General features: G+C 46.3%; 8 protein-coding genes and 2 long non-coding RNA genes across 25 annotated transcripts in view; 4 read left to right on the top strand and 6 right to left on the bottom strand.

Moving 5' to 3' along the window:
• Positions 1 to 24,059: 24,059 nt before the first annotated feature.
• LOC120695188 lies at positions 24,060 to 25,416 on the bottom strand. The gene is made up of 4 exons (XM_039978489.1): positions 25,222 to 25,416; positions 25,139 to 25,141; positions 24,553 to 25,066; positions 24,060 to 24,469 (listed from the first exon to the last, which is right to left on the bottom strand). The coding sequence occupies exons 1-4, from the start codon at positions 25,414 to 25,416 to the stop codon at positions 24,060 to 24,062; spliced, it is 1,122 nt and encodes a 373-aa protein (XP_039834423.1).
• Positions 25,417 to 49,426: 24,010 nt separating this feature from the next.
• LOC120670854 (potassium transporter 18-like) lies at positions 49,427 to 55,650 on the top strand. Of its 3 annotated transcripts, none has more exons than XM_039951034.1 (10): positions 49,427 to 49,856; positions 50,245 to 50,401; positions 50,546 to 50,777; positions 51,633 to 51,878; positions 52,398 to 52,448; positions 52,729 to 52,986; positions 53,073 to 53,125; positions 53,287 to 53,401; positions 53,473 to 53,727; positions 53,820 to 55,650. In XM_039951034.1, exons 2-10 carry the CDS (start codon positions 50,279 to 50,281, stop codon positions 54,854 to 54,856), a joined length of 2,370 nt encoding a protein of 789 aa, XP_039806968.1. In that variant the 5' UTR covers positions 49,427 to 49,856; positions 50,245 to 50,278; the 3' UTR covers positions 54,857 to 55,650. The 3 variants fall into 3 exon arrangements, with proteins under 3 accessions (XP_039806968.1, XP_039806975.1, XP_039806980.1); XM_039951046.1 differs by having other exon boundaries at positions 49,484 to 49,856; positions 52,398 to 52,467; XM_039951041.1 differs by lacking the exon at positions 53,473 to 53,727 and having other exon boundaries at positions 49,441 to 49,856.
• A 5,434-nt stretch (positions 55,651 to 61,084) lies between these two features.
• On the top strand, positions 61,085 to 62,845 carry LOC120670848 (ervatamin-B-like). The gene is made up of 2 exons (XM_039951021.1): positions 61,085 to 61,716; positions 61,993 to 62,845. The coding sequence occupies exons 1-2, from the start codon at positions 61,170 to 61,172 to the stop codon at positions 62,583 to 62,585; spliced, it is 1,140 nt and encodes a 379-aa protein (XP_039806955.1). The 5' UTR covers positions 61,085 to 61,169; the 3' UTR covers positions 62,586 to 62,845.
• A 10,560-nt stretch (positions 62,846 to 73,405) lies between these two features.
• LOC120695983 lies at positions 73,406 to 73,910 on the bottom strand. The gene is made up of 3 exons (XR_005683970.1): positions 73,745 to 73,910; positions 73,553 to 73,663; positions 73,406 to 73,464 (listed from the first exon to the last, which is right to left on the bottom strand). It is a non-coding gene; the product is annotated as an uncharacterized LOC120695983 (long non-coding RNA).
• Positions 73,911 to 79,012: 5,102 nt separating this feature from the next.
• LOC120670838 (glycine-rich RNA-binding protein 2, mitochondrial-like) lies at positions 79,013 to 85,628 on the top strand. Its single transcript, XM_039951010.1, has 5 exons — positions 79,013 to 79,179; positions 79,381 to 79,502; positions 79,659 to 79,727; positions 79,824 to 79,930; positions 84,748 to 85,628. The coding sequence occupies exons 2-5, from the start codon at positions 79,394 to 79,396 to the stop codon at positions 85,381 to 85,383; spliced, it is 921 nt and encodes a 306-aa protein (XP_039806944.1). The 5' UTR covers positions 79,013 to 79,179; positions 79,381 to 79,393; the 3' UTR covers positions 85,384 to 85,628.
• Positions 85,629 to 105,739: 20,111 nt separating this feature from the next.
• On the bottom strand, positions 105,740 to 106,412 carry LOC120695982. The gene is made up of 2 exons (XR_005683969.1): positions 106,337 to 106,412; positions 105,740 to 106,233 (listed from the first exon to the last, which is right to left on the bottom strand). It is a non-coding gene; the product is annotated as an uncharacterized LOC120695982 (long non-coding RNA).
• Positions 106,413 to 121,621: 15,209 nt separating this feature from the next.
• LOC120695981 (cis-prenyltransferase 4, chloroplastic-like) lies at positions 121,622 to 122,345 on the bottom strand. Its single transcript, XM_039979166.1, has 2 exons — positions 122,239 to 122,345; positions 121,622 to 122,138 (listed from the first exon to the last, which is right to left on the bottom strand). Exons 1-2 carry the CDS (start codon positions 122,286 to 122,288, stop codon positions 121,757 to 121,759), a joined length of 432 nt encoding a protein of 143 aa, XP_039835100.1. The 5' UTR covers positions 122,289 to 122,345; the 3' UTR covers positions 121,622 to 121,756.
• A 1,440-nt stretch (positions 122,346 to 123,785) lies between these two features.
• On the bottom strand, positions 123,786 to 125,433 carry LOC120695980. The gene is made up of 3 exons (XM_039979165.1): positions 124,422 to 125,433; positions 124,272 to 124,342; positions 123,786 to 124,192 (listed from the first exon to the last, which is right to left on the bottom strand). The coding sequence occupies exons 1-3, from the start codon at positions 124,522 to 124,524 to the stop codon at positions 124,028 to 124,030; spliced, it is 339 nt and encodes a 112-aa protein (XP_039835099.1). The 5' UTR covers positions 124,525 to 125,433; the 3' UTR covers positions 123,786 to 124,027.
• A 14,873-nt stretch (positions 125,434 to 140,306) lies between these two features.
• Positions 140,307 to 141,533, top strand: LOC120695979 (non-specific lipid transfer protein GPI-anchored 25-like). The gene is made up of 3 exons (XM_039979164.1): positions 140,307 to 140,931; positions 141,032 to 141,102; positions 141,218 to 141,533. The coding sequence occupies exons 1-3, from the start codon at positions 140,424 to 140,426 to the stop codon at positions 141,230 to 141,232; spliced, it is 594 nt and encodes a 197-aa protein (XP_039835098.1). The 5' UTR covers positions 140,307 to 140,423; the 3' UTR covers positions 141,233 to 141,533.
• Positions 141,534 to 141,875: 342 nt separating this feature from the next.
• LOC120670783 overlaps positions 141,876 to 142,710 on the bottom strand; it is a 5,455-nt gene continuing 4,620 nt past the window's right edge. For 7 of the 14 annotated variants that reach the window (XR_005673381.1, XR_005673383.1, XR_005673392.1 and 4 more), the window contains 3 exons: positions 142,699 to 142,710; positions 142,460 to 142,613; positions 141,876 to 142,246 (listed from right to left, as the gene is read on the bottom strand). The exon at positions 142,699 to 142,710 is cut by the window's right edge. Coding sequence is in view for 7 of the 14 variants with exons in the window: in XM_039950937.1 (XP_039806871.1) it covers positions 142,067 to 142,246; positions 142,460 to 142,613; positions 142,699 to 142,710 (346 nt within the window). In the remaining 7 variants the exon portion in view is untranslated. Of the gene's footprint in view, positions 142,247 to 142,459; positions 142,632 to 142,698 lie in introns of all 14 variants that reach the window. The other 7 variants (XM_039950933.1, XM_039950946.1, XM_039950956.1 and 4 more) reach the window with 3 other exon arrangements.

Here is a 142,710-nt window from a genome sequence, read left to right as displayed (position 1 = left end):
CCTTATGACCTTAGTAATAAAGTAATCGAATGGAAATACAAGTGGTTCTATGTCGAGAACCAGTCGAAAAGTTTTCCATCCATTACTCCCGGCCCTCCAATCCAATGGCCCGAGTGGAATAAAAAACCAGCCGATGAGAGTCAAATCTCTGAACTACTCGCTCGGATTGCCATTTTAAGGCAAAATAAGTTGACTGGGGAAACAATCATGTTTGACTGGATGAAGTGAAGAATGCAGCCATTGCAGGCTCGGGAATCGCTTGGATTCCAGTATCAAGGAACAACTGATCCGTCAAGATACTCGAAGGAAGAGATCTCGGATGATGTAGTTTTTAGTCGAATACAACGACTTCTGAAGAATGTAAATAGAATCCCAGTTGTTCCTAGTACATTTTCTGCTGCGAATCCACCGAAGCAGGTACTTAATACGAGTAGTCGATTCATAGAAATCGAGTACTTTACCATAGTGTAAATCTGATAGGATTTGCTTTCTGTAGGAGGAGGTGGATCGCTTTAAGAGTAGTCCTTCGCTACCAGACATTTGTTCGCCTTTTGTTATTCTAATTTCCTTGATCTGTTAATCAAATCTTAGTAAGCTCATATGAGATTTCATATAAATAGTACTGATATCCAGACTTGGTTGTGCAGATGAGGCAGCATCTGGGGAAAGGAGTGATGGGGAGCACAGCCCCACTCCAAGTGCTGATGCCCAGACCGAGCGCATAAGGAGTACTCGGTCAGCGGCGAGGAAGCATAGCAGCTCCTCCCATACCACTAGCGACAGGTAAGTAGCTAGTTATTTTACAATCGAGTACTTTGTAGTTGTCGATTTGCAAGTTTTGATTTGTGTTTTTGATTTTTAAGTCCGGCGGCTAAAATGCCACGGATCATATCATCTGGGGATGATATTGTGGTGGGACAGACTGTCCCCTCTGCCACAGTGGACCCATCAAGTGGGATCGAAGCTACTCCTTCAGCGAGTATTTCCGATGTGGAGAAGACCGTCGATGCGGGTAAGCTGGCCGTGATCACAAAGCCTGCCCGCAAATTTGGCATCAAGGGGTTTGCCCTAATAAGAGTTCCTGCGTAAGTTCGTTAGAACTTGTATGTGTAGGGTCTATTTTGAATCTAGTAGTTTGTAACTACTTTGTCTTTGCAGAGATGCGGTCCTGGGAGAGGATGTGGGAACTTAGAGCCACTCAGCTTCTCAGCCGGGGCTGAAGAAGCCCAAGAGTACTCCTGAGATGAGTGCTCGCGATGAGGAGGCGATGGCCAACGCTATGCTTCTGGATTCTCCATTGCCGAACTTGGAGAGGGCCAATGAGGAAATTCCAGAGGGAGAAGGCTTCCGGGAGAAGGAGAAGGCGAGAAGCTTCCGGAGGGAGGCGATGATAAACAGCCTGCGGAGACCCCTGCAGGTAAGCTTGTAGTGCCTTATAGAAAGGTATCCTTTTGTTTGCTCTTAATGTAATTAAGTAGCATGTTCTTCTTTTAGATTCCCAAAACACGGGGAATACTGTAGGAAGGATTGAAGAAGTGCCCAAGAAGGCTGTTGTTGTGGCGAGTACTTCCCAAGTCACATCGGAAAGTGACTTGTCGCGAGAGAAGGTAGAGCATGCTTTTAAGCTGCTGGAGCTAAGTAGTCGAATGCTTCGAGTACTTTTTATAGTAGATCGAGTAGTATACTAATCTTTTTGTTTTGCAGGAGGCACTGGGACGAAAGGGTGTCCAGATACCAGATGAGACAGAGCTAAATGCTCTCAAGGAGAGGGTTAAAACGCTCTCATCTGAGAAGACTGCTCTTGAAGGGAAGCTGAAAAAGCTTTCCCAATCTAAGAAAGATTAGTCATCTGCATTTGATATGCACTCGACTAGTAGATCTACTTAGTGTTTATAAGATTTTCTTTCTATCGAGCACGCAGCTTGTGCCAAATCTTTAGAGATTCTGGAAAGCTTGGTACTGGATTTAAAGAATCTTATGTACCGAAACACAGATGAAATAGAAAAGCTCAAGAAGATCAAGGAGGACTCTGACCAAGAGTTGGGTTGGTGAAATCTTTTTGGCCAACCACTCGTCTGGATGCTCTTGGACGAGGAGCCAATGCTGATTGTACTGATGATCAATTCCGTCAGTATTTGGCAGAAACTTCTGGGGTGGCTGATCATATTATAGAAGCCTTGAGCAGGGCAGAGTCCCCTTAAGCTTTTTCTTGTAATTGAGTTGGCGTGTGGGCTAGAAGTACTTTGAACAAATGTTGGATATTTGTGTAATGTTAAGTACTTGGAGGCAGCATCGGGCCCACTCAGTTATAACAGTAGATACGATGCATTGTATCCATAAGTGCCTCGGGAGGCATAGTATTCTCGAATAGGATCGAGTTTGTATGGTTCTACATTGAAACCATGGTGCTGACCGGTTAGGATTGAATCCCTCGGGATTAACCAAGTGGGAATAGCACTATAAGGGTGTTCAAAGCCGTGGCTTAGTATGGGTTTTCTTTTTGTCGGGGACCACGATTAGGGGCACCATAATCGGGGTACTAAAATCACCCTAAAAACGCAAACACATATTAGGCAACTGAGCCCACGAAGGCTTACGGCCTCCTTCCAATCTGGAAGAAAGGAAAGGACTCAAAGAAGCCCAGCACGCGGCCCATCCGCACCCCCCTCGGACACGCGGGGTGATCTCCGTCTCGCTCGAGGGCTCCCATCGAGACCCTCGACCGCGCCCCGCGTCTCCGCCTCGCTCGAGGGTAGCGAGCCTACCCTCGGGGAGGCGAATCGTCTCCGCCTCGCTCGAGGGTAGTGAACCTACCCTCGAGCGGGGCGAATCGTCTCTGTCTCGCTCGAGGCCACCCCTCGACGAAAAGGACAAATGGCCCTTCCGCTCACCCGCCCGTCGTACGGAGGCATTAAATGCCAACCACTCCTCCACAGCGCCCAGGTCAGACGGCGTCAGGCCGCCATTCCCCACAGTGGCTGTGACCGTAGTCCCGTCCGCCAACTCCGGTCACTGCTCCGCCATCCCGGACGCTGTGGCAACACTGTGGGAACCTGCGACACGGTACGAGACGTGCTCGGCACAGCTCCCGTTACTATTCTGCCAACTTCTGCTATCCGGACTCCACCTCACCACACCAATGGCCCCGGACCCGTCCCCTGCTCGGGAAGGGATCCGGCGTCGCCACGTGTCCCCCAAGTAGGGATGCTCAGCACTAGTAGCCGGAGGCCCGGACCTCCCCCCTCGAGATGTCCGGGACCTCCACGTGACTCCCGGACCCCCTTAGCGCACGCGCTAGCACTCCACCCAGGGGGGCCCCGGGACCGCCACGTGCCCCACTACTGCTGGCGCACATATATATGCAAGACCCTGGCCTGCAGGGCCCACGGAACGCCGCCACGCCACACCTGGAAGACGGTACACCCTACAGCGACAACCACGCCGCCTGCTGGGGCTGTCAGGATGCTGGCGCGATCTCCGCAAGGCCGAGGATGATGCCCAGGACGACTGCCACGCCCGACGCCATGCCCCACAGTGTACTTCCCATAGTGCTCGACCACTGCACCCCCACGATTCGGGGAAAAGACAACGACTTCCACGATCCCCTGCGCATGTACACCATCCCTCCTTGTGTCTATAAAAGGAGGAGGCAAGCTTCCTTTAAGGGGGTCGCGGTTGGCCCATTCGGTAGGACACAACATTTCGTACTACTAGCAGAGCACACACGCTCCTCTGAAACCCGATATTGGCACTCGCCTCAATCAACTCCTTCTCTAGCAGAGACTTGGGAGCTTCCCTCCCTCTCTCGCCTCGCCTGTACCCCCAACTACAGGCACCTCCGGTGCAAAATAGTACAGTGCTCTCGCACACCCCTTTGCTAGACGTACGACCCCACGGCCGGAACCAGGATAAACCCGTGTGTTACTGTATTGCCTCTTGCATCAACATCTGGGACGAGGAACACGCAACATCATCATTGGTTGGGTCCGGACCTCCAGGTCAGGGCACCGACAGTTGGCGCGCCAGGTAGGGGCCGCTGCGTGACATTTTCTCTTTTGTTCCCATTTGATCTCCAGGGATGGCGAGCAGATCCAACTCATTCCCCATGGGCGTCTCGGATCCACTCCCAGCAGGATACGTGATTTGGTTCGGGAGTCTTGAGTTCAGAGCAACCGGCAACAGTTACCTCATGGAGCTCCTCTCGCCCAGATGCAACCCTGACACTCCGACTTCACCAGCCCGGCTCAACAGGCGCTCGGGCCAGCACTCGCGACAAGCGCGCGTGGAGCGGCGCCGGGCGGCACGCCTCAGCTCCCCCACGTGGGTTGAGGTTGCCATGTCACAGCTCAGCGTCGCGGTTGACGGGGCCACCGCTTCGTCATCATGTGCTTCGACGTCAGCTACGCCAGCACCATCATCGACTGCATCTCTAGTGCCTCCCAGGGGGGCGCAACTGCGACGTCGCCCTTCCCCTTCGGGATGCGCAACGCTGCCTCCTACGCCTCTTTGTCCAGCACCAACTTCGCCGAGTATGAGGATCTGCCGGGTCATCATCTCCTGTCGATTCGCAACCTCATCGCATCGTCTCCTAACGACTCCTACCCCGAGACGGCGAGCTCGATCGCCGACGACATCAGCTTCTTCATGGACAACTTCACGGCCGAGGAGGCTGAGGACTACTCCGGGGTCCGCGACCCCGACGCTTTCCGCTCGTTCCAGCTCGCGGTGGCTTACTGCCTCACCTGCTCCGAGGACTCCAGCGAGGGGGATTACGATCCCACCCGGGAGTTCGTCATGGTCCAGCTTGCGAACGGGAAAGAGGACAACGCTCCAGGTGATGACGGGAACGGCAGGGTAGACGCGCAGGCAAACCAACCGGTGGTGCCGGCTGCGGCCCCTTCTTCTTCGTCAAGCTCGGCGGCGCGGCAGGCACAACTGGCACAGCTCAAGGAGCTTCAAGCCAAGCTCGACGAGCAGCATCGGCAGACTCAGGAGCTGCGCACCGCACTCGAGCAACAGCGCACCGCGCGTGGCGCACATGGCCAGGCGGCGGCACGCGTTTCCCGGGAGCGGATCTAGCCAATGACAATGTCGACAAACCTTCGAAACTGAAAACGGCCGGCAAAAAACTCGTCGCTGCGGCCTACCTACTCCAACCGATGCCCGAGCCGTCGACGACTTCGGGTCGCAACCTGCGCCACGAGGCACAGGCGCTCATCGAGCAAGTTGCTGTGTAGCAGGCCGAGAGCTCTGCGTCTCGCATGTGCTCGATAGTCCCGAAGCAACCCGGTGGGACTGCACGGCAGGACCACGAGGTTTCAGTGCACACTCCACCAGGAGGGAAGGAAAAGGTAGCCACAGCGCATGATGCGAAGGCACCCTCGGTGAACGACCGCATCGGAAAGGCTCCTGCAAGGGAGCGATTCCACGACACGCGCGGGCATGCCGATTATGGCGACGCCCGCTACATCGTCAACGGCAGGAAGTACACACCTCGATGGGGTGGACGCTTCGACCCCGAGCATGACAGGGGCGAGTCACCGGAGCCTCTGGGCACCCGGGTATTCAGCCGGGAGATTTGTACCGCTTCTTTTCCCCCGCACTTTCGACAGCCCACCACCCTCGTCAAGTACTCGGGCAAGACCGATCCCGCATTCTGGCTCAACGACTACCGCCTAGCATGTCAGCTGGGCGGTGCGACGAAAGACATGGTCATCATCCGCAACCTTCCCCTTCACCTTGTTGACGCCACACGAACGTGGCTCGAGCACTTGCCCGCAGACCAGATCCACAACTGGGCCGACTTAGTCCAGATCTTCGTGGGCAACTTCCAGGGCACGCAGGTGCGCCCTGGGATCTCCTGGGATCTCAAAGGGTGTCAGCAGAAGCCCAATGAGTCCTTGCGCGACTACGTGCGGCGCTTCTCCAAGCAATGCACCGAGCTCCCCAGCGTCACCCACGTCAAGGTCATCAACGCCTTCCTCGAGGGCACTACGTGCAGGAACCTGGTGCACGAGCTTGTGCGAAGTCGTCCCGCCAACACTAACGAGTTGTTCGACGCTGCCACCAACTACACCGCCGGCCAGGAGGCAGTTGGCGCCATTTTCGATGACAAGCCGAACAAGCGCAAGGAAGATGCGCCCGTAGAGGGCGGCAACACCAAGATCAACGCCCCCGCCAAGAAATAAAAGCGGGGGAAGAAAGGGAAGAAGCAGGCCCCACCAATCCAGCATGGACCGGGGCAGGCGGAAGACTCCGATGAGGCCTTCGTCGCCACCCCGGACCGCAAAGGACCTCGAGGCCCCCCTCGAGGTGGAGGCGGCCTATTCGATGACATGCTCAATAAGTCGTGCCCTTACCACAAGGGCTCGGTCAACCACACCCTCGAGCAGTGCGAAATGCTTAGGAAGTACTACAACCGCGTCGCGCATCGCGATGAGGACAAGAAGAAGGATACTGGTGACAAAGGTGGAGATGACGAGTTCCCCCCGGTGGAGAACGCCTTCTTCATCTTTGGAGGACCGACGACGAACATGACCTCTCGGCAGCGCAAGCGTGAGCGCCGGGAAGTCTTCTCCGTCACCAAGGCCACGCCATCCTACCTCGACTGGTCGGAGGATACCATTTCCTTCGGCCGCGAGGACCACCCCGATTACGTCCCACACCCGGGACGGTACCCGCTCGTTGTCGACCCCATCATCGGCAACACCCGCTTCTCCAAGGTGCTCATGGACGGAGGTAGCAGCCTCAACATCATGTACGCTCACACCTGGGAGCTCATGGGGATCGGATTGAACAAGCTCCGCCCCAGCAAGTCGCCATTCCATGGCGTTGCGCCGGGGAGGCGAGTCCAACCCCTCGGCCAGATCAACCTACCCGTCTATTTCGGCACGGCAGCCAACTTCCGCAAGGAAGTGCTCACCTTCGAGGTGGTGGTGTTTCGGGGAACCTACCACGCCATCCTTGGCCGTCCCTGCTACGCCAAGTTCATGGCTGTCCCCAACTACACCTACCTGAAGCTGAAGATGCCGGGTCCAAGGGGCGTCATCACCATTGGCTCCTCGTTCGAGCACGCCTACGAGTGCGACATCGAGTGTGTTGAACACGCGGAGGCTCAAGTGGAGGACGAGGCCCTCGCAGCCACTCTGGATAAGATGGCAAGCGAGGTCTTGGACTCCACGCACCGGCACGCGGGCAGCTTCGAACCCGCCAAAGGTATCAAGAAGGTGCTCCTCGACCCGAATCGCCCCGACGACAAGGCGTTGCAGGTCAGCGCCACCCTCGACTGCAAATAGGAAGTGGTGCTCGTCGACTTTCTCCGCACCAACACAGACATCTCTGTGTGGCAGAACCACCTGAATTATCCTGGCTCAAGTGCGCAGGCCATCACCAAAAAGGCAACACCGGCTCAAACGCACTTCAAACGGAACAATTCTTGGTCTGTCGGGTAACGTCCCGATACAACCACCAGTTCTCGGATCGAACAAGCATACCCCGCACGAAGGCGAGTCCAGAGATATTACAACCAAAAGTTTTACAACACAGGCAAGTTCAGTAGTGATTACAACCAGTTCAAATCATTATTACAAAACCAACTTTGGTAAAACAGTTATACAAATCATAAGTGTAAAACTTCAGAATTTAAACAGCGGAAGATAAAACACGACGGCTACAACACGTCGCAAAAGAATACCAGGCTAGCCCAAGCATGGTATTACTCGTCAGGGTCATTGCCGGTCGAAGACGTATCCCACTCTACGGACCAGCCAGGAGGCAAAGAGCAGGGATAGGTCAAACTAGCAATCTGCTCTTTGAAACTCAAACCTGAAAAGATTTCCAACAGCAAGGCTGAGTATTCTAATACTCAGCAAGACTTAACCGTCAATGGGTATACGTAGGCCACTTTAGCTAGACTATGCAAGGTTTGTGAGGCTCTGGTTTCCTTTTGCTGAAAAGCAATAAAGAGTAGGTCCTTATTTCACATTTTAGCTTTCCATATTCTAGTTGATTAACCATTCTATGTAAGCAACTACTATCCAATCATGGTAGAAAACTAAGCAAACATCAAGATTGATAAATAATATTGTTGCTCTTATTACTCTGTGTGGCAAAGAGATTAAGCAGTCTCATTTCATCGTGAGAGGCGGACGATTCTGAATCGAAATTCAACCTGGCCAGGCAAACCTAACACACACGTTTGGAACACCGTCGGGTCGTTTCCAAACAACCGTTTGCCTTTCTTTCCGGCTTGTGGATAGGGTCACTCTCCCCGACTATAGGGCACCAACTCGTCCCATAGGGCACTTCTCCCGTCCCATAGGGCACTTTATACCTCGTCCCTCATAGTCGTAGTGTTGCACAACATAAAATAAAACCTATCCCTAAGAGAGAGTGAAAGGTATATCCACTCCCCGGTCCAATCGGTGACTAGGCTTACCGTGTACCATATTTACGGCATGTGGCTAGTACATTCAAAAACTTAACCAGCACTACCACACACCGCGACCTTAGCCAGTTCAATAACACAGACGGGGTCTCACCAAAGGTCATGATTTCGAACACGACCCCGTCCGTCGTCCTTATATTGATAACAGAAAGTAATCAAACAATTCCTATAAAGCTCGCGAGTGACAGGCAATCACTCGACTTTTACCGGTCCTATAAGCTTAGCAAATAGTCGAACTCAGGTCTAGTGTTCAGTACATAGGTTCCTAGGATCATGCATCTAGGGTTTCAATTCAAATCCTAAGAACTGTAAATGCACAAGTAAGTAATAACAGTAAATGATAATGATTTGAAATATAGGTTATGTCCGGGGCTTGCCTTCTCGGTAGTCGCTAACTATTTCAGCCCTAGGCTCTTCCGAACTTTGGTCCGGGGCTTCAGTTAGTATGGCGGTGTTCACTTGAGCTTCGAGATCACCTCTGTCAGATTCCGGGATTAGCTCGTACGTCCCGTCTGACAAAGCAGTCGTATCTATATGTAATGCAAGAACAGAATTATAAACACACATGGGCAATCATTTATAGAGTAGTAACTCAACATTTCTAACTACACAAGGCATCATGATCAACAGCACAAGAAAGCTATACTAACTTCCTAAACAAGTGGGAGTGGTTTCCTATAGCAAGCAAACTATGGTTTGCTAACAAATTAACAACTCAGAGAAAGAACAGTAATAAATTTAGCAAAAATTACCCTAAACAGAACATGAACAGATTAAGCTAACATGTAAAAATCATGCCAAAACATGTATCCATTTTTTCATAACAAATCAATCATTCAGATCACACCTAGAATAAGCTTGAATTACACAGGCTAAACCATAGCAAAACAGAAGCTCAAAATTTAACAGAAGACCTATACAAGGATGAGTTAGCTACTGTGAATTTTTCATGATTTTATCTACAGAGAAACAATTACGAGAAAATAAACAAAACAGAACAACAGATTAGCAAGATTCATTTTTAGCTCCTGTTCTATTCAGGAACTGGGGTTCAAACTTTATGGACAAGCTAAACTATTCCAAAAGATCTCTCAGAAATATTTTAATGATTTATCAAGAAAAGAAACTATTTATAAAAATTAAAGTCTTATAAACAAGGTTTAAATCAAATAAATATCTACACATGAGAACTGATCATGAAATTTTTATAGCAACACCATATTCATATGAGTAATTCACCATAAAAATTTCATTGCAAGATAAGGCTTCAAACAGTAGTTAAGAAAAAGATAATATCAACTAATATTTATGCACTAGCAACACAAATCAAATTCTACAGCAAAAACTTGCAACTAAAGCCTAACATATTATGATTCTAATTCATAGATATCTTCAAGAGGATTCCAAAACATCAAGATTTGATATTTTACGAATTGATATTGAATTTCAAAGTTCACAGCAAAGAAGTCCCTATAGCACTATTCCACTGAGTCACTGACAACGCAGATAGCCCCCTGGGGTTTTTCAAATTCAAACACCGACGTCCTTGGCCGGGTCAGAGGGAGGGGGCGGCGGTTGACCGGCCTTTACCGGTGCCTAGGCTCACTGGCGGCGAGGGCTGGGTTGGGGGAAATGGAGTAGAGGTCGATGCGCACCTCTTGGTGCTTGGAATCGAGGCTAGGGTGGTCGGAGATGGGGTGTCGACGGTGAGCGGCGGCTTGCGGGGCTCGGAGCACGGCGGCGGGGTGGTTCCCGTGGGGTTTGGGCGAGGGGAAGCGGTCGAGGAGCAGCGCCAGGACGAGGCAAAGCTATTGGTGGGGGCTGTAGGGGTGGAGCTGCTCTGGAATGGCGGCTCCGCGGTGGGGGTGAGCTCGTCGGGGTGGTGGGTGAATGGCGGCGGCGTTCAGGGGGCTGGGAGCGAGGAGTGAGCGAACGAGCGGGAGGTTAGGATGCGGGGGTCCTCTGGATGCTGGGGCGTGCAAGAGATGGGGGTCCAGGGCACTGCGTCGGCCTAGCCACGGCGGCGGCGAGGTGGCAGCCGTAGAACCTCATCGGGGTGGCGTGGCGAGGGGTTAAGGGCTCCAGCGCGAAGGGTAGAGCGACGAGGAGGTGCAGCGCGACGCGTGGAGTGCTAGCAGGCAGGAGGTGGCGTGGGGGAGGCGGCCCAGAGCGGTGGGCGGCGCGGCGACGCGCCGGCGGCGCTGAACAGAGGAGTTGGCCTGAGGTGGAAAAAAAAGGACCCATTTGCAATTTCCAAAAATTCCAGGGACCACTCTGTAAACAAGCAATAACTTTTAAAATAGGGCTCAAATGAAAAAGTGCCCAACATGAAAGTTGTTCAACTTTTCTAGATCTACAACTTTGATGTTGTGCAAAAAATTATTTGATCAAAGATTTAAGAGCTAATTTTTAAAACATTGAAGGGATTTTGAATTCAAAGGAAACTTGTCTTTTTCAATGAAATTTCACTTCAAACTTGGGCTAATTTGAAAAGTTTCCTGCCAAGCAATAAATGCACTGAATTTTGCAAAAGCACCCTCCACAAAAGCAATAATTGCACACCCTATTCCAATTAAACTATAGAAAGGACCTTGCATAAAATCAATATTACACATATAACCTTTTATAATTACAAAAAGGTCCACTTTCAAGCAAAACAAGCACATGATGCATAAAAGGTATGCAACACTAATGTGCAGACACCTAGGGTGTCACAGCCTTCCCCCCTAAAAAGGAATCTCGCCCCGAGATTCGAGAATAGGAAAGGACCGGGATGCTAAGTACCTGGATTCAGGAAGTCGGGAGAATTTTGTTGCTCCGAAAGTTTAGCAAGAGTAATAAAGTTGATCTTCCTGTGCATGTCTTGCTTCTTGCCCTTGCCTTGATTGTTCTGGTTAGTGTTCTGGTTGAAGTTCTGACTCGAATAAGATTTCTTGGGTTCTGGACAATTTTTAGCAAAGTGAAAGGTACTCCCGCAATTGAAACAACGGTTGTAACTATTCCTGCGACTGAACGGTCGATCATTTGTCCTTGGACCAGAATGTTGCTGTTGTTGTGGTGTTGAGAATCTAGTTAATCCTTGCTGCTGGGGTGGCCTAAGAATCCATTTGTCTGATGGAGCATATCTAGGTGGGGCCTTAGGAGCTGCGTTTGGCATCAAATGATATCTCGGTGGCTGCACACCGGAGGGTCCAGTCGGTGCCTTCTCTTTCTTCCCATTTATTTCCGGTCTGGGGTTATCATATCCTTTGGATACTTTGCTGTGATCACTTTTCTTTTTGCTGAAGCTGTTTCGTAGACAAGGGCGGTCGTACGTCTTACAACAGTGGCAAGGCTCAAATTGCTTCATTGTTGCTTTGGTTATCACGACGTCGGAGGGTAGAAGGTTGATGTGCCCCTGACCAGGGTCCTTCCTACTACTTCCCACTGCATACTCCATTATTCACCTAAGAAACAGAATAAAGTGGAGATATCTTTAGCAGTATGACAACTTCTATTTCAGGAGGACACACATAAACCTCATACACACAAATAGCTGTATTGCATACAAGAGTTTCTAGCCCAAAATAAGCAAGGTGGTTTAGGGAACTCAAGGTTACACATGCAGTCCAAAACCAGAATTTCCTACTAAGGTGAAATGAACTTCCTCTTTGTATGCAGCTAGGGACGCCTCCTGCTGACGATGATGCTTTTAAGCAAACGCCCGAACTTAATTCTTGCATGGCTTTTCAACGCGATCGGATAGGTAAGCCATGTAAGATTTTCAGATCCAAAAAGAGAACGTCAAAAGGAACGAGGAACGACAATGATGCAAGGTGGCCAGTTCTCACAATGCTGAGATCACCACATGAAGAAAATGGATGTCGGTGAGATTCAGCACAAGATTTGTGAGAACAAGTGAGGATACACAAAGAATGGTTTAGGAGAAGATTTTTGGAACATCCTTGCTCAGGATTTTATTATCGGACTGAGTTGCAGGATGCTAGTGGCAAAATATGCTTATGTATGCCAATGCCATCAAGGGGTAATGACAAAATCTTCCAACTCCAAGTGCAAATGCTCGAAACCATGATAATGATGCACCCATAAGATGTAGGATTGCAATGGTGGTGCAATGCAATGATGGAATGTTCCCTGCGCAACTGAAATGGTGCATATGACGCAATGCAGTAGTCATGATGTTGATCTAATGATGCATACACCATGATGCAAGAATGGCGATGCTCGTGTTTGACACACGTGTGAGGTGCATAAAGTATGATTCATACACACATGAGTTTATGATGCACACAGTGCAATGCACATATCGTACCCATATTTCCCCGACTAAAACTCGTTAGCCTATACACTTGAGGAAGGATCAGAGGTTAAGACACTAGTAAGGTTGCATAGAAGGGGATTGCAGTGAGTTACATCATACATATCTAGACACCAGCGCGCTCCTAGTAACTCAATCATGTGGCTGCAGCACATATGAGAGTCTAGGTTCCGTCATGGCATCAAGGTTATATGACTAAACTCCACCACAAGAGAAATCAAGAGTGGCAACCCAATAGCGCCAACAATGATAAGATAGGAACTGAAGACAACCCACGAAGTGGTACTCAAACACATACCCATTAGTCAGTCTACAGATTCCCGATCATGATGCAACACTATGCACTGACGAATGACATGAAATGATGTGATGCATGATTATTGCATCAAGGACTGTATTTCAAAGGTTTACTGCAGATTCAAAAGTCAACATTATGCATTGTATTATCAAGGAACTTTTTAATTTATCCAAAATTAACTGAGCAAGAATGAAAATATAGGATTCAGATGTTGAAATCAAAATAGCCAGCAAGATCAGGCATAATACCAAGAGGAATAGAATGACTATTGATGGGGTTTTTGTTAACAAACATCATGGCTTAACCAGGGAGCCATGAAGGAAAAGGAATAATGATTTTGATAGGAATAGATTCAAGGCATTGATCAAGGGTTGGATTGATTAACAAGCTAAGATCAATGGTAAGGTTCATATAAGATCCAAAGCCACTAACTACAAAAGACCTTCTCAAATAAAGCTTGTTAAAAAGACTGGAGAATTATCTTGTTTCACCAACTTCAGAAAGTAACAACCTCCAAGTGGTACTAGTTCATCATTTGAGATTCTAAGGAATGAAAAGATCCTTATAACAACAAGATGGGGCTTAGGATGAAGGCTCGACTGAAAACCATCTTTTTCATCCAAGAAAGTCTAAGCATTTTAACAAGCATGCTCCTAAAATCAAAATTTAACTCACTCATGATTTAAGCACACTAACATTTATCTATGAGGATTCATGCTAGAGATTCCCTAAAAAGCTCATGAAACAACTTCAAACACTAGGAACCAATTCAAACATCAACTAGATATGCATGCACGTCCTGACCGTCCTCACAAGATAAACAATTGCCAACTATCGTTGGGCTTACGTGGTTAGCACGGTGGCATACATAAATACTGCTCTCCCTATATAGCTATTCGGTATAATCTAACCGTTCTTAATTTATCAAATCACGGTTAGTGTACCTGCAGAAGATCGACATAACATATATATATCCATTGAACCTTCCATGCCAGCACACATGAAAGCGTCCCCAAACATTACCGCTCACTATAGAAGCAGCAGCCATACAATTCCCGCCGTATGGCCAACGTTAACATACGCTACTCGGAGGCGTATTCACAAGTTCCTTTACTCCCAATATAGTTGACCGAGATCGGTATATTGGCAGCATCTCAAGTAGGTCACTGCTTGAGCACAGCGTTCGGTTCGCATCGCCGACGGGAAGGTCAGACTCCCTCAGCTGACTGAGCACACTTTACTTCCAATATAGTCAACTAATCATTGGTATATTGGGAGCACCTCAAGTAAGCCACTGCTTGAGGGCAGCGTTCGGCTCGCATCACCGACAGGAAGGTCAGTCTCCCTCAGCTGACTGAGGATCCTTACCTTCTTACCTCAACGTAGGTGCGTCGTTACAGGAATTAAGAGTTACTTGTGAGTATGGTTTAACAAAATGTAAAGTGCTGGAAGTCAGATAACATAAATCATACATAAATAGCCACCTAGTAATTCCCGTAAATTCCCTAGGACTTTACGTTCTATGCACAATCCTTGACGATTCCAACGTAGTTTTCCGAAATACCTTGTTCTTCCAATTTTATAAGAAAACCAGTTTTTAAGATTCCAACACCTCCGGTGTATGCTTGCAGCTCTGATACCAGCTGTGGCAAAACCACCTGAATTATCCCGGCTCAAGTGCGCAGGCCATCACCAAAAAGGCAACACCGGCTCAAACGCACTTCAAACGGAACAATTCTTGGTCTGTCGGGTAACGTCCCGATACAACCACCGGTTCTTGGATCGAACAAGCATACCCCGCACGAAGACGAGTCCAGAGATATTACAACCAAAAGTTTTACAACACAGGCAAGTTCAGTAGTGATTACTACCAGTTCAAATCATTATTACAAAACCAACTTTGGTAAAACAGTTATACAAATCATAAGTGTAAAACTTCAGAATTTAAACAGCGGAAGATAAAACACGACGGCTACAACACATCGCAAAAGAATACCAGGCTAGCCCAAGCATGGTATTACTCGTCAGGGTCATTGCCGGTCGAAGACGTATCCCACTCTACGGACCAGCCAGGAGGCAAAGAGCAGGGATAGGTCAAACTAGCGATCTGCTCTTTGAAACTCAAACCTGAAAAGATTTCCAACAGCAAGGCTGAGTATTCTAATACTCAGCAAGACTTAACCGTCAACGGGTATACGTAGGCCACTTTAGCTAGACTATGCAAGGTTTGTGAGGCTCTGGTTTCCTTTTGCTGAAAAGCAATAAAGAGTAGGTCCTTATTTCACATTTTAGCTTTCCATATTCTAGTTGATTAACCATTCTATGTAAGCAACTACTATCCAATCATGGTAGAAAACTAAGCAAACATCAAGATTGATAAATAATATTGTTGCTCTTATTACTCTGTGTGGCAAAGAGATTAAGCAGTCTCATTTCATCGTGAGAGGCGGACGATTCTGAATCGAAATTCAACCTGGCCAGGCAAACCTAACACACACGTTTGGAACACCGTCGGGTCATTTCCAAACAACCGTTTGCCTTTCTTTCCGGCTTGTGGATAGGGTCACTCTCCCCGACTATAGGGCACCAACTCGTCCCATAGGGCACTTCTCCCGTCCCATAGGGCACTCTATACCTCGTCCCACATAGTCGTAGTGTTGCACAACATAAAATAAAACCTATCCCTAAGAGAGAGTGAAAGGTATATCCACTCCCCGGTCCAATCGGTGACTAGGCTTACCGCGTACCATATTTACGGCATGTGGCTAGTACATTCAAAAACTTAATCAGCACTACCACACACCGCGACCTTAGCCAGTTCAATAACACAGACGGGGTCTCACCAAAGGTCATGATTTCGAACATGACCCCGTCCGTCGTCCTTATATTGATAACAGAAAGTAATCAAACAATTCCTATAAAGCTCGCGAGTGACAGGCAATCACTCGACTTTTACCGGTCCTATAAGCTTAGCGAATAGTCGAACTCAGGTCTAGTGTTCAGTACATAGCTTCCTAGGATCATGCATCTAGGGTTTCAATTCAAATTCTAAGAACTGTAAATGCACAAGTAAGTAATAACAGTAAATGATAATGATTTGAAATATAGGTTATGTCCAGGGCTTGCCTTCTCGGTAGTCGCTAACTATTTCAGCCCTAGGCTCTTCCGAACTTTGGTCCGGGGCTTCAGTTAGTACGGCGGTGTTCACTTGAGCTTCGAGATCACCTCCGTCAGATTCCGGGATTAGCTCGTACGTCCCGTCTGACAAAGCAGTCGTATCTATATGTAATGCAAGAACAGAATTATAAACACACATGGGCAATCGTTTATAGAGTAGTAACTCAACATTTCTAACTACACAAGGCATCATGATCAACAGCACAAGAAAGCTATACTAACTTCCTAAACAAGTGGGAGTGGTTTCCTATAGCAAGCAAACTATGGTTTGCTAACAAATTAACAACTCAGAGAAAAAACAGTAATAAATTTAGCAAAAATTACCCTAAACAGAACATGAACAGATTAAGCTAACATGTAAAAATCTTGCCAAAACATGTATCCATTTACTCATACCAAATCAATCATTCAGATCACACCTAGAACAAGATTGAATTACATAGGCTAAACCATAGCAAAACAGAAGCTCAAATTTAACAGCAGACCTATACAAGGATGAATTAGCTACTGTGAATTTTTCATGATTTTATCTATAGAGAAACAATTATGAGAAAATAAACAAAACAGAACAACAGATTAGCAAGATTCATTTTTAGCTCCTGTTCTTGTTAGGAACTGGGGTTCAAACTTTATGGACAAGCTAAACTATTCCAAAAGATCACTCAGAAATATTTTTATGATTTATCAAGAACAGAAACTATTTATAATAATTAAAGTCTAATAAACAAGGTTTAAATCAAATAAATATCTACACATGAGAACTGATCATGAAATTTTTATAGCAACACTATATTCATATGAGTAATTCACCATAAAAAATTTCATTGCAAGATAAGGCTTCAAACAGTAGTTAATAAAAAGATAAAATCAACTAATATTTATGCACTAGTAACACAAATCAAATTCTACAGCAAAAACATGCAACTAAAGCCTAACATATTATGATTCTACTGCATAGATATCTTCAAGAGGATTCCAAAACATCAAGATTTGATATTTTACGAATTGATATTGAATTTCAAAGTTCACAGCAAATCATAGCAAAGAAGTCCCTATAGCACTATTCCACTGAGTCACTGACAACGCAGATAGCCCCCTGGGGTTTTTCAAATTCAAACACCGACGTCCTTGGCCGGGTCAGAGGGAGGGGGCGGCGGTTGACCGGCCTTTACCGGCGCCTAGGCTCACCGGCGGCGAGGGCTGGGTTGGGGGAAATGGAGTAGAGGTCGATGCGCACCTCTTGGTGCTTGGAATCGAGGCTAGGGTGGTCGGAGATGGGGTGTCGACGGTGAGCGGCGGCTTGCGGGGCTCGGAGCACGGCGGCGGGGTGGTTCCCGTGGGGTTTGGGCGAGGAGAAGCGGTCGAGGAGCAGCGCCAGGACGAGGCAAAGCTATTGGTGGGGGCTGTAGGGGTGGAGCTGCTCTGGAATGGCGGCTCCACGGTGGCGGTGAGTTCGTTGGGGTGGCGGGTGAACGGCGGCGGCGTTCAGGGGTCTGGGAGCGAGGATTGAGCGAACGAGCAGGAGGATTAAGATGCGGGGGTCCTCTAGATGCTGGGGCGCGCAAGAGATGGGGGTCCAGGGCGCTGCGTCGGCCTAGCCACGGCGGCGGCGAGGTGGCAGCCGCAGAACCTCGTCGGGGTGGCGTGGCGAGGGGTTAAGGGCTCCAGCTCGAAGGGTAGAGCGGCGAGGAGGTGCAGCGCGACGCGTGGAGTGCTAGCAGGCAGGAGGTGGCGCGGGGGAGGCGGCCCAAAGCGGTGGGCGGCGCGGCGATGCGCCGGCGGCGCTGAACAGAGGAGTTGGCCTGAGGTGGAAGAAAAAGGACCTGTTTACAATTTCCAAAAATTCCAGGGACCACTCTGTAAACAAGCAATAACTTTTCAAATAGGGCTCAAATGAAAAAGTGCCCAATATGAAAGTTGTTCAACTTTTCAAGATCTACAACTTTGATGTTGTGCAAAAAATTTTTTGATCAAAGATTTAAGAGCTAATTTTTAAAACATTGAAGGGATTTTGAATTCAAAGGAAACTTGTCTTTTTCAATGAAATTTCACTTCAAACTTGGGCTAATTTGAAAAGTTTCCTGCCAAGCAATAAATGCACTGAATTTTGCAAAAGCACCCTCCACAAAAGCTATAATTGCACACCCTATTCCAATTAAACTATAGAAAGGACCTTGCATAAAATCAATGTTACACATATAACCTTTTATAATTACAAAAAGGTCCACTTTCAAGCTAAAAAAGCACATGATGCATAAAAGGTATGCAACACTAATGTGCAGACACCTAGGGTGTCACAGCCTTCCCCCCTAAAAAGGAATCTCACCCCGAGATTCGAGAATAGGAAAGGACCGGGATGCTAAGTACCTGGATTCAGGAAGTCGGGAAAATTTTGTTGCTCCGAAAGTTTAGCAAGAGTAATAAAGTTGATCTTCCTGTGCATGTCTTGCTTCTTGCCCTTGCCTTGATTGTTCTAGTTAGTGTTCTGGTTGATTTGGTTGAAGTTCTTCCAAGCCGGTGAAGCAGCGCCTGCGATGTTTCGACGAGCTCAAGCGCCGGGCGATCAGCGAGGAGTTGCAGAAACTTCTAGCGGCCGGATTCATCATGGAAGTATTCCATCCCGACTGGCTAGCTAATCCTATTTTAGTGAAGAAAAAAATGGGAGTTGGTAGATGTGCGTAGACTACACTAGTTTAAATAAAGTATGTCCGAAGGTTCCCTTTCCTTTGCCGCGCATTGATCAAATCGTAGATTCAACTGCGGGATGCGAACTTTTATCATTTCTTGAAGCTTACTCCGGTTACCACCAAATCAAGATGAAAGAGTCAGACCAGCTCGCGACTTCTTTTATCACACCTTTCGGCATGTACTGCTACGTCACGATGCCCTTTGGCCTCAGAAACGCCGGAGCTACATATCAGCGGTGTATGCTCCACGTTTTCGGGGACCATCTCAGGCGGAATGTAGAGGCATATGTCGATGTGATTGTTGTAAAATCCAGGAAGGCGGACGACCTGGTTGCCGATCTCAGGATCGCATTCGATTGCCTAAGGGCCAAAGGGGTAAAACTCAACCCCGAGAAGTGCGTGTTCGGAATCCCTCGAGGCATGCTCTTGGGCTTCATTGTCTCCCAATGGGGCATCGAACCCAACCCTGAGAAAGTCTCGACCATCACTCAGATGGGACCGATCCGAGACCTAAAGGGGGGTACAGAGGGTCATGGGATGCCTGGTGTTCCTTAGCCGATTCATCTCGCGTCTCGGCGAGTAAGGCTTACCCCTGTATCGACTCCTGAGGAAAACCGAGCTCTTCACATGGACCCCCAAAGCTCAAGAAGCCCTCGACAGGCTGAAGGCATCGCTCACTCACGCCTCCATTCTCACGACACCTGTGGATGGCGAGCCCCTCTATCTGTACATAGCCGCGACGACCCAAGTGGTCAGCGCGGGGGTCATTGTCGAAAGATAAGAGGAGGGCCATGCTCTGCCTATCCAACAGCCGGTGTACTACATCAGCGAGGTGTTGTCTGAAACCAAGACACGCTATCCGCAGATTCAGAAGCTACTATACGCAGTGGTTTTGGCTCGGCGCAAGCTGTGCCACTACTTCGAGGCCCATCCCATCACCGTAGTCTCATATTTTCCTCTGGGAGAGATAGTCCACAACAGGGAAGCCAAGGGTAGAATTGTCAAATGGTCCGTGGAGCTGATGGGAGAAACTCTCACCTATGCCCCCCGCAAAGTGATCAAGTCCCAAGTCTTGGCTGACTTCGTGGCTGACTGGACGGACACTCAGCTACCCCCACCACAAATCCAGGCTGAATGCTGGACCGTGTACTTCAACGGGTCGGTGATGAAAACCGGCGCCGACATTGGCCTCCTCTTCATCTCACCCCTCGGAGATCACATGCGATACATAATACGCTTGCACTTCCCTGCGTCTAACAATATGGCGGAGTACGAGGCCCTCCTCAGTGGCCTCCGCATCGCCATCGAGCATGGCGTCAAACGCCTCGACGTACACGGTGACTCTCAGCTTGTCATTGACCAAGTGATGAAGGAGTCTAGCTGCCACGACCCGACGATGGAGGCATACTGCAAAGCAGTACGCTGCCACGAAGACAAGTTCGACGGTCTAGAACTCAATCATGTCCCGCACAAGTACAACAAGGATGCCGACGAACTAGCCAAGATCGCGTCAGGGCGGACCACCGTCTCCCCGAACATCTTCTCTCGCGACATCACCAAGCCCTCCGTCGAATTCAAGGATCCGGCGGAGCCAGGCCCTTCGAACGTCAGGCCCTCCGCGGGAACCCCCCAGCGGACGAAGCCGAGCCCATGGACATTGACTTCGAGACCTCCTCCACGGGCGAGGCCGAAGCAATGGAGATCGACGAGGCCCCCACTTTGCAAGATTGGTGCACCCAGTACCTCGACTAGATGATTCGAGGGATCCTACCCTCGGACCGCTCTCAGGCGCGGCGCCTCGCTAAGCAGGCCAAGTCCTTCGCCCTAATCGACGATGAGATGTACAAGCGCAGTCCCTCGGGCATCTTGTAGCGATGCATCCCCATCCTCGAGGGCAAGGAGCTGATCCGTGACATCCACGCTGGCACCTGCGGTCATCGCGCCGCGCCGCACACCCTCGTGGGTAACGCGTTTCGACAAGGCTTTTACTGGCCCACCACGGTCACCGACGCCACCGACGTCGTGCGGACCTACGAGGGTTGCCAGTACTACGCTCGAAAGACGCACCTCCCGGCCCACGCTCTGCAGACCATCCCCATCACGTGGCCGTTTGCCGTGTGGGGGCTGGACCTCGTCGGCCCGCTGCAGAAGGCACCCGGGGTCTTCACCCACTTGTTGGTAGCAATCGACAAATTCTCCAAGTGGATTGAGGCTCGACCCATCGGCAAGATTAAATCCGAGCAAGCCGTTCTGTTCTTTACTGACATTGTCTTCAGGTTCGGGGTCCCGAACTCGATCATCACCGACAATGGCACCCAGTTCACAGGCAAGAAGTTCTTAGCGTTCTGCGACAGCTACCACATACGTGTGGACTGGTCGTTTGTGGTGCACCCACAGACGAACGGCAAGTGGAGCGTGCTAATGGCATGATCCTCCAAGGACTGAAACCAAGGATCTTCAACAAGCTGAACAAGTTTGGCCGGAGGTGGCTCACAGAGCTACCCTCGGTTATTTGGAGCCTGAGGACGACCCCAAGCAGAGCCACAGGCTTTACCCCGTTCTTCCTCATCTATGGCGCCGAGGCCATACTCCCCACGGACCTGGAGTACGGGTCACCAAGGCTCAAGGCCTATCAAGAGCAGCAGAACCAGCGAGCCCGCGAAGACTCACTGGATCAAGTGGACGAGGCTCGAGACGTGGCGCTCCTACACTCTGCGCGCTACTAGTAGTCTTTGCGAAGATATCAGGCGCAGAGAGTTCGGCGCCGAGACCTCAACAAAGGGGACTTGGTGCTGAGGCGTCGACAGGACAACAGGGGCCGCCACAAGCTCTCACCACCGTGGGAAGGCCCATACATCATCGCTGAGGTGCTCAAGCCCGTCACGTACAAGCTGGCGAATGAAAACGGCGAAGTCTTCACCAATGCTTGGAACATATAGCAGCTACGTCCCTTCTATCCTTAGAGTTCCGAGCTATTTGTACATCGTTTGTACTCGCATTTTCGATTTCCCGAAACAATAAAGGAGTATGCTTTACTTGTTTATTTTTTAGGAATCTTCCGGACCCTCGGGGGCTCGGATGCGCATGAACACTGAGGTACGCCTGGCTTTACCCTCGGCAAAGCCAAGCCTCCCTCGGGGGCTACTACGGGGGGGAACCCCCGAACGTCCCCAAAAATCGCCAATGTTTTTTCGAAAAATTTCCGTCTCTAAGTTTCTCGTACACTTGGAAAAAACAGACGCGAGGCATAAGCAACTACGGTACGGGGCCGGCCGAGTCGTGGGGCCGCCTACGCCTCCGGGATATGACACCCCCCTCACCACCCCACGCCTAAGTCGCTTATGAATGCGAAATTCCTCGCAGAAGTTTACCAAAGTCACATACGAGAACACAGAAGTAGAGTAAAGAAAATGAGGGCTCGAATGCACAAGGCCTCGATGGGCCACACTGTCGATTTACGATAACGAATTTCTTAATTCACAAGTACAATTACGACAAGTACTAATTCATTACATGGGCTCCGAGGCCCAGTCTCCCTACAGGTTATCATCCCCCCTGTGCGGGTCTTCAGCAGCATCGAATTCGGCTATCGGGGGGATGTCAGCTTCGAGCTTCCCGTCCAGGACTGTGGCGAACTCCTCGGCGGCTGCGTCAGCGTCGTCCATGATGGCCGACGCGGCGTCCGCATCGGCGTCGTTGGGAACGACGTACCCCGACGACACCCTCTAGAGGTCCATGATATAGTGCGTCGCGGCCACAGCGAGGGCTCGCAGGACACCAAGGCAGAAGGTGCTCTTGGCGTGCTCGGCGATCCGGCCACCTAGCGCTCATAGGCGGCTGATCACCGAGCTACCAGACACGACGCCCTCCTCCTCGAGCTCCTGGCACACGCTCACAGCGGTCCGCTCCAGGTCAGTGTACTCCGCCTGCGCCGCCAAGAGCGCGGTGTTGACCGTCTCCTTCGCCGCAGTCTCCTCTGCCACTCCCTGCCTCAGCTCTGATCAAAGGAACCAAGATAAGCTGCGAAAAATTAGAATCCAACAACAACGAAATTTCGAGCACACACCCGCGATATTCTTCTGCGCATCTTCCTGCTGGACTCGGGTGGCCTCCTCGAGTGAGGACAAGGAGTTCTCCTACTCCTTGAGGGTGGCCTCCGCATTTCTGATGGCCACCTCCTTTTCCTCGAGGGCGTTGCCCTTCTCCTCGAGGGTCCCGGTGAGCGTGGAGACGGTCGTCTTCTCGCGCTGGAGCTCGGCCTCCTTGCGCTGGAGCTCGGCTTCCTTCTGCTCGAGCGCCATCCTAGTGCACTGCAACTTGGTGGTTTGCGCCTCGGCTTCCTGAGCCTTCTGCTCCGCTGCAGCCCTCTGGACGTCACGCTCGCCGGCGATCCGCGCCAGCTCCTCCTCTAGCACCTGCTGACGCACCCCCAGATTCGTCTTCTTGGTGTTGGCGTCGATATTCTGGAGCACGAAGCCAACATTGTGCTGCCCAAGCCAGCGCACCTGGGAGTACAGCCGGGTCATCTCGGCGCTCTTTTTGCGCGAGATGTCCCTCAGCCGCTGCATGTGGAAAGGCGTGGGCAAAACACACGAAATCAAGGCCAAATACGAATGATTCTCGGGAGGGAGCCGCTTACCTGACTGATTTGGTAATCCGTCGTCCTATGGAGCTCCAGGGCGCGATCGAGGTAGTTCAGAATATGAGAGTTGGCCTCGATCTGCGCCTGCCAGATGGCCTCCTCCTCCTGCTCGTCGCGGAGAAACTCCGGGGGGACCCCGGACTGGATGATTGCCTCGTGATGGGCCCCTCGGACGTCCCCTCGTTGAGCACCTCCTCGAAGGCCGACGTAAACTCGGCGATCCGGTCGTCGGCGCTTGCTGCAGCAGCGGGGTCGATGTCCCTCAAGTCCCCGAACTCCTCGCTGCTATCTGGCAGCTGTACCACCAGCACCACGCTTTCCGGCGCCGCCTACGCCGTCGTTGCTGCAATGACACCCTCGTCCCGGGCCTCTGCAGGCACCGAGACGCGGGTTTCCTCCGCCACCAGCGCCCTCGGCGCCGACTCCTCCTCCTCCGAGACGCCCTCGACCCCAGTCCTCGGGGGCTCGGGGACGAGGGTCTCCATCTCTGTTTAGCTAGAGGGGTGCTCCTGCGCGTCCCCACCAGCTCCTTCTTCTGCGACCGGCTGAGCGACGCTATCCGCGTCACTCCGACCGACCTTGACTTCGACGTCCGGCCGGGTAGCGTCATCTGCGCCACCCCGGCCGGCCTCCCCCATGGCGTCAGCCTGAGTGGCTGCTTCAACGCCACTCTGGCTGGCATTGCCCCCATTCCCCGGCGCTCGAGCCTGTTGGGCCGCTTGGGCCCCTCGAGGCATCGCCTCCCGCAGCTTCGCGGCCGTCGCCACAATATCTACGACGAGCGGGGGCTGCGGCGCCGTGTGCGGCGTGGCGCGTGCCACGGTCTTGAGGGCTTTGGCCGGCGCGAGCGAGGCTGCATCCTTGGTGACGGCCCCGGAGCGGGAAATCAGGGAAGAAAAGGCTGAGGTTAGCAGGATTGGGGGATCGATTAAATGAACGCAAAGAATAAAACCAAAACCACTTACCCGGACCGGGCGCTCATACTGCGTTTGACCGTGCCACTCCTTCGGGCCCGCGGCACATTGACGCCCCTCGACGACTGATCCAAGGGTGTCATCCTCGGATCGGCTTGGAGCCTCGAGGCCGTCTGCGCGGGCGTCCCCTCACCCGTCGCCGGCAGGGGCGACCTCCGCTCTGTCATGGGCGTAGACGATCTTCCGGCCGCCGCCGGCGTGGGCGACCTCCGCTCCACCCCCGCGAGGGGCGGGTCCATCAACAACCCCGGTGTGGGCCTCGCCTCACGCAGCATCACTGACGCGTCCTCGTCGCCAGCCCCTTGATAGACCGGCGGAGAATCCTCGCCTGTCGCCGCCTCGTCATCACCTGGGAGGTTGACCTCGGCATCCGAGGTGTCCTCCTCCTCATGCGTGGACTCGGGTGTAGCAGGCCGCAGCTTCGCCTCCGCGTGAGCAATTTTGCATGCCTTGTCGTGCTTTTCTTTCCTCTTCCTCTTCCTGTCGGCAGCCGCCTCCTCTGCCTCTTTCCACTTCTTCACCGCCTCTACGTGCAGGCGGTTGACTTCGCGTTACTCCGAGATCGGAGACCTCGAGGGGTGGCACCTGCGGCTCACCCCCTGCAAAATGCAATCAAATTAGAGTCAGGGACCGGGAAAGGAATAGCACAAGTCGGCAACGAATTGGAATCGAGACTCACCACTGAAAGGTACCCCGGCTTGGGGCGCATCTTAATCTCCCAGAGATCATTTGCGATGCCTCGGGGGAGCAGCACCATCGACATCCTCGAGCCCGAGGCCGGGACCCCGGGGGTGAGGCCGAAGATCGGTAGGCTCCTCTCCGTGAGAGGAATCACCCTCTGCTGGTGAAAGTTCACAATGATGGCAGCCGCCATCAACCCCTTCCTCGCCAGGTGCACCAACGCATTGGTGAGGACCTCGAGCCTGGCTTGATGCGCTAGGGGCGATACCCCCCAGTCCCACTTCGCTGGTCTCTCCCAGAGCACCCTGTTGGTGAACGCAGGGAGCCTGTTGCCGAAGTTGCGTAGGTAGAACCACCCTCGAGTCCACCCGGCGTTGTTCGTCGTCATCTTGTTGTGGATGTATAGGTTCTTCCGGCTTGGGCGCAAATGGAGCATCAAGACGCCCGCACGCGTGAACCTCTTCGGCTGGCCCCACACGTTCTCGATGAAGAGCTCGCCGCGGAACAAGTGGATCCACAGATCCCAATGTGCATCAATCCCCAGGTATCCCTCGCAGACAGCGATGAAGACCGCCGCCTGTGAGATGGAGTTGGGGCCGAAGTTGTGCAGCTCCGCCCCGTAGTACTCGCACAACGCCCGCATGAATCAACTGACGGGGACGCCGAATCCCCGCTCGTGGAGACGCACGAGGCTCACGACGTAGCCCTCGGGGGGATTCGGCTCGGTCTTCTCCGGCCGCGGGGGAATCCACGCCGGCCGCTCCAAGCTGGTGTTCATCGGCAGCAGCCGGTCGGCGACCAGCTGCTCCAGAACCGCCTCTGTGTCGGTGGATTTCCCCCATGGCAACGGCTCCCGGACGTCCGACATTGCTTCGAATTACGGGGCGATGTGGGAAGGTAAGCTCTGCGGTGCCTAAGGTGCGCTCTCGCTCTCTCCTTCTTCCTCCTCTCGCTCTCGGTTGTGGGCTTAGTATGCAGGGGAGGTGGAGAAGGCAAGGGAGATGAAGGCAAATGACCAGATGAGCCCAAACAATCCCCCCTTTCTCGCTTTTATTCACCACGATGGGCGGATTCGCCACCACGGCACGAATCCCCCGCATTGAATGCGGTAGATTTTGCTATTGCTGACGGATGGTCCCCATGACCGTGGAGTCTCCCACGCGCGCACTCAGCAATAACTATGGCGTGGTAACCGATGGGCGCGGCGCGGCTGTTGCACTGTTCCATCTGTTAGCCGCCGCCCACGCTGCTTCGTCTACCCGAGGTAGTCGCTTGAAAAGGCGTGCCAGCACTGCACCGCACGTACCGGGCCATGTCGCCCACGACCAGCGGAAGACCCGCGCACACGACCAGCGACTCTGCGTCGCTTGCAAACTGTGACGGAATATTCCTTTTGGGGGCTCTTCACCCTCGAGGGAACCTTATTCCGAGGCCTTACTAATCAGGGGTTCGAAGCCTGGCCCGTCGAGGGTTCTACAGGTGCCCCAAATCGCCAGAGTCAGGGCCTGCATGGATGTGTCGTACAAGCTACCCTCGAACACGGAGTTCGAGACGTCCTACGTAGAGTTCAAGGCCAGTCGAGGGTGCCTAGCAGGGGGATCCCATCGAGGGAGAGCATCGAGCCCTCGGACCCTATCGAATGGGTCCGAGCCCGCCTAGCGAACCTTTGCGAGCGCTTTATGTGACGTGTCCACAGACCACGAGCCGACCCTTATCGAACGGGGCACGGACGTCCACTTGAACTACCCGATAACAGCTCACTGAAGTAGCCATAGCTCGCGGCCCGGGCATGGGTAGCTGTAACACCCGATTTATAAAAGACCATAAACCGAGCAATCATATACGTGCCAGGATCAAGTCACACGTATATACAACAGAATGAACAGTATATCACAGCACATATCACGAATAAGACATAATAAATCGAAATACGAATGTTATTTATTACATTAATGACAAAAATGTCTGATACAGCGGAAGCGAAGTACAAACACGATAAAAACTCTCCGAAGCTGAAGCAGGGCGCCACAGGGACATCGACTGGGAGACGAACACCTAGAATCCTCGTAGTCCTGGTAGCGCTGGACGAACTCCCTCGTGTCGGCAGGAACTGAGCAGCAGTAACGTATCCAAGAGGAAAAAGTAGAGAAGAGGCAAGGGTGAGTACACAACTTGTACTCAATAAGTATAACACAAACTATGAGGCTCTAAGGTTGGCTGACTGACTGCATTAGCTTTTAAGTCTTGGCAAAATTTTATTAAAGCTATTTACTACAAGTTGATGAATTACCATTAACCCAGTTACATAGTAATTAATCAGAATTAATCATGCTACTACTGAGAACCAAACCAAAACCAAGCCACCAAGGTAACCCCGAGAGGCACCTCCCTCGTCGGAAGGAGACAACCCCACTAATCAAAAGGAGGATCTGGGCTGCTCATAACCGTGAGCACGGCTAGTATACCAGTTTTACACTCTGCAGAGGTTGCACATCTTTACCCACAAGTCGTGAACTACGCTAGAGGTTCATCACACTTCCTTAGGTGAGATGACTAGCGACTCACTACGAGGCCGTTACAAAGAATCTCGTTGGTAAGGAGTAACCGCGAGAGTTAGGTCAGCGACGATGGGGCCCACCTCCGGGGGTACAAGCACAGGAGCGCAATCCAAGCACAGACCAAGCCGGAGGAGCAGGGACCATTGAAGCTTACTACTCTTGCCCCGCAGGTAAGTTACTCCAAACCAAAAAGACCTAATTAGTAAGCCAAGTCTATCCCATTCTAGCCTTGTGGTAGCGCTGTTGTCCCAGGTTGTCGCTCTATGAACCGGTCCTTATGGAGAGTGGCCAACCAAGCACTAAGCACCGTGCTGGCCCCCTAAACCATGTTTCTACAAAAACCATCTTTTAACGAGATGTGAGCCACTCAAGCCACACAGAGTGCCACTCTCAGAATTAAGTTCAAGTAAACCATTAATCAAATTAATTAAAAAGGATCAGAGTGTGTTATAGCGCAGCAACCTAGCACAACTAACCAAATGCAACCCAAAGGGATATATAAAGGATATAAAGTGGCTAGGACAGTCCTTATAGGCATACAGAATTAAATGCAGTATGAAAAATGTATTTAAAAGTGATAGGTTGTTCATGTTACACTTGCCTTCCTCGTACTGCTCAGGCTGCTGCTCAAAGTGCTCGGAAGATGGCTACTTCGGGTACTGGTACTGGGGCTCCTCAGATGGATCAATGTCTACTCACGAACACATGGCCAAAACAATGCACAATAATAAGCAAACAAGCAAACACTAGCAAAAACTAAGAAATAGTACATCAATACATAAAACCAGCAAGAAAAACTAAGCTAAAACTATTCTACGCGTTACAACGATCACGTGGACATAAAGAACGCTAAAAACGGAGCTAAAACGCATTTTCTAGGCTAAAAACAAGTTCTAGGGGCATATTTGTAATAAAAATAGGGTTCCAGGGACTTTTCTGCTAAAACCGAGGGCCTAAACATAATTAAACCTTAGTTTCAGGGTCTAACTCACAAAAACGTCAAGTGTGGACTGCGGGTTCTATTCTGGTAAAACTCAGGGGCTAAAACGTTAAAATCATGGCCTCACTGTAATTAGTTTTGAACAAATCTGGACGGCGGGTTGATTACCGAAAACACCGAGGGCTCTTTAGCAAAAATGTCAGCGCTGACCGGTATCTAGCGTGGTCAATGACACTGGGCCGTTGGATCGCGATCGTGTGCGCCAAAACGAAGAGGTACGCAGGATCTAATCTGATCCGTTGATTGCGGATCGGATGGGCCAGATTGAAAGGGGGCGACGACGGCGGCGCGGGTCACCGGAGTCGAGCCCCGCGGTGGCGCTGCGCCGGAGATGGCCATACTCGGCCTTCCCGGGGTCAAAAAGGACGAGATCTGGGTCGGGAGGGGACTACGCGATACGCGTAGTCCACCTGAGGCTTTTGCGGGCCTCGGGGAGGCTGGTAGTAGGGCACGCTGCGTCGGCGGCGGCCCTACGCGGCGGCGCTCGTCGGCGCGGCGCGTTCGGGGTTCTCCAGGGGCTACGGCCTAACAAAACTAGCACCAAAGGGGCCTGAGGAGGAGTGCAAGCTCACCGGGGGCGCGGGACGGTCGGGTTCGCAGTGCAGGGGGTTGACGGTGTGAAACGGCGGCGAGGTCAACTCGGTGCTTCGCGGGAGTGGACGTCGAGGTGTGCTCCGGCGTCCTAGTGTCCTCGGATCGGTTCGTGAAGATCCTGCGAGGGCGAAAACAGGGTCAGCAGGCACGGAGAGGCAACGGCGGCATGGGATTGCAGCGGCGGTCGAGCTCACCGGCGGCGCTCGACCGGAGAAATTCCCGTGCTGCAGGGCCTGGGAGTCGCGAGCAAGGTCTCGGCGAGCTTCGGGGCATCGATGTGGGGCTAAGGCGGGGGTTTGTGGGGACCGTGGTGCGGCGGGGAGGTGTGCTCGTGGTGGAGCAGAGGCACGGCGGCACGGCGGGGCGACGAGAGTTAGGGATTTGGGGCGGCGGCTGCGATGGGGAGGAGGCGCAGAGGCCGCGGGGTGCGATATAAAGCAGTCGGGCGGGATCTGGGCGTCCGTACCATTGAGCATGCAGGCGAGGATCTCGCCGGGGATCACGGCCAGTTTCTGTTGCGCGGGCGGGCGACTCGGGAGGGGGACGGATCTGCCAGGTGGGGTCTAGGTGGCAGGGGGGCGACGCGCTCTGTGGGCGCGAGGCGAGCGGGGGCTTGCGTTGGCGCTGGGCGCTGGCAGGTGGGCCTGAGGTGCGGTAAGGGAGAGGGCGACGCGGTGCGGGGAGCGGGCCGTTGCGCGAGCGCGTGCTGGGCCGCGCGCGGGGTGAGGCTGGGCCGAGAGGGGAAGGATGGGCTGGGTTGCTGTGCCCCGCGGGCTGGGCTGAGGGAGGAGTGGGTTTGGGCTGTTGGGTTTTCTTTTCCATTCTATTTCTTTCTATTTCCTATTCCCTTTCTATTTCTAATTCAAACAAAGTTTGAATTCAAATACAAATTTGAATTCAAACCACACTCAAATAAAAATATACACCAGCATGAATGCAACACAAATTTTTAAACCTATGATAAAATTTTAATTACTTAAGGAACAAAATTTTAGATTAAATGCAAGTCTAACACAATAAACCTTAGAAAATTAAATAAAGCCAATTAAATTTATTAAAAAATGCTGAAATTTAAATTAGGGTGTTACAGACCCAACCCCCTTAAAGAAATCTCGTCCCCGAGATTTAGCTGGGCTGGCTAGCAAAGAGATCTGGATACGTCTTCTTTAGCTCATCTTCTCGCTCCCATGTTGCCTCAGCTTCACTGTGATGACTCCACTGAACTCTGCACATCTTGATGCGCTTGTTCCGAGTAACCCTCTCTGATGTCTCCAGAATCTTCACCGGATGCTCGGTATAAGTCAGATCTTCCTACACATCTACTCCATCCAGTGGTGCCTGCTCCTCAGGTACTCGCAAACACCTCTTCAGCTGAGATATATGGAAGACATCATGAACTCCTGAGAGGCTGAGAGGTAACTCCAGGCGATAAGCAATTTCGCCTTTCCGCTCTAGCACCTTGAATGGCCCCACATACCGAGGTGCTAACTTCCCTTTGACATTGAATCTGCGGATTCCTCTCATCGGAGACACCTTCAGGTACACATAGTCACCGACACTGAAAGTCAGGTCTCTCTGTTTGCCATCTGCATAGCTCTTCTATCTGCTCTGTGCAATCCTCAGATTTTCTCGCGCAGCATGAACCATCTGCTCTGCATCATCTATGATCTCAGGGCCAAAGAGCTGCTTCTCACCAATCTGATCCCAATAGAGAGGAGTCCTGCACTTTCTGCCATACAATGCCTCGAATGGGGACTTCTTCAGACTGGCCTGATAGCTGTTGTTATATGAGAACTCAGCATAAGACAGTCACTTATCCCAACTAGTACCGTACTGAATGGCACAAGCTCTCAGCATATCCTCCAACACTTGGTTGGTTCTCTCTGTCTGCCCATCTGTCTAAGGGTGATAAGCCGTACTGAAACGCAGCTTCGTATCCAACGAATCATGGAGCTGCTCCCAGAACCGAGAAGTGAACTGAGACCCTCTGTCAGATATGATCTTCTTGGGCACACCATGCAAGCAGACAATCCGAGAGATGTACAACTCTGCAAGTCTAGCACCGGAGTAAGTAGTGTTCACTGGAATGAAGTGAGCAACCTTCGTCAGTCGATCCACTACTACCCAAATGGAGTTGTACCCCTTCTGAGTACGAGGCAATCCAACAATGAAGTCCATAGTGATTTCCTCCCATTTCCACTCTGGAATCTTCAAAGGCTGTAACAGACCTGCTGGCCTCTGATGATCAGCCTTGACACGCTGACAGGTGTAACAAATAGCCACATACTCTACCACTGAACGCTTCATCCTATACCACCAGAAACGTTCCTTCAGATCATAATACATCTTCGTGCTGCACGGATGAATAGAGTAAGCTGTATCATGGGCCTCCCTCAGAATCAACTTCCGGAGATCATGCACATCAGGCACGCAGATCCAGTTCTTGTACCACAAAGTACCCTGATCATCCTCTCTGAAATGAGGAGCCTTGCCCTTCTTGAGTAACTCACGGATCTCCTGCAGCTTCTCATCATCTTTCTGGTGCTGCCTGATCTCTGCCTCTAGAGTCGGTACTGCCTCGAATGTTGCACTGGAAGTATGATGCAAGAAGCCCAAACTCAACTGCTCGAACTCCTCACATAACTCTGGAGGCATCTGGAAAGCCACGGCCATGTTGACATAACTTCTTCTGCTCAGAGCATCTGCTACAACATTGGCCTTGCCCGGATGATAGTGAATCTCCAGATCATAATCCTTGACCAACTCTAGCCATCTTCTCTGCCGCATGTTCAGCTCATTCTGCGTGAAAATGTACTTAAGGCTCTTGTGATCCGTGTAGATATCACACCGCTGCCCATACAAGTAATGCCTCCAAATCTTCAGAGCATGCACAACTGCGGCTAACTCAAGATCATGAGTGGAATAATTCAGCTCATGCCGACGTAACTGCCGTGAAGCATAAGCAATCACTCTGCCCTCCTGCATCAGAACACACCCAAGACCATCCTTCGAAGCATCACAATATACCGTGAACCTCTTCGTCTGGTCTGGCAGAGTCAGGACTGGCGTCGTAGTCAACCTCTTCTTCAGCTCATCAAAGGCCCTCTGACGCTCATCAGTCCATATGAATGCCACATTCTTCTCTAGCAAAGAAGTCAAAGGCTTCGCGATTTTGGAGAAATTCTCAATGAACCTCCGATAATATCTAGCTAAGCCCAAGAAAGACCTGACTTCCTTTACTGTCTGCGGTGTCTCCCACTCGAGTACATCCTTCACCTTGCTCGGATCAACAGCAATGCCTCCCTGAGAGATAACATGACCGAGGAATGGAACCTCGTCAATCCAGAACTCGCACTTGCTGAACTTGGCATACAGCTGATGCTCTCTCAATCTCTAGCAGTACGAGTCTCAGATGCTCCTCATGCTCTTCTTCTGTCTTGGAGAAAATCAGAATATCATCAATGAAAATCACTACAAAGACATCCAAATAGTCCATGAAAACCATGTTCATCAAGTGCATGAAGAAAGCCGGGGCATTAGTCAAGCCGAAGGACATGACCGTATACTCATATAGCCCGTACTTGCATGTGAATGCCGTCTTCGGAATATCTCCAGGACGGATCCTCAGCTGAAAATAACCCGAGCGAAGATCAATCTTCGAGAATATACGAGCACCTCGAAGCAAATCAAAGAGATCCTCAATACGGGGTAGTGGATGCTTGTTCTTGATAGTGACTGCATTCAGCTCCCGATAATCAACATACATTCTCTTCGAACCATCCTTCTTATCTACCAGCAATAATGGAAAAGCCCAAGGAGAGAAGCTGCGACGGATATAGCCCTTGGCTAGCAACTCATCAATAGTCTTCTTAACTTCTTCATGCTCTATAGGTGCCATACGGTAGGGCCGCTTTGCAATAGGAGTTGTGCCAGGCAAGAGGTCAATACAAAACTCAATGGCGCGTTCAGGCGGCATACCTGGCAGATCATCCGGAAAGACATCCGGGAATTCAGACACCACGCGAATACCGTCCGTGGGTCTAGCCTCCATCTGATGAAGAAATCCAGAAGGCTCCACTGCACTGATAACAACCTCTTGGCCACTGGAAGCTGATAGCAAGACTGTCCACTGAGCACAATCTATCCGGACTCCCCACTTGGCCAGAGTCTCCATTCCCAGAATGACATCAATGCCCTTGGTGTCTAGCACCATCAGATCAGTACAGAACTCTACTCCCCTCAAGGAAACACTGACTCTCGGGCAGTAAGTGTGAGACCTCAACTGTCCTCCCGGTGAAGATACTAACAGGCACCTCTTTAATGTGCTAGTATGAATACCATGATGCTCGACAAAAGACTGAGTAATGAAGGAATGCGTAGCACCAGTATCGAAAAGCACTGTAGCTGGATATGAATTAACCATGAACGTACCAATAACCACGTTGGGAGCCTCGGCCGCTGACTCGGCCGTCACGTGGTTCACTCTGCCCTGAAGTGGCGCCCTGGGCTGAGCTGGGCGCCCCTGCTGTCCCGCCTGCGCCTTCCGGGGGCAAGCGTTGGCGTAGTGCCCCGGCTGGCCGCAGTGAAAGCAGGTGCGAGGGGGTCCCTGAGCCTGCTGTCCGGTAGGAGCTGCCGGACGTGGAGCCTGCGGTGTCGGTGGAGCTGGTGGAGCACGAGCCGGAGGCGCCGGTAGCCTCGGGCCCTGACCTGCCTGCTGTTGTTGAGGCGGGTACTACTGCGGTGGCCTCTGCTGGTACTGTTGAGGAGGCCGGTACTGCTGCTGGTACTGCTGAGGCTACTGGAGGCGTGGACGAGTGTTGCTGCCGGAAGCAACGGGGACAATCTTCCTCTTCTTGTCCTCCATCTCCAAGTGCTTGCGCTCAGTGTTGAGCGCGCTGTCAACCAGATGGTTGAAGTCGTCGAAGCGGAGGTTGAGCAGCGCGTACTGGAGGTAGTCCTCAAGGCCCTCCATGAAGTGCTCCTGCTTCTTGCGGTCATCCGCAACATCGGCAGGGGCGTAGCGAGCCAGCTGAAGAAAGCGATCACGATACTCCGTGACCGACATAGTCCCCTGAAGTGACAAAGACAGATAGATATCGAAAGATTAACTCAAGATTCACAAGGATAGAACAAGGGGCATTAGCTCAAAAGAAACCGCTGAATGATTATATTTAAGATTACCTGCTTCAGTGCAAGGAACTCCTTCTGCTTCATCTTCATAACGCCCGCGGGGACGTTGTGGCTGCGGAACCGCTCCCTGAACTGGAGCCAAGTGAGAGCCTCGCGGTCCTGAACTGGGTGGGACTCCCACCAGTCCAAAGCTGCCCCTCGCAGCTGTCCTGCTGCGTACAGAACTCTCTCCCGATCATCGCACTGGGCGATGTCCAGCTGACGCTCCACTACACGGAGCCAGTCGTCAGCCTGAAGAGGGTCGGACGTGTGAGAGAACGTCGGCGGGTGACCCCTCAGAAACTCAGCACGGCTGTCGCGAGGCTGCGGCGGTGGAGGAGGCGGAGGCTGAGTGTGAGCCTGCTGAAGAGCCTAAACAGTGTTGTTCAGGGTGGCCATCATCTGCATCTGGAGCTGGAAGTACTGCTCCGGAGTCAAAGGCGGCGGCATCGGGATCCCGGTCCCCTGGGTGTTCTGACCCTGGTTGTTCTGCCCCTGTTGGTCAGAACCACGCCTGGTGTTCACCATCTGATTTTGGACAAAAGATTTCACGAGTAAGGATATTGCAGGAATAAATTCAGATGGATATGATAACTCTTTGTGGAAAAAGACTCAGCCATGATAAAGTAGACAGGATACAGTGGACTGTTTTACCCCCAACGATCTAACTCGTTTTATTAATTAGTTAACTTTAATTTATTACTGATTTTCATTAAACAAATTTAAACTACTAAGCTATGCAATCATTCAAAAATCCAAATCAAACATGTAGCATAATAACAAGCGGACAATTTTCACGACTTAGCCGAGTTTAACACACGACTCGACTAACACAACGCGTCGCAGAGCGTGCTATCGTATTATTATAAAGGGTCACCTAGCTGATACTCATGGTGGTCAGATGACTGATTCAGGCCAAAATCTACGAAAACTATTCTTTAGAGAGAGAGATCAAGGCAAGACGGGTAAAAGTCATAAAATTCAAGGGGTATAATAGTAAAATAGTTTCAGCAGGCAAGGATTGGAGAGAAGAAGTCCTACAACTCGACCAGTTCTATCTAGGCTTCGTCCTACAGTCGATATGGCTCTGATACCACTCTGTAACACCCGGTTTATAAAAGAACATAAACCGAGCAATCATATACGTGCCAGGATCAAGTCACACATATATACAACAGAATGAACAGTATATCACAGCACATATCACGAATAAGACATAATAAATCGAAATACGAATGTTATTTATTACATTAATGACAAAAATGTCTGATACAGTGGAAGCGAAGTACAAACACGATAAAAACTCTCCGAAGCTGAAGCAGGGCGCCACAAGGACGTCGACTGGGAGACGAACACCTAGAAGTCCTCGTAGCCCTGGTAGCACTGGACGAACTCCCTCGTGTCGGCAGGAACTGAGCAGCAGTAGCGTATCCAAGAGGAAAAAGTAGAGAAGAGGCAAGGGTGAGTACACAACTTCTACTCAACAAGTATAACACAAACTATGAGGCTCTAAGATTGGCTGACTGACTGCATTAGCTTTTAAGTCTTGGCAAAATTTTATTAAAGCTATTTACTACGAGTTGATGAATTACCATTAACCCAGTTACATAGTAATTAATCAGAATTAATCATGCTACTACTGAGAACCAAACCAAAACCAAGCCACCAAGGTAACCCCGAGAGGCACCTCCCTCGTCGGAAGGAGACAACCCCACTAATCAAAAGGAGGATCTGGGCCGCTCATAACCGTGAGCACGGCTAGTATACCAGTTTTACACTCTGCAGAGGTTGCACATCTTTACCCACAAGTCGTGAGCTACGCTAGAGGTTCATCACACTTCCTTAGGTGAGATGACTAGCGACTCACTACGAGGCTGTTACAAAGAATCTCGTTGGTAAGGCGTAACCGTGAGAGTTAGGTCAGCGACGATGGGGCCCACCTCCGGGGGTACAAGCATAGGAGCGCAATCCAAGCACAGACCAAGCCGGAGGAGCAGGGACCATTGAAGCTTACTACTCTTGCCCCGCAGGTAAGTTACTCCAAACCAAAAAGACCTAATTAGTAAGCCAAGTCTATCCCATTCTAGTCTTGTGGTAGCGCTGTTGTCCCAGGTTGTCGCTCTATGAACCGGTCCTTATGGAGAGTGGCCAACCAAGCACTAAGCACCGTGCTGGCCCCCTAAACCATGTTTCTACAAAAACCATCTTTTAACGAGACGTAAGCCACTCAAGCCACACAGAGTGCCACTCTCAGAATTAAGTTCAAGTAAACCATTAATCAAATTAATTAAAAAGGACCAGAGTGTGTTATAGCATAGCAACCTAGCACAACTAACCAAATGCAACCCAAAGGGATATATAAAGGATATAAAGTGGCTAGGACAGTCCTTATAGGCATACAGAATTAAATGCAGTATGAAAAATGTATTTAAAAGTGATAGGTTGTTCATGTTACACTTGCCTTCCTCGTACTGCTCAGGCTGCTGCTCAAAGTGCTCGGAAGACGGCTGCTCCGGGTACTGGTACTGGGGCTCCTCAGATGGATCAACGTCTACTCACGAACACATGGCCAAAACAATGCACAATAATAAGCAAACAAGCAAACACTAGCAAAAACTAAGAAACAGTACATCAATACATAAAAACAGCAAGAAAAACTAAGCTAAAACTATTCTACGCGTTACAACGATCGCGTGGACATAAAGAACGCTAAAAACGGAGCTAAAACACATTTTCTAGGCTAAAAACAAGTTCTAGGGGCATATTTGTAATAAAAACAGGGTTCCAGGGACTTTTCTGCTAAAACCGAGGGCCTAAACATAATTAAACCTTAGTTTCGTCTAACTCACAAAAACGTCAAGTGTGGACTGCGGGTTCTATTCTGGTAAAACTCAGGGGCTAAAACGTTAAAATCAGGGCCTCACTGTAATTAGTTTTGAACAAATCTGGACGGCGGGTTGATTACCGAAAACACCGAGGGCTCTTTAGCAAAAACGTCGGCGCTGACCAGTATCTAGCGTGGTCAACGACCCTGGGCCGTTGGATCGCGATCGTGTGCGCCAAAACGAAGAGGTACGCAGGATCTAATCTGATCCGTTGATTGCGGATCGGATGGGCCAGATTGAAAGGGGGCGACGGCGGCGGCGCGGGTCACCGGAGTCGAGCCCCACGGCGGCGCTACGCCGGAGATGGCCATACTCGGCCTTCCCGGGGTCAAAATGGACGAGATCTGGGTTGGGAGGGGACTACACGACACGCGTAGTCCACCTGAGGCTTTTGCGGGCCTCGGGGAGGCTGGTAGTGGGGCGCGCTGCGTCGGCGGCGGCCCTGCGCGGAGAAGCTCGCCGGCGCGGCGCGTTCGGGGTTCTCCAGGGGCTACGGCCTAACAAAACTAGCACCAAAGGGGCCTGAGGAGGAGTGGAAGCTCACCGGGGGCGAGGGACGGTCGGGTTCGCAGCACAGGGGGTGGACGGTGTGAAACGACGGCGAGGTCAACTCGGTGCTTCGCGAGAGTGGACGTTGAGGTGTGCTCCGGCGTCCTGGTGTCCTCGGATCGGTTCGTGAAGATCCTGCGAGGGCGAAAACGGGGTCAGCAGGCACGGAGCGGCAACGGCGGCATGGGATTGCAGCGGCGGTCGAGCTCACCGGCGGCGCTCGACCGGAGAAATTCCCGTGCTGCAGGGCCTGGGAGTCGCGAGCAAGGTCTCGGCGAGCTTCGGGGCGTCGATGTGGGGCTAAGGCGGGGGTTTGTGGGGACCGTGGTGCGGCGGGGAGGTGTGCTCGCGGCGGAGCAGAGGCACGGCGGCACGGCGGGGCGATGAGAGTTAGGGATTTGGGGCGGCGGCTGCAATGGGGAGGAGGCGCAGAGGCCGCGGGGTGCGATATAAAACAGGCGGGCGGGATCTGGGCGTCCGTGCCGTTGAGCACGCGGGCGAGGATCTCGCCGGGGATCACGGCCGGTTTCCGTTGCGCGGGCGAGCGACTCGGGAGGGGGACGGATCTGCCAGGTGGGGTCCAGGTGGCAGCGGGGGCGACGCGCTCTGTGGGCGCGAGGCGAGCGGGGGCTTGCGTGGGCGCTGGGCGCTGGCAGGTAGGCCCGAGGCGCGTTAAGGGAGAGGGCGACGCGGTGCGGGGAGCGGCCCGTTGCGCGAGCGCGTGCTGGGCCGCGCGCGGGGTGAGGCTGGGCCGAGAGGGGAAGGATGGGCTGGGTTGCTGTGCCCCGCGGGCTGGGCTGAGGGAGGAGTGGGTTTGGGCTGTTGGGTCTTCTTTTCCATTCTATTTCTTTCTATTTCCTATTCCCTTTCTATTTCTAATTCAAACAAAGTTTGAATTCAAATACAAATTTGAATTCAAACCACACTCAAATAAAAATATGCACCAGCATGAATGCAACACAAATTTTTAAACCTATGATAAAATTTTAATTACTAAACGAACAAAATTTTAAATTAAACGCAAGTCTAACACAATAAACCTTAGAAAATTAAATAAAGCCAATTAAATTTATTAAAAAAATGCTGAAATTTAAATTAGGGTGTTACAGTAGCATGGTGCGCTTCACCCCTCCTCCCTGTGGAAGGGCGACGAGGGCCATAATAAAAGTCGAGGGTTCCCCGAACACCTTTATGCAGGCCGGGACTCGTGTGCTCCTCGCACACCGCGGCTCAGGCCGCACCCTCGAATGGATCGACGACCGTCGATTATGAAGTTCCATGTGTTTAACCAAAACCCCCACTCTTGACGCGCGCCTCCCTGATGGTTCAGCCGGACACTGGGTCGCTGTGCCAGCACAAAAAACACTGAGGATGGCTGAAAGGAGTGCCGATGCCGACTGAAAAAGACGCTGGACGGCCACCTCAGTGAAGCAACCAAGCAGGACGAATTTTATAGCACTAGGACGAGTGCAAACACTCCTCCAAGGCCTCAGGGGCTACACCCGCGGGTGCGCTGACGCACCCCCACGGAGGAAACTTCACACATTCGAGGACCAAAATCCCCTGCGGGGGTGGTGCCCACCCATACACTTTCGGTCGTCCTCTCCGCGAAGGACAAGGAGACTTCATTGATCTTTGCGAACAAAGATTACAAAGGGTTACCGGCTTAAAGCCGTTGAAAAGTACAAACGCATTCCCACCTGCATGGCAATTTTCCCTGTCTTGGGGAGGAGTGAGCGCCGATGAAGAGCACCGAGTCCTTGGCCGGCGCGACGGCCAGGCTGCTCGGGATTGCGAGGAGCATCCCCCAGACCGCACGTGTCCAGCGGGATGCCCTCCTCGCAAGCTTTCTTCTAACATCTCCTCCACCGAAGACCCTGCGGGGGGTCAAGCCGGCAGACAGCACCCTCCACACCATCTCCCCGAGAGCGACATTGTCGCCAGAAGGGACGATGCGAAGAACGGCCCCCAAACCTAGCACCAACGCCATGGTCAGGCGTCTCAACCCCCCTTCTGGCTAAGGGACATCGCGGAAGAAGGACCCCACGGGCCCAATGCTCTTCTGCTAATCCCACTGAAGCTAAGGGATGGTTCGCACGCCCTCTCCAGCTTTCCCCCGCCGCTCGCAACCATTCTTCTAGCATCAAAGCCTAAAAAAGCCAGGCCACCCCATCTGGGGGCCGGTCGTGAAAGGCAAAGGAAAACATTACGAGACTTAGACGATGCTAGAAGTAAGAGCAGAGAAGTTGGTGAGGAAAGGGAGTCCCACGACCCCTATTTATAGCTGTGTCAGGCACCAAGCTTCAAGCCTGTCGAGCGAAAGATACCATCGGTTACCGTGCTGAGACAAGGCGGGACAAAGCAAAGCTGAGCCCTTGGACACTGAGCGGCGCAGCATCGGCGCTGGCCGACTGCCCTCGAACGGCGCGTCGCAAGGCGACCAGGGAAAGTGGGGCCAAGACCCTGAGCGCGGGACAGCGCGGCAAAAGCACCGGCTGCAGAGCAGCAGGCGCCATCGTGGCCCTAGCCCGCTCAGCACGCTGACGCGTCTCGTCCCCAGAACAAAACAAAAAGGGGCGCGCGCCTTGGAGTACTCTCTCCGCAGGCGCACTGCCCCGACCGACGAGTTGTCACATCCGCCGGACCGGCACCTGGGTGCGCCTGGCGGGAGCGCAGCACCGATCGATCACGTCAAGGGGTAAAATCGCCGAAATACCCTTTGGCCGAATCCCCTGACTCAATCAAAGCCTCGGGGGCTACTGTCGGGGACCACGATTAGGGGCACCCTAATCGGGGTACTAAAATCACCCTAAAAATGCAAACACATATTAGGCAACTGAGCCCACGAAGGCCTACTGCCTCCTTCCAATCTGGAAGAAAGGAAAGGACTCAAAGAAGCCCAGCACGTGGCCCATCTGCACCCCCCCCTCGGACCCGCGGGGTGATCTCCGCCTCGCGCGAGGGCTCCCATCGAGACCCTTGACCGCGCCCCGCGTCTCCGCCTCGCTCGAGGGTAGCGAGCCTACCCTCGGGGAGGCGAATCATCTCCGTCTCGCTCGAGGTCACCCCTCGACGAAAAGGACAAACGGCCCTTCCGCTAACCCGCCCGTCGTACGGGGGCATTAAATGCCAACCACTCCTCCACAACGCCCAGGTCATATGGCGTCAGGCCACCATTCCCCATAGTGGCTGTGACCGGAGTCCCGTCCGCCAACTCCGGTCACTGCTCTGCCATCCCGGACGCTGTGGCAACACTGTGGGAACCTGCGATGCGATACAAGACGTGCTCAGCACAGCTCCCGTTACTATTCTGCCAATTCCTACTGTCCGGACTCCACCTCACCACACCAACGGCCCCGGACCCGTCCCCTGCTCGGGAAGGGATCTGGCGTCGCCACGTGTCCCCCAAGGAGAGATGCTCAGCACTACCAGCCGGAGGCCCGGACCTCCCCCCTCGAGGGGTCCGGGACCTCCACGTGACTCCTGGACCCCCTTAGTGCATGCGCTAGCACTCCACCCAAGGGGGCCCGGGACCGCCACGTGCCCCACTACCGCTGGCACACATATATATGCAAGACCCTGGCCTGCAGGGCCCACGGAATGCCGCCACGCCACACCTGGAAGACGGTACAGCCTACAGCGACAACCATGCCGCCTACTGGGGCTGTCAAGACGCCGGCGCGATCTCTGCAAAGCCGAGGACAATGCCTAGGACGACTGCCACGCCCGACGCCATGCCCCACAGTGTACTTCCCATAGTGCTCGACCACTGCACCCCCGTGATTCGGGGAAAAGACGACGACTTCCACGATCCCCTACGCATGTACACCGACCCTCCTTGTGTCCATAAAAGGAGGAGGCAGGCTTCCTTTAAGGGGGTCGCGGTTGGCCCATTCGGTAGGACACAACATTTCGTACTACTAACAGAGCACACACGCTCCTCTGAAACCCGATATTGGCACTGGCCTCAATCAGCTCCTTCTCTAGCAGAGACTTGGGAGCTTCCCTCCCTCTCTCGTCTCGCCTGTACCCCCTACTATAGGAACCTCCAGTGCAAGATAGTACAGTGCTCTCGAACACCCATTTGCTGGACGTACGGCCCCACGGCCGGAACCAGAATAAACCCGTGTGCTACTGTATTGCCTCTTGCGTCAACATCTGGGACGAGGAACACGCAGCAGCATCACTGGTTGAGTCCGGACCGCCGGGTCAGGTCACCGACACTTTTCAAAGGAAATGTTTTATTAGCACGAAGCTAATATGGACTTTGTTGTCCAATCAGGGCGAGAACTCTTATTGAGTATTTTTGAAGGTATAATAAGTTTCTTGATAGATAAGAAGACAGGCAGCTCTCGACAGCTACTCAGAGTACTAAGGGAAAACAAGAGTTCTTTTTGTATCTCAAGCAAGCAAGTAGTACCCGTCAAGTACTCGAGGCTAAAAGATTCTATAACGGAGATTCCCATAGTAAACCAAGCAAGCGGGAAACTTGTGTCAACTTATTTTATAGTATCAAGGGCTTATCTGCACTCCTTGAGGGGTTTTCGTAGCTGACCATTGAGGATAGACCTTGTTCGGTTACCCAGATAGTATGCAGTTGTTTATGAAAATGGCCCGAACTACTCGATCGTATCGAGTAGTATGTCCTATTAATGGACTGGATTGATTCTTAAAATAGGACTGTTAGGATTGAACTCCGTCGAGTTAACCAAGATGTGAATATTCTAGAAACATCCCAAACTTACTCGAGCAGAGCGAGTAAGGTGTCCTACCTGAGGACTGGAGTAGCTCTAAGGCAAGTCTGTTCGGTACTAACCCCGTCGGGTTGTCCAAGATGGAGGTGCCGAAAGAGTATTCAAGACCTACTCGAGCCAGCGAGTAGGGTGTCCTTTAACCAAGGACTGGAGTAATCCATAAGACAGAACTGTTAGGTACGAACCCCATCGGGTTGCCCAAGACGTAAATGTCGAAGGGATATCCAAAACTTACTCGAGCAAGATGAATAAGGTGTCCTTTAACCAAGGACTGGAGTAATCCTTAAGACAAAACTATTAGGTACGAACCCCGTCGGGTTGCCCAAGACGTAAATGTCAGAAAGATATCCAAAATTTACTCGAGCAAGGCGAGTAGGGTGTCCTTTAACCAAGGACTGGAGTAATCCTTAAGACAGAACTATTAGGTAAGAACCCCGTCGGGTTGCCCAAGACGTAAATGTCAGAAAGATATCCAAAACTTACTCGAGCAAGGCGAGTAAGGTGTCCTTTAACCAAGGACTGGAGTAACTCTTAGGGCAAGTCTGTTAGGTACTAACCCTGTCGGGTTGTCCAAGATGAAGGTGCCGAAAGAGTATCCAAGACCTACTCGGGCAGAGCGAGTAGGGTATCCTACCGAAGGACTAGAGTGTCTTTTAGGACAGAACTGTTAGGTACGAACCCTGTCGGGTTGCCCAAGACGTAAATGTCAAAAAAGCACTCGAGTGAGAACCATAAAAACTACTCGATAGCTGATCTAATGCTGAGCAAGACTTTCGAGGTGGGGTATTGGTCATGTGAGCGAGAACCAAGTAGTCGATATATGAGAAATTAACTTTATTTGGATTTGTCGAAATTACAATAACTGTAAAGTGACAGATTCTGACTCTTAAGACCTACCCCTTGCTCGTTGGACGTGAGCAATAGTTTACATAACTGAATAAAACTTATTCGAAGATAGTACTAGTCGATATGGGGGTCGACTAGATTTGGGGTAGAGCTAGTCAATGCAGAGGTCGACTAGATTTATTGGTGGGGTCTCCTTCAGGAGAGGAGCCCCAAGGGCCTTGCGGAGTGAGTCACACTGGAAGATCGTGTGAGAACTCTTTAGGTGGATAAAGCACTTGCGTAGTAGTACTTTGTTGATCCTGTTTCCGTTCTGAGGCGATTCAGCTTGATGCTGGGTGCGTGGTTTACCCTGAGGACGGGTACTGGTGGTTGCCGGCTTGTACTTCTTGAAAGATGCGGAAGCCTTTGGCGGGATGCGGTAGTTGAAAGAAGGGTTGTATGCCTCGACTTCCTCCCGTTCCTTTTTTTTGAGATGATGACGTTGCGCGCGTCGCGCCCAACGTTGATCACACTGCGGAGGTCGCAGTTAGATTAGTTGTAGTTGTCGCCTTGTTGTTCTTGTAGGGTGTTAGCGAGGCGCTGATGCCTGAACGCCCTCTTCTGGTTGAGCTGGCGGCGACGTTCATAGAGATCTTCTGCTGGATGTTGCTCGTACAGTTGGATGGTGACGGTCACCGCTGGAGGAGAAGGAGGAGCAGGTAGATTCTCCTTGGTAGTAACTTGGGCTTCTGTGATTGTAGGAGGAGTAGTTTCCATGTTGCCGGAAAGGTACTCGTTGAAATCATCAGAATTGTAGTCGTCGAGGTTAAGACGCTCCGTGGGATCGCCCTTAGGTTCTTCGGCGATACGAACCATGAGAATTTCACGGCAGAGGTCTTGAACTTCTTGGTCTTGTTTGCTTGACGGCAGGTCTAAAGGAGTACTCTGTTGGTAGGATAGATCCTCTAGCTGTGAGACAGAAGCGTTGGGATCTTGTGCCTTCCTGAGGTGCACTGTCCGTCCTTGCGGCGTTGCATATATTATCAAATTAGGGAGGGAGTCCTGATCAGACTTGAAGTTCTTAGCCGAGTTGGACTCGACTTGTTTACTATACTGGATTAGGTCGTCCAGTTGTTCCTCCAGGTCCGAGGAGTACTCGGATTCGGAGTCAGTTAGCCCACCAATTTTTGAGTATGCATGCTTTGGGTGAGTGAGAAGTGATATGCCCATCTCTACATGGAGGGCGTTCTCGTTCATCCAGTGTAGCCATGATTGAGTAGGAGTTAGCCCCTCAGGCTCCTTAATCCAGGGTTCGTCATAGATTGAGTCGCTGGATTGTTCTGGGGCCTTGGCTTTTCCTTTTTTAAGCTTAGCTAGTTCCCAAAGAGCGTCGGCATGCTCGGTTGGTTTGGCCATTGCGTCCATGAACAGCTCGACATTGTCTGACCACTCTTCAAGATCGTCAAATGGTTCAAAGTTCTCGAGACCGTTCATGAGGCGATCAAAGTCCTGATCGAACTTGGACTCGACTGGTTTCGGAGTCCGAGTGTGAGCAGGTTTCGGTGAAGGGCTCTGAGGTATCCTAGAGATAGACGGTCCCATCCGAACAAGTCGGGGATTTGTCTCACCAGCTCCCCCGCAGATTCCTCCTCCCGATTTCTGCGTTTTGTTTTGCAGAGTGCTTTCAGCCACTTTGATGCAGTTAGCAAGCTTTGAATTTACCCGATCGATCCCTGAGAGCATGTCGCCCGACCTCTTCTGCGGTGGGTTTAGTGCTTTAGGGTTCTACTGTAGCACAGATGGGCTGAGAGCGGTTTCTGCAAGTTTGATGCAGCCCTCTATCGATCGTGAAACTTGATCCACTCCGGCGAGTAGTTCTGAGTTTTTAATCTTAGGGCGTTTGATTGTCTTCAGATGAGCCAGGTATTTTCCAAGAGTTTTGGAAAAGTAAGACTTTTCGGAGTTAGAATTTGTGTCGAACTCGACCAAACCAAGAGTTCGGTTTTGAGTTGTCACGTTTCCTGGGTTGTCCGAGTCGAGTTCGGGTGGAACTCTTTTCTCGTCGAGATCCGCGGACTCGCGGATGTCGGCGAGTTGGGAGCGGGTTTTCGATTTAGGCGAGTTAGGCGTGACAAGGAGGCTGGAAAAGGCTCCCGTTCCATCAGCCGTGCAAGCCCAGGAACCGAAAACAAAAGTCGTTCCTTCTGGCACGCTGTTGGCGTTGCTTCATTCGGCCATCGAATTTGTTGGTGAACTCGCTGAATCCCCTACCTGGCGCGCCAGCTGTCGGTGTTTACCGCCAAACCTGCTCAGAGATACCCTTAGCAGTAGGGTTTGTAGGTAGGGATCGACTGCTCTAGAACTCGACGGTACAAAGAATACAAAGATTTAGACAGGTTCGAGCTGCGAGTTTGCGTAATCCCCAACGTCCTGTGTGGTTTGTATTGCCTTAGATATTGATAATTGTTTGGAGGGGGTCCCTGCCTGCCCTTATATATCCGAGTGGACATGATTACACGGAAAGTCCTAGCCGAGTACAGTTGGAGTCCTACTACAACACAATCGGGTAGTTTTCTTTATACTGCAGCTAGTTCTATGTCTATTCGAATAGTTACAAAAGAGGTAAGGTACATCTATGAGCTATTCTTTCCTCTAGAACATTCTATATCTATAAGCAGTCCCGCTGTCCCAGGTTTGACAAAAAACAGATCGGTTACGGATATTGGATACTCGAAATCGGATACGGACGAGTAAAAATCCTTCCGGATCAGATCAAATTTGAATACGATCGAAAAATATCCGTAGCATTTACATGGCTGTACACTTAAGAGTGGCAAATGAATACACATGCAGCAGGAGGCCACCGTTTAGTGGCTCTACTAAATGGAAGGCAACGACAAAAAGAAGACAAAAAAGTGCCAAAAAATCAAGAGGAGGGTGATTTATTGGGCCGCATGTTGGGCCGAGGAGGGTGATTTATTGGGCCGCATGCTGCGCTTCGCCACCGTCGCAGCCCATATACGAAGGCTACAAGAACTGTGTCCGGTGGGCCACACGTGATTTGTTTGCCTGTCAAGTCACTCACACGTCTCTTTCCAAGTGAACGAACTCCAAGATTTTTGTAGTGGTGCATTATTGCAAGGGACTGGAATCGCAGGCGTACAGTACAGGTCGCCGTCGTTGTCCGTCGTGATGCTGCTGCTCAACCCAACTCCGATCAGGTTCCTCTTCTCCACTCCTCTCGTCCCCTTTGCAAGGACAATTTCCGGTCAGGTTGTTTTCCACGGGGAAGCTTGCGTTCCAGGCACTGTTTGGTTGAGTCTAGCAAAAATAGCACAAAAATTTTGACCAATAATTAGAGGTACTAAATAAAGTCAATTTATAAAACTAACTCCACAACCTTGCTCTACTTTGTGAGACGAACCTAATGAGGTCTTTGGCCGCACGATTAGAAGATGATACTGTAGCATCACTGTAGCCAATAATTGATTAATTACTGTCATTAGATTCGTCGTGAAAAATTACACCCATCTGTGAAAAAATTTTGCAAATAAACTTTGTTTAGTACTTCATTCATGTGAGATTTCTTTCTCGGAAATTGTGTGCTACGATATGCTAGTGAAAATCAAGCAAGGCCTAGACTTTGCCAGTACCATTGTTGCAGCCAAGAAAAGACTGTCAGGTACCGTCCTATATTTAGGTAGGCAGTCATCATTACCAGTAAAGCAGAATCCCCTTTCTTAGGGATCCTTTTTTAGGGGTGTTTAGTTACCAAAAATTTTCACTTCGAAATTTGTGCCTCCCCTTTTGGACACATGTATGGAGCACTAAATGTAGTTAAACAACAAAATTAATTGCACAGTTTTGATGTACACGACGAGACGAATCTTTTGAGTCTAATTAGTACATAATTAGCCATAAGTGCTATAGTAACCCACATGTGCTAATGATGCGGTTAAAGACCTCAAAAGATTCGTCTCGCAATTTCCAGGTGAGTTCTAAAATTAGTTTTTTAATTAGTGTCCGAAAAGCCCTTCCGATATCTGGTCAAACTCTCGATTTGACATCCAAAAATTTTTGGTTCTGGAACTAAAAGGCCCCTTAGACTAAGGCCGTGTTTAGATGTTTTGCAAAAAAAATTTATGATGAAATCTTGGTAATTTGAAGTACTAAATGAAGTCTATTTACAAAACTTTTTACACAGATGGGTTGTAAATCGCAAGACGAATCTAATGATGCTTATTAATTTATGATTAATTAATAATTAGTGGATGGTTACTATAGCATCACTGTTGCAAATCATGGATTAAGTAGGCTCATTAGATTCGTCTCGCGATTTACAGTCCATCCATGCAAAAAGTTTTGTAAATAGACTTCATTTAGTACTATTTACGATGTGATATTTTTTTGTATTGAAATATTCGATGTGATATTTTTTTGTGTTTACGGGTTTATGAGGTTGGAACTAAATAGGCCTACTATTTTCATGTCAGTGGTAGGTTTGCATCAACTTTGCTTTTCTTCTTTGACAAAATATTATCAATAATGGATATTGCTTGACAAGATCCAGTGGGTACTTAGACTATTCTTTTGGCTTGCTTGGTAAACTAATCAGCTGGAACAAAAAGTTAACCATAATTTATCGATCCTTATCCTACGTGGCAACTTGATCTTGCGTGGCAACCGTATCCTAAGAACTACGGTCTTGCTTTCCTTTGCCACTCAAGTATCTGGCACGTGGCACCTGCCATGCTTAAGTCCCTTCTCCCCTTTCCTAACCCAAAAATAAGTATATGGCGTGCCAGACACTATATATATATATGCTGACTGTACCCCATGGGATTTAAAAATATTCAAATTTAAATTAAAAAAATTATAAGTAACTAATTTTAAATAAAAAAATACGACATGGGTATAAAATTTTTCTTAAAATGTAACTTATATATTGGCACTGTACTTCTCAATTATTCAAATCCATTTTTTTATGTTTCATATTATTTGGTTGTTTATAGTTATGCTTATTATTTTTAAATAAATAAGATTTAAATAGAGCAATAATAGATAGATTATATTTATAAAAATTTTGGTACTAATTTCGTGTGTTTCTATTTTAAAATGAATTATTTTGATTTTTTAGATCTAATTAGAATTTTTAATTTTTAAAAAAATACAAAACCAAGTTCAAACCCACCCTAAAGGGCCAAATTTGCTCAGTTTGAATTGTTGGATGACCAATCTTATCTGGTTTTGTAGTTGAAAGTTGAAAATATAACTTTTGCTATAGTTTGAGAGTGTAAATAGGACTTTTTCCAAAATTGATTCGTTTTTGGTGCTCAAACTGTATCTCTAAGATTTTGTGTCCAGATTTCATCTCAGAGATTAACGAAGAAAAAAAAATCTTACATATTAACGTGAATGATACCAACGGGAGACGGAGTATAATAATGGAGACGCTGGGGCCGAGCTCAGCAGTACACCCCATAGCCATAGGCCTTAGCTGCAATGCAGCTACTTCAGCTAATTTTCATCTTACACGCACGTTTAGGACTCTTTCTCCAGCTAATTACCTAACCAGGGCACATACAGCTCGAGTTTTTCCTGCATCATTGCAGCTCGCATCAGCCTGACAATGGCAAACACATGCGGGTACCATGTTTAGCCTGACGCCACCCGTAACAAACAGACCCGCTGCCACTACTATTATTACGATGTGGGAATCACATCACAGATCACTAGCGACTAAATGCGATTAAGATGCTTGATTTGACTTTTGAGCGCACCTGCCATTAGATTATTGCACCTCATCCTCAATTATTGAGCGCAAACTGACGCGAGCGAAATTGCGACGAGTTCCAACGAATTTCTGTCCACTCCATCGGCCCGGCAATCCGACAAGAGACCTGCCATTATTCTCCCAGAAAAAACCAATCTTTTTTCCCCACACATGACACACCATCCCTGTCCGAGCTGAATTCCTCCTTCCCATCCCCTTCACCACGAGGTGGGCAGGCGGGCAGCGCCTCTCCGCGTGCGGTCCGTGTGGCGTCCGGTCCTCCTCCGTCCTCCCGGACGCGAATCTCTGGGCAGCGGTGGATAGGAGTCCGAGGCGGCCATTGAAACTCCGCCTTCGATTGGAGTGCTTTCGTGGGGTCGGAGGGTCGTCGCCGGGTGCTTGGGTTGATGTTGGGAGCGCGCGAATCGGCTCAAGTTCTGATCTTGGCGAGTCTGGAACCACGGGATTCTTTGGGGGTTTTTGTCCTGAGCTTTCAAGTTTAGCAGCTGATTCTGTCTTCCATTAGGTACATACGGTGGAAATGGCGTCAAAATTTGATCATATTCCTGTTTTTTTATTGATTTGTTTGTGAACCTGAAATTATTTGATGACCCTTTCTCCGGCTTCACTGTTATACGTCATTCGCAAATTGTGTGCTCAAGTTTGATAGTGGAAATCAACTTTGTGCTTTGGATGGCTTTACGTTGATCAGCTGTGGCCGTTTGGCACTAAAAAAAAACTTCGTGTCAATCTCAGATTTCCTGAATTCTTGTTGTTAATCCTCAAGTTCATGGAAGTTTGATCTTTGAGACAGTTTAAAACTGGCCTCCTTATCCCTTCCAGTTCTGCTCTAGTTCAGAGCTCGTGTTCTTGATAGCTTTGGAAACGGACTGATATGTTCTGAATGCCTGCAGGCTACAGGACGGTGCTGCTGATTCGTCTGAAACCATGGAGACTACGAGCTCAACAAATGAGCATACCGGTAGGGGGACAATGTGGGAGCTGGAAAGGAATCTTGATCAGCCCATGGATGCAGAGGCCGGGAGATTGAGGAACATGTACAGGGAAAAGGTGATTATCACGTAACTGCTTGCAAAGATCTTTGTCATTTCACACCCTATATTTCACTGCGCTGATATTGAGCATGTGTAACTGATTTGCAAATGAAATCTTCAGTAATCTTGCTGTCTTCTTGTTTCCCTTCTGGATTTGCAGACCTACCCAACACTTGTATTGTTACAACTAGCTTTCCAAAGCCTTGGCGTGGTGTTTGGAGATTTAGGGACATCACCTTTATATGTCTTCTACAACATTTTCCCTGGTGAAAGTGAAATAAAAGACACAGAACAAGTTATTGGAGCACTCTCGCTTATTATTTACTCCCTTACTCTGATTCCACTTGTTAAATACGTCTTCATTGTCTTGAGGGCAAACGATAACGGCCAAGGTACGAATACGTCCTGCACTCTTGCTTCCTTGAAAATTCTGCTTCGGTTATGAAAGATCAAACTGCATATGGTGATTTTTCTAGTTTGTTAAGAGGATGCAATAAAACCAAACTATATTGTGTTTTATAGTAATTTGAAGATTGCAGTACAAAGACACCTTGTGCTACACAGTTAGGAACTTAAGATATTAAGAACTTAAGATATGGCCATATCTAGCAAATTCTATTCTACTTCTTCCTAAGAAAAGAAACAAAGATTTTCATAAATGGTCAGCTTTCACTTCGAGACCTCAAAAAGTTGCTTCAGCTACTGTTGCAGTAGAACATTATGCTAGTGTGTCAGCAGTAATATTGTTTGAAAATTATCCTTCGGTGCTTATTTTTTCAAATCTTCTCATTCATATGTCTTCTGCAGTTTGTTTTAATTCATGCCACGCAACACTACAATCATTTAAGCCTTTCATCGGTTGAGCTCAGAAGTCAAAATGCGTCATACTTCTATCCGATTAGCATTACCATTTTGAACTTTTGAAAGCAAACTGAAGCTCAGTGCCCCTGAAACAGATTAGTTCCTTCGTATTTAAGCAAATATTTTGATGAAAAACCTGATAGGAAAGTCTCTTTTTTGCGGAAAGCGATATCGTCCAGTATGTGTATGGAGCATTGGAGCCATTTGGTTGTGAGACGCAAAGTTTTGTGTGGTACAGCATGCTGTCAGTTTCAGCATTCGATAATAATTCAGCATATTAGTATGGCACACTGACCCTGCTATAAATTTTCAGAGTCAGTGTGGCTTACAATTCTATAATCATCATTCATCAATATCAACATAATGGAGGTTAATTGTAATGCCAGGTGGAACGTTTGCTCTTTATTCACTGCTTTGCCGGCATGCAAAGATAAACACTATTCCTAATCAGCATCGAACAGATGAAGACCTAACAACATACAGCCGCCACATATATGATGAGAAATCTCTTGCTGCAAAGATCAAAAGATGGTTAGAGGGGCACCAGTTCAGAAAGAATGCCATTCTTATTCTCGTTCTTTTTGGTACTTGTATGGCAGTTGGAGATGGAATCCTCACTCCTGCCATATCAGGTGAGTATATCTATGTTTAATTTTTTTAGAAAAAATCTATATGTTTCATCAATTGATTTAGCCCCAGGTTCTCTGAAATTAATATTGTTATGAGAACTTATATTATTATAACTTTGAGTTTGATGTGAACTGCTAAACATCATGTTTGTTCAAAAAATTCTCATTGGCATACTGAACGCCAGTGTTATATAAAATGGTTTGGAGACTGAAAACATCCTCCAAGGAATGATGCTGACAGTTTCCTTGACATATATTGTCAACAGTCCCTCCAACAGATACTTTAACTTCTTTTACAATAAGTTAATGCCCCACATCCACATGAATTCAAATTTTTATAACTGTGCTTTAAGATGGAAAAGAATTTCAGGTTATAAAAACTTGTGTACTGATTAGCTAGCAATATTGGACAAGGGAAAATAATGTGTTTGTCCTTCCATCCCTTTAATAGTACTATTTTTTATTATTGCTATTTTGCTTGTGTGCAAGTGATTGATCTTAAGTTTTCCTTGCAATTCGCAGTTCTTTCTGCGACTGGAGGAATACAAGTGGAAGAGCCCAAAATGAGAAATGGTACATATGAAACCTGGAAGTTAGTATTTTTTCCTGCTTTTATTAGCATCTACCTTGTACTTCCATAAACTGTTAGATTAACTGTGATTTAGGATATTTGCTTTCGTTTTATAATCTTTGTAGTGGTAATTGGTACACCGAATAGTTTCATTTAGTGTGGTCTGGTAGAGAAGACAGGCGATCATGATACTTATATCAGTTTATACTTATATCAGTTTGTTGATGACTGAATTCTTACATTTATTGGTAAAAAAGTTCTTACATTTCCGTATCCCATCAGATGTGGTTGTCATCGTCTCTGTGGTCATATTGATTGGATTATTCAGCATGCAGCACTTTGGCACTGATAAAGTCAGCTGGCTTTTTGCGCCAATAGTATTTGTTTGGTACATTCTCATTGGAATCCTGGGCGCTGTAAACATTTCCAAATACGATCGATCTGTCCTCAAGGCGTTTAATCCTGTATATGTCTATCGGTACTTTAAGCGAGGGAAGACTAGCTGGGTTTCTTTAGGAGGAATTATGCTCAGCATTACAGGTCAGAACCTCTAGCATAATTGCATAATCTTCTAGTCCTTTGTTTAATGGCAACTACCAGAACTGAAATTTCGGGTCATGCTTCAGGGACAGAAGCACTGTTTGCTGATCTTTCATATTTCCCTGTACAAGCTATTCAGGTACAATTAGTTGCCAGTATCTGTTACTCGTATGCATTTTCTTTTGAGAACCAAGGAGTCCTCTTAGAGGCGAATCTACATTTGTACAAGACCTTTTCAACATGAGTACAGAAATATATCCTTTTGCTTACCTGCTGACGACATCACATTTCGGTATGCAGATTGCTTTCACGGTGGTTGTGTTTCCATGCCTTCTTTTGCAGTATACTGGCCAAGCTGCCTATATAGCTCAGAACAGAAATAGTGTCGTCCATGCTTTCTATTATTCCCTTCCAGGTAATGTCAGACAGAGGGATTCTTGACTTAGCATGTCTATGCGAATGCACATTGACATGACTATTGCGCAGATTCTGTACGTTGGCCATCATTCATTGTTGCAACAGCTGCTGCAGTAGTTGCTAGCCAAGCCACTATATCAATGACGTATTCGATCATCAAGCAAGCACTCGCTCTAGGTTGTTTCCCCAGAGTGAGGATCATCCATACGTCCAAAAAGTATCTAGGCCAGATATACAGTCCTGATATCAATTGGATCCTTTTGATATTCTGCATTGCTGTCACAGCTGGATTTAAAAAACAAAGTCAGATAGCAAACGCATATGGTAACATCTTTCCCTATCTGTCTCTGTGTACTAATTTGATGATTGCATTTAATACTCCAGCAAAGTTGCTAACATGAATGCTGTGTGAACAGGTACTGCTGTGATAATGGTTATGCTTGTGACAACATTTCTCATGGTCCCCATAATGCTGCTGGTGTGGCGCAGCCACTGGAGCTTGGTCATTCTTTTCACTGCGCTGTCATTGGTTGTTGAAATTCCATACTTCTCTGCTGTGGTGCGGAAGATTGATCAGGGTGGATGGGTTCCTCTTGTGTTTGCCGGCGCCTTCCTCATCATCATGTATGTATGGCACTACGGTACACTCAAGCGGTACGAATTTGAGATGCACAGCAAGGTGTCCATGGCATGGATCCTAGGCCTTGGTCCAAGCCTTGGTCTGGTCAGGGTGCCCGGTATGGGTCTGGTGTACACTGAGCTGGCCAGTGGCGTTCCTCACATCTTCTCGCACTTCATCACCAACCTCCCGGCCATCCACTCCACTTTGGTCTTCGTCTGCGTGAAATACCTTCCTGTCTACACTGTGCCACCGGATGAAAGGTTCCTTGTGAAGCGGATCGGTCCCAAGAACTTCCACATGTTCCGGTGCGTGGCGCGGTATGGCTACAAGGACATCCACAAGAAGGATGACGACTTTGAGCAGATGCTCTTCAACAGCCTGATGCTCTTTGTCCGGCTGGAGAGTATGATGGAAGAGTACACGGACTCTGATGAGTACAGCACCCGTGAGCTGAACCAGGCAGGCAACGCCAACCCAAGAATCAATGGCACCAATGCTGGTTCGAACATGGATCTGAGCTACACATCCCATGACTCCATCATACAGGTGCAGTCCCCAAACCATACGGGGAACAGCCAGGTGATGTTATCGGGCCAGACGTACCAGACCGTGGGTGACGAGATCGCGTTCCTGAACGCGTGCAGGGAAGCCGGGGTGGTGCACATCCTCGGGAACACGATCATCAGGGCTCGCAGGGATTCGGGGCTCCTCAAGAAGATTGCCATCAACTACCTGTATGCTTTCCTCAGGAAGATCTGCAGGGAGAACAGTGTCATCTTCAATGTTCCCCATGAGAGCCTACTGAACGTTGGGCAAGTGTTCTATGTGTAAGCACTGAAAGTAACCAAAAGTAGATAAACAGCCTCAGAAGTCAGAATTACTGGAGAGAAGATAGCTAGCTGTATTTTGTTCATAGCTTATAGGAGCCTTTGTTGAAAGAATTGTACAGCATCATGTGTGACCATTTGGAGCCCGATCAATACTTCAATAGTGGTCATGTTCGTTGTGTAGAACTTGTGCTGTATGCATATGTGTAGTAGCTGGTTGTTAAATCCAGAGTGATTTTGCCGCGTACCTTGGCCAGTTTTCCCAGTAAGATCCAAGATACAGCCGTCAGACATATGATGCGCAATCTGCTGCTCATGAAGCCGGAGTTTGCTCATGTCTTATGGGCGAGCAAGAAGATCTGTACTGTTTCGAGAAAGACTGATCAGGATATGTGCCGATAAATGCAAGAGAAACCCTACTAGGAAGTGTCGCCAAGGGTCAGGTTTGGCTCTACAAAATAGATTAAGAACTCTCTCAGTGCCTCCGGAGGTACCAGAATGGCCGGCCGGCCGGCCGTCAGTGCAAAAGCAGGGCCACTCAACAAATCTGCCTAGAATAATCGAGTCCATGGGTCATGATTCATGAATCATGTCAAGGTACTAAGTATTATTGCCCCCGGCTGTTGTCAGAAACGAGCTATAGCACCAAACTCTCGCCTGATCTGTTTTCACTGGTTGATTGACCATGTAGGACTTGCGTGCATTTATTCAGTCTTGTTTAGATTCAGGCTGTAGTCTGTACTTTATATGTATTGTACTGTATCCAAATTTTAATGTCAATTCAGTTCAATTTTTTAATGTCAATGTATTTCAGTTTCACTAGAAAGGCACGCGGCTTTGCCGCGCAGGGCCTGTATCTCATGTTGTAGTATTGTAGTTGATACTTGATACAGACTTAAATTCATGTATATAGTAATTATTGTATGTAAGTAAATATGCTTTTTTTAAATAAAAAAAGCAATGTAGGTAAGATAAATCCGTCATCGTTATTTTCGCATAGGTGTCATGGTTTATAATCCGTCCTTGCACTTGATGTATATTTTGAACACTCTATTATCGTGGCACTATTATTTAAGTAATATATTTTTTCCAAAAAATCATTCTGTTCGTTGGGCTGGAGCTGGAGCTGGTGGCTGGAATGGTGTGAGAGAAAAATACTGTTGGCTGGCTGGTGGCTGGAAACGGGTGCTGGAGCAGTGTGAGAGGAAAACACTGTTGAGCTGGAGGCTGCTGGAGCTGCCGAACAGAGTGAATAAGTTATAACACTGTGTGTTGCTAGCATAAATAAAAAATAATATTGATAGAAAAAATATGTAGTACTAGATAAAATGTGTTGAATATCCCTATTCACTACCTACAGGATATGGTAAGAAAAGCAAGTATCACAATGGTTAAAAAAGGAACATGCAGTGCTTTGAGAGGCTTCCAGTTTAGATAAGGAACACATCAATCTTCCGAATTCGCTCGATACAGATTGGGCATGATTTAAGCAGAGCTCCTCATTCTAAGAATTGTGAATGTTATCTTTACATAGCAAAGAATTTGATAAGCATCTAAAAAAGAGAGAAGAATTTACAATATTAGAAAGATGTTTTAAAAAATAAACTATTTTATCTTTTCAATTATAGATGTTTACAATATTACATAGGAAGGTCACTTCAACCCTCTCGGCACTGGATCGCTTTGATTTAATATACTGAATCCATCAATTCCATCTGATCACTACCCTGACATCAGAAATTAGATCATGTTCTCCTTTAAGTAATTGTGCACTTGTGAAGCAGATTATTGTGAAATTTTTTTGAATAGCTGAGGAGATAACTTTTGAGTATATGCTTATTGATTCCAACTTTAGGCAAGCACCTAAGTTTGGTTAACAGGGAGCTTTGTTTCATGTGTACCTCAAATGCTATTCATGAAGACCAAAGCTTAGGGACACCTGAATGCATACAGGATAGGACAATCAGAAATTTAGAACTGAATCCAAAAACAACCACATGGATTTTTTTGGTAGCTATATCAAATTATGCCCCAATCATGTGCTCATACAAGCATTGAACTAATTGCCCACAAAATGACTAACTTCTTATAGTTATGTCCCATGCATATCATCTTATCCTATAAGCATTCGACTGATTCCAAAAACTGCATCATGCATCTATCTGTAGTTATCTGAAATTTATCTGGCCCAAGCATATTCTCTTACAGACATTGGACTGACTGCTTCGGTGATTTTTAGGCATCCTGGCATACGCAAAAACTAATGTGTGGAATTCCCACGAATCCCATGGACACAACTGACGTATCCATAACATAAGCAGATACAGCATCATCCATGATCCATCTTAAAATAAGCCATCAGAAATGAAGAACAAATTAGTCGATCTTATCTCACATTCTCACTGCCATGCACCAGGGCAATATTTAAAATCCAATGTGTCTCGAATTACCGGATTTTAATTTACAGAACTAATAACAGCAACCACAACCAGATAGGAAGGCTAACGATACTAACACCATAAGAGATTTATAAAAAGAGAGATTACCATCATAGAACTGAAAAGATAGCTTTACTGATCGATCTCATGGTTTATTGGTTCAGATGGACCATGGTTTATAGGTTCAGATGGACTACATACAGCAAAGAAACATCAAAAGGCTAAATGTGTTAGTATTATTATGCTACCCAGTGGCACTGAAGCCTAAACGACCAGACACAGGCAAGACAATGGAGCTCTTTACCAAATGAAAATCCAAAATTCAATTGATTAGATCAAAATGAATAAATGATGAAAGCAAGTCATAATCTATAATACTGCTTGCTGTGAATTATCAAGGATGACATACAGATGGAGGTGCTCTCCAATAAATAATTTTCAAAAACATATATAGGCCAGATCTTACGAACATGCAAGAAGCACAAATCACCTTATCATTTGGGGAAACAGAAGCATACCTCATCAAATTAACCAGTATTTTGACTCTAATCTGCAAGGATCTTGGTGATACTTCTTGTATGTTGGCGCCCTTGTAGTTGCAGATCAGTTCGAGGTGTGCGCTCAAGGATTTTTTTTTTCTTTTTGGCCCAGGCAGATTGGATTGGATCCAGGTTTCCCCATTGGAAAGGGAGAATTGTTTGGAGTCCTATAATAGCAATTTTCTCGATTATTTTTGTTTTTCCGTGTGTGCGTGAAGCTGTGAGCGCTGCGGGAGGAGAATTTCTACAGCTGCAGAAGGGGAAGCGTCCCGAGTTGCTCTGCTCGAGTAGTATTGCGTGCGTTGAAGAAGCTTCAAGAAACTAACCCATGTGCTAGCTTTTGTCTACCGTTTGTTCAGAATCGAGGACGCGACGGCGGGTTGGCGAGGCACCGAGACGTCGCAGCCCAGCCGAATGCCTGAGCGGCGAGGTGGAGCTCGAGGAGTGAGGTGAATGGTGGAGGCTGGCGGGCGGGCGGAGCGGCAGGCGGAGGGCTCCTCCGGCTCGCGGGAGTCACCGTGTCGTGGCTTCGATCTGACCGTACGGGCTTGGGGGCCACCGCTTGGTTGGCCGCGCGCACCCCGTCACAGCCTCTGCACGCTGGGGTGCCACGCGAAAGAGGAGCAGAGGGAGCTAGCGAGCTCGCTGGGTGAGCCGGGATCGGTAGGCGGAGGGCGCGACGGTAGGCTTGCGAGGCGCCGGGATGTCATGATTAGTCGAAGGCCTCAGCGGTGGGGCGGAGGTCGAGGATGGAGGTGAAGGGTGGAGGTCGGCGGGCGAAGCAGCAGGCGGGGGGCACGGCGGCGGGTTCGCGAGGCGGCGGCGGGTTCGCGAGGCGGTGGAGGGCATGACGGCGGGCTTGTGAGGTAGCGGGACGGCGGGTTGATTTCAGTTAGGCTCGAGGAGTTTTGTGGAAAATATGCAAAGTTTAGTGGACTGCGGGTTTATTTCGATAAAGCTTGAGGGTTTTTTGCAAAATGTCCGAGATTCGCACAATCCTGACCATCCACCCGGCCGATCCGACGGTCGGGAATTTTCAGCGACGTGGCCACGCTCCCCGAGCACCTTTTGGTGCAAGAATCGTATTGAGAAGATTAATGTGCTGTCCAGTACATGCTTCTTCGAACCTAACGTTGTTCGCGTCTCCAGTTTAGACATTTCCACTAAGGAACCAAACCTCACTATTCACGTTTGGTTCTAGAGAGGAGCAGAATAGACATCAAAGAAAGAGTAAATTTTACCGGCGGTTTCTTAAATTTGTTCCGAGTTCTCATTCCGATCCTGGTATTTTTAAAATACACATAATAGTTCTTTAACTCTCAAAATACATATGATGATCCGTAAACTTATCCCAACCTACCAAACAGCTCCATTACTTCCAAAATGCATTCATGTATTCAGAAAAAAAAACTTTTGTAGATTGTTTCAGACTTCTAGGATTTCAAATCAAGTTATAATCTCACTCAAAATTGATCAAAAATTCATGAGGCAATTATATTTTATACAATATTTGATGATTTTTAGAGTTCTTGTTTTAACGTATTCACACAATAGTTTATTTTATTTTAGAGATAAAATGAACATTAAAACCATTTATCCTTTACTCAAATAATCTTGAGAAAATCACAAAAAATAATTTGATTGGTTATTTAGAAATTTTGGTATTTCACATTCAATTTATGATAATTTATCCATAAATTTTGGATCCACTTTAAGTGGGAATAGAACTTGATTTGAAATAATTCATAAAGATACAAATTTGAAACAATTCGTAAAGATTTTTTTCTAAATAAATAATTTATTTTAGAAGCATATGGACCTGGACGAGAGTCTAGGACAAGTTTAAAGACCTGGATAAGATTGTGCGATAAGTTTAACAGCCATTACGGGCATTTTGAGAGTATCGAGACCCTTACGTACGAGAACTCGAGGCAAGTTTAAGAACCGAGATGATAACATGAGACGAGTTTAAGAACTATTATGTGCACTTTGAGAATATCGGGTGATATATAGAAAGTTGACTAGGCTGTGTTTAGTTCGTGAAAAAGTTTGGGTTTTGATCCTGTAGCACATTTTATTGTTATTTGATAATTAATATGCAATCATGAACTAATTAAGCTTAAAAGATTCATCTCATATAAAATAGTTATATTGTGTAATTAGTTATTTTTCAACTGCATTTAATGCTCCATGCATGTGTTCAAAGATTCGATGTAACAGATAATGTAAGAAATTTTTTGGAACTAAACAGGACCCAAGTGCCGAAATAGCATGAAACTTAGTTCTTGGTACGACATTAATGTGATAATCAAAGTTCTACGTCTGAATTAACATGAAGGCCTTGTTTAGTTGCCCATTGTAAAGTTTTTGAAATGAAATCTTTGCACATTTGTAGTATTAAATATAGACTAATTACAGAATTAGTCTGTAAACTACGAGACGAATCTAATGAGCCTAATGGATCCGTCATTAGTGCATAGTTACTGTAGCAATTAATGTAGCAATTTAGTGTTTAATCATGACCTAATTAGACTTATTAGATTCGTCTCGTAATTTACAAGTAAACTATGAAATTAGTTTTTTATTTCATCTAGATTTAATACTCCATATATGTAAGATTCTCATTCGTTGTGATAGTTTTAGAATTTCGAATTTTGCAACTAAACAAGTCCTAATTGAGATAGCAAAGTCAACCACATGAACAGATGGGATCAGGAAAGCTGCAGCAGCTTGACACCTACACCGCCCGAGAGGCGAGGAATGGCAGCGTTGGATTTCGGATCTGAATCACCACAACTGCGGCCCCGTTTAGATCACTCGTAGCACACCTATCACAAAAAGAGAATCTTTCATGCCACTAAATGAATTTTATTTATAAAACTTTTTCAGAGATGAGTGTAATTTTTCGCGACGAATCTAACGATGGTAATTAATCTATGATTGACTACAATAATACTACAGTAAACATTCTCTAATCGTGCGGTCAAGAACCTCATTAAATTTGTCTCGCGAAGTAGAGCAAAATTATAAAATTATTTTTTAAAATTATTTTTATTTAATATCCTTAATTATTGATCAAAGTTTGTGATATATCCTATCGCAAACAAACCAACAAGGCCTGCGTCTGACTGCCAGACAGGCTCTCTCTCTCATGTTCAAGCAAGCAACTGCAGCGTTGGCCCGACTTGTCCGCCCCCTCTCCACTGACAATCCTACACGTATATCCATCCCATCTCAGCACCACATATTCATGAATTATATCTCCCACATCCCAATCATTATGTCTCAGATCATTAAGCGTAAACCACCGGGGTTAACGACTAGGCCGGCCGGCTAGCCCATGTCGTCACCCATGGCGTCCTCCTCCACCACCAAACGCGCGCTGCTCCTCCTTCTCGCCGTCCTCCTCCACGGCTGCCGCTGCTCGTCGTTGTCGGCGGCCCACGGTGGGCGCGCCGCCGCCGGCGGCAGCCCGGTGATGGAGGAGCGGTTCCGGCGGTGGAAGGCGGAGTACAACCGGTCGTACGCCACGGCCGCGGAGGAGCGGCACCGGTTCCGGGTGTACGCGCGCAACGTGGCCTACATCGAGGCCACCAACGCCGAGGCCGCGGCGGCGGGGCTCACCTACGAGCTCGGCGAGACGGCGTTCACCGACCTCACCAACCACGAGTTCGCGACCATGTACACGGCGCCGCCGCCGCCGCACGCGGACGGCGACGGCGACGTCGACGACGAGGACGCGCCGGCGGTGATCACCACGAGCGCGGGGCCGGTCGACGCGGGCCGCCGGGTGCCGCCGTACGCGAACCTGTCCGACGGCGCGCCGGCGAGCGTGGACTGGCGCGCCAGCGGCGCCGTCACGCCGGTGAAAAACCAGGGCCGATGCGGTACTACCTATCACCTTTCGTTCCAACCTGGCATCGTTTAATTTGCTCACCAGTTAGTGCTCATCAGCTGTCGGAAGGCTTAAGCTAACACATGCTTTGCCCCTCCCCGGCCTCCGCTATCCACCACATGCTTGCATGTGCTCCCGGCCCCATGGATTGGTCACTGGCATTCTTTAGTTCCGGATTGGGGGTCTCGGTTGGGAAACTGGACGAACAACGAGATTTTTTCAACCGGGATAAATTAAGATTTCTATAAGTGATCATCGGATCGTGCAGGGTCGTGCTGGGCCTTCTCGACGGTGGCGGTGGTGGAGAGCATCTACCAGATCCGGACGGGGAAGCTGGTGTCGCTGTCGGAGCAGGAGCTGGTGGACTGCGACACGCTGGACGACGGCTGCGGCGGCGGCATCAGCTACCGCGCGCTGCGGTGGATCGCCGACAACGGCGGCATCACCACGGAGGCCGACTACCCGTACACGGCGGCGACGGGGGACTGCGACGGGGCCAAGCTCGCCCACAACGCGGTGAGCATCGCGGGGCTCCGCCGCGTGGCCACCCGCAGCGAGGCGGCGCTGGCGAATGCCGTGGCGGCGCAGCCGGTGGCCGTGTCCATCGAGGCCGGCGGGCCCAACTTCCAGCACTACAGGAAGGGCGTCTACAACGGGCCGTGCGGGACCAGGCTGAACCACGGCGTCACCGTCGTCGGGTACGGCCAGGAGCCCGGCGGCGGGGACAGGTACTGGATCGTCAAGAACTCGTGGGGGGAAGGATGGGGCGACGGCGGGTACATCAGGATGAGGAAAGACGTCGACGGCAAGCCGGAGGGGCTCTGCGGCATCGCCATCCGCCCGTCCTACCCACTGATGTGACATGATGTGTGTATATACAGCCTTTTTGCTTCTTCCATTTTAGCCAAATTATGATCAAGTCAAACTTGTTTTTTTTTTCGTTTCCTATTACGTGTACCAGCAGTACACTCTTTAATTAGTAATTTGCAACATATCATACGTGTAAACCTACTCTTGTGCGAAAACGACATGCAAATGAAGGTATACATGTACATTGTTTGTGTCTCACTATCACCGGTTGCTTCAACCGAGAACGTAAAGAAGTGATTATATATGGAACTCAGAGCAAGACATGAGTATGATCATACTCCCTACATTCCAAATTATAGGACATTCCAACAACTTTGAAGAGTCAAAATTTTTTATGTTTGACCAAATTTATATAATTGAATAATGACATTTATTATATAAATTAAGTACCATTAGATTCTTTATTAGTTATATTTTCATAGTACATCAATTTGATATCATAAGTCTATATATTTCACTCTATAATCTTGATCAAAGTTGAGATTGTTTTGACTCTCCAAGATTTTTGGAATGTCTTATAATTTAGAACGGAGGGAGTATATTCCATCCCATTTAAGTCATAGTTCACTATAGTTTTTTACTATAAGTCAGTTTTTCTAACTTTTTGATAAAATTATAGAAAAAAGCACCAAAACTTAATTGGTTCATTAAATGGACCATGAAATTAAATATGTTTCGATAGTGTGTTTATTTGGTAATATAGATGCTAACATGCTTTAGCATAAATATATATGGTAAAAATAGAGCGGTTTAACTTAGAACAAAAGTAGAGTGATCTGTAATTTGGAATAAAGGGAATAAAAGAGAAAAACCACAGCAAAAGAAAGATCTTTCAGAAGGATAAGGTCAGGAGATAACAATACACACAGAACATGAAAATTAGGTGTATGTGTAAGTCCACCGCCCCCCCCCCCCCACAAATAGCGAAGGGATCGATGGAAAATATAGCTTGACCTCTATTGATGGTGTCCCAATTCACAAATTAAGGATATTTGGTCGAAAATTGTCTATCGCTGGTTCAGTAAGCTTTCTCTTTTTTTTTTTGCAAAAAAGAGCTTTCACATCTGTAAAATATTGGGGGTGAACTGTGCTCCATCTAACAAGACAACTACTCTCCTTTGATACAGTAAGCAAGCACCCTTGTCCGTCGAGAAACAACCCAAGGGGAAGGGGCTAAGACAACATGTGCAACAACCAGATGAAAAGAGAGCCTTTGAGTGCCAACCCCCCCCCCCCCCCTCGGTAACTTGCCAATCCAAAATGTTGACCACTGATGTGAGGAAGCAATGAAATGTGTGCAACAAGACCTTGTCCTTTGAGAATATATGAAGGTCTCTTCCTGGTAAGCAATTGAACATGTCCATTGCACCTTGGTATTTAACCCTTTTCGATCGACTGGGATCAGTGGCAGAGGTAGGAATGACCGGCAGGAGAGGCTGCCTTCTCTTCTTCTTCCTCCCGCCTCTTGTTCTCCTTATTCTTCCTCAAATTGATAGGGGTGCCTAGGGGGGGATTGCGATAGGGGGGGGGGCTCGATTCCCTCCCACCCCACCATTAGATCTGCCACTGATTGGGATGTACTTTGAAGCTCTAAAAAGACCGATTCCTTTGATGTTAGAATATCATATAGAAGTATATGGTGGACTTGATGTCTTTGTGGCAATAGCTTTGGTTTGTCTCTGTCGCAATCCGCAACCTATATATTATTCCATGACAACAATCTTGGTTGTAGAGGGTTCCACATGAAACAAGAGCAAGGGCACTTTTGTCTCAAGGCAGCATGTGAAGAGATTTCACAACATTTCTATGGCTTATTACTTGCGACAGGATGGCAAACCTCGTTTATGAACTCGTCATAGTTGAGATACATTGGAGAGGAACCCAAAACCATAGAAATGTAGTTGATAGCACTGCAGCTAACCTTACAAACAACAAAAGCCATTTGTCACTACTAATCTTGTGCCATGTTGCAGGCGTGATTTCTGATCCTCTCCAGGAATAAATTTCAACTCTGATGGACTAGCCGATATGTAGGTTTCTAGTTGTGGTTATCAGCTAAGATTTTGTAGTTAATTGCTTATGAGATATAAAATAAAAAAGGACAGATTGTAAAATCACATATTTAGATATGTGGAGAATTTATAGTGACATGTTAGGGCGTGTGGAATTTTTGTTTACTTGAGTAATCAAGCAAGCATGAATTGTTCCTCTAGTTATGTTGTGATATCTGTTACATTACTACTCATGTTACAAAGTCTTTGGTTCATTTGAACCCATGTAACAATGTGTGGAATTGTTTGGCTACTTGATCAAAAGACTATATTGCAATAGTTGATCTGTGTAATTGAAGGATAGTATTGTTCTTGATGTGAATGTGAATACATTTGTTGCAATCTTATTTCAATTGCATGAGTGTGTAATGGAGAGCATGGAAACAGATGAGTTCCATTCTAATTAGTTGTCCTCATTTTGTCATAAAAGTCTAAATAAACATAAAGCACATAAAAAAGCTGCCCAATTCATGTTTATCTTGCTGAAGACGCCTCTGAAACAATCTAGGGGCCGATCTCCATCATTTTGGTGATTCCAAAAAAAATTGAACTCGAAGTTTAAGCTCAAGGTATTTGGTATGTGCCTATGAACATACACTATATACTAGCTATATAATGTTTGGTTATTTGAGATAATTTTTTTCCCGTAACAACAAACGAGCATTTAACTAGTACTTCTTCAATGCCCAAAACCGTTCGAGTGTATGCTCCACTTATCTTTCCTCACCTTTTAAGTTTGCATATGATGCTGCAAGTATGAGGACTTATTGTATTTCTTTACCTACCCTCCTCTAAAAAACTTGTGGGTCTAATATTACCGAAAACTTTCCCTACTAAAGAAAGTTGATAAAATGTGTAGTTTTTGCCTTGTAAGGATATATATGAAAATGGTTTCTTCTGGGTGAGCAACTCCAGAATAATGATAGAATGTGGACATCGTTTTTGTTATCTAGGAAACATGTGTAAAATAGTAAAAGTACTTTTAGTCCAAGTAAGTCATAGTACAATCCTCATTGTTAATTTTATTCTATCAATTGAAATATACTTTGAAGTTTCGGGGTATGAAACCTTTGGTATCATCAGGAAGTATACTAGGAGACCTCAGACCTGATGTGCCTATAGATTATTGAGATTGATAATAACAGGTGAGATAGGGCATAGGCAAGTGCACTAGAAGTTTTGGTCGAAAACTCGCAATCCCCACTCTAGTGCGCCATGATAGCGATCTTAATCATTCAACATGCAGATGGTTATAAGCTCACAATCCAATAATAATGATACCTCTGTTTCTTGGTACTATCTGTAAAGTTTCACTTCTATGGTTATATGTAGAGAAACACTATTATGTCCAAAATGTGAAGTATTTTGAACATGAGGGGTGCATGAACAACTCAATCAATCTCTGAGTATGTGCTTGGAAAATATTCCAAATGAGTATGTTCTTGAAAAAAAATATATATGCGAATCATGAATAAATTTAACAACTGAATATCATGATCCCATCCTCCTCTATTTTGTTTTCTTGTTCCACTTTACGAACCATCCTGTCTGCACCTCTCGGCTTTCTACATCTGTTACTTTTCCAGCTCTGCTAAGTGATGGTGTTAGAATTGTGTCGAATATTGTGTACTAGTTGGTTACAGTTTGGACTTTGTATTAGTGGTAGGGTGTAGAGTTTTTGTTGTACTTTTGTAGCCCTAGCTCCTCATAAATATGAGAGGAGAACAGCTATTGTAACCATGAAGACGTAGAGTCATGTCCGCAGGGGGAGGTAGTACATAGCCGGGACCCTGGAGTGACCGGTATTGCAATAATGAGGAGGAGCGTCTATAGTCATGTTCCGGGGATGTAAGTTTTGATTGAACTTCGTCAACAAATATCATGCCTTAGTGTCAACAAATATCGCACTTCTTATTCTAACAGATGGAGCAACAGCTCATACGGGCCGGGCTAGCTTGTTATTTCAATAAGTACATAGCAAGAACGACGTGATCGCTCGCTGATAGCTCATGGCCACTCAAGATATTTTTGTAGTTAGGCACCGTTGCTTTCGCTCCCGTGTCACTCCGCTTTTATCATCTTGGTAAACGACGAGCAATGCACATCTTGGTAAATATCCTCCAGAACCTTATGGAGCAAGTACTCATTGTGGACTGGCCCAGGAATCTAACACTTTTTCTTTTGGAAGACCGTACGCGTAAGTGCACACGCTTCCCAGTTAGATCATATTTTTGCATAAATATAAAATAGAGATTGTTTTTGTCTAAACCTGAGTTATTTTTAGGGCTGTCCATCCAGCCATCTAGTAGGATTCTCATCCCTTTGACCCTAATTCTACATCTTGATTAATTCCAACTATTCTCTGCTATAGGGCACATACAGCACCGGATCGGATGACATCCTGCCCCCCACTCATCATCAGCTTCTCCTCTAACAACGAGCCGTCCTCCCTCTTCCTCCTCACGGTGTTATTTTGGATACCTTAACTATATCTTTTCCCTCGGCCAGATTGGCCGATGTTGCCTTCTACTCCCTCCATTCCAAATTATAATTCATTTGACTTTTTAACTCCAAATTTGATCACTCGTCTTATTCAAAAAAAATTATATGAATATAGTCAAATTTAAGTTACTTTTGTAGAACTTTTATTAATAAAACAAACCACAATAAAAAAAGCAATCTTTTGCACAAATTTTTAAATAAGACGAGTGGTCAAACTTGAGATAAAAAATCAAGTGAATTATAATTTGGAATGGATGGAGTACCGCTGTCCAACTCTCACGGCAACAGCTTCCAAGCATTAGCTTTAAATTTAAATATGGTTGATACCGCAAAAAAAAAGATTTAATATAGTTGGTGGAAAGGCGGGTAATGAATCATGACCCCACTTGACAATCCAACTTAATCTTTATGTATTTTTAAGTTTAAAATTGAATAAAATTAGAACTCATCCCTTTTAGAATCCGATCCATAAATTATCTGGACTAAATTCCGAGGCCCTTTGCCGCCCCCTTACCCCGCCTATCAAGGATCAAATCAAGTTTGATATTTAGCATTCTCATCCGTGCCAACTGTAACAATGTGCATGTACGGCTCTAGGCTCTAGCGTCTGTTGCGGAGTACTCCGTATACTAGTAGTACTTTGGATGGGTGCGTGTGTAGAGTAGCACCGAACGGACAAAGATCCGTTCCGTAGCAGCGCGGGACCCTCACCGGATAAGGTCGCCGTTCACTCCTACACTGGACTAACTGGAGTAGCCCAGTAGGTGTAAAGTAGAAGGCGCGCGCATCAGCGCACCCAACGCGCGGCTCTCTCGTCAGCTTGCAGAGATAGATCCGGCCATCCGGTGAGGAAGAAGCTGAGGCGAGAGGAGAAACTGAGCCCACCAGCATCGCAGCGCAGCGATACCCCCGGCCGCGCGCGCGCACTCGCGAGAGGCACCGCCGCTCGTCAGGAGATGATCCTTGTCGCGATCGTGGCGGCGCTGCTGGAGGATTACACGGCGGCGGTGGCGCGCGCCGTGGAGCGCCTGCTGTCGGCCGCGGCGCCGCGGCGCATCCTGCCGCGCCGGGTCCGGTTCCTGGTCCTCCACAGCCTCCCCTTCGCGGCCCCGCCGCCGCCGCGGCCCCACGCCGCCGCCGTCCTCGCTGGCTGATCAGCTGGAGTGGCAGCTTTTGCGTCATGGGCGCACGAGAGTTCATCTACCACTGCTTTGGTTTGCTTCCCGTTCCCCTGGATGTATAGATTAAAAGCGCTATGTATGAGCGTATACAAACGTAGCGCAGGTTGGGAAATCGTTCGTATTCGTCTGCAGTATATATGTGTTTTGGTTCTTGGTATTCCCAGACGTGTGATGTACAAATCTCGAGCAGATTGAGTTTTCCTCCCCCCCCCCCCCCCCCCCACACCCTTTTCTGTCCAAGAGAATGTAAATGACCTGTGTTTATCCCTTGCCCCATACTTGTTGCTAGAACTCGGTTCTTATGTATGTAAAAAGCTCCTTTTTTTTGCGAGAAGAAGAGAGCTCTATTACTCAGAAAAGATGTTACCTCGCGGTTACTCAGAAAAGATGTTACACAACACACCTGAGCATCTCTACACAAACTAGAGCTGCAAAACGCCACACGGCCGAATGCCAAGTCCTCCGTTTAGCCAGCTGTCCAAGTTCATGCGCTACACAATTACTTATATGTAAACCTCATTTGAATTCATCCATCTAACTCATTACATTATGGCTAATTCGAATTAGTTACATTCAGCTATTTAGAAGAGTTTTAACTCGTCCCTTTCGATCCTCTCAGTTAAATGAGTGTAGCGGGTGGATACAACAAACCCAGAGTGCTAACACGGTGCCACTGTGTGCGTGTTCGCACATGGACTCATGGGGCCGCTTCGGCGCTTCTACCTAGAAAGTGCAACAGATATCCTGTGGCTCTGCCTTGTGAGGCCCACGCCTACTTGTAAAATGGTTTCTAGATTCTTTCAATAACAGGTTATACTCCAGAAAATGGAAAGATTACTAAAACGGAATCTATAAATTCCTAGAAAAATCAAGCTAAAGTCTATGTGCTCACACCCATAAACACCAAATGCAAAGAGTATGAGTGCAGTTAAATTTTTTTTACATGATACATTGTTTCTTTTGAAAAAGTAATTGTTACCTACAATTGAATGTTTGCTCTTGATATAAATAATTTGGAAAATTTAGAAATATGAGAAAAGAAATCATTGAATACATGTATATTATTCGCAGATCCCAAAATTGAATATTTTGAGTGTGACATAGGAACAAAGGGAGATGAATATTTGATTTTCAACACACTAGAAATGTTGCATTAGAACGGAGCACTTTAACACCATATAATGGTCCATATTATTTATAGGTGTAAATATCTCCAATATGCTTTGCAAAATGTCTTGTTCCATTTTTTGCATGGCTAAAACATAAATACAATCACAATATTTAAGAATTTCTAAAATGCAATAAATTTAGTGATTCACCTACATCATAAATTCTAAATCGTCTTGATGAAAACCCAATACATATTTGTCACCAGCAATACTTTGTGTATATAAGAAACAAAATCTCTAAGGTAATATGAGGGTTCACAATCTACTAAGGAGCAAATGTATTTTCACATCTATAAAATCTATAAAGTTAGTCCCATTAAGAGTCATTTATTTTGATTTCTCTGAACCATGTTAAGCCACATCATCTCAATTAGTATTGTCCATTGGATCTCAGCAACTAGTATAATCTCTACCATCCATACAAAAGATACATCATTAATAGATGAACATGAAACATTTACTCTGTCATGCGTCAGGGGCAATTTGTTGGGCACTACCATTGAGCATTAAGAGGCACTTTGTTGACTACTACCGCTGTGCATTAAGGGGCACTTTGTTGACCACTATTGCTGAGCACTAAGTCTCTTAAAATCTCCACCATACGATCAAGATTAAAGAGGCTGATTGATTGTACAGCTCCCTGAGCTTGCACATATATACATATACATTTGCCTATGCCAGGGGCACCACGGAGCTCGTGTGTAGCTTCCACTATCGGACGCCACGTTTTAGGCGGCAAACGCGACGTGACCATCGGCCAGGAACTGGCGGAGGATCTAGGGCCCCACACCGCTGGCCTATGCAAGCTGGAAGATGAGGTCCATGTTGCTAGTGGTCTGCTTTTTTTCCTTGGCGCAAGATTTACTTTGCTTTGACATTGCTAATCTTAGTCCCACAAATTTTCTTATCTTTCCCTCAAAAAGAAATTTTCTTATCTTTCTGGCCTACCGTAAGTTCCTAGAAGAAACAAAAATCACGCTAATTTGTAGGTGGATTATCATACCATCATTATATCTGACTTCATCTTAGAAATGATGATGCTCTCAACTAACAATCTGTAAGTTGAACAAAAGGTGTAAAAAATATTCTCTTTTGCTTCAGCAATGCGGAAAATAAAAGCATCCAAAATAGAGAACATGTTTCACCAACTTTCAGAGAGAAGATTCCAGAGGTCAATTAGTGACAAGTTTTTGTTATTAAAAAACCAACATTTCATATATTTCAACAAATCTTGATCAATATAATAGTACATGCTCTCCATTGTGTTTTATCTAATTTTTTATATCTTTTAGTCATAATTTATCAAAAAATTCACTCAAATCCCGCAGCAACGCGCGGGGAATCACCTAGTTTCACATAATAAGCATCACTCTTCCTCGATATCTTACAACGCAAAACAAATAGAAATAATAGGGAATTGACTGTTGCAAACATAGAGCTTACATTCTTTTGCTAACATATAACTTATATTAGTGTGTGTACTTTTTAATAAGCACCACTTTCATTCTATTCCATAGTGTAAAAAAGGCTCTCATGGAATCAATTGTAAATTTACATATAAAAAAATTGTTCAACAATAAAGCTCAATAAGGTCCATATAATATGCATGTAGAACAAAAAAATAATAAATAACCATTAATTGCATGTTCAAAAAAAGAGAATTATCTAGTACTGAATGCATAGCCCTAGAAGTTGAAAATTCAATATTACTGACATTATTTATCTTCAAAACCCATCGTACGAATGACCCTAACAATTATCTAATTCTACGATTAAGGATCCGTTTGGAATAAAGGAACATAAAAGAAAACACAAGAATGGGAGGAAACACAAGAATAGAAAAGGAATGTAGTTGCAAAATAGAGGAACAGAAAAACACAGGAATTTTTCATGATGGGTGTTTGGAACGTAGGAAAAGAAAGAGCTTATGAAACTTAGACTTTTATTATAATCTCATCTTTGTTATACTAATTGAGTCCTCCTGGAAGAAACAGACTAATTGAGAATATTATTTCTTACTGTATAAGGTAGAGGCAATTTTTTTCTAACCCATAACTACTTAAACCTATAGAACTGCTGGGTTCTCTACATGAATGAATATGCTTGGAATATCAATTCTTTGTATGACCCTTTTAAAGTTTACTCTTCCTTTCTTGGCCTTTTTTTTCAAAACTTCCTTATATGGTCTCTTAACTTTATGTTCTCCCTAACCTGACCCTTCCGTTAGTTTTGAGTGTTAACGATCTCTCAAATCGTTCACCATTCGAGATCCCAAATGTGCCACACAAACATTTGAAGCTGACGTGGCATGCCACGTGGAGCTACGGTGGCAAATATTTTAAAACCCTCAATTTTATTTATCTTTAACTTTTGAGTCCATTGCTCCCGCCACGCGCCACGCTCCACTGCAACATCCTGCTGGTCCTAGCGGCCTAGCCGCATCCGTGCCCATCGGCATGCTCTGGGTGGCCATACACTGGGTCCTCATCTCCACGGGTGCGTGGACGCCATAGTGCGGCAGTAGCGTGGCACGACGGTAGCCACGAGGGATGCAGCTGTAGGCATCGCGCGGCGGCGGTCGGAGCGGGCGGCCATCTCTACGGGTGCGCGGGTGGTGGCCATCGGCGTGGCGCGGTGGCGGTTGCGGGAGAGGCCAGCACGTGATGCAGCCGCGGGGCGCGGCACAAGAGCGGTCGGCGCGGACGACCATCTCTATGGGTGCGCGGGCAGCGATCATCGTCGGCATGGTGCGGCGGTGGCCGCAGGAGAGGCCGACACGGGATGCGGCCACTGGCGTTGTGCGGCGGCGGCTTGCGCAGGCGGCCATTGGCGTGATATGGGATGTTGTGGCGAGGGTGGGCCGATGTGGGAGGACCGGGCGGCCGCCATCATGGCCAACAGCCTAGCTATGCCGCGTCGCCGCGCGGGATCGCGGCAACCTTCCGCGAGGTGAACAACGACGAGGAGCTGCCGCGACGAGCTAGGCTGCCGAGGTCGGCGGTGTGGACGCTGTGGGCGATGCCGTGGATGACAAGATATGGGCACAAAGTTGTAGACTTGTAGTTGGTTATCGGTCATCGCACTCGCCATAGGAAGTGACGGCAACGGTGCAGCGGTTATGGAGTTGAGCTAGCTCCTGGCTCCTGCATCGTGTTTCCCCACGCGGAGGCACTACTCCAGCACCCCACATCACCGCCGGTTCGTAAGGAGTATCACCAACGGTTCGGAAGGCGTTGGATTTATGTCATTGGTGATGAGGGGGCTATCACCGCCGGTTCTAGAACCGGCGGTGATGGGTGGCGCATCACCGCCGGTTCAAAAACCGTTGTTTAGAACCGGCGGTGATGACTATTTTCCCATAAAAAAATATATTCAGATATCAATAATACAACATTTGTATAACATATATAATATATAATTATTACAGCAGAATTGAACCATAAGATATTATACATTGAAATCAAATGAGAGAGTTCAAACATCATAATAAAAAAAATATAGAGTCCACACATCAAGTTTAAGAACATCTAGTCCATACACCAAATATATTACAATGCTTGACAAGAATGATACGATCTAGATATTACACCTAGATTATGCTGTACTCAGATCCTGGCTTCACCACGTAGTCCACAAGCCATCCGGCTAGTTCTTCTTGAAGTGCTACTAGCTCGCCCATGAGCAATTCACCTGAATCCAACTCAGTGTTCTGAAAAAAATGTCACAACAACAAGATATTAAACAAGTTAGATAATTCAAGACACAAGAACATATATCAATTAACCATTTCATACCAACCATTTCGGCGCTTCTGCAATCGCCGGTGTAGCAGTGCATGTAATGCATTACATAGAACCCACAGTGATCGCCCGGAGGCTGCTTGAGGATGTATTTAGCCTCTTCTACAGTGAAGTCTCCCCAAAAAGATCTATGGATTTTGCTTTTCTTACGGTACTTAGCGAAGGCCCTATATATGAGCGAAATTATGAAAGAGAAATTGCATGAATAAGATACACGACATTGAAATATCGTATAAATTCACTTGCTTTACTTACTTGTTGAGGACATCAATGACGGGCTGGATTAGTGATAATGGCCTCTTTCGTGAGTCAGAAACCTCGATTCGACTATCGCTAAGGCTGATATCGAGTAGGACATGATGATAACTGTATATAAGACACAACAAAGCAAATTAATAATAACCGTGGTCAGAATAACTTTGATATGGAATTAAAAAACAAACTTACAAGCAATTGTATGAAAGAAGTATGGATCTTTTATCATGCATGGAGAGGAAAGCTTTGTACAAGTAGTCAACGGTACTTGGTAAATTGACTGTGTTCTCATGTACGGTGCTAGGGTCCAAGAAGCCTATATTGTTAATCCCACATCGTCTACATTTGTGTGACTCCATTTTAGAAAAAAATAATGAAAAGTTAAACATGCTAATGAGTGATAAATGATGACAGATGATCAGTAGTGAGGATACTTACACAGTCCACAAGGTCATAATTGAGACGTCGAGAGCAACCTGTTGGTAGAAATGATACAAGTGCTCGAAATCAACCCACACTCTGCCTCCCCCCTTATGAAGATCTTCATCAAGATAACTTGCCCCAAATAGCTTACTTTTTTGCATCTTGTACCAAGAATGCAACTGTCGCATTCTTGTGGGTAGCTTCGGGATTTGTTCTGGGGCCACCAGATCTTTCCCCAATTCAAATTGTCAGGTAATCGGTGGTAGTGGCAATGGTTGTTTCCACCAATCTTCTCCATACTCAATTTGAAGAAGTTCTAACTCTGTCATGTTGTACCATCAAAGGATTTCTTGTTCATCCCTTGGGAGGTAAACGTTCATCCCTTGTACCATCAAATGATTTCTTGTTCCGGCGATATGGGTGAGTCTTTGGAAGGAACCTACGATGACCCATGTAAACCATTTTGTTGCTATTCTTCAACCATCTTGCGTCGGTATCATCCAAACAAACCACACATCCCTTGTAACCCTTCGTTACTTGGCCTGCTAAGCTTCCAAGGCCGGGAAGGTCTGTGATTGTTACAAACAACATTGCCTTCAGAGTGAAGTGTTCTCGCTTGTACTCATCCCACACCTTGACACCATCATTCCACAACTTCATTAGATCATCCACCAGTGGTTCCGAATACACATCGATATCATTTTCAGGTTGTTTTGGCCCTTGGATTAGTAATGGCATCATGATGTAGGTCCGCTTCATACACAACCAAGGAGAAAGGTTGTATATGCAAAGAGTTACAGGCCACGTACTGTGTTTGCTGCTCACCATGTTAAAAGGACACATCCCATCCGTACTCAAACCGAATCTTATGTTTCTTATTTCCTTTGCAAACCGATTCTTGTATTTGTAGTTGATAGCTCTCCACTGTGAACCATCTGCAGGGTGTCTGAAATTCCCATCAACGAGTCGATCTTCGGCATGCCACCTCATCAGCTTGGCAGTCTTCGCGTTTGCAAACAACCGTTTCAAACGAGGAATGATAGGAAAATACCAGACGACCTTGGCAGGTGGTCGTTTGTTGCGGTCACCTTTCATTGACAATGCCGATTCAGGACATTTGTACCGTGAAGCTGAGCACACTGGACATGCATCCAAGTCTTCATATTTGCCGTGATACAAGATGCAATCCTTAGGGCATGCATGGATCTTTTGTACCTCCAGTCCCATTGGGCAAATCATTTGCTTCGCCTGGTATATGTTTTCAGGCAACCCGTTAGGGCTTGGCAGCAACTTCTGCAATAAGCTTAACAAATCATCAAATCCCTTGTCTGACAAACCATTACTAGACTTCATCTCCAATAGCATCAGGTTTGCTTCAAGTTTAGACACGCTGCAACTTGGGTAAAGTGGTGTTCTTGCATCTATCCTCATCTGCTCCAACTTCTTTAGATTCTTTTCGTCAAGAAAATCCGGTTCCCCATCACGTATCATCTGGTCTAGTGCATCCACAACATCATCAGCAACTAATGTTTCCTGCATGGTTTCATTTATGCTTTCATGTCCGGTTTCCTCTACTATTTCCGGGTTAGTTGTTTCCTCCACTGTTTCATGCATGTCCTCATGGACGGAGTGCATTGTCTCACTAACCTCACCGTGCTTGTTCCAAATTTGGTAGTTGGGCATAAAACCTCTAAATAACAGATGAAAGCGGATCTGCTCAACATTGCCAAACTGCTTCTGATTTTTGCAATCAATGCATGGGCAATACACGTAACCATCATCTTGTAGATTCTTGTGTGCCTTGGCAGTCTGCACAAACGAGTCCACACCGTTGACAAATTCCAAATTTCCAGCCTTTGTACCGTACATCCAACCTCGATTCATCTATGCACACAAGAAAACATCCAAGAATCTGAATTTAGTAAAATTATCATCTCAACACATAGATTTTCAGTTTATCAAGTTTCGTAACAAATATCACACTTTAAGGGCCATCTAAATCAATTAAGAAAGAGCCTTTACTTCAATAATTAAAATATCTACTTCAATTTTTGTCAAGTTACTTATCATCAAAACTAAGAAATGCCATCTAAATTAATTAAGAACAAGCATTGACATCTCAATCATCATAATTAATAAATATCCTATAAACTAATTAAGAAAGACCCCTTACATCCCAATCATCGCAATTATGACAACAATCTAATCATAAAGAGCTAGTTCTTACCTTGAATCAAATATGTGAAGTCCAGTCCTCAAAATTTAATGAGCCTCCATGATGACTTCATGATGAGTGTTCATGAGGAATTATCCTAAAGTGAAGAAAAAGAGACTCTCCTTGATCAATTCATCACAAAATGAATGACTAATCCTAAGATAAAGGCTATGAATCAAAGGGATTGCTAGCTACAAACCTAGCACAAGTTGGTTCACTCAAACAACAAAAAAAGAAGCCCCAAGGATGAGAAATGATCCAAAAATGGAGAAAAAAGCCCTCCTTGATCAATTCATCACGAAATGCATGATTAATCCAAAGAAAATGGGTACAAAGCCAATGAATTGATGGCTACTAACCTTAGAATAAGTTGGTGGAGCCAATACATCAAGAATGGTGAGGTTTCATGAGAATTTCGGCAACATCCGGCAACAACAATGGAGGAGAGAGGTGTGGCCATCGGGTTGGAGAAGAAAGGTGGTGGGAGGAAGGAGGGGTTGGGGTTTTGTACTGTACAGGCTTATCACCGCCGGTTCGAAACACGAACCGTTGGTGATGCTTAATATCACCGCCGGGTTGTGTTACAAACCGGCGGTGATATGCTCGCAGGACATCACCAACGGTTCCTACCACGAACCGGCGGTGATAATCAGCATCACCGCCGGTTCCAACGGCCACTACGACCACCTACTCTGGACCCGGCAATGATACCTCATCACCGCCGGTTCATGTTAAACCGGCGGTGATAGCCTGTTGGCAATGACCAATTCTCTAGTAGTGAGGTGGTGACCGTGTAGCCGCACGCGCTTCCTTCCGCCTTTGCCTTGCCGTTGTTGTCATTGTCATCACCCAGCATCTGCTTCTCCAGCTCCTGCAACTACATTATCTCCTAGAGCAAAAAAAAAACCTACACTATCTCCCTCGCTGTCGCGGGCCTCGCAGCCGGTCCCCAGCCACTGCCTGAGCAGCCTGAAGGGGCATCCACGTGAGAGCTCATACAGAGTATGGCTATGGCTTACAAGAAAATTAATGCGCGCGCAGAGGAGAGAGAGAGTTACAACCCATGAGCGAATGTTTGGGTGCATGGCTTACAATGGAGAACCATGCATGCCGACCTTTCTTCTTAAGGTACTCGAGGGTTGAGTGGGTACCGCTAGTATGATCGTTGTGGGTTTTGATGGTTGAATGACACAAACAATTAAAAGCCTAATGATCTTGTTGAATTTTTGGTAGATTTTATTGTAGATGACAAAGTCAAGCTCACATCATATAAATCATGCAAAGATATGACAGGGGAATATTGAAATAAGCAAAAGAGATGCAAGTGCAATTGTATGATGTCATTGTTTGTTGACCTGCATAATCAAGAAAAGTGAAAAGTGCATAAGGATTGATCAAAGTTAAAGTATTGAGAAGAAAGGCAACCAAGAGGCTACTTGTTCAATAAGAAGTTTGTATGGAAGCTTGCATTACTTGGTCACAGCATCATCATTATAAAGAAAGTCAGTGAAATAATATGTTTTATTTGCTGGACGGTACCTTTCCGCAAATCCAATTCCACACGCGCTCGTTAGCAAGCATCCGAGCGCTCGATTTCTGACTGCCGCAACTCGCGCTCCTATACGTGAATCCCATCGACGGCTTTTATTTTTATTCTCCTTTTCTACGAGTCCACGACGTGAGTACGTGACAGCGCTGTTGTGCTGTGCCTGTGCGGCGTGCCGGTAGCCGCAAGCTCGACGTGGCGACCCGGCCGGTCGCCAACATGCTTTCTATTTTATTTCTTTTTATTCAAAACCTTCTGTCTTAATATTTTTGCTTGTAATATTTTGTCAGAATCTTTTATCCAAACATTTATGCATAACTTATAAACCTAAATTTTGTTGTTGTACAACTTATACGAGTATAATATTTTTATCACTTATTTTATGCACATAAAGCTTTTTATTCACAATTTATGAACATAATTTTTGTTATTTATTATATAACTTTGTATACAATTTTTGTTGTATAACTTTTTTAAATGGTTTTGTTCACATATACAAAATAAGTTTGTGTTATATTTTTGTTTATAGCTATTCTACATTTCATGATAAAAAGAGAAGGAGGACTTCGGTGTCCACGCACGTAGTGGTCACAGTGGACAGTGCGCTGCAGCACAAAATTAAAGGACTCAGGGCGAGCGTCCACGGAAGCCGGCTAGTTAGATTAGATTGATTATCTGATTTTAAAGGAAAACGACACAGATGGGGCGGGCAGCTGTCTGATCGATCGCCAGCAGCCGTCCTGACGCGCGCTCGCCAATTAGAAAGCCCCGTACCTTTCGCCTCTCGTGTCAAATTTTTTATTTGCTAAGGCAGCTTGAGATGTGGTTCAAAACTTTTTTTGAGCTTAGGTCTTAGGACCCCTGTAGGACCTCACATGTTGTTATGTACGAGTTCTACCTTAGAAGCTTAAGAACCCTTATTTCCAACACTACAAGTGCCCTAAGAAAAATGCATCACTAAAGTTTGGTTTGTTTAAGTATTTTATCTTAAAATATTATAACGGCGCAATTATATTTAAGTTTGAACTCTTGTTTGAAAATTATATTTTTTTAGTTTTTTTTCAAAATATTATGTTTTTTAGTCTCATAATTTGAAACAGCCCCCCAGTTTTCATTGTTTTAAGTAAAAAATCCTATGGTCTAGATTTGCTTTAATATTTGTCAATTTTTTTTGTTTTCCTTTTTTGTTTGATGCCCTCGTGGGCTGATTTCTTACATGATTTCTCGGCCCATATTCTGGCGGGCCTTCTTCTCATGGCGCCCCGCCTCCACTGGCGAAGAAGCAGCGAGCGCCGCGGATGTTGGCCGCCCCAGCGTCTGTTCCTTCTTTCTCCCGTTCACCTCTTCACCCCTCTCCCCATTCGTGGCCTTCATTTTCCTGGCGGCGGCGGCGCGCTTCGCCCGTCTTCGCTGGGCCCTTCGCCGTTGACGAGCGCCCACCAGGTACGCCCACCCCTCCTCTTCCCTTCCTGGTGTGCGAAACGAAGAACCCTAAACCCTAAGTTATTTGTGTTCGGATCTGACCCAGTTACAAGTATATACATATTGCGCACCAAAAAATGTTCTATAGTGGGTCCGCCCCTGTCTCTCACTAGGTTCCAGTGATATTTGCTCTTACCGGCTCCCAATTTGTGTGATTTGCAGGGTAATTTTGGAGATGGCGTTCCTGCAGAAGGTTGGCAATCTTGTCAAGCGGTCCACGGGTGCCAGTTCGTCGCTCTACCAGGCGGTTCGATGCATGTCCTCCTCCAAGCTCTTCATAGGAGGTCCCGGGTTCTCCACTCCACACTGCTAATCCATTTCTCTTTTAGTTTTCCTGAATGGTTGGGCACTTTTGGATTTGATTGCCACAGAATGGTTCAGATTATTGTACAAAATCATTTTTCTGCTATATTGTGCTTACTCATTTGTCATACTTGCAGGAATCTCGTATGGCACAGATGAGCACAGCCTCAGGGATGCTTTTGCAAGCTATGGCCAAGTCATTGAAGGCACACATCCTTTTTTTTTTTTTACATTTGTTCTCTTTTAGACTTATACAAAGTTTTTCTCATGTTGCGTGAAAATAATGCGGCGTTATTCTTCAGCTAGGATAATAATGGACCGAGAAACCGGAAGATCGAGGGGGTTTGGTTTTGTGACATACACATCTACGGAGGAGGCAGCCGCTGCCATTACTGGCATGGATGGGAAGGTGTGTTGCCCACAGTTTGTCAATCTGACTGGATTGAACATATCAAGTGACCATAAACCTTTTTGGTCGTATGTGTTGGTTTGCTTTGTTTTTAATTTGTGACTAATGGTTAAGTATCTTAGTGATCAGACTGCACGTAGCAATGTGTACACCCTATAAGGTGTATTTGCTAGGGATGATTTGTCTCTATAAATGTCACAATGCAGTTTTATTTTCTGAATCAGAAAATGTTAGGTATTAACTTGAAATTATGGTCTGATGAACTCATGACTTTTCGTATGCCATAACAAATTGATAGGCTGCGATGTGTAAGGATGGAGAATATAGGTCCAAATCGATGAATTGTTGATCTCCTTAATTTTATATATATTCCATAGTTAACCTATATCGGCAATGATGGGCTGAAATCTGGTTTCTATCCCATTATGCAGTATTAAAATATCATTTGGTTCAGAATAAGCTAACCGATTACTCAGCCAAATTGCATTGTTGGTTTATTCCATGTTTCAGGGCCAGTTTGTGGTTGCTGTGCTGATGTTATGCAACTTTTGATTCTCTTGCACTTGTCTCTAATTTTAAATGTTTTAGGATCTTAAAAAACTCGATCTGCGAGGGGCAAGCCGCCCCCCAAGCATTAATGTAAGTAGAAGACCTCTCACGCAGGCCGAGAAAACCCCCGAATCCCTACCCCACCCTTACACAGGGGCGCCGTAACCCATACCGTAACCCGTGTGAGAGCAGGCTGGGGTGAGCCGGGACCTATTTTCATGTGCTTTGGCATGTAGGCAGGCGAGGGGATTTTTTTAACCTCAGCCTTAAATTCGCTCACACCTAGAGTCGAACCCAGGACCTGAGGAGTGCTACTGAGGCCACCTAACCAATCCGGCTAGGCACCTGTTCGCAATGTTTTAGGATTTTGATTTGCAAACTTAATAATATAGTGCTCAGCCAAACACTTAAATTTCTATAAGCAGTTTTTCCAATAGATTATGGTAGTACCTCAATGCCAAATGGAACATATGGGTTTGTATCTCTGTTATGCGGATACTCCTAGGAGGTGGCGTATCCGTATCCGATACGTATCGGATACGGATACGCCCCGGATACGCCTCGGATACGTTTCTAGCCGTATCCTAAAAAAACGGATACGTATTTGCTTGTATACGCGTATCCGATACTTTTGGGCCAGATGGGATACAGCCCAAAGCAGTAATCAGCCCACTCAAATGCTGTTTTGGTAGTAAGAGATGATACAAAATGATGAACTTGCTGCAATAGAATTGTAGAACTAGATGAGCAGCAACTGAAAAACCCCTTGTGGAATCAATTGTGCTTTTAGAGAATGCTAGTTATAGAGGTAATGTTATATGGACATGCAAGTATTACACATCTGAGGATAGGGGAAGTTACTCAAGAGTAAAATCTCACTTGCTGAATATCTATGTGATATTTATATATAATTATTAATTATCCTAGCCGTATCCCCGTATCAGTGTTTTTTGGGAAAGTGTGTATCCGCGTATCCGATACGTATCGTATCCGATACCCGTACCAGTATCCGTGTAACATAGGTTTGTATTGGTGCTGCTGGGTCACATATGTACTTGTGATCTTGAAGTTCCATTTGATGTCGTAGACACCAATGCTACGTGTGGTGCATTTGGTTTTCTGATTTCATCTTACAACTATTAGTTGATATTACAGGTCTTAACTTGCATGAGATGCAAGAAATATAGAATAATTTTGTATAATCAAACTTACTTTTATGATTGGTTGGTACCTTAATATTCCTCTTCTGGTTTGTTTTTTCTCTCTCGAATATGTAGGAGAGCTGCGTATCATTGTATTAAGAAGAAGAATGATCCAATTACAAAACCCACACCTCACCTTGGATCAGAATGAGGAATAGGGATAAAATAGAAACAAAAGACTGTTACAGAAAAAAGAGCTATAAGTTAGGACCTGTCCAGGAATACTTCCCCCAGATAACCCAACTAGGTTGTTCGCCCTAGGCCCAGGGCACCAAGGCCCTTAGCACCTCTAACAATCCACAAATTGGCTTCATCCTTCAAATCCTAGAGAGCAGTCTGAATATTTGGGGATGATCCAGCAAACACGCAGGAATTTCTGTGTTTCCAGAGTATCCAGACACCAAGTATGACAAGAGAATTGAAACCCTTCCTATGCTGTGTTGGTACCTTCCAAGACTTTTTCCACCAATCCTCTAAGGAGATGGTTCTTCGGGTGGGCACCAAAGCGGACAGATTTAAGGGCTGGAAGATGCTGAACCAAAATTGCCAGCCAAACACACAAGAAGTGAGGATGTGTTGGGCTGTTTCATCTTCCTGGTTGCAAAGGGGACAATGATCTGGGTGCGGCAGTCCCCGCTTTAGCAAGCGATCAGCTGTCCAACAGCGATTACGAATAGCGAGCCAGACGAAGATCTTGCATTTGTTAGGAGCCCAAGCTTTCCACAGCTGCTTCCAAGGCTCAGATTGGATGGCGCCTACGAAGAAGGCTCTATAGGCTGATCTAGAGGAGAAAATACCTGGGCTTTCATGGTTCCAACTATGTTGGTCTTCAGCAGTGTTGAGCTGAAAGTCAGAGAGTGTCTCAAATCTCTAAAATACTCCATAAGACCATGCTTCTGGTTTGTTATATATAGTAAATTATATTCTAGGGTAGATCCTTAAACTTGGACAAGCGTCTCATCTAGGTCTCTGAACTTAAGAAATAACCATTTATTCCGTTGAACTTGTATAAATTGGGTCAGCAGACTTCCAAATCTCTGTTAATTGTGAATGAAATAGGAGAAAAAATCTTGGCTTATTCCGAATTGTTGTTTTAGCGCACCATCATCAATCGAACTGATGAAAAGTTGTTGTTTGTAATTTTAAGATAAATATTCAGTACCTTTTTATAAGTTTTATCATCTCTCTTCTAATATTTCTGATTTTCTGATCAATTATTTTCCCAAATATAACTTAAGAAAAGTGAATGTGCCATGCCATCAAAACCTGTGAATTAAGCTGGAATTGTCCCTGCTTTGACACAGAATACCAGTGAAAGAACCAGATTTGCAACATATGTGAGCCTAATTTTCATGGACTGAAGTGAGATTATCATGAAAGTTTAGGGATTTATGGTGCATTTTAAGGTTTTATACATAACATATGACAATGGTGTATTGTGGTTAGTGAACATGAAAAATAAGCTAAATCTGTCAATTTGTTCTATTGGAAATGCTTACATATGGCAATAGGAGAATTTGTAACAGCTGAGGAGCTAGGATAGCTACGGCACTACAATTAGGAAAAAGGAAGTTATCTTCTATGAATCCCTGTCTGGGCCTGGCATAACTAGTAGTGAATTCAGTTATTTAGTGGTATATTAACTGAGTTGGGAGGCTGTATTGCCTCTGTGCACGCATCATCAAGATGAAAAAAAGAAGTGTCTTTAGGCATGCCACTAAGTAATCAAAGGACCTAAAAGTATAGAAACATTTAGCATTATTGTACCTATGTTTTAAACTGGAAGAAGCATATAGTCACAATCAAGCCTGACAGTTTTTGTTTTGTCACAGGTGGCTTTAACTTGTGTGCCAACTTGTTTCTTAAATACAGTGCGTTAATAGTAGGGATATTAAGAAAGCTCGAGGCTCGCGAGGTACTTGAACTCAACTTGTTAATAGCTTGATTCAAGCTCAGCTTGACTGAAAAATGAGCCAAGCTAGAGCCTGCCATCAAGCTCACGAGTCATGAGCTCCGGTGAGCAGAGTTCGAGCCTCGAGCTATTCAATGAGCCTTGTTAATTTTCTCAATCCACGTTACACTGTGTTGGAATGCAGAGGTGTGCAGCTTTTCAGAGTTCATACACAGGATCATTCATGTGATGGTGCAAGGTCTGAATATATCCCATGTGTTAGAAGATAATATTTCCAAGTTTAGAAAAATATTTTTTAGGGAACAAGTTGTCTCATGCTCATTATCAATCAATTAAGCAGCAAGGAAAATAGTTCATTTCTAAAAGCTACGATGATTTTTTGTTCTATGCAAAAAGCAAAACAGCGAATTACTTTCTCTTTTTCATCTGAATTTGTTTCGTACACGTCTATAGTCCTTTTCCCTTTCAAATTCCCTAGTTCCTTTCAAGTTATGTTGCCTGTTCATCCTCTGCACTGTAGCTACAATGAAATTGAAGGTCTTAGCAGGAAGTTCGGAAGATTTGAGTTTTTTTTGTTATTGCAAAAAACTCCAGTGAAATTCCTAAGAAGCAGGAAGCGCATTATGCCAACTCCCCAGTATTTTTTTTTCCTTCTGAAAGGAACTCAGAATACCTGTGAAGATCAGAAAACAGAGCTAGGAAATAGTGAGGTCACTGGAGTGGCTGGAAATTTGAGCATATAATATATCTGTGTAATGATCGTCAAAACCGTAGCTCCTTGTTCATCTGAGATATACATATGCTTTCTGGGAGTAATGAAAGCTGGGGATACCTGGTAATCGAGGGTAAGGAGCAGACAGCATCATTAGCATGGTAGCCGTGCTGGAAATGGGATGGATTGAATTAAATATTGATGGGCTAAGAGCAGACAGCAACAAATGTGATTTGTAAAGTGCCTTAATTTTTTTTGGCAGTATATGATGCAATTGACTAACTGCTGTTCTGTGTGCTCTTTAATTCACTTAATTTTCATGTGATGAAATTGCACAGAATATCATTTTTCCTAATATTTTATGAGGTTAATTTGTCATCATGTAATTCTGGGTTTGTGTTCAAAGCTTAATCTGATTTGTTTAGTTGTTTTGCTGCATCAGGATTTGCAGGGTCGGATAGTGAGGGTGAGTTATGCTCATGATCGCGGTAGCCGTCCTGGTGGAGGCGGCTATGGTGGTGGTGGATATGGAGGTGGCTATGGTGGTGGTGGGTATGGTGGAGGCGGTTATGGCGGCAGTGGAGGATACAGTGGTGGTGGATATAGAAGAGGTGGTGGTGGAGACTATAGCGGAGGTGGTGGGTATGGTGGAGGTTCATATGGTGGATATAACGATGGTAATGCTGGCTCAGGGTACAACACTGGTGGAGGCTATGGTGTTTCTCAAGGTGGGCAAGGTGGGTATGGTGTTGATACTGGTTATACTGGTGGCACTGGTGGATATAATGATACTCCTAGCAATTATGGTGGCGATAGCTTCAATCAAGGGAGTGGCACACCTAGTGCATATGGAGGTGGGAACTATGGGGCAAGCAACGACAGCTTTGCAGACAACGCCTCCAACAATGCGGCTGTTGGCAAACTGGATGACTTGTTAAGTGATCTCAAAGTTGACGGTGCTGGCGAGTCTGAGGGAGAGGTTGAGGCTGAGGACATGAAAGCGGAAGGCCAAGATGACTTCACCCAGGATGATTTGAAGGACGAAGATGAATCAGACAATGCCAACAAAAGTAGTTAAACTCGGCCCCAGGCAGGAGGTGAAGAGATTAACTGGTTATGGGCCGCTCTCTAGGTAAATAAATGCAATGCAGTGACTATCTCCTACATGCATGTAAGTCTAGAGTTTCTGTCATAGCTATGTTCCACTCGTTGCGTGCTTTCGCTGTGTATGCTGGACTTTTGATGTGTCATGAACACTTGCACATGCTTCCGGATGTATGGAATTGCACTTGTGCAGTTGTATTGTGGATGCAATATATTGAATTTCCTGTTCTTTCGCTGGTGCTAGCTGGGGCTGCTGCAGATCTGCCGTCGTGGTGCTTGGTCGCACGGAGGGCATCTTTCTGCACCATGCATTCTATCAGATCACATTCAGCTACAGTGGTCAGACGAAACCGGACGACGCAGACAACGAAGATCATTGCCAAGTAATTTTCTGATGAATAATACATGTGCCATATTTGCATTCCCCCCCCCCCCCCTAACAAACTGGGTCACTACACGTCATGCTGTTGAATAATGATCCACCAGTTGACCAATACACTACTGACATGGTGTGGTGGCGATCTCAACGCCTGTAAGTTTCACTGATTCAGCTGCTACGCACGGTAGTAGACGTACTGAGATCGAAGGCCTCCTCACAGACGTGTCGGAGTGGTCAAGGTTTGCAGTCCTAAAATCACAATTTTTTCGTCTCCCACGCGCGCCGTTAGTTTGCTACCCGCCCCGTAAAAGCTCCAATCACCAACTCCTATGTGGATCTCTACTCATGTCAAGACTATCATTACAGTATCGCACACATACAAATGCACATGGTAGCCAAAGCATCTCATAGATTCAATCAAGGTAGCATAGGGGTGAAAGGAATAAGATAGATAAATAAATAAATAGGCTATGTAGGTTCATCTCATCATAACAGTAATAAAGTGATAGCATATCTAGCATGCAATGCCTAATAGATATTCAAACAAAGATGGGCGTGAACCTGATGGCTCCTTGTAGTACTCTTGGGTCTCTTGGTAGTCCTGGCTTCTGGTCCACTCCTCGGCGTCAGGTCCTATTCATAATTACAAATAAATATAGGGGCCAAAGTGCAAGAATGCACAAAACTGCTCAAAATAAGTTTCAACTCACAACAAAAGCTAGTCTAATGAGTAGATCATAATTTTAGAAGAATTATGAAACTAGTTTCATAATTTTTAGAGGTCCGATAGACTTATTATGAATTCTCTAAATTTAAAAGCATTTTTCGAAATTAAATAAACAGTTTTTTGGAAAACATCAACACCCTCAACGACACGTGGCAGCCTTTGGGCGTGCCACGTGGCATGCTGCAATCATCATGACATCAGCATGACGTCATCCAGGGGTATAGTTATGCTGACGTCAGCATGACACACGCTGACATCGGCATTGACTCGGTCAACATGGACATGGCCAACGGGTCAATGGTCTGTGGTCAAAGGACCCACGTGTTAGCAGTTGGGTCTCACCAACAGGTGGGACCCACATGTCAGTGCCGGGTTAAAACATAAAATGGGGAAAGCCTAATGGTTACTGGGCCGAAAGGGAGATTAGGTCGGCTTGGCAGCCCAACAACAGTTCGGCTTGGCTTGATTCGCGGCTCCGCAGGCTGGCTGGGTCAGCTCACTCCTTCCTCCTCTATCTCTTCTTTTCTTTTCCTCTTCCATCTTGTTGACAGCCCGGTCCCACGTTGGCAGATTCCATCTCCCTCTGACAGGGTGGCCCCATGTGTTAGTGACAGCCGGATTCGGTGTGGTTGCGCCCATATCCGGTGCGGTCTGTGCGCATGTGTGCGAGTGTGTGTGGTTGAGCATGTGTATGAGTGTGCTGCTCGAGAGGTGTTCGGCGAAATGCCGCAAAGAACCTGGTGCACGTCGCGAACGCGACGTCGCGGCATGAGCGTGGTCACCAGCTCGGTGGCGGCGGTTCGTGCGCGTGCACGACGAAGGCGGCAATGCAGCTTGGGTTCGTCGCGGTCGGGGTGCAACGGCGACAAAAAGTAGGGTCAAGGCTGGGCGGTCACGACAGATGGACCAGAACGGGAGCAAGAGCAACAAGGCCAGGATTGCAGGGCCATGACGGCGAGGTGAGGCCAAGACAGCGGGTGAGTGAACGCGCGTGGAATCCTGGCGTTCCAGGCCCACGATGGCGTGTGCGTGATAGCAAGGCTACGAGACAGGGGTGGCAGGTTTGGCGACGGCGGTTCGCAGGCTAGGCAAGCATGACGAGACCAAGGTGGGGCGGCGGCGAAAGGGCTCGGAGCGTGCAGCAAACGCGACGACGCTCACGCTCGGTGCGCGGTGGCATGGCCACGGTGAACAGAGGCAGAGCAAGCCAAAGGGCTGTGGGGTGAAGCGAGCAAGGCCATGGCATGGGCGCCTGGAAAGCCAGGGCCATGACGGCGGTTGGATTGAGTGATGGCGGGATGTGGGTTTACGACACCGTGGTGATGGGCTCCTGTAAGCGAACACGACAAAGGGTAGGTCCTAGGGCTCTACTAGAGGAGGGCTCATCAGCGGCCTGAAGCAACACGCCGACAGCAGGAGGTTAGAACAGGATGGCGGCGGGCTCACCGGTTCGGGTTGGGGAAGACAAGGGTGGCGCTGCATCTAGTCGAGGCAGTAGCGAGGTGAAGCTGTGCAGGAAGCGCAGGAACGCTGGTGGAGTCGTACGGGGCGCAAGCTCAATGATGATGCTCCGGCGGCGGCGGTCCTCCTCCTCGCGGCACTCCTACCCCTCTTCTTCTCCTCTCCTCCTTTGTTCCTACTCTTGGGTGGTGGTGGCGGTGGCGGAAAAGGGAAAAAAAAATCCTTGAGGGCTAGGGTTTCGCAGTGGCCGCTAGGGAAGGTTTTATAGGGGTGCTAGGACTTTGGCTTGGGCTCCATGGTGGCACAAATGCCGAGGATTGACGCTGGGGCTCGATGCGTGCGCGAGGGATATGTGACGCGCATATAGCGACTTCCCGCGCCAGGACTAGGTTTTGCGTGCGCGCGGTCAAGCAAGGCGGCACAGGCCGCAGCGGGATTCATGGCCAACAGCGGGAGACGTGTGGTAGGTGGAGCAGGCGCAGCTGTTGTTTTGCTTTGGCGCGGAGCGTGGGAGGTGTGGAGGAGAAGAAGAACAGGTTAAAAGAAAAGGTGCAGCTGACGGGTGGGCCCAGTCTGGTAGTGTCTCTGGGTGAAGCGGTGGGCAAGCTGGGTTGGCACCTGGTGGGCGATGGTGGGGCCAGAGTGGTTGGGCCGGTGCGGGGCTTGCGGACGAGCACGAGCGGAGCACGGGGCGCGCGCTAGTTGGGCCGGTGGGGGTTAGCAGGCCGGCCAAAGGGTTTAAGCGGGTTTGGGCTGGGTTGGCAGCTAGGTGGGTTGGGTTGTGTAGGTTCAGGGGTTAAGGGCCGGTTCAGCTAGAGGTTTAGGCCCAGGTTAGAGGTTAGCTTTTGAAATTAATTTGAATGGACAAATTCAAATTAATGCCCACACAATGTCAAACAAAAATTCATCAAATAGATTGGAAACAAGGTAGATCCAATAAATCCATATAATTCACACACCGCAATATAGTCCTTATATTTAAATAGCTTTTATTTTCTAGGAATTTGAGAGAGATAGTAGATATTCTTAAATTATCCTAGCTAATACCACAAGCACACAATTTTTTTTTGAAAATCGACATTTTTGGAGTATATAACATTTCATAAAAATTACATGATGTTACACCGCACTCCCTCCTCCCTCTCTTGCTACCGGCAGCGACTCCGGAGCTAGGGGGCGCGACGGCGCGATAGAGATGACAATTTCCTGGTGCAGAATTTTGATGCTAGCGCCATCGCGGCGGCGAAGGGGAACATGGTGCAGGGTTCCCTGTCCTCAACAGGATGGCACGGCACGACGGTGCCCTAGACGACCAGCGCAATGGCGGCGTGTGCAGCATGGCCGACAAAGGGAGCTCGGCTCATCTCGAGCTAGCTGAGAGAGAGGGAGAGGGAGGGAGGGAGAGAGAGAGAGAGAGAGAGAGAGAGAGAGAGAGAGAGAGAGAGAGAGAGATTGGAGAATGAGGGAGGAAGGAGCAAATTGGAGAAGATAGGACTATGCAGGTTTTTTTTTGCCAAATGTTTGCCAGCATGGGACCGCGTGGCATGCCACGTTGGCGTTGAAAGCTGGCGTGGCACGTTTGGGATCTTGGATGAATCACTTAACGCGGTTTAGGGACCCATATAGATGATTTGAGAGTTTAGGGACCCAGATGGAACTTCAGAACAAGTTTGGGGACCTGTGGTGCAATTTACTCTTTATTTTATACTACCTCAAAGGATAAGAAGACCATGTCTCAGAGGCTTTAGACAAGAGAGCATGCCAAAGTACAACATATTATAGGGTCATAGATGATATATGAGAAGTGCACTATGGTTTCAATATACAGTAGTTGAGGGTCGGTGTGGGCATTCGGTACTATCGAGAAGAACCAAAACCGAACCGAACCAAACCAAGAATTTCGGTTTTATGAAAACTGGAACAGGTTGGTTCTAGTGGATTCTAGGAACCGATCAAATTCGGTAACGGTTAGTTCGGTTTGGTTCCGGTACTAACCGAACTAACCGATCTGGATGAGCATGCACCATCTGCCAGTTGCCGCCGTCGCCCCGTCCCACAACCATGTGCCGTGGATGTGCCGCCACCCTGTCCCGCGATCGTGCGCCGTGGATGCGCCGCCGTGCCATCGATTCGGGGCCGCACATTGCCGCCACCATCCCCTACCCGTGACCGCGCGCTGTGGCCCATGGATGCACCGCTGCCGCGGCTCGCCTCCTCGTCTAACGCTAGCGGGCTCAGCAAGTGCTGGTGGTGGTGGTGACCGGGCCGCGGGGGGGGGGGGGGGGGGTGAAAGCATCTAGGCCCCTAATTCGAGTTTTGGTAATTAATGACAACGGTTTGTGGATTAACGATTTCATTTGAGATGATGAGTATAGGTTGATTCACGGATGAAAGAGATTTGGTTGTGAACGTATGGAGTTTTGGAGATGATGAGCAAAGCTCGGGCTCAAGGCAAAGGTATAAAATAGGGCTTTTGCATTTTACCGGTCACAGGGCGTTTAGTGGATGAAAAGTGACCGGATTTGTTGGATAGTTAGCCGTACTATCAAGAGGGGTTGTGTACTCATGCTTGACGGGTCTTTAGTGCCATTTTGCTCAAAATGTCTAGTTGCATGCATGAGGGCTAACGGCGTTTTGAAAAGATTTGAAATAGACTAAGTTCGAGAGCTTACTGAGTAACGGCGGACAGTCCGCGCATGAGGGGCGGACAGTCCGCTCCCGTTCCAGAGAGCTTGCAAAGGCTCTGGTGGGCTAGCGGACAGTCCGGCCCAGAGGGGCGGACAGTCCGCGACCGTTCTAGAGAGCTTGCAGAGTCTCTGGTGGGCTTGCGGACGGTCCGGCCCAGGCGGGCGGACGGTCCGCCACTGTTTTTCAAATGTGTACCAGAGAGGATGTTTCTCTGGTCTGGGCTCAAAAGTTAAACTGCGGACGGTCCGCTCTTGAGGCGCGGACGGTCCGCAGGCTAATCTCAAAATTGTTCCAGAGACGATGTTAGTCTCTGGTGGGTTGGAACTCTTAACTGCGGACGGTCCGCCACTGGGGCGCGGACGGTCCGCCAGGGCTTAACGGCTAGTTCTGACATGCATTTATTGCACTCTGACTCACTGGTTTATAACGGTGGACAGTCCGGTTTTTGAAACGCGGACGGTCCGCGACTTCGCAGAAAAGAGTGTAACGCTAGTTTTTTGAGGGGTGTCTATATATACCCAATGCCCGGCCATTGGGAGGTTCTCTTGGCCATTTGGATAGCATTCTTGACACATTAGAGCTAAGGCATCCCTCTCTCACACACACTTGCTTAGAGATTGCTTTTTGAGAGTATGAGAGCTTCCTAGTGCATTGCATCAAGAGTTTGAGCTTTGTGGCATTAGGGAAACTTCAAGCAAGCGTCATCAACTTGTTACTCTTGGGAGTTGCCGCTCCCTAGACGGCTTGGAGAAGTGGATTTCGTGGAGCACCTCCAAGGAGATTGTTGAGGAGCCCCGATTTCGGTTGTGAGAGGTTTTGTGCTCACCTCACCGGAGTGGTGAAGAGCAACTCTAGTGGAATCGAGGTGTGGAGCGGTTCCTTGTTTCAAGCCGGCTCAAGATCAAGAGGTTCTTGATAGAGGAGCGGTTGATTCTTGGAATCGACCTCAATGTGGATTAGAGGTGACCGGCAAGTCATCGACACCACGGGATATATTCTTGTGTCAAGCTTGGTTACTTCTCTTGCTCACTTTTATTCTTGTCTTTACTTTGAGCAATTTACTTTACTAGAGCTTGATTTGTGTCTTGTCACCCTAGGTTGCAAACCCATCTAGAGATAGTAATAGCATAACATAGGGCTTTCCTTTGTTACTAATTAAATTTCTCTAGTGTGATTGGTTTTAGATTTTAAACCGCCTATTCACCCCCCCTCTAGTCGGTGTTCTTGATTCTACAAGTGGTACCAGAGCTAAGTACTCCTTTAATTGCGGATTTAACCATCTTGGAGTAGAACAATGACTAGTGATCATGAGATTCATGTTGGGAAGCCACCATTCTTTGATGAGAACAATTATGATTATTGGAAGACTAGGATGTCGGCTCATCTCAAAGCCATGAGTAGAAAGCTATGGAGAGTAGTAAATGATGGATATGTCATTTTGGACCCAAAGAGTTTGACACCCCTAGATGAGGAAAATGAGACACTAAATGATCAAGGGGTTAATGTGCTCTTTAGTGCTCTTGATGTAAATGAATTTAATAGAGTCAAGAGCCTCACAAATGCAAATGACATATGGAAGAAGCTCATGGAAATTCATGAGGGCACATCAACCGTGAAGGAGGCCAAGTTATATTTGCTCAAAGGGAATTTTAGTGAATTCACCATGAAGAAGGATGAGAGTATAGCCGAGATGTTCAACCGGCTAAATGACATTGTGAATGACCTCAAGGGACTTGGATTTGAGGTACCGGATGGGCATTTCAACCACAAGTTTCTTAGATGTCTTCCGGAAAGATATGACACAATTGTGACCTTACTTGTAAGGTCAAATGTGAAGACCGCAACTCCCACACAAATATTGGGAGAAATTCTCACCCATGACATGTTCAAGAAGTCTCAAGATGAAGCTCATGGTGGAGAAATTGATGTGAAAAAGAAAAGTGTGGCATTCAAAGCTCAAGATAGCAAAAATGAAGAAGAAAGTGGGCGCCAAGAAGAAGAATCGGATGAGGAGATGGCTCTCTTTGTCAAGAGATTCAATAGAATGATGAGCAAGAAGAACTTTGGCAAGAGAGATCAATCATCAAGAAAAAATCCTTTTGTGGACAAGACTTGCTTCAATTGTGGTGAAGTAGGTCACATCATTGTAAATTGTCCAAACAAGAAAAAGGAGAAGAAAAATGATGAAAAGAAGAAGAAGAAGTTCATCAAGAAGAAAAAGAATGGCCAAGCATATTTTGTTGAATGGGATTCCGATGCAAGCTCCGATGATGATGATGATGATGATGATGACAAGCCATCCAAGGGAGTTGCCGGGATCGCCATCAAGGAGGCTCCATCACTCTTCTCTACACCACATTGTCTTATGGCAAAGGGTGGTGCAAAGGTACAACAAGATGGTGAACTTGATGAACTTTCATATAATGATCTTGTTGAAATGCTTAATGATGCCGATGAATTCATGACAAAGGAAAAGGCTAAGTTGAGGGACTTGAAGTTGAAGTTCACTTCTCTTCAAGATTCCTATGAGGAGCTAAAGACTTCACATGAGAATCTCAAAGAAACTCATGAGAAGCTTGAGGAAGCTCACAATACCTTGCTTAGTCATGAAAGAAAAGCAACATTGAGCATTGATGTTAGTTGTGATTTAATTGATGATAAATCTTGTGGCTCTAGCTCTACTAGTTCTTTGTTCACCAAAATAGATAACACATATTGCAATAAATCTCTCATTATGGAAAATGATTTGTTAAAGAAAGAGGTTACTTGCTTGACTAATGATTTGAGAAGATGCTATGATAGTAGAGCAAAATTTAATCATTGTTGGGCAAGCCAAAAGTTCACCTTGAACAAGCAAGGGTTTGGATATATTCCTAAGAAAGGGAAGAAGGCTTTTGTGCAAACCAAAACTACCTTTGTGAAGAGTAGTGGCAAGCCATATTGTGAAAAATGCAAGAAGGTTGGCCATGTTGAGAAGAATTGCACCAACAAGAAAGTCATATCCTTTGATTCAAGTTACATGCTTATGAAAAATTCAAATGGCAATGTTAGTGCAAAATTTGTTGGGATACCTATAAATGGTGCTAAAAAGAATGCCATTTGGGTGCCAAAAGTCTTGGTCACTAATGTGGTCACTAACGTTCAAGGACCCAAGAAAGTTTGGGTACCTAAAAGAGTTACTTCCTCTTTGTAGGTGAATTACAAGTCCGGAGGAAGACATTGGGTGCTTGATAGTGGATGCACTCAACATATGACCGGAGATCAAATAATGTTTTCCTCTCTAGATGAGAATGTGGGTGGCTATAGTGACATCATCTTTGGTGACAATAGCCGGGGCAAAGTCAAAGGAGTTGGTACAATTCCTATCTCAAGCAATCATTCTCTTTCAAATGTATTGTTGGTTGATTCTCCCAAGTTTAATCTCTTAGCGGTCACTCAACTTTGTGATTTTGGATATAAGTGTAGTTTCACTAAAGAAGATGTTGTAGTGACTAGCTTGGATGGAAAAGATCACATCTTTACGGGATTTAGACATGAGGATGTATATCTTGTGGATTTTGCTACTAAAGAGGCAAATTTGTCCACTTGCTTGTTCACTCAATCATCCTTGGGTTGGTTATGGCATAGAAGGCTTGGTCATGTTGGCATGAAGCAACTCAACCGACTTTTGAAGCATGATTTAGTAGTTGGCTTGAAGAATGTGAAGTTTGATAAAGATAAGCTTTGTAGTGCATGTCAATCCGGAAAGGAAGTTGCAAATGCTCATCCCACTAAGAGTGTCATGTCAACCGAGAGACCATTGGAATTATTGCATATGGATTTATTTCGTCCTACAACATATAGAAGTATTGGTGGAAATTGCTATTGTCTTGTGGTAGTAGATGATTACTCAAGATATACATGGGTTTTCTTTCTTCATGACAAGGCCGATACATATGACACTTTCAAGAAATTCTTTACAAGGGCCGAAAATGAATTTGAGCTCAAGGTGAAGAAAGTGAGGAGTGACAATGGAAGTGAGTTTAGAAACACAAGAGTTGAGGAATGGTGTGATGTGAAAGGAATCAAGCATGAATTCTCAACCAAGTACACTCCGGAACAAAATGGTCTTGTTGAGAGGAAAAACAGAACCTTGATTGATATGGCAAGATCAATGCTCTCCGAGTACAATGTTTCGGATAGTTTTTGGGCCGAAGCAATCAACACGGCTTGTCATGCCTCAAATAGATTGTATTGCCATAAATTTCATAACAAGACCCCATATGAGTTGCTCATTGGAAGGAAACCAAATATATCATATTTTAGAGTGTTTGGTTGCAAATGCTATATTCTCAAGAAGGGAACTCGGTTATCAAAGTTTCAAAGCAAATGCGATGAGGGTTTTCTTCTTGGATATTCATCTAATAGCAAGGCTTATCGGGTCTACAACAAAACACATGGCAATGTTGAAGAAGCATATGATGTTGAGTTTGATGAAACCAATGGTTCTCATAATGAACAAGAAAATCTTGATGATGTGAGAAGTGATGGTTTGAGAAATGCAATGAAAAATATGTCAATTGGTGATGTTAGACCAAGAGATGAAGATGAAGATGAAGATGGTCCTTCTATCTCTATTAGAGTTAATCCTTCAACTTCTATCTCAAATGATCAAGCACAACAAATTGTACAAGATTCAAGTAATGATGATTCTCAAGTATAAGATCAAGTTGGTTCATCTAGTGCACCTTCTTCATCAACTCAAGAACCCATTGTTCCTCAAAGAATTCATCATGTTCGTGCAAAGGATCATCCGGTGGATCAAATCATGGGTGATATTAGTAAGGGTGTCCAAACTCGATCTCGCATTGCTTCATTTTGTGAACATTATTCTTTTGTATCTTTTCTTGAACCTAACCGTGTAGATGAAGCATTGAGAGATCCGGATTGGGTGAATGCTATGCATGAAGAATTAAATAATTTCACCCGGAATCAAGTTTGGGATTTAGTTGAGAGGCCCAAGAATTATAATGTTATTGGCACAAAATGGGTTTTTAGAAACAAGCAAAATGAAGATGGAATGGTTGTGAGAAACAAGGCAAGATTGCTAGCTCAAGGCTTCACTCAAGTCGAAGGTTTGGATTTCGGTGAAACTTTTGCTCCCGTTGCTAGATTAGAAGCTATTAGAATTTTATTAGCTTATGCTTGCTCTCACAACATTAAACTCTTTCAAATGGATGTGAAAAGTGCTTTCTTGAATGGCAAGATTAGTGAACTTGTTTTTGTTGAGCAACCTCCCGGTTTTGAAGATCCCAAGAAGCCAAATCATGTATACAAGCTCTCTAAAGCTCTTTATGGTCTTAAGCAAGCTCCACGAGCTTGGTATGAAAGATTGAGGGATTTTCTTATTTCTAAGGGCTTCAAAATTGGTAAGGTTGATACTACTTTGTTTACTAAAGATATTAGTAAAGATTTGTTTGTTTGTCAAATTTATGTTGATGATATTATCTTTGGTTCAACTAACCCAAGCTTTTGTGAGGAATTTGGTGAAATGATGTCTAGGGAATTTGAGATGTCCATGATTGGTGAATTGAGTTTCTTTCTTGGACTTCAAATCAAGCAACTCAAGGAAGGCACCTTTGTGTGTCAATCAAAATATGTGAAGGATATCTTGAAGAAATTTGGTATGGAAGATGCAAAACCAATCAAGACTCCTATGGCCACAAATGGGCATCTCGACCTAGATGAGGGAGGTAACCCGGTTGACCAAAAGCTTTACCGTTCTATGATTGGTAGTTTGCTTTATTTGACCGCATCTAGGCCCGACATCATGTTTAGTGTTTGCATGTGTGCACGATTTCAAGCCGCACCTAGAGAATGTCATTTGACCGCCGTCAAAAGGATCTTGAGATACTTGAGATATTCTCCTAATATTGGTTTGTGGTATCCCAAGGGTGCTCATTTTGATTTGGTTGGATTCTCGGATTCGGATTATGCGGGGTGCAAGGTTGATAGGAAAAGCACCTCCGGTGGTTGTCAATTTCTTAGAAGATCTCTTGTATCATGGTCATCAAAGATGCAAAATTCCGTGGCTCTTTCAACCGCCGAAGCGGAATATATCTCGGCCGGAAGTTGTTGTGCACAATTGTTATGGATGAAGCAAACTCTTCTAGATTATGGTGTGAAATTTGATGAAATTCTCTTGTTGTGTGATAATGAAAGTGCCGTGAAGATTGCCTCTAATCCGGTTCAACATTCAAGAACCAAGCATATTGATATCCGCCATCATTTTCTTAGAGATCATGTGAACAAGGGTGATATCAAGATTGATGGTATTGGCACGGATGATCAATTAGCCGATATATTTACCAAGCCTTTGGATTAATCTCGGTTTTGCAAGTTGAGAAATGAGTTAAATATCATTGACTTCTCAAATGTGGCTTGAAAACTAGCACATATGGTATATGGTTCTTTCATGCTCTCCTTGTTTCATTTTTCTGAATTTTTGAGGTATTTTTGAGCCATTTATGAGATTTCATGATTCTACTCGATTTATTTTTGAATTCTTGTTGAAACTTGCTCATATGAGTCTTTTGAAGGTTTCTATGCAATATTTGAGATTTTTGGATTTTTATATGAGCAATGATCCCAAATCGGAGTTGGAATTGAGAAAATTGGCACAATTCTGGACAGTCTGAAATTTGGCACTGCGGACAGTCCGCGGGTAAGGCGCGGACAGTCCGCCAAAGGACCGCGGACGGTCCGCCTGTGCTGGGCAGTTTTTACCAGAGGCAGTTTCAGTCGGTTGGCAGTGTAAAAAATTCAACGGCGGACGGTCCGCCAGGATATCGCGGACAGTCCGCGACTGGACAGAAAGGTGGGGTCGGCCAGACTTGACTTATATTGGATGTCCCTCTCACTCTCCCCCACCAAACCGCACATATCCTCCAAAAGACTCTCTCTCTTTCTCTCTCAAGCACGTGGGGGAGACAACAAGGTCAAGCCTTTTTGGAGTGGTTCCCGGACGGTCCGAGCACATCCCCGGACTCTTCTCAAGATTGTGCATCATGTCCTCTCGGTATTTCGATGAATCCCTAACTCTTGTTCTTGGATTTCTTTATTGGAAAGAGTTAGGGTTAGATGCTCCGATCTATTTTTGGACCATGGATTCTTGAAAATACTTTGGGGATCTTATTCCTAGTGATGAGGAGATGCTATAGTTTAATTTTGGTTGGTGGATTTGAATCGAAACTCAAAATGTGGGTGAATCAAAGATGAGGGCGATTTTGTGTTCCTGCGCAGAACAGATGGGTCGCGGACAGTCCGCCTGCTGGACGCGGACGGTCCGCCGCGGTAGTTCATGAACCGCGGACGGTCCGCGTTAAGAAGTGCGGACGGTCCGCTAGTATCAGATTTTTCAGATCAGTGCTGAATTGAGTTATATCATTAAGGATTGATTCTATGACTTTAGTAATTGTTCTTATGGTTAAATCTTGATCTCAGGCCACCTCGGAAGATCATCAAGGCCACTGCTTCAAAAATTAAGAAGGCAATGACTTCCAAGAGACAAAGAGACAGTGATGACTCGGATGATGTGGATTATGCTCCAAATGTCAGTGAGATGGCTGCTGCATCTTCAGTGGGAGATGTTGGTGATGAGTCTTCAGAGGAAGATACTGAGGGGGTTGACAATGATGTTACTGATTTGATGGGGCTGGATCTACCTAGTCGACAGTGGACTGCAGAAAGCTATGCAAATGCAAGAGCAGTGGATCAGTTCAGCTTGCCTCGTGACACCAACATTCTCTTCTTCAAAACCGAGGTACAAAAAGATGTTTACTTTGGTCATCTAATTAAGAAAAATGTATTCAAACATCAGACCATTGACATAGGCTACATGAGACAACAACAAGTCATGACTGATCTAGTAGATAGATTTCAGCAAATGGGGTTAGCCAATTTTCTGCAGCATAGGTGTGATTGGAATGAAACTGTGATACGCCAGTTCTATGCCACTCTAGAGATCAACATGGTTGAGGAAACTTTTAGGTGGACAACTGGGAAAAGAACCTATGGTGCTACATTTGCACAGTTTGCTGAGGCAAATGAATTGGATTATAATTTCATCACTAGTGAGCAAAGTATGAATATTGTGTTAGAAAACCCTCCAGATGAGAATGACTATCCCATGTTCTATGAGCATGCACATCTTGGAATTGCTAGAACTTTTGGGGGCACTCAGGGTCTGAGGCATCATCCTGCAGTGATCAATAAGATTGCTAGAGTCACATTCATGCCTAAGAGTGGCAACAAGGACAAGATTAGAGGACACTATTGGAATGTGATATCTCATGTCATGAATGGAAATAGAATCAATGTCATTGCTCTTATCATAGATCAGCTTGCAGATTTGAGGCTCAACATGGAAATGAACTTATATTTTGCTCCATATATTATGTCCATCATCAACGTTAAGACTAGTTTCAGAGGGATATGTGAAAGCAAGCACACACCTTTCAGGCCATTCAAGAATGACAATGCTTTTCTCTTGAGGCCTTTGACTCCCTTCCCTGGAGATGATATGGATGTTGAAGCACAGGGGCAAGATGATAGTGATGATGATGCTCACATGGGAGCAGCTGCAGCTCAGCATGCCATGCCACCACCGCACCCTCCAGCACAGCAGTAGTGAGCTCCTCCAGCTGGCTATTTTGACCCATACTTTGCATCCATGCAGGAGAGCATGTCCTCTCAGATTGCGGGGTTGGCCAGTCAGATGCAGAATCAGATGAACCTAAACTTTCAGAACATGCAGCAGCAGATGCTCCAGCCCATGATGGCTCAGATGCAGGGGTTTCAGGAGAGTTTACACTCAGATATAGCAGCACTTGACTCACGTTTTGAGGATTTGCCCTCTTTTGAGCAGTTTGAGCAGCTTGAGCAGAGGCAGGAGTAGCTAGAGCAGAGATTTGATTCTTTCAGCACAGCCTTCACAGGGTTCTCAGACCACTTCTACTCGGTATTTCCGGCTCCAGTGCCGCCTCCAGAGTTCTACCCGCACCAGCCGTTCTACCCACCGCCACCTCCTCCACCAGCCGTTTGACTTTCTTGGAAATTGATGCCAAAGGGGGAGAAGGAGCTTTGGAGTGCTTGGATCTAGGGGGAGCTCATGGACTTCTTATGAAGATCATTCGTTTTCAGCTTCCGCTTGCCTCTCATGTTTTATTTGTGTCCTTCATGAACTCTATTTGAGACTTGTGTTTGGATTTGAACATTTGATTTGTATTGTGTGATGAACTATGTTAGTTTATGCTACTCTTATCTATTTATGTTCATCTTGTGGTTGTGAGGTTGTGCTAACCATGCTAAAGTTCATATCATATATATCTTGTATCTTGTATGCCTCGATTTCCACTTGTAGGGAAAACTCCGTCAAAAGTTTCAAATATATATATGTGTACTTGGTATTCATGAAAATTTATATGCACATATCAAGGGGGAGTTCTCTCTACTTATCGAACTTGGTGAATTTATTCATACCATATTCTGAAATTTTCAAGAAAATGAGTAAGTTCTTCCAAAGTTCAATTCCATGTCCACCTTATGCCTCGTGTATAAAGTTGACTTGAACACTTTTATCACTCCAAAATTTAGTGTTGTCATCAATTACCAAAAAGGGGGAGATTGAAAGCATCTAGGCCCCTAATTCGAGTTTTGGTAATTAATGACAACGGTTTGTGGATTAACGATTTCATTTGAGATGATGAGTATAGGTTGATTCACGGATGAATGAGATTTGGTTGTGAACGTATGGAGTTTTGGAGATGATGAGCAAAGCTCGGGCTCAAGGCAAAGGTATAAAATAGGGCTTTTGCATTTTACCGGTCACAGGGCGTTTAGTGGATGAAAAGTGACCGGATTTGTTGGATAGTTAGCCGTACTATCAAGAGGGGTTGTATACTCATGCTTGACGGGTCTTTAGTGCCATTTTGCTCAAAATGTCTAGTTGCATGCATGAGGGCTAACGGCGTTTTGAAAAGATTTGAAATAGACTAAGTTCGAGAGCTTACTGAGTAACGACGGACAGTCCGCGCATGAGGGGCGGACAGTCCGCTCATGTTCCAGAGAGCTTGCAAAGGCTCTGGTGGGCAAGCGGACAGTCCGGCCCAGAGGGGCGGACAGTCCGCGACCGTTCCAGAGAGCTTGCAGAGTCTCTGGTGGGCTTGCGGACGGTCCGGCCCAGGCGGGCAGACGGTCCGCCACTGTTTTTCAAATGTGTACCAGAGAGGATGTTTCTCTGGTCTGGGCTCAAAAGTTAAACTGCGGACGGTCCGCTCTTGAGACGCGGACGGTCCGCAGGCTAATCTCAAAATTGTTCCAGAGACGATGTTAGTCTCTGGTGGGTTGGAACTCTTAACTGCGGACGGTCTGCCACTGGGGCGCGGACGGTCCGCCAGGGCTTAACGGCTAGTTCTGACATGCATTTATTGCACTCTGACTCACTGGTTTATAACGGCGGACAGTCCGGTTTTTGAAACGCGGACGGTCCGCGACTTCGCAGAAATGAGTGTAACGGCTAGTTTTTTGAGGGGTGTCTATATATACCCAATGCCCGGCCATTGGGAGGTTCTCTTGGCCATTTGGATAGCATTCTTGACACATTAGAGCTAAGGCATCCCTCTCTCACACACACTTGCTTAGAGATTGCTTTTTGAGAGTGTGAGAGCTTCCTAGTGCAATGCATCTATAGTTTGAGCTTTGTGGCATTAGGGAAACTTCAAGCAAGCGTCATCAACTTGTTACTCTTGGGAGTTGCCGCTCCCTAGACGGCTTGGAGAAGTGGATTTCGTGGAGCACCTCCAAGGAGATTGTTGAGGAGCCCCGATTTCGGTTGTGAGAGGTTTTGTGCTCACCTCACCGGAGTGGTGAAGAGCAACTCTAGTGGAATCGAGGTGTGGAGCGGTTTCTTGTTTCAAGCCGGCTCAAGATCAAGAGGTTCTTGATAGAGGAGCGGTTGATTCTTGGAATCCACCTCAACGTGGATTATGGGTGACCGGCAAGTCATCGACACCATGGGATATATTCTTGTGTCAAGCTTGGTTACTTCTCTTGCTCACTTTTATTCTTATCTTTACTTTGAGCAATTTACTTTACTAGAGCTTGATTTGTGTCTTGTCACCCTAGGTTGCAAACCCATCTAGAGATAGTAATAGCATAACATAGGGCTTTCCTTTGTTACTAATTAAATTTCTCTAGTGTGATTGGTTTTAGATTTTAAACCGCCTATTCACCCCCCTCTAGTCGGTGTTCTTGATCCTACAGGGGGGGTTGGGTGGTGGCCAGGTCAGCACGACTCGCCTCCTCGCCTGGCGCTGGCGAGCCTGGCAGGGTGTGGGGCCTGGGGGTGGAGCCGTGGAGGACCTGGGCGTGGGCGGCCGGCGACGCGAGTCGCGAGCTCCGAGTTGTAGCAGACCCGCCTAAATTAAACCGGCTTAAGTGCGCTATCTATCATCTTAATGAATAATCAAGTTACCACGCACTTAAAACGGTGTAATTCGGCAGTCCGTCGGGCAATTCCCGATTAAACTACTGCACTCCAGGATCACATTTGCACTAGAAGACTCACACGAAGACGAGCACAGGTGATACAAGCATACAAAGTTTCTCAATTTAATTTACAACACGGGTTTTACATAAATATTTTGAATACAAACTACAGAGTTCAAACACACCGCGAAAGTTTAAAACTGAGTTCGAAATACAATACGGTAACTACGAACAACAATACAAGGTGAGCTCCACATCCTGCCCACCGATGTGATGCCAACCTGCCCGAACTTCACGGGGAAGACGTGGCCCACTCGACGGTCCACCCAGGAGGAAGCGATTGTCCAATCTAGGACGCACAGACCTCCTCGAAGTCAGCGGGGACACAACCTGCTCAGAAGGGTTACAACAATCCTGAGTATACTAATACTCAGCAAGGCTTACCCGACTATGGATATACTTAGCCCGATATCTAGACATGCAAAGCTTTTTGGCTCGGGAGTTGGTTTTGCTGAAAAGCTACTAAGAGTACATCCTTGCTTTCAATATTTTAGCTCAAGTTTAGTATTCGAGTACCAACTAGGTTTGCTACAGCATCAAGAGCACACATGGTAGATCAGATTAATCCTCTAGTAAAACACCATTGAACGTTTTCATTCCATTCTCATTTACATCCTTTACTACGATGTTACGCAGTTATCAAGGCTCTCATATCCACGAGACACGGCGAATCAATTTGATTTAACCTTGCAAGGTGGACCTAACTCACACGACACGAGCAAACCCCGTCGGGCCACACACGTCAATTGTTCCCATCATCACCCCGACGTCTGAATCACGCCTGCCAAAACCCGAGTGAAGGGTCCCACACGGCGAACTCCCGGAGAACCCGGAGGTGACATACTATCCAACACCCGCCATCATTCTACTCCCAGAGTAGCGGGTCATGATTCAAAGTATTGTTGCAAATCAGGTAATTAGCTTACCGGTTTCAACTACCTCCTACTTTCGGCATGTGGTTAGTACTGTTCAATCCTCGATTAACAGGGCCAACAACTGTACGGTCCTCAATCGACACAGGCGGAGGTTTTATTTCCATCCCTTTCATATCCAGAATCAACTCACCTTCGCCCGGTCTCCATTTCTCTTAACTCATCAACTCATTTCCAAGCCATTTGCCAAGGAATCAAGATCCTAAATCTCGCGAGTGACAGTAATCACTCGACTTTTACCGAGATCCTATTTAGCAAAGCATTTTTAACGATACCTGTACACTAGTATAGACTCACAGGTACCTAGGGAAAACATGCATACTAGGGTTTCATACAATTCCTAGAACGTAATTGCACAATTACTTAAATAAACATTGAATACTGAAATTAGGGTTATGCTCCGAGGCTTGCCTTGCAGGTCAGTGGGGTTAACGACTTCTTCGGGAGCGGTTTCGACTGCGTCCTCCTGCTACTCTCCTGCTTGTGGCTCTTGGACCGGCTCAGCAACCAGCTCGTAGACTGCTTCGTTCGTGGTGTCTACACGTATGAAAGATGCCATGCAAGAGTTACAACAGTGCAAGAAATGATACGAGGCCTCATGATGCAATGCCATGCAAACTAACTGGAGACTCTAATTAGCTAGCAAGCAATTAGATCCAAGCCATTCCCAAGCGTACCATAACCTGACCCTAATGCAAAAACAGAAAGATTAATTTGAACCAAGCAATGGTTGAAAAGATAACTAACAGGGGAACAACAGTGAACGGTTTGACCGATTTTTGACTCAACTTTGACCATCCAAAACTCAAATTTTCATATGGGAACATGAAATTTGGCCAAAATAAAAGTTGTAGAGGAAGAGAAGATCTACAACTTTTATTCTGAGCGAAAGTTAATTTGGAGCTTGGACCAAGGAGAAAAACGCGGTCGAACACGGCTAAGTCGATGTTTATTATGCGAACTCGATTAGCGCTAGTGACATTGCTTAGCCCCGGTTAGCATCTAAGCACATGATTAGCATCAAGATTAACACCGGGGTGTTACATGAGCACGTCGACATGCGCTGGCCGCTGGGTGGCGGCGCTGACCCCAAGTTGCGGGTTCGAGGCGGCGGGGGACAATTGTGGTTGGGGTAGAGGCGAACAGGGCCAGGGGTGGCGGTTGAGGGTGGGATTGAGGATGTAGATTAGGTTGGTGGGCCTAGGGTTTGTTATTGGGCTTGATCTGTTAATAGGCTGAATGCCTGGTTGTGTTATAATTTTCGGTTCTCTCGATTAACCGAGAACCAGACCGAAATAACCGAGGAAATTCGGTTCCTGGTATATAGGAACCTTACATAAAACCAAAATTTTCGGTTCTGGTTCTCGGTTAGTTCGGTTTGGATCGGTTAAATTTGTCCAGCCATAGTTGGGGGGGGGGGAGGGGACACCCATAAGGTGTTCAGGTAGACGGCTATGGCCTCACAATTGTTGACCTCAAGAATATTGGTTACAAAGACAATCTATGGGTACTTGCTTCACAGGTAGTGTATGTAGCTGATCCCGCAAAGAAGACAAAACACGTTGTTATCCCTATAAAATAAGATATCATAAGAGTTGGTGGTATCGAAATTAAAAAAATGCAATCAATATGATGAAATAAATATTTTCATAGACCTACCACCGGAAACATAAGAAAAAAAAGATGACAAACCATGGGTACGCAAGGATGGACAATCAAAAATTGTTACCTCTTAAATATTTACCTAGTAAATTATTTTTGGATTTATGTAATCGAGAAGTGTTTGGCTGTGTCAGACCTCACTATAATGATACTTGGAATCAATATATATGATGAAATATGCTTGTCGCATTTTTTTTTGCTAATTCTATGCTTGTCATATTAAAAACAAAAAAATATTATTTAATTTGAAATATGCTTGAGTTTTATGAGAGAGTAGCGTGGGTTAGCTATATATCGTGCATTCCACACCTTTAGCCATTATATATCGTGGCTTCCACACTTTTAACCATTATATACACGGATATCAGTTCTGTTTTTGTGTTCTTTAAAAAAATTCAGGTTTTCAGAATCAATAACAGGTTGGTGCTCAAAAATTAAAAACTTACAATTTTGCTGTCAGTTTTATTGTTCGATTTTCGAGCGGCACCGAACGAAACTGACAATTCCTAGCCTCCGAGTTTTATGATCTGAGTGGGATTCATGTTAGGGCTTGTTTGGGAGCACTTCAATTTAAGAAAAACAGTTCTACTCCACCAACTCCATGTTTTTTAGGCTCCACTCCACCAACTCCAGGAAAACAAGGAGTTGTAAATGTATTTGGCTGTTTGGCTGACTCCAGCTCCACAAAAGACAGGAATTATGAGGAATAGTCGTTTCTACCCCTTCATTTTCCCACGCGCCACAGTACCCCGCTACAGTACTTACAGCATTTGCTATAGTATTTCGCTACAGTACTGAAAATGCAATGTTCATTGACATAGTTCTCATGCAAGCTCCAAGTTCACATGATAAATTCGCGTCCATGTTGACATGAAAAATGATAATAATTAACTTGTTTGGCAAATAATGAACATATGATTAAAGTATTTGTGTCATTCCAGTCTATAGCATCACCCTGACCATGCTATTACAATAACAGTTCAAGCTCTCGCAATACTAGTTTTCAATTTTGTATCATTGAACATGGTAATGAAATTGCAAGCATTCTCAATTTGTAAGACATCAAGAAAAGCTAAAACCAAAATTTTGCATACCACGTCTCTTGATTTCCTCTTCGCAGTAGCAGCCGTCGCAGCACCTGTGTCTCTGGCGGCCGCGCCACGGCCCCTGACGGCAGAGCCAGCACCCTTGCCGGCCACGCCAGGGACCTGCCGGCTGCGCCAGCGCCTAGGCTGGCCGCGCCAGGGCCATGGCCAGCGCCAGGGACACGGCCCCGTCCTGTTCCACGGCCGAGCCCTACTGCCTGGCCATTGGCGCCGCCGGTAACCTCGCTGGCCGTGGGGGCGCTAGGGTCTGACCTGGCCAGTGGGATGAAAGGAGTCTGGCCCCCTGTGGAAGAAGGAGCAGAGGCTATGGCGTCATGGATTCCAAGAGAAATTGATTGACAAGAACACGAATTAAAGGGGATTCACAAGGGATTACGTATACATACCTAGATGGGGAGGTAGATCATCTCCAGTTGAATCCATTCCGCTCCAAATCAGTGGCCGGCGGCGAGGTCTCTGGGGGGGGGGGGGACGGGGCAGTGCGCTGTCGCGAGGGTTGAGCGTCGGAAAGGAACAGACGTGGGGGTGGGGGACGACGCCGTTTTCTTTTTTTTCGTGAAGGGATACGTGCGTAACTAGTGGCAAAGGTGGGTAATTTTACCCCAACTCCATGAGAATGTACATAACAGGTGTTTTTGAAGCACCCCTTGAGGAGCTCTAGGAAAAAGGTGGAGTTGACCCACAACTCCAAGTTTTTTCCGGAGTTGGAGTTGCTGGAGCTGGACGTGTTTGGCACCACACAATAATGGAATTGCTGGAGTTTCTGAAGTGGAGCTCTGCCAAACACGCCCTTAATCTAATAGACCACCAAATTACTGAGTCCACCAAAAGGCTGAACCATCGATAACCCAAATCCAAAGCTTGCTGTAAACTAGTCGTCCCAGTGTTAATCGGATGACTAGTCACAGTTAGTCGATGATTAATCTGGTAGTTGACATAATCCCCTTGGTAGACATGATGTGTAGACTGATAAGCACGATTAATCACAAGTAATCATGATTACTTGGATGACTTAAAAACAATGGTTTAAACCGATGAGAAATTGGACGGGGCTTGTTCATTGAACATGCGTATAAATGCGATATTCTTGTTTGGATCATGGAGTTAGAGACCGAACCGCCGATCTCTGTTCTGAAATGAGCGCAAGGCTTCAAGGTACCACTACTGGAAAAAAGGCTATGGGAACCGGTTGTTAAAGGCCTTAGGCACCGGTTTTCCAACCGATTCCCGCAATCCGAGACCAATGACCTCGCCTTAAGACACCGGGTTTATCAACCGGTGCCTTAGGCTTCCATTGGTACTGGTTGGAAAGACCAACCGGTAATAAAGAGGCTGCCACGCTGACGCAAGGTGGCAGCCCCTTTGGTACCGGTTGGTATTTCCAACCGGTACCAATGACTTTTTTCCTTTTTTTCCAAATCCAGTTTTGTTTGTTATATTTATTACTATTTATTCTTTTATAATGGCTAAACGCACTCAAGCTCTACAGTACTATACGTTCATTGGTCGTTCGTGTTCATTTTCAGAGAATATTTGAAACTAACTAAAAGTGAAATGCGAGCATATAATTAAGCTAATTAGATGAACAAATATATTTACAAATTTACAAACATAAAGGCATAATGTTTAAAAATATTTACAAAAGTATAAATCATGTTTGCAGTCCAACTACTGGTCCCCTCAGGAGGTCGATGGAAGTCCTCTATGGATGTGACCGTCGTGGTAGAACTCGCCTCTAGGATCCAAGATCTCGTTCAAAATGAATCCGCGCGAGCTGCTCGCACACGGCGTTGATCCGATCAGTAGAGTAACATTCATCCCCCATTTGAGACATCTATCATTTAGGAAAAAAGAATTAACATCATGTGCGTTAGTACAATTATGAAAATGTACTAGTGAACGGTTTGGACGTACTCTCGTGTCTTCATCAGTAGCCTTCCCGCATGGAGTCATGATGTGCAAGTAGTCGCATACGTAGTACCCGCACCAATCAGTTCTTTGTTGTTGTCTCGCACACTTAAGGAGAAACAAATAAATTACTCAATTTAGAACAATTTGGGATTATATACTTAACTAGACAAATCTTTATAAATTAACATACCGGATAATCCATGTTAACGTTCAGTTCGGGCCTCCATTGACCACGTCCTTTGTTATTTTTCACAAATCTTTTCCAAACCCTGCGCTCAAAGTTAAGTTTGATATTCATGAATTGTTATTAATAGAAAAAAAATTTGATTGTGCAAACTGAACTTACCTGTTCAAGGGGTCTAGGATATGTTGGATTGTGGACTTTGGATTTCTCATTGAGTCAAAGACTATAAGATTGCCGGTCTCTACGGAAAGTATAAGTAAAATCCAATGATAACTGCAGATATAGATAGGATATATACATACATGCATTAGACGAATTAGTATTTATTTAGTAATATAACAGAGGATTGAGTCGACCAAAGCTTACCCAAAGTTGTATGGTATGAATATATATGATTTGTAATTTTGCCTAGTCAACGAATCGTACAAGTTTTGGCACGTTTCCTTGTAATTTTCGTTAAGCACTTTCTGGTTGACTAGCAAAGGAGACATGAAGCCGATCTGATGGTGCCATCCATGTTTTCGGCTTCTTTGTGTCTCCTGTCTAAATGATACAATAGAAATTTAATAATGCACACATATAATTATGTTCTTGTTAACAAAAAGTATTAATGTAGAGGTAAGTGATACTTACAAAACCCAAATGGTGATGATAGAGGCGTCGAGGGCTTGTCGATGGTAAATGTGATATAAATTTTCGAAGTACACCCAGAAGTCGTCCTCCCCGCGGAAGAAATCATGGTCACGATACTTGACTCCAAACATTTTCCCTTTGTCATTCGACATTCGTAGGTACCATCTATGCAAATTGAACATCTGCGTGCCTAGACTTTTCTCCTCTTCCTCAGTGACAAAAGGTTTTCCATGCTGGAATGGAGTAAGAACGGGAACGACAGGGATTTCCGCCTCCACTTGCCCCGTTGCCTCCTCTAGCGTTAATCCAGTTTCAGAAAGAAATATCGCGGCCTGTAGGTCCGCCTGGAGTTGTACGTCCGTCAGGTGTAGGAGTGGCAACCCTGGCACCCGGAGGGGCTCGAGTCCTTTTTTGTTGTGTGCCAAGCTCAGAAATGGTCTTGCCACATTTTTTCTTCAGATTTCTCACCTTGTGTGCTTTTGTTAGAGTACGATCATAGTCCGAGGATAAGCTTTTCGGTTTTGGTGGGTTGTCTAGGTTTGCGAGAAGCGTTTTCCCTAGTTCTAGAGATACCTTTTCCCTCGGCGGGGGGACTTTAGGCTTCAATTGTTCTTTTATATATCGAGCAGTCTCCTCTTCCAACTCCTCAGCGGTTTTCTCGTAGGTTAATTTTCTTTCGATCGTTTTCTGCTTCTTCTTTGAGGGTCTAGCCACTGGGAGGGATGCTGTCTTTTTCTTTCCTTTTTCTAGGTCAGGAGGAGTTGGAGTACTCGTGGCCCTTTGCGCCGGCGGAGACGGTGGTGAACGAGGTGGTTGTGGGGACGGCAGGGAGGGAGACCGCGGAGATGGGCGATCGGTCTGCACGGGAGCCGTTGTGCTTGCAGTAAGTTTGATGTCGGCCTTGCGCCATAGAATGACCCGTGCAGTGCGTCTCCCAATGTCTTCTCTCCATCCCCTCCAATGAAGTCGAGCTCAAGATCCTCATTGTTTCCAAGTATCTGCTCGACTGTGACGGAGGTGTAGCCAGGGGGTATCGGCCTTCCATGAATTGTAGTAGAAGGATTCAGGGGCAGGGCTGACCCGTATGCGATATGAATGGATATATTTCTTGCTCGCACATGAAGCTCGCACGGTGTCGGCATGGTGACATCGTCCACTGGATACCTCTGGTCATCTACCGTCGTTGGCTCAATCTGGGGTTGCTGTTCCGCTTGTACGTCGGGCGCCGCTGTGGATGCACAGCTGCTGCGTCGCTGAGGGACCGGGTTTATCACAACATCCGGGTGTGACCTAGCAGTGCCCCTTTGGCTCAGAGCTAGCTGCACTGCCTTATTGACCATGGCGTCCATCTAAGATTCCAAGGACGCAACCTTCCTGGTCATCTCTTCTTGCATGGCACGAAGTTTCTCTTTCTGTTCGGCTTTGCTCTTTCGGTGAGTCTTGTAAGAGGAATCTCCGGCCCAAGCAACTTTCCATGGGACCACGCCGATGCCGCGGCCTCGTCTAGGGTGTTCCGGATTCTTTAATGCCCTTGTCAGCTCATCATTCTCCCTTTGAGGCTGGAATGTTCCTTGTTGGGTCTCATCTATTGCAATGACTAGATCGCGGGACACTTCTTGCATATGCTCAGGCACGACCAAACTTCCATCCAACTGGTTTAGTGTCACTCCATTAGCAAATAACCACCACTTGGATCTATCCGGCCAATCCCAAGTCGTCGGCCTGATGCCTCTATCCATAAGGTCTTGCTCCATCTTCTGCCATTTTTTTACTGACTTCTTGTACCTGGCAGCCCCAAGGTGGTGGCTGTACTTCTTATTTGCTGCATTCACCTTGGCCTGTTTGGATTTTTCTTGGGCTTCCTCTGATAGTTTGTATTGTTTGAACTCCTCCCAGTATAGTTTAACCTGAGGAAGATCGTCCCAGTTCGGCTCCTTATCCTTCTTGATGTAATTGATGTACAACTTCTTCTTGAAAGTTACAAAGGCAAGTGCCATCTTTTTCAAGGCACATTTCTTCACAAGTTCTTGGTCAACTCTTTCAGGAAGAGTGAACATATCCTTGAGTTCTGCCTATAGCATTTTCTTCTGATGTGCAGGCACGGCGTGTTGCTGTTCTTTGGGTTTGCTCGTTTTCCATAGTCTTGTGGTGATCGGAATTCTTGCCCGAAAAATAACCCCACATTGGTTGACAAATTTTGTGCTAGCAGCCTCTGGAGCACTTGGACAGCCCTCTACGTCCACTTCTGTGACGACCTATCTTCCCTCCATTTTCTTGGTTGGCCGGTGTCTCCCTTTTGACTGGCTCAACGAAGTTGATGCGGAGGTCGATTAAATTATAGAAAAGATATGTTAACCACAAAACTAATCTACTAAAGTCACTATGCATATAGTTTTAAGATTCATACTGGAACATGCTGCTGTTGATTGGGCGGCGGCGCAAAGTCATCATCTTCTTCATCGGCATCTCCAGACATATTCAGGAACGAATCAGCTGTCCGAGCATCTTCTTCAGCGATTGGCTGGGTGGTGTTGACCCTCGTATCTTCATTTATTACGTCCAACATGTATTGCTTGGCGACCTCGTCATCACCGAAGGGGTCCATCCTTAACTAAAATCATAAAAATGTGTTACAGTATGTGTCCATCCTTAATTGAAGCAGGAGAATTCAATTCTTTGAACGAATATGCGTGTTTGAAAGAGAGAGAGAGTGTGTGTGAGAGAGAGTGTATGTATGTTAGAGGGAGAGAGAGAGAGTGTGTGTGTTTGTGTGTTAGTGGGATAGAGAAAGAGAGAGAGAGTTAGTGAGTGTGTGTGTGAGTCTGTGTGTGTGTTTGTGTGTTTGTGTGTTAGTGGGACAGAGAAAGAGAGAGAGAGTTAGTGTGTGTGTGAGTCAGTGTGTGTGTGAGTGAGTGTGTGTGTGAGTGTGTGTGTGTGTGCGTGTGTGTGAGCGAGAGACCGAGCATCAGTGAGGAGACAGCGAGAGAGCGTCGGTGGGGAGACAGCGAGAGAGCGTCGGGGACAAGGAGACAACGAGAGTTAGCGAGAGACCGATCGCCGTTAAGAAGTCGTTAAGAAGGAGAGAGCGTCGTGTTTGATTTCATAATTAAGAATGAAGAATTCATAATACATAAATACATGCATGAGTTATAGAAATACACGAGTTATATGATAAATACATGAGTTACATGATAAATACATGAGTTACAGAAATACATGATAAATACATAAATACAAGCATTATTCACTCTCTATTTAAATACATGATTAAATAAAGTCTCTCTAATAACTAAATTCTATAACTAAATTATACACTATATATAATGAAAACATTGTACACTATACATAAGACTAATAATAGAAAGTCCATTAATGGGTTTAGAAAAAAATTATCTCACCTCGAAAGATCACACTCGAACGGCACGTCGTCTACACGATCACACAAGAGGAAAAAAGAATACAAATAAGAAACAGTACAAAAACAGTAAAAACAGTACTGGAAAAGTTGAAAATTATGTAGAGCACGATGCAAGGATCGCGTGAGCGCAAGAATCACTAAAATCGGAGTCAAAATATGAAAGATATGGCTAAAACAAGATTCTAGGGGCTTATTTGCAAGAAAAACCTAGAAAGGGCCTCTCTGGAATTTCTTTTGAACTAGGAAGGACTGCGTGTTAATTTTGAAGAAACTCAGGGTCTCTTTAGCAAAAGCACCGGGGCGGCTCTGGTTCGGCTCGGATCTAACATATCCGATCCGTTGGATCTTGATCTAATGGCTGAAAAAGGGTGGGGGCGGCTTGAGACGCGGCTGCTGGCTCAGCTACGGCTCGGCTCTGCTCGGGCGACGGCTCAGGCGGACGGTGGCTTGGCTAGCAGCTCTGGCGACAGCGCGGCTTGGCGCTAGGCGGAGCCGGAGGCTCGGGCGGGCGGCGCTTTGCGCCGGCGGCGAGCAGAGGCGGCGGCGGACCGCCGGAATACACCGAAAAACGGTGCTCCGGGGCTCGGTTCGTGGCGGGGTTAGGCCAGGGAGGGAGAGGGGGCGACGGGGAATGCGGCTAGGGGGTCCAGGAGTCCAGGAGGTGCGGCGGTGGCCGGAGGTGGCCGCTCGGCGGCGAGGGGGCGGAGCCGCGGCTTCGGCGAGGAATCGCCGGCGAGATAGAGAGACAGAGAGGGAGGGGAAAGGGGGTATGGGGCTTCCTTACCACCTCACCTTGCCCCATTGACGAACGGGCGGCGAAGATCGATGACGGCGGCGGATCAACGGCGGCGGCGCACGGGAGCGGTGCTCGGTGGCGGCGGCGCAGAGCTGCAGAGCGTGGAGCGTCGACGGCGGTGGCGCACGGGAGCGGTGCTCGGTTGTGTAGAGCTGCAGAGCGAGGAGCGTCGACGTGGGACGGCGGCGTGGCGTTGGCGGAGGTCGAGGCGGCGGAGGGCGGCAGCGAGTGGCGGAAGATGGAGAGGGCCGGTGCTTATATGGTGGAAGCCTTTGGCGCCGGGTGATAAAGTCACCAAGTCCCTAAGGCAGCCTTAGGTACCGGGTGACCTCCCACCCAATGCCTTAGGTGGCCAACGGGCGGGAACTGAAATTCCCCTTTGGCACCGGGTGGGGAATGAAAACCGGTGCCTAAGGCTTCCACGACATTTGCTTTTCCCGCTTGTTGGCGACGATCTAACTGAAATTACTCTATAGCGCAATGGTAACTCTAGGAATTTTGTTCGCCGCGGCCACAGTTCGAAACTTCTCAATCCCTTTTTTGGGACTAGGCAGTCTTAGGTACCGGTTCATATTTCGAACCGATACCTAAGGCTTTTCTGTTTCTTTTCTTTTCCCTTTTTTGTTTCTCTAATAAATCTGTTAGTTGACTAATAAATCTGTTAATTGCCTAATAAATCAAATATTGCTTCGTGATATTCGAAAAAATTATTGTACCTAATAAATCATATAATTCCTAGTAAATAAGTTAATTGTCTAATAATTACATTAATAGCCTAATAAATCATTTAATCGTCTAAAAAATTAGTTAATTAAATAATAAATCTGATAAATACCTAGTAAATCAGTTAATTTCCCAATAAATATGATAATGTTCAAAGCAAATAATTACATTAATAGCATAATAAATCATTTAATAGCCTAATAAATCATTTAATCGTCTAATAAAATAGTTAATTGAATAATAAATCTTTTTAATGCACAATAATTTTAATTACTACATAATAAATCATTTAGGTGCATAACTAATTATTATAATTGCATAATAAATCATTTAAATGCACAACAATTCTAATTACTACATGATAAATTATTTAGGTGCATAACTAAGTATTTTAATTGCATAATAAATCATAATAAATCAAATAATTGCATAATTAATCATTTAATTGCCCAATAAATCAATTCATTGCATAAGAAATTTGATAATGTTCACGGAAAATATTACAAGACATAATCATTCAACTAAGAGAGTATTAACAATGGTTCGCTTTACAATCGTCCCTTCATTATGATCATGACGTGCGTACGGAGCCTCCTCTTCGGCTAAAAGAATACTTGTGTCAACCTCCACTGCGAACGGAGTCATATCTTCAACCTTATTGTATTCTTCTTCATCTGTGGCATCGTCGACTCCCACAATTTTTCTTTTTCCTGCTAGAACAATATGGCGCTTTGGCTCATCTCGGCACCTACAAAACTTGATTTATTCCTGGACTTGTCCTTTCTCGGTTTGCTAGACATGTCCTGCATATAGAAAACTTGAGTGACATCTTTAGCTAGGACGAATGGTTTGTCTCGATAGCCAAGCTCTTTGAGGTCTACCATTGTCATTCCGTACTCGTCGATATCGACACCTTTTCCTGTGAGTTTAACCCATTGACAACGAAATAGAGGTATCTTCAACGGCCCATAGTCGAGTTCCCAGATCTCTTCAATGTAACCAAAATATGAGTTCGTTTGGCCACTAGAGTTGGTGGCATCTATACGGACACCACTATTTTGATTGGTGCTCTTGTTATCTTAGGCTCTTGTATAAAATGTGTAACCATTAATTTCATATTCTTGGTACATTAGGATTGAATTTGCCGGACTCCTTGCCAGCCAAGCTAGCTGCTCATGAATTTGATCGTTGGCCATGACTTCCTTCTGCAACCAGGTGGCGAATGTATCGTTATGATATTTTGTAATCCATGTCACAGACTTCAAAGAGTATATGCTTCGCACAGTTTGCATGTGCTCCTCCATGTATGGAGCCACCAAGACTGATTGTTGCAGAACTGTGAGATGTGCTTTGCTCAATGTGGCATGATCTGTGACATTTACTGATTTTCTTCCAAGTGTGCCCTTTCCAATCAGTCGCCCCTCATGACGTGATACTGGAATCCCAATTGGGCAGAGTTCTTCCACATAGTCAACACAAAACTCAATGACCTCCTCTGTGACATAACCCTTCGCAATCCTTCTGATGAGCCCACGGATCATCAAGCTGTTTCTAAAAAGTCTGATGAAAATTGTTCCAAGGTAACAGATAAATTTACGATACAGCTTGGTTCATTTTTAATTGATTTGAAGAACAATATGAAGGACGAATCTGATGTGCCATGGTGCAAGAAGTTAATTGTGGGTAGCAAGCAGGAGACGAAAGTGCAAGCTATGGGAAATCCAACGTGAGAGCCTCATGCTAGCATGTTAACTAATTCAGTTCTTAATTAGAAGCATTAGCCAGCTTGACGTATTATTTTAATATATTTCCTGGACGTGATTTTTCTTTTGGTTGAGTCTAACATGACTTGTATTCGGCATGGTCAAGTCAAGTCCTTTTCTTATTCTGTTTAGGTGCCTGCGTGCACTTTCTTTTAGACTTGTGTTCTGGTCTAGTCTGTTGGGTCGAGTCAAAATAGGAGACAGGGTTATGGACTTATGGTCGAGTCAAAATAGGAAGCAGGGTCATGGCTGGCCTGCGAGCCATATAGCCTGGGGGTTGTCCCTTGTATGGGAGATTAGATTGGATTTTATTTGTATCTCTTGTCTAGGGTTTCTCCTACGAACAGCGAGGTGCCGTCTGATCTCGTCTACCTTGCCGATTCTTCTGGATCGTGATTGCGAGTGTGATCAGGATTGTTTCCTGGGTGCGCTGCTCCGGATTCTTTAGTGGATCCCCATCTTCTGATCGTGGTTCATCGTAGCTACGGGTGGAAGAATTATCTAGGGATTGGTTTGCATCATCTTTGTAAGCTGATCCCTAACTCTCCAGTTGCTACTGTTGGTGCTTGATTAATCAACAGAGTTATTTTGTCCGCCGGAATTAATCTAATATTCTATTGGAGCCCGATACTGTTTCTATCTCTTGTTTCTGGACATTGTTGCTCTCTCGGTTCCTGTTATCTGAATGCTACTGTGACTGCCGAGAGGATCCGGTAATATTTTGCTAAATTTATCATCTCGGTTGGCTGAGTTCAATATACACGGCTGCTGTTGCTTGTTGATTTAAACAGAGATTGTCAGCACATCTTATTTGACATATATTAAACAGTCTTGCTGCTATTGAGTTTCCTGGACAGACTATATTTGGAATTGTTTATTCTTCCTTGCCGTGGAGTACAGAAGGGATTAGAAATCTGATTCCTGTTACGAATTGCATTAATTCTAGTAGTCTGTTGTGCTACATATCATTTTGTCGAAGAAAGATTTGCCACTGAAATTTGTACCGTGAAAGATTGGGCAAAATATTGGACAGTGTAGGCGTGTCCTTATCACCTTCCTTCTGGACGAGCCCGATTACGAACGTATTTCTTTAGGACTGCAAAGTATCGTTCAAAAGAAAACATATTATGAAGGAAAACAGGACCGAGAATACCAATCTCTTTGACCAGGTGAACTAGAAGATGCGTCATAATATTGAAGAATAATGGAGGAAATATCATTTCAAGACTGACTAAACTTTGGACAACATCCTCTTGTAGCCTGTTTAAACTCTATGGATCGATTGCCTTTTGAGAAATTATGTTGAGAAAGGCGCATAGCTTTATAATTGTTGCTCGAACATTAGCTGGTAGAATACCTCTAAGTGCAATTTGAATCAATTGCGTCATCAACACGTGACAGTCATGTGACTTTACGTGTGCGAATTTCTTCTCTTTCAAGTTCAGTAGTCTCTTTATATTCGAAGAGTAGCCTGATGGGACCTTGATACTGTTCAAACAGTCGAACATACTTTACTTCTCTTCCTTAATAAGAGTGTAGCACGCAGGACCTAGATAATGATGTCATTTATCCTTTTTTTCCCAATAAGGTAACTCCCAAAAAATACTCTTCTTCTTCTACATAGGTATACGTCCGTCATCACTCTGCACTGATCTGCTGCCGGGTCCTTTTCCGAATACTACTTTTATATCTTTGACCATTTCAAACACTATTTTCCCACAACGGTGTCTAGTCTTGGTACGATGATCTGCCTTTCCATCGTAGTGAGCATGCCTCCTCCTTAATGGGTGCTTGATCGGAAGAAATTGATGATGACCCATATACACGATCTTCCTACAGTGCTTGAGGTACGTGCTGTCGGTTTCTTCTAAACAATGGGTGCATGCCCTATAACCCTTATTGGATTGTCCGGAGAGGTTACTTAGTGCTAGCCAATCGTTGGTGGTTACGAAAAGTAATGCACGAAGGTTAAAATGATCCTCTGCGTGCGCATCTCACATACGAACACCCTCCTCTTTTCACAACAATAGAAGATCCTCAATCAGTGGTTTCAGATACACATCCATATTGTTACCGGGTTGCTTCGGGCCGGGGATAAGCACCGGCATCATAATGAATTTCCACTTCATACACAACTAGGGAGGAAAGTTGTATATACATAGTGTCATAGGCCAGGTACTATGGCCACTGCTCTGCTCTCCGAAAGGATTCATGCCATCCGTACTTAAGCCGAACCTTATATTCCTCGCATCATTTGCAAATGTTGGGAATGTTCTGTCCACTTTTCTCCACTGCGACCCATCAGCGGGGTGTCTCAACATATTGTCTTGCTTACGTTCTTCTTTGTTCCATCGCATCAATTTAGCATTCATTTTGTTCATGAACAAACGTTTCAGACGTGATATTAGAGGGAAATACCACATCACCTTGGCAGGCACTCTCTTCTTGACACACATCCCCTCAACGTCGCCTGAATCATCTCGAGAGATCTTATACCGGCATGCGTTGCATACAGGGCATGAATCCAAATTTTCATACTCAACTCGATATAGGATGCAGTCATTAGGACAAGCATGTATCTTCTGTGCCTCTAATCCTAAAGGACAAACAACTTTTTTTGTCTTGTATGTTGTCGCCGACAAGGTGTTACCCTCAGGGAGTAAGTTTTTTATAAGTTTCAGCAACTCCTCGAATCCCTTGTCAGACAAACCATTTGATGCCTTCCATTGCAACAATTTCAATGTCGTACCCAACTTCTTTTGGTCTTGTTTGCAATCAGGGTACAACAATGTTCTGTAGTCCTCCAATATACGCTTCAGATCTCTCGATTCCTTTTCTGTTTCGCAACCTTCCTCAGCTTCGTGCAGCATCTGACAAAGATCATCTTCTATAACGTATCCTTCAGTATATTCTTCAGGCTCACCCATTGCAGTGTCATTGAAAAAGGCATTATAATTGGCTGCAAAGTTAGGAATCATGTCCTCTTCTTCTACATTATTATCCAGCATAATTCCTCTTTGGCATGCTTGGTCCAAACATAATAGTTCGGCATGAAACCACTATTGAACAAGTGACTGTGGATGGTTCTTGATGATGAGTAATCCTTCTCATTCTTACAGAATTTGCATGGACAACGAACGAAACTGCCATACTTGTGTTTCTCGGCCGCTTCTATGAATTCATGCACGCCATCAATGAACTCCTTTGAACGCCGGTCGGCCATGTACATCCATTGCCGACTCATCTGGGTCCACAATACATTTATATACATCATTGCAGTATACAAATAGTTCATTCATACTACCAATTTATAACTAATATTGAATACGCTATTAATAAAACTGAACTACAAAATTATAACGATGCATATGGCCTTATGACTGCATAACTATGTAAAAACTTTGTTTCTCTATATGAAACTTTATATTTTTGTACAAGAAACGACGCATGTGGCCTTCTAGCCTAGCTGAGCTGCGGGTCTCGAATTGGCGCAGCATGCATCTCGAATGTGGAATCTTGTAAAGTTTTGGAATTTTGAAGGGAACTAAATAAAGCACCCTTGCATATGTAATTGATAATATTTCCATACAAATTTTGAATTCAAATATATAATTGATAATGCATATAACTATAATAAATAGATACTATTCACTTATCAAATAAATTGATAAAACATATAAATACAATAATTTGATAGTATTCACATATCAAAAAAATGGATAACGCATATAACTAAAATAAAATGCTACAACTAAAAATAATTATCACATGTATAAACTAAATTAAATGATAACTGCTTCTAAAAACTAATTGCTAAGTTATGGAGAAAAATAACTAATCTTTTTTTAAAAAAACAAAAATTCGTCTCCCCTCCCCTCACTCAGCTGCCATGAACAGTGAGTTCACCGCAGCTTGGAGGGGGGAGAGGTTGGGGTATTTATATGCGTGGACAAAAGGCACTGGTTGGTACCTATGACCCGGTGCTAAATGTTATTCAATAGCACCGGCTCAAGGCACAAACTGGTGCCTTTGGCCCGAGCGTCAGCCGGCACCGGGTCATGGCAGGACCCGGTGCCTTTGCAGCACAATAGGCACCGGTTGCGTCTGCATTTGGCACCGGGTGGTGGTACAAACCGGTTCCTATGCCGTCGCATTGGAACCGGTTTGTACCTCCACCCGGTGCCAATTGTCCTCCACGGGGTCGGTCCAAGGCCAAAAATACCAGCCGCTGTTGCAGCCGGTACCATTGATACCAACGGTACCGGCTGCAACAGCAGCTGTTACCTTTGGCCTGGACCTTAGACCCATTTTCTAGTAGTGTACTCAGCCTCCCCAAAGTCGGGCCACATCTTGTCAAAAACTCCGCGTACGCCGCCTGCCACAGCAGGAAGTTGCACTACCGGAAAGCTCAACAATGCCGAGTGCTGACTCCTTTGCCGAGTGCCAGCCCCAAAACACTCGGTAAAGAGTCGACACTCGGCAAAGCCACCTTTGTCGAGTGCCAGACACTCGGCAAAGCCACCTTTGCCGAGTGCCAGACACTCGGCAAAGACACCTTTGCCGAGTGCCAGACACTCGGCAAAGACATGACACTCGGCAAAGAATCACCTTTGCCGAGTGTCTCTTCCTGGCACTCGACAAATTATTAAATTTTTCTTTCTTTTGAACCTCAAATTTTTTTTTGATCTCCACATACAACATGTAGTACCCCATAGTCAAGTTTGGTGTATTTTTGAGTTCATTTGCTATATTTAACTGATTAATTTAATTTTTGGTAATTTTTTGAATCAAGTCAAATTTGAACCGCTAGTCCTTCAAATATATGAAAAAAAAATGAGTAGAAATTTGATATTCATGGTATTGAATCCACATTTAGGCCACAACTATGAAACCAAAAGAAATTTCGAACATCTTATTCAGGAAACACGACCTCCACCGCATGCCTAAGCGGTTTTTAAATTCTATAAAAAACAAAGGAAGTCCAAAAATTATGAAATTTGACAAGATGTCATGACATCGTATGTAGAGGTTGTGGTAAAAAATCGAGAAGATTTCCCATAGTTTGTCACGTACATTGCTCACAACCCGCATATCTCTGAAGAAGTTTCATGATTGTTGAGAATGATCCGGTATGATTTGGAGTGGAAGTGATAGTCGAGGTGTGGTTTGACTCCCAAAATTTTTGTATAGCCAATAGACATCGAAGCTCGTGTCATGTTAAATTTTGGTAATTTTTCGAATTCATTTGATAATTTTTATTTTTTAACTACATTTGTATATATGAAATTTGAGCCAAAATTATATGAAATAATGATCAATTTTTCGCTAAAGCATCAAATATGTATCGACGAATGAATGTGATAAGGTATTTTCAAAATATGTTGGAACAAATTTTGAAAAAAAAAATTAGCACTCAGCAAAAAAAGAAAGGAAGAGAAAAAATAAAAAAAAAGTTTGCCGAGTGCTACCACTCGGCAAAAAAATACATTTTACCGAGTGCTAGATTTGGCACTCGGCGAACCAAATTTTTTCACCTCCCACGCCCGCGCCTATCTCTCCTCCTTTATTTCAAACCCTTCTGCCTTATCTTCTCCCCACCGTCCGCCCTTATCTCTTCTCCCCACCTAGGCACCCTCCTCTCCGGCCCTCTCCCCTTCGACACGGCGCAGCGAGGCTGCCCCTCTCCTCCCCCTTCGCTCGCCCCTCGCTGTAGTGGGGAGCGGCGGCGGGGCGAGGGGTGGCGGCAGCGGCCGGCGCGAGCGGCGGTGGTGACGGCCGGCGCGAGGAGTGGCAGCAGCGGCCGGCGGTGGCCGGCGCGAGCAGCGAATGCGGCGCCCGGCACGACGAACAGCGGCGGCGGCCGCGGCCGGCTCGAGCAGCGGCGGCGGTGGCGGTGGCCGCGGCCGGCGCGAGCTCCAGCGGCGACAACGGGAGGACCAGCGGCGGTGCGAGGAACTGCGGTGGCGGTGGCGGCGGCCGGCGCGAGGAGGGCGGCGCGTGGAACGTCGGCGCAAGGAGCGACGGCGGCGGCCGGCACGAGCGGCGGCGTTGGCGGCCGGCGCGAGGAGGGCGGCGCGTGGAACGTCGGCGGGAGGAGCGACGGCGGTGCGAGTAGCGGCGGCGGCCGGCGCGAGCGGCGGTGGTGGCGCGTGGAACAGCGGCGCGAGGAGCGACGGCAGCGGCGGCGGCCGGCGTGGAAGCAGCAACGGCGGCGGCGCAGGCCATTTTTTTTAATTTCTCGTTTATTTTTTTGCCGAGTGTCAAAATGCACACGGCACAATCTTTGCCGAGTGCCCGACAAAAAGCACTCGGCAAAGCCGGTTTTGCCGTCACTTTGTTTGCCGAGAGCTCTTTGCCGAGTGCGACACCCGGCAAACCTTATGCCGAGTGCAATAGGGCCTTTGCCGAGTGTTCTTGACACTCGGCAAACAACCCGAGTCCGGTAGTGTTGCTCCGCCGCAGCTCACCGCCGGTCCTGATGACCAGGTCGGCATAGGAGAACTCGCCAGCGGCGCTGGTCGCGAGCCTGCCAGCGAGGAGCGACTCATGGATGTCGTCGGGGCTGAGTTCGTTCGCCCGCGCCGCCCGGGCGAGCTCTTGGCACGCCTGGGCAAAGTCCCACCTCCCGCTGTAGCAGAGCCCTAGCATCACGTGCAGCTGCGAATTGTGCCTCGTGGCCTCGTCGGCTTCCGCGGCGGCGCGCCGCAGAGAACCCGGCATCTTTGAGGCGTCGCCGATTACCTGCAGCCGGATACCCTGCCTGCACAGCACCAATAATAAAAGCCATGTGATAAGTTGTTTAATTACTGGTGCGTTAACATTAGAGCGCCGTGGAAACTCATCTTAAGCAGCCATTGCACCTTGAAAATTTGTCGATGTTGTCGCCGATGAAACGCTCGCACAAACACATCAAGTTTTCGACCTCGGCCTGCAAATAATCCAAGAAAGCAACAACAACCGTGTCAGGCGAACGTCAGCAGCGAATGTAAATTAAAGGAAGATCAGTTGAGGGCTTGAGGTGCCGGCCGTGCCTTGGGGCGGCGCAAGTTCTCGCAGGAGAGGGGGTAGGCGGTGAGCACGCGGATGCCCCAGGCGCGGGAGAGCCCCACGATTGGCTCCAGGTTGCGGAACATGGCCTTGTGGCCGTCCTGGGGCGTCAACCCCCGCGCGCGCGCCCACCGCCTGTTCCCGTCCGTCACCAGCCCGACGTGCCGCAGCAGCGACTCCGGCCGCAGCCCGCTCTGGAGAATAAGCGCCGCCTCGGCCGCAGCGAGGTCGGCGCCCGCACCGACCAAGTCGGAGCGTGCGCGTGGAGGCAGGAGGCGCGCACGGCGGGACCGAGCCGGTGGCGGCTGTGCTGAAGCTGAGCTACGGATGGTAGTGGCAGACGGAGAGTGACAGCAGCGTCGTCATTGGAGCACGTCCGTCTAGGCACAGAAAGGCCTTCTTGGATCTCTACGTGTTTGTCTGAAGTTGGCTCTTGCTCCAAAGACGGGGCCACTCTGGTGTTCACGGCAGCTCCTCAATCGATAGAATTTATAGTGAGAGAATTCACTTTTGTGCCGCTGAAAATATTAGCTTCCCTTAGGCCGTCCACAGTGTTGTCCTAAGCTAGAAAAGGAGAGAGAGTTATACCCGCACCACTCAATACATTGCAGGTAGTGATGCAAGTGCTTCAAAAATCGGGATGCCCATTTATTAAAAAAATATATTTTAGACTGTGCAGAGAGAATTAGACGGAGAGAATTAAAAATATATATTTTAGACTTTTGATGACTCCTCAAAAGTCACATCACTTCCAGACCGGTCCAAATCATCTACACCTTTGTGGCCCTCATCTTCCGAGTCCCCAGCCAAACTTCCCCTTGAGCCGCCAGAAACGTCTTCAGGACGACCACCCTCGAGAACTACGCCCTTTGCAGCTTCGCGAGCCCTTTTATCCTACAACGAAACAAACAGAAACGACCAAATCAGCAAGGGTCAAAAAGAATGTTAAGCAAAAAGAGAGCAGACAAAACAAGGGACAAACAAGAAGCCTAACCTCTTCCAATCTCCTTCGAGCAATCTCTCTCACAATTTCCCTTCCAGAAACGTTCAAAACCTTCACCGGAAAGCCTTCTTCACAGTCTGTATCTTTGCAATAACTGCCTCAAGTTCAGAATACTCAGGAAAAACATAGTCACGAGAGGCTATCTTCCCAAGCTCCGGACAACCTTCGTGGGCAAGAATTGCCAAGACACTCTCACAGGTCATAACCGCGGTGTTATCCGAAACCATGGACAAGACATCTCTCAGTACATCAAACTCACTTAACAGCCAGTCCAACAAGCCAGATGCATCAGCCTCCTCAGGAGAAGGCAAGGGTTCAACACCAAAGGTCGCTAACGCCTTCTGGTACTCTTGGCTGCACTCTTAGCAACAATTTCCCGTGAAGCCGTATCCCACATCACACGGTCTTCTTCAGCCTCTTTCTCCAACTTCGAGATAAGCTCGTTCTTCTGGACATCAACCTTAAGTTGACGAACCTCAAGCTTCAAAATCCTCTAGCTATTGCGATCAATGGTGCCTCAAAGGTTCTCCAACACACCTTCATTCAAGTCAATATTATCTTGCTTCTTTTGGATAACGTCCTCCTGCTCGGCAACCTTCTCAGTCAACACTTAGTTCTGAGCTGCGAAGATTCCCCAAAGCCTTGTTTTCTTTCTTCAACCTCAGGCTCTCTTCCGTCAGCCGAAGGTTGTCGGAAGACATAGCAAGAAATTTGACTTCATCCTTCTTGGAGCCTTGCACAGTCACTCGGCTAGCCAAGAGAGCCTACACAAATCCAAAAAATCAAAGGAGCCCTTTATAGAGTACAAAATTTCAGTCTAAAAGTAAAAAATAGTCTGTGTACCTTTAAGCACAAAGACGCAGTAATTATCCCCAGGTTTTCAGTGCCATAAACCCCCAAACTCTTCACAAAACCTGCAAAGGTTCAAATATTCATCGGGACGACCTTCGGTCGCAAACAAAACAATGGATCCTGAACCAAAAGAACACCTACCTTCGGAATCAAAACTCTCCACATCTTCAGGGAGGGTCGTCGGCTGTGCCCCAAGTTCCCCATGGGCGGAAGTCCCAGCGCTAGCCGAACCCACTCCCATCATATCTCCAAGTTCGGAGACCAATCTCGCAACATCTACTTCAAGGGCACACCGAAGGTACGGGTCAATATCAGGCCCCTGAAACACAAGGCGGCGAGGGATCAAAAAAGCACCTAGTTCAGAAAATCTGCTGGAAACTCTGGTCGCAGGAGCTGTCGCTGCCTCACGGACCTCTCGACGCTCCCCGTCCTCGTCGCCCGGTGGGGATGCCCTTGGCTCCTTCAAAGCTTAGGCATCTCCCGTCTCTTCAGCTTGAATAATAGGAACTGTCCCCATGGGATCAACCACCTCCTTCTTAGCATCTTCGCCGAGGCTTCCTGCGCAGGTCACCCACGGTCCCACCTTCGGAGAAACCACCGGTGACTCCTCGTCACTGTCATCATCGAGCTGGTTCACCATTCGAAGAGAATCGCTCGACCTCTTATGAAGGTTGATGATCACGGAGCCAACGCTATCCGGCTCTGCACGCAGAGAGCCAAACTGATCAAGATACAAATCAATGGCTCCCGCACGACGACCCAAATACCAGGGCACAGTCATAAAAGCGTCACTACCCATACCCTCCTTAGCAATAGGAAAAGAATAACCACTAGGATAAATACCTTCCTCTTCAACTCTTCCGCCTTGCTTACAAAAATCTTGGAGCTAGGAGCTCGTGGAGGCTTCCCGGAAGCTGCCTTAGCCCCTCGATCTCTGCTGGCAGCCACATCAGTTACGCAAGAAACCTCCGCACTGACAACCTTCGCAGCCCGGCTCCCACCCGCCTCAAGGACAGCATTCTTGCTACTCTTTGGAGTAGGCTCTTCGTTGCTCCTAGTAGAAGAACCAGAAGCTCCAGAGCATCTTCCCCTCTTATCACGAGCAGCCTCTCGGGCTCAATACGAAACCTTCATCTCGAGCAAACAACAGTTCACCAACCTGGTCAGGGCAGCACCTAGCAAATGAATCCTGCTCCTTCTGGTTATAAGGACCAACCAGAACCATGGTTCATTAGAAACTCCCTCAGGTCTAGCTAAACAAAAGCTAGGATAAGGGAGTAAGTTGGCCATACTTTCGACCTTGACCTTCGCAAATGACTCCTACAGATGGTCGTTAGAGGCCAAATCTTGGCAGCAACATACTCAACCAAATCCCGACCCCCAATAACTCCAGCGGCTGCTGCAAAACCAACACAACACTCCTTGTATCCTGGAACAATCCTCTTGAAGTCTGCCTTGGTCACATGGTCAAAAGGCAAAATCTCTGAAGAAGGGAATAGAAGATCTCCGTCGAAGCTTCGGAAGAGGGGATCCCAATCTTGGCATAAAACCAATATTGTACCCAATCATCCTCCCACTTGTTTTTTTGACGGTATGAAATCTCAATGTGATCAATCTTCTGGGATTTGTTATTCTTCCAAGGAATGAAGGTGCAACAACCACTCTGGGCAGTATCAATACGCTCATCATCATCGAACATCACCTTCTTTCCCTGAGAATGCATCTCATACAATCTACAAAAAGCATCCACACACACACCAGTCCCTCCAAGGTTTTTACAGCCCATAAAAACTTCAACAACTGCACAATGGCGTTGGGGGTCAGATGGTGCATCACAAGTCTAAACCTCGCCAAGATCTCCGGCACAACGGGATCAACTGGCAGCCTGATCTCAGCCACTAAAAAGTTGCGATACACCACACATTCCCTTGCGCAAGGATCGGGTGTCTTCACCTTCGGGAGCCCCACAAACCCGAGCCCCAAAATAACCCTTCCCAATATAAGACTCGTTAAGGGCTGGGGTGACCAAAGAAGGCCCAAACTTGAGTGTGGGCAAAGGTTCTTCTTCACCCATTAGCTCCGATGGATCCACGCCAACTTGTGAAATATCTTCTTACCCTTCAGACAAATGCTGCTGCTCTTCAGCCGGAACCTCCAGATTTTCAGTCTCAAATCTCTTTGGCTGTCAACTTCACCCGAGCCATGCCTAGGAGAACAAAAACACAAAAGCGCAAAATCAGTACCGACTGTTCTTGCAAAAGGAACAACACTAGATAAAGTCAAAACTTACAAAGTTAACAATGAGTCGGACGAAGATCCAAGATGGTCACTTTCACTTAGCGAAGGAGGGGGCGAATCGACAATCGACGCGTGTCAAAGTCAGACAAGTGTGTGAAGGTTCACAAAAATTGTGAGCGTGAAAGTGACCTCCTCCCTCAGCCCCTTTTATAAGGGGATAAAAACTACAGTGCACGCCAATGGTAAAATCAAGGAGAAGTTCAAATGTCAGCCATTCAGCTCGTGCCATGTGTTAATAAAAGACCTTTGGCTCGTGCCAACCTCTGACTTTCGGGGGAGACATTCCAAGAAATAGATGAGCAATCATTCTTCTCTCGAGGGTTCGTCCAGTCGGAACGAGCCCTCACCCACGAGGGGCTACTGTTGGGGATTGCCCCCGCGAAGGTGGCACATCCCGAAGGTTGACCGAAGGTCGACCGCCATAATCCATACAATATCATTCTTTGTCACGCAGGACGAAGGAAAAAAGGACAAATCCAAAAATTGATGGAGAAACCTTCAGACGCTGATCCGAAGGTTGGGGAACGAAGCTCCGTCTCGCACCCTCCATCCCACAGAGGCTGACCCCAGAAGTTGATGAAAGAAACCTTCGGACGTTGGACCGAAGGTTGGTGAGCGAAGCTTCGCCTCGCATTGGCCGTTCTAGTGAAGCCGTCGGGAAGGCAACGATCGAAGCTCGAAGCCGAAGGTCAAAGCGAAGACCACGTGGGAAGCGTGATCCAGGGTAGGAGTGTACAAATTGAACATTCCAACATATGGAAATTATGAAATACCCCCAATGTAATCTCTGAATCTCCGTAAATGACGGAGGGGCATTCTGGGAATGATGTAATAAGGTATGGGATATAAATAGCCCCCTACCTTAATACTGTAATGGGTGCAACTTTTCTGGAATTATAGTATAATTACGATTGTGCCATCGTTCCCATTGTTCATTACCTTCAGTTTACTTTCGGTTTATTTTCCACTCTCTGTTTGGCGATCACAGGTTCGGTCCCAACAATGTTCGACCTAGCTATGCCGGACTGGCCTCTCAAGGACGCATAGTGCCTCGCCAAGATGGCGCTCCACTGCTACGAGCTGGGACGCAAGGACTGCCGAGACCTTGGCATCGTCGTGCTTCCTGAGCTCAACCGCGCCTGCGCACGCTTGGAGAGGACAACATGCAGTACTGCGGCGCCATCTGAGGCGGTGGCGGCATCTCGCGATCACACGCCGTCGTAGGCTACCTCTACTGTCCTTAATCGATCGACCTGAAGCCGCCATCTATCAAATGACTCCATTTGATTGCAAATTGAAATTCGTAGGAGATGATGACTGATTCGTCACAGTATACCCAAGATCAGTGTTCAGCTTGATTTGGTAGGGAGAAAGAATGCATATAGTTTTGTTCTCAGTTATCCGTAGTAGTATGTTCCTGTTGTATTGGTTTTGTGTCCACCTAAGCTACAAGGTAGTAGTGACATTTATCATGATACATGTTTTTATAATTTATTTTAAATATTACTTTAATTAGTACTTACTTCAATATATTTTTGAGTTAAAATCTAATTAGGTTTCTTAAATTACGTGTGTGCCGCATGTGCGTGTATGTTAGTTAATATAAAATAAGTGCGTACGTGCTGCATGGGCCACCTTACTAATATATCATAAAATATCTAAATGTCTACCAAATTTGCATTGACTTCCACACCCAGATATAATATATTGTACCCGAAGAGGTCCACTTGAACTCAATATATCAGGGAATGTACAACGGGAGTAAACGACTCGTCTACGAACATATTGGCACAAATCTAGGGCCAACACACAAACCCACTCGACTGCGCGAGGGACGGCACAATTGCAGTGCTGATACTCAGGCACTGATTCGTCACAGTATACCCAAGATCAGTGTTCAGCTCGATTCGGTAGGGAGAAAGAATGCATATAGTTTTGTTCTCAATTATCTGTAGTAGTATGTTCCTGTTGTATTGGTTTTGTGTCCACCTAAGCTACAAGGTAGCAGTGACATTTATCATGATACATATTTTTATAATTTATTTTAAATATTACTTTAATTAGTACTTACTTCAATATATTTTTGAGTTAAAATCTAATTAGGTTTCTTAAATTACGTGTGTGTCTTATGTGCGTGTATGTTAGTTAATAAAAAATAAGCGCGTACGTGCTGCATGGGCCACCTTACTAATATATCATAAAATATCTAAATGTCTACCAAATTTGCATTGACTTCCACACCCAGATATAATATATTGTATCCGAAGAGGTCCACTTGAACTCAATATATCAGGGAATGTACAACGGGAGTAAACGAGAAGTCTACGAACATGTTGGCACAAATTTAGGGTGAACACACAAACGCACTCGACTGTGCAGGGAGGGACGGCACAATTGCAGCGCCGATACTCAGGCCGGTTAGGGTAACCGGGCAGACCAGATCATCGGTGTAGAATGGCGAAGTCCAACGAATGCTCGCCCAGGAGGGATCCCGTCAGGGCAGGCGCATGTAGGGTTGTTCTAAGATTGTCAGGTCACCTAGAACGCCTTCAGACATCGCGGAGACGAAGGAAGAAGAATAGAAAAGGGTTGGAAAATCTAGATTTAAAGATAAAAGTAAAGATAACGAAAAGTAATGTATTATTGTATTTTTTGATCGATTGGATGCCCTGAATCGATCATGACCCTTTATATTTATAGGGTGGGGTGGACTTATCCCACAAGAAATCCTTTTACATATCTAAATCTATGAAAAATCTCTAGTTGTACTTGAACTCTGCTTGGACCGGTCAGACCCACTGATCAGACTGGTTGGTCGTGCCAGACCAGCTATGTGACATCCTAAGTTTTTAAAATGCTAAACAAGAAATTTGAAACATGATATCATGCCTAATAAATCTAGAATCATGCTTAACAAAAAAGTACATTTCAAATTATGCATATGTTTTGCTTAACAAAAAAGTACATTTCAAATTATGCATATGTTTTGAAAACATTGTGTATGTACATGTGTGTGCACATGAAATGACAAGTTCCTTAATCATTTAGTCTTCTCATTGTATTAAAATAACTTTCAAACCATTTCTCAATGGAAAAAGTGCCTGAAAAAAAAGTTGTAGATTTTGAAATTTTGAACAAGTTTGGTATTCAAAAGTTTTTGATTTGACCATAGGAAACATGAGAAAATGTTAGTTCTTTTTCGGGTCCCTAGTTTTTCCTCTAATTACGAAATTACCCCTGACTTCCTCTTCTTCCTCCCTCCTCTCCCTGCTCCCTGTCCATGGCCGAGATGTACGCCGGCGCCGCCACCTGGCCGGCCACATGGCCGCGCCCAGGGCCAAAACTGCCTCACGCCCACAGGATCGCCCCAAACCGGGCCCCTAGCGTTGTCCGGTCTCGCCACACGGCGCCGTCCGCGCGCACGCCAAGGATGGCCGAGCCACGCGCCGGCTCCCTGTCCTTTGCCCAGGCCGCGCCTCCCCCAGGCAGCTAGCCCCCGGCCCACCCAGCCCCTCCTCCCCTCCCTCAACGCCTATAAAAGGGCACCCCGGCCCCTGTCCCCTTCAGCTCGCGAGCGAGCTCGCCGTCGCGCCAATGGCGCCGCCGCCCACGGCCTCCACGGCGCCCCGTGCCTCTGCCCCTCCTCAACCCAAATTGAGCCCCAAAACTGACTCCCCTCGTCCTCCTGATCCTCCTCAGCCCGTCAGCCCCCTCCCTACCTCGTCGGAACCCCGTCGCCGGCGAACAGAGCCGCTGCCGGTCACCGGCACCCGTGGACAGCCCGCCTCCATCCACCCCAGCCCCAACCGCGAGCACCCAAAGGTGCGGCTCGAACTCTTTTTCCTTTTCCCCCACCTATCCCACGCCGCCGGCGATCTCCCTCGCCGGAAAAGGGCCGGCCGCCGCCTCCCCTGCACTGTAACTCCGGCCAGGGACCCCTATGTAAATATAAAACTTGATTCCAAGGGGTAAACGGCAAACGTTACACGAACACTTAGCTGTGAACTTTGAAAATTCATAACAATTCATGGTAAAATCATAAAAATGAAAACTCAACTGTTCTGGAATCCTTGAAATGAAATCTACAACTTTGTCAACATGGCCATGAGCAGATTCTGAATATTTTTGTCTCTGGATTTAAAACTAGATAAAATGATACTTAATTGTTCTAGGAGTTCCAAACATGAACTAAGGATGATTTTTTTATGGTAGGCTTACAGCACTGAGTATAGTGTCACATAAAAGTTTTATGACCAGAAACCCATTTTATCTATATGTTTCACTAGCTCTTGGTTTAATCTAGGAATAATAGCACTAATTCAAGATAAATAGTTCTAGCACTCAGAAAATTCTGAACTTTTTACTGACGCATTCTCATATTCAGAATAGGTTCTGGTAAATCTTTGGAACTCATAAACATCATGGAACACTCTGGATAATTAGATATTTTCAAATATAGCTTTAGTTTGTATAATTTATAGCCTCTGGAATTTGCATAGTAAAAATGTAAATAATTTACAGAATTCTTGATATCATATTAGGATTACTTAGTAAAATTGTGAGAACCAGAACTTACTTACTTTGATCTATAAAAATGAATCTTGATCCTAGCAGTAGCTGTTTAATATATATTTCATATTTAATCTGTTGCATAAAATTACCAGAAATTTATACAGTTAGCAGATCAATCAGAGATTCATCTTGGGTAAAAATTTCAACATCAGAAACCATGTGTAACTCTAGTTATAAGTATCACATTGTTCTTCTAGTGTTAGTGAAGAAAAATGAATTTTCTGCACTTTGATAAAATGGAAAAACAGCAAACCTTCCTTAATGATTTTAAGTCAAGTTAATTAATACTCGATAAATGTTTGCCCAAGAAAATGTAATTAAGAAATTTCATAATAAAACTTGTGCTACAATTTTATAGTGAAGGAAAGGATATGTAATTTGTTGTCATTTTTGTAACTTGAACACTTTGCATTCATATAGACGCTACGACTCTCGTCGATGGAACGAACGAGTTGGTGCCGAAGTCCGAGAACAAACTACATGAAGCTCAAGCTAATCTAACTAAATTGCTGAAGACCCAGACCAATGTTCGGAAGAGCCCAAGACTAATATTTTCCTAGTAAGGCAAGCCCCGGTACATTTAAATGCCTATTATTTTCAATTATATGCAATCTATATTGTAATTTATTTATCTGTGCAATCTGTGTTGTAATTTATTTATCTGTGCATTTAAGTTTTTAGGAGTTGATTGAAACCACAGATGTATGATCCTAGGTACCCATGTTTTGAATACTAGAAGTTAAGCTCGACTAGATGCTTTGCTAACTAAGACCGGTAAAAGTCGAGTAGTATGCTACTACCCGCGAGATTATAGGATCTGACTATTTTACCACATACTGCAAATATAAGGTTTATGGACGGGATCATGGGACCCCGTCGTAGAGAGAAAAAATGGATAAGGTTGCAGTGTGTGGTAGCTTTGTTAAGCGTTTGAACGTACTAGCCACATGCCGAGAAATATGGTAATCGGTAAGCAGAGTACCTGATTGGACCTGCGAGTGGACGTTACTTTCACCATCTTTGAACGAAATTCTCATGAGGCCAACATGCGGTGTAGAGTAGCCGTACTCTGTAGTCGAGGTGGGTGACCCTGATCCACAGACGGGAAAGAAAGGGAAAATGTTGCGTGGGTGACTTTGCTCCCCATGTGTGTGTATTAGGTTTGCTTTGCAAGGTTAAGAAACTCGATTCGAATCATTTCGCCGCTCACGGACAATGAGATTGTTTAACACTTTTGCCACATGGAGTAACAAGTGGAAGATGATGATGATAATATGGATGTATTTTGAATGCTTATTCCAACATGCTTGATTAGAAATAGATGCTTACTTAAAATGGTTAAATGAACTAGAATTATGAAAGCTAAAATCTGAAAGTAAGGACCTACTATTAGTTGCTTTTTCAGCAAAACAAACCCCTCCAGCCAAAAATCCTTGCATGTCTAGTTAAGTGGACTAAGTTATATCCGTTGAGGGGTAAGTCTTGCTGAGTATTAGTATGCTCAGCCTTGCTTGTGGCTTTGTTTTCAGGTGTACACTTGGGGTTTGGGTTGATGTCATGTACGGGCTTCATCATGATGTCATGTTTCGTCGATAGACTATCATTTGTTTTTTGCTGCAATCAAGAACTCTGATGATATCTTTTGTGATGCAAAAGCATTTTTTTATTTTAAACTCAGTTTGTAATAAATTTATGATGTACTCTGTGATGTAAGAAATGATGAAGTGTTGTAATCTCTGGACTCGCCTTCGTGTGAGTGTTCTGCAAGCTTTGGGTTCGATCGAAACGTAGGTGGTTTCATCGGGACTTTACCCGACTGAGCTGTCAGATTACACCGTTTGAAGTGCGTGTTAACTCATATGGTCTTTAAGGTGATGGTTAGCGCACTTGAGCCGGATTAATTTGGGCGGTTCTGCCACAAGCTACAATGCCCAGACTGGCCAGACCGCTTGGTCAGACCGATTGATCTGTCCTACTGCCAATTTTGGTTGTCAACATATGCCCCCCTGTTCTTTGGCAAAACTTGCATGCCAAATAACACTCCTCTGGACTAAAATTGTCTAAGGACGATGATCAATAATATATCAGCCATTTTTGTGTGAGGGCGATAACATATTATTGGCCATGACTTGTTTTTCTTCAAGTTGATGATGAAACAAGTTGCTTCGGTCTCCAAACTTTCTTTATGGCTATTGGTTTTGTTGGCTTGACCTCCACTTGTTGCTCCAAGTTAAGAACTCATACCCTTCTAATTTTTCTTTAATATGAGACCTCAAACCATTAAGAGCTAATTTGGCAAGATCCTTTTCAGAAATAACCAATCTATAACATCAGTTTTTTGTATATCTAAATCTTCTAATATACGCAGTAACAGACTCATCATGCTTTTTCTTAACCGATGTTAAATGACATAGTCTCAACTCATTGCCACCATTGTAAAAATGTTCATGAAATTTACGCTCTAATTGAGACCATGTTTGAACAGAATTAGGAGTTAATGCAGAAAACCATAAAAAAGCAGTACCAGATAATGACAAAGGGAACATTATAATTTTTAAATGATCAAGACTACCATGGATTCCCATCTATGTATTAAACTGACTAACATGCTCCCATATAGTTCTACTATCCTCCCTAATGAATTTAATAAATTCCGTCACCTGAAAATTTTGAGAATATGGAATAGAATCAAAACTCTCAGGATAAGATTTTTGACAAACAAGAGTTTTGTCCTTAAGCCTTATGCCGAAATTTTCACTAAACATAATAGCCAAATCTTTCTTATGTTTCTTAAGTATTTGATTAAAATAAGAATCATTTGGCTTTTGCACATTAGCACTAGAATTATTCGGCACATGCGGTGCATGGTTTGGTTGTGTATACGGTGTTTGCTGCAAATATCCATTATTTGGCATTGCACCATATGAATAACCTGAACTCTGAGAAGGCATAGTGTATGAACTATTCATCCGGCTAAAATCAGCCAAAACAAGAGGTACACTAACAATTGGTTCAGAAGATGATGGATATGCAACTAAAGCTCCAGAACCGGTATGACCGGTTTGAACCAGTCGTCCATGGCCGGTCTGACCAGTCAGCGAGACCGGTCCGACCGCTCCATGAACTCGGTACTGTTCTGAACTTTTTTGACCATTATATAAATTTATCGGCATGCCATAATGAGGCGCATGTGCTGCTGATGGTTCAAGAGGCATAGTATTATGTTGAAAAGTACAATCAATATTAAATCTAGGAACACTACCATCATTAGTCAAAGGCTGCTTTCCTAATGATTTATCAATCATGCTTTGATGAATAGTAGCAAGCATCTTTTCATGGCCACTAACCACCAATTAAGTAATTTGCTCCAAAGTAATGGGCGATGTTGCAGCATTTACATTTGTGTTTGATTTGGCCTGCTCCACCTCCTCTGAAAGAATAACCACCTCCTTGTCCTTGGAGACATCACCCTTTCGATTCTTGAAAAAGTGAGATAAGAACCACCGAAGCTTTTCTTCGATTTTTTTTCCTTGCGCCGTCTGCTCTCCTCTTCACAATCCTTTATGAAGACTTCATAAGCTTGACGATCCTCGGGCAACAAGTCATCAACAGACGGTCTGCTGATGTTCTCGACGTCGATCTCACTAGGATTCTACAGCTTCACAATGATAGTAGATGGAGTAGACTAGATCGGTTTTAAATAACCTAGATACGTTGGCGCAAATCTAGGGCCAACACACAAACGCACTCGACTATGCAATGAGCGACGTCACAGTTACAGCGCCGATGCTCAGGCCGATCAAACCGGTCAGATCGGTTCGCCGATGTAGAACGGGGAAGTCCGACGAACGCTCGCCCGGGTGGGACCCCGTCAGGGCAGGCGCACGTAGGGTTGTTCTAGGATCGGCAGGCACATAGAACGCCTTCATACGTCGCGGAGGCGAAGGAAGGATAGCAGAAAAGGGTTGGAAAAATTAGGGTTTAGAGATAAAAGTAAAGATAACGAAAAGTAATATATTATTGTGTTTTTTGATCGATTGGATGTCCTCAATCGGCCATGATCCTCTATACTTATAGGGTGGGGTGGACTTATCCCGCAAGAAATCCTTTTGCAAATCTAAATCTACGAAAATCTCTGGAAGATCTAGCACTGGCCCTTGCCTCCCTGGAAGATATAGCACTGTCCTCCCAATTCCACAGGTCGAGTGACCTTGGGCCAAGCCAATAGACAGTGACCCCCTCTCGATTCTTTTCTTCCTTTCCAAAGAAAACCTCTCCTAATCTTGTCAATAGCTCTAAGAGCCCACGAAGGTAGATCCATGGCCATTGCCAAATAAATGAGCATTGAGGTGAGTACAAACTGAACCAAAATTTTTCTTCCCGCCTTTGTTAAGAGATCATCCTTCCATCTTGGTAGCTGATCAGCTATTTTGTCAATAATTGGCTGAATTTGAGCTCTGGTCAATTTGTGCAGGGAGAGTGGCAAGCCCAGGTAAGTGGTAGGAAATTCCACCATCTGGCAGGGAAGGTGTGCCTGAATGGTTTCTTTGTGATCCACATTGCATTGAATGGGCAGCACACTACTTTTCTGAATGTTTGTCACTAAACCAGAGGCATTGCCAAAAATATGTAGGATATCCAAGGTGACATCCATATCAGCAGCAGCAGGTCTCAAGAAAATTACCACATCGTCGGCATACAGGGAAATTCGATGTTGCAGGGCCCTCCTAGCAAGAGGTTGTAACAAGTCTTCATCTGCAGCCTTTTGTACCATATAGCATAGCACATCCATTACCAGGATAAATAACATTGGAGACAGGGGATCTCCCTGCCTCAAACTTCGCTGATAAGAAATTCTTTCTCCAGGAGAACCATTAAGCAGCACTTGAGCGGAGAAAGAAGCGAGAAGACCACTGACAATATCGCACCAGATCTGCCCGAACCCAAGATTTCTCAACACTTCCAACAAGAACGGCCAAGAAACCGAGTTAAAAGCCTTTGTTATATCTAGTTTCATCAGAATCCGGGGCTGCTTCTGCTGGTACAAGTGTCGAGCTGTTTGTTGCACTAGCATGAAGTTGTCTTGTATGAAATGGCCTTTGATGAAGGCACTCTGATTAGGTGATACCAGCTGCCCGAGTCTGCCAGCAAGTCGATTAGCCAGGATTTTTGTAATAAGTTTTGCAAAGGAATGAACTAGACTGATTGGCCTGTAATCCTTAATGTGTAGGGCATCCTCTCTCTTGGGGATAAGTGTAATGTATGCAGAATTCAGCAAATTGAAGTTCCCAAATTTCCTGCTCCATATGGCCGAGACGGCTGCCATGACATCAACTTTTATTATGGGACAGCAAGCTTTGTAGAAATTCCCAGTAAACCCGTCTGGGCCCGGAGCTTTGTTGGATGGCAGAGAGCAAATAGTTTTCCAGACTTCCTCTTTAGAGAAAGGAGCCTCAAGATCTGCCAGATCAACCTGCGGGATGTTCAATTCCTCCAGGTTAACAGTAACTTCCCGTTCCAAAGAAACTCCAAGAAGCTGGCTGTAGAAAAGATGGATGTTATTCTCCTTGTCTTCATGACTAGTGAGCATTAATCCTTCATCCGAGGACAACTTGCAGATAAAGTTTTTTCTGTTGCGATGCTGAGCATGGAAGTGAAATAAGGCCGTGTTGGCATGGCATCTCTAATCTGCAGCAACTAGGATGGGCTCTTAGAATGAGATGGCTCTGGCTGCAAAAGACAGAACCTGATAAGCCATGGACTTTCCTCCCAATTCAGGTCCACCAGTCAGTTAAATCCTTCTTTAGCATGGCGGTTGTAACCCAGGTCGGCAATGGCATGAACACTTTATTTTGGACTGACCGTTGGCTGCATGATCAGAGCCTAAATATGATGGTGCCTCACCTCTTTGGAGCAATTTCCAACAGAGCAAAATGAAGGACGGTGCATGAGGCAATGACTGACAGGAGATGGGTTTCGGACATAAGAGGAGCTTTAACTGTTAATGTCCTAATTGAATACCTGGGGCTCTGGGATTTACTACTGGATGTTGAGCTACAGCCAGAACTAGAGGACAGTCATACATGGCGTTTTTCAGCGTCAAGAGTGTACTCAGCAAAATCAGCCTATGAGGCTATGTTCATTGGATCCACTCAGTTCAGGCCATGGGAAAAGATCCGGAAAAGTTGGGGCCCAAGGAAGTGCAAATTCTTCATGTGGTTAGTAGCACATGATAGGTGCTGGGCGGCGGATCGACTTGCTAAAAAGGGATTACCTCATCATGACCATTGCCTGTTATGTGATCAGGAAGAAGAAACAATAAACCATTTGCTGCTGCAGTGTGTATTCTCAAGGCAAGTGTGGTTCAGCATTCTGCAAGGTCTTGGGCTGCAGGCACTTGCTCCACAGCTTGAGGATAAATCCTTGGATGATTGGTGGGAGAAAGTAAGTGGCATGGTTGATGGCCCGGTTAAGAAAGGACTTAATTCAATCATAATTCTAGTGGCCTGGTCGCTGTGGATACATCGCAATCACTGTGTTTTTGAGGGTTCGCAACCAAGTCTGAACGGGGTCTTGTCATGCATCAGGGAGGAGCTGCGCCTGTGGAGTTGTGTTGGTGCTCGAGGAGTTTCTCACATCCTCGCCCAGCTTCCAGTGGGTTAGGTTACTTACTCCTAGCCGTGGTCTTGGGTCTAGTATCAGATGTAGAGGCAATAGAGTGATATTCTGGGCATAGGGGGTTTTTTTTGTTTCTTTACGGGTTAGTTTTTTCCTCGGACAAGAAAACAAAACCTGTAACTTTGGGTGTTCTCACCAACTTTCTTCTTAATATATTGATACGCAGATCTCCTGCGTGTTCGAGAAAAAGATCTAGCACTGGCCCAATTTGCCCCCCCTTCTCCTGCCACCAAGATCGACCGGCGGCGGATTCTTCCCGGTCACCCCAAGGTCCAATGGCGGCATGACCTTCTCCGGGAGCCCTAGCTTGACGTCGCCCACCATGGCCAGGCATGAATCACTCCCTCAGCCATGGATTCATTCCGATCCTACAGAATGGTAAGTGCTCTGAGTACATTTTATTTGAAAAGCAATTAAGCAAAACCAGCATCCAGTGGCAGAAGTAAATCAAAAATCAAAACATAAACTTTCATAGCTCATAGATTCTGGGGATCCCAAGCAAAAGGAAATAATCCTACCAGTGGTTTGTTTGCATCACAATAAGTTCAGGTTATTGCGAGAAACTTCATTATACAGATGACACAATATGAAGGACCCTAGAGGTCCAAATGGGTGACCCTTAGGTGCCCCTCCAATTATTTTTAGTTCAAAGTTAATTTTGTACTACTTTTTTAAAATAGAATTCTATTTTAGAAAAGTGGTACAAAACTTTGAACTAAAGAAGATTGGAGGGGCACCTAAGGGTCACTCATTTGCACCCCTAAATGACCCTCTAGTGCAACAGTGTGTTTGATTACACTCAAAGCACATTTCCAGGTGCCTCTACTCAAACTCCATTTGGAATTATCTGTACCATTTCAATCATGCAATGTTACAAGATGATACATGTAAAAGCTTGGAGCCACCAACAGGCAAACACCAAACTTCCAACATAACCACTTCACTATCACATTGGAACGGCAAAATTACTTTGCTGAACCTGAACCTCCTAGCTTCTCACATTTACTCTGTTTTGCTGAACCGACCAGCCAATCACTCTTTTGTCAGTATTTTGACCGTCCCTACCAACATCAGCTTTTTTTCGTTTGTCATCGTGATTAACAGAGCAAAGCTGATGGCAAAAGTGCTGATGCTATAAAATGGTTGAATCATCTCTGGGCATCCAGTCCACCATGGAAACTTCTGTACCATACCAAATCATCTTCTTTATTGCAGGCTGCACCATAATTTCATTTCTTGGTTGCAGCAATTACAGTTTTACTTGTTGTGCACTATAGTTTCATTCAGATTGTTTGCTTGCTCTACTTGCTGTGTACTGAACTGAAATTGGAACTGTATTATCTGAAACTGTCTGCAAACTTAAACTGAATTGTTGTTGTGGCCAAGAGTAGCCTTTTAATCTGAATTTTAGTTCTGCTCTGCATATTGATTGCCATTGCAAAGATGAAACCAGTCCAGATTTGTAACTGAATGTTAGTACTTAAATTTGACCTAACTGAATGTTAGCACTTAAATTTTGTTTGTAACTGAATGTTAGTACTTCAAAACCAGTCCATATTAATTGTTGGAAGTTAGCACTTAAATTTGCCTTTGCTAGGGCAGGTTGCTTGAGGCAGCAAGATAATCTTCATCTATTTTGTTTGTAAACTTATTTATAGACTGAATGTACTTAAATTTGGTCCTATTGGTTCTGTGATGCAAGGACAGTAATCCAGTTTCACCAGGTGGGTTTATGCAAATGTTCCTAACCAAGCAGAAAATTCTCATCTTGTTGGGAGAACCTCCCACTCTGCCCCATTTATGCCACCAATTGAAGAATTAGCAGCCAATCCACCAGCACCTGGGAATCACAATATAGACAAGATTTAAGCGAATTCTTTGGACACAAGAGTAAGATTTAAGAGTAGTAAGTAACTTTGTTCACTAGTTTCATAATTAGTCAAGATGGTTATTACTTAAATAATTGACGTGTGTGTCGTTAATTGTAGATGAACGCTTGGTTGAAGAACTCGGTGGACTCTATCAACAGTAATCATAAAAGAAATGAGCAGTACTGGGGTGATGTTGCTAGGACATACAACATCACAACACCGAGTCATAGGCAGAGGAATATGAAGCATTGTACAAGTTGTCTACTGTGTCATCTGCGTGCAGTATTCTAGACACATACAAACGGCAGCCGTTTAGCCATTGTGCTTGCCCATACCCGCATGAATTTCTGGCGCTAATCTTCAATGGTTATGTTTGGGACAGTGCAAATCAAATCCCCATCCTGGTAATTTAGCACAGGTTGGCTAGTACTTTGGCTATCTAGTTTGGTGTCTCATCAGGGTCAGCGTGTTTTTTTAGATTATGGAAAGAGTTCCGGCCTTGATCCTTTGCTCACAAGCGAACAACTACAGCCAAAAGATCAGGGTCACCATATACTCGTGCAGACATCTAGATTCCCAGAAATTTGCCTGGCCGTTGAAGACTTGAAGCAATGAATAGCCGGTCATCCGTGTCTCATCCCAAGATTGTGACCCGCCATGTAGGAAGCTGTTTGTTAACAACCACGCTCTTTATCAAAAGAAGATACATTAACAGCACTGTTCGATGCGAACGCAACAAAGCTATTGCAGCACAAGAAACAAAGCTCAAACTCAGAGACACGAGCGTCGATCGATGGCGCGGTCGAGCAAGTACACGCTGATGATCGCCTTGCTCGTCGCACTCGCCGTGGTCCTGCAGCCATCTTCGGCGATCAGAGCCGGAGGAGCTCTCGCCGCGGATCCAGACGTAGCGGCACCGTCGTCCCCCGACGCTGGCGGCGGCATCCCGCCGCTGCTGCCGCAACCGAGGGAGTGCCGGCCGTGGCTGATGCGGATGATGCCGTGCGCGGGGTTCATCACCAACTCCAGCGTGTACGCGCCGGAGCCCACCTGCTGCGGCGGCTTCAACTCGATGTTCGCCTACGGCACGGTCACCTGCCTGTGCCACGTCGTGAACGGCGACGTCGGCCGCCTCCTGCCGGCGCCCATGATCCACGCGCGCATGGTGGAGCTCTTCTCCGTGTGCGGCCACGACGTGCGCGTCGAGATGCTTGCCGCGGCGTGCAATCTGAGTAAGCTAGATAAGCTGCGGCGCACCTAGCTGCTGCGCCTATATATACACACCTGTGTGGAAACTGACCTGTGCTGAATTTGGATGGAACTGACGAACAGCGGACCATGTGCCACCGATAGACCTTCCGAGTCCTCCACCGTCGATGCCATTGCCGTCGCCAGCGCCATCGGTAATATGGATTTTTAATTTCTCTATTCAGCTGCAGCTTTCGACTAGTGGCAAATTTTAGTGTCGTGTAATCAGTTCTGTTCTGATTAAATCTGCACATGTGGATGTGGTTGCAGGATGGCATTGACTAACTAGCAGGGACAGCCATTCAACTGTCGTCCGAAGGATAACAATAAGTTAATAACAGGGCTTGCTGATTCTGTCACGAGCTATAATTTCTGTGCGTCCTCTTCTGGGATAAGTTACAGCCTCGATCTCTTCCTTGTTTAGGGAATAGGGAGTGATATAAGTTAAGGATATACCTACGTCAATCTGCGAGCAACTCAACTAGGATAATTTTATCTACTTAAACAACAAGCTTATAGCTTGTTTTGTTTTTCTGCGATTGAATACTAGTCTGAAGTCCCTTCAGTACTACTGGATTCAGAACCTATCTGACATTCTTTGAAAACCAGACTAGTGTAGATTTGAGCGTTGGCATACTGCACATAATATCACTACCCTCATGCAACAGGTTAGATAGAAAAAACAAAATCAATCCCAAAAATCTTATTAGATTGATGGACCAAACAATTGCTCCTATGACAAAATGCCACTAATAACTCTTTTAACTAATCTAGATATTTTTTCCTTGGCAAGAGGTTCTAACTCTAACCTATACCTAACACACGTACTACTACTAATACTACGATGACGACGATCATGGATCTGCAATCCCAAATTTCTTTATCAATTACTAGTAACCATGCCCGCGCGACACACGCGTGCCATACGTTGATACAATACTAACTAAAATTTTATTATAATAGAACAATGTTTATTTACACTTTAACAAATATATACAAAAATTCAATAATCTTAGATTCAAAGAAATACCTGACATACATAGATTCAACCATTGCTGGCTATATTGCAACTTACAAACCTTGCCTAAACTACTATGTCCTGATGTCATTTTGCCTGACTCATAGAGCTTGCACAGTCGCCAGCCAACGAGAACCATGGTCTGAATGTTGCCAAGCATCCGGACAAGCTTTTCTTGATTGAGTTGAAAAGCTTCCAGTGGAGCTCCAAATTGCTTCTATTGTCCTTGTATTTATCTTGAGTGCCACGAATTGTGCTCCAATAATCCTTCTCAACTTCACCTGCAGAAACAGATGAGTAAGAGCCAGTTTATGGTTGCTGTGCATTGGCGCGTGATGCCTATGGAATTTGTTATGGAATATTAGATAGTACCCCCTCTGTTTTAAAATGTCCTAAACGTCATATTATATTTTAAAACAAAATGAGATTTTTGGAGAGAAACTGTGCAATCACCAGCTACTTGTTCAGAACTATTGTATGGAAAGCTTTAAAACCTGTTGGAACTGGGGTATAGAAAACATTTGTCGGAGCCCAAAGATGAGTTGTACGCCATCACCAGGTAAGCACCATCCTATTCGTGCACCTTTCCGCGGCCTTTTTTTCTTGACCAGCAGCTTCAAGATCGTGGTGAGCAGGAACTCATTGCCTCTGACCCTCCACAATCATCTTTTTTTCTTAGCAAACGGAATAAGCGCAACAGAGTGGACATAGAAAGGATTGTAGGAAGGCTTACATCGGTCCCGGC

This window comes from Panicum virgatum, chromosome 2K (genome assembly GCF_016808335.1).
Source record: "Panicum virgatum strain AP13 chromosome 2K, P.virgatum_v5, whole genome shotgun sequence".
Lineage (NCBI taxonomy): Eukaryota > Viridiplantae > Streptophyta > Magnoliopsida > Poales > Poaceae > Panicum > Panicum virgatum.
Note: the sequence above shows the minus strand (reverse complement) of the source record. Positions and strands in the feature narration are given on the sequence as shown.

Coding starts and splice junctions, on each gene's coding strand:
- LOC120695188 (XM_039978489.1), bottom strand. CDS start 25,416: ATGGCGGCTGCCATCATTGTGAACTTTCACCAGCAGAGGGTGATTCCT. Junction 24,470..24,552: donor GAGTGGCACGGTCAAACGCA/GTATGAGCGCCC, acceptor TGCTAACCTCAG/CCTTTTCTTCCCTGATTTCC.
- LOC120670854 (XM_039951034.1), top strand. CDS start 50,279: ATGGAGACTACGAGCTCAACAAATGAGCATACCGGTAGGGGGACAATG. Junction 50,778..51,632: donor GGCAAACGATAACGGCCAAG/GTACGAATACGT, acceptor TTGTAATGCCAG/GTGGAACGTTTGCTCTTTAT. Junction 52,987..53,072: donor AATTATGCTCAGCATTACAG/GTCAGAACCTCT, acceptor GTCATGCTTCAG/GGACAGAAGCACTGTTTGCT.
- LOC120670848 (XM_039951021.1), top strand. CDS start 61,170: ATGTCGTCACCCATGGCGTCCTCCTCCACCACCAAACGCGCGCTGCTC. Junction 61,717..61,992: donor GAAAAACCAGGGCCGATGCG/GTACTACCTATC, acceptor CGGATCGTGCAG/GGTCGTGCTGGGCCTTCTCG.
- LOC120670838 (XM_039951010.1), top strand. CDS start 79,394: ATGGCGTTCCTGCAGAAGGTTGGCAATCTTGTCAAGCGGTCCACGGGT. Junction 79,503..79,658: donor CTCCAAGCTCTTCATAGGAG/GTCCCGGGTTCT, acceptor TCATACTTGCAG/GAATCTCGTATGGCACAGAT. Junction 79,728..79,823: donor CTATGGCCAAGTCATTGAAG/GCACACATCCTT, acceptor GTTATTCTTCAG/CTAGGATAATAATGGACCGA.
- LOC120695981 (XM_039979166.1), bottom strand. CDS start 122,288: ATGTGTTTGTGCGAGCGTTTCATCGGCGACAACATCGACAAATTTTCA. Junction 122,139..122,238: donor AACATCGACAAATTTTCAAG/GTGCAATGGCTG, acceptor GGTGCTGTGCAG/GCAGGGTATCCGGCTGCAGG.
- LOC120695980 (XM_039979165.1), bottom strand. CDS start 124,524: ATGATGGGAGTGGGTTCGGCTAGCGCTGGGACTTCCGCCCATGGGGAA. Junction 124,343..124,421: donor GGAGAGTTTTGATTCCGAAG/GTAGGTGTTCTT, acceptor GAACCTTTGCAG/GTTTTGTGAAGAGTTTGGGG. Junction 124,193..124,271: donor CTGCGTCTTTGTGCTTAAAG/GTACACAGACTA, acceptor GGATTTGTGTAG/GCTCTCTTGGCTAGCCGAGT.
- LOC120695979 (XM_039979164.1), top strand. CDS start 140,424: ATGCGAACGCAACAAAGCTATTGCAGCACAAGAAACAAAGCTCAAACT. Junction 140,932..141,031: donor TGCCGCGGCGTGCAATCTGA/GTAAGCTAGATA, acceptor ACTGACGAACAG/CGGACCATGTGCCACCGATA.